Source organism: Vitis riparia, chromosome 18 (assembly GCF_004353265.1).
Source record: "Vitis riparia cultivar Riparia Gloire de Montpellier isolate 1030 chromosome 18, EGFV_Vit.rip_1.0, whole genome shotgun sequence".
Lineage (NCBI taxonomy): Eukaryota > Viridiplantae > Streptophyta > Magnoliopsida > Vitales > Vitaceae > Vitis > Vitis riparia.
In genome coordinates this window covers 24,816,515-24,947,660 of record NC_048448.1, presented here as the reverse complement: position 1 = coordinate 24,947,660, position 131,146 = coordinate 24,816,515, and the positions used below count along the sequence as shown (strand labels likewise).

At 34.6% G+C, this 131,146-nt stretch overlaps 6 protein-coding genes and 2 pseudogenes across 10 annotated transcripts; 1 reads left to right on the top strand and 7 right to left on the bottom strand.

Moving 5' to 3' along the window:
* Positions 1–8,099: 8,099 nt before the first annotated feature.
* On the bottom strand, positions 8,100–10,692 carry LOC117906164 (caffeic acid 3-O-methyltransferase-like). Its single transcript, XM_034819125.1, has 4 exons — positions 10,262–10,692; positions 9,803–10,113; positions 8,650–8,714; positions 8,100–8,540 (listed from the first exon to the last, which is right to left on the bottom strand). Exons 1-4 carry the CDS (start codon positions 10,675–10,677, stop codon positions 8,241–8,243), a joined length of 1,092 nt encoding a protein of 363 aa, XP_034675016.1. The 5' UTR covers positions 10,678–10,692; the 3' UTR covers positions 8,100–8,240.
* A 7,804-nt stretch (positions 10,693–18,496) lies between these two features.
* LOC117906970 lies at positions 18,497–21,265 on the bottom strand (annotated as a pseudogene).
* Positions 21,266–24,758: 3,493 nt separating this feature from the next.
* Positions 24,759–27,681, bottom strand: LOC117905577 (caffeic acid 3-O-methyltransferase-like). Its single transcript, XM_034818474.1, has 5 exons — positions 27,505–27,681; positions 26,854–27,317; positions 26,396–26,706; positions 25,260–25,324; positions 24,759–25,153 (listed from the first exon to the last, which is right to left on the bottom strand). The coding sequence occupies exons 1-5, from the start codon at positions 27,679–27,681 to the stop codon at positions 24,854–24,856; spliced, it is 1,317 nt and encodes a 438-aa protein (XP_034674365.1). The 3' UTR covers positions 24,759–24,853.
* A 19,930-nt stretch (positions 27,682–47,611) lies between these two features.
* Positions 47,612–50,260, bottom strand: LOC117906971 (annotated as a pseudogene).
* A 17,402-nt stretch (positions 50,261–67,662) lies between these two features.
* On the top strand, positions 67,663–107,733 carry LOC117907324 (5'-3' exonuclease). The gene is made up of 6 exons (XM_034820830.1): positions 67,663–68,065; positions 78,556–78,723; positions 79,648–79,882; positions 98,732–98,954; positions 99,078–99,233; positions 107,210–107,733. The coding sequence occupies exons 1-5, from the start codon at positions 67,694–67,696 to the stop codon at positions 99,220–99,222; spliced, it is 1,143 nt and encodes a 380-aa protein (XP_034676721.1). The 5' UTR covers positions 67,663–67,693; the 3' UTR covers positions 99,223–99,233; positions 107,210–107,733.
* Positions 105,035–105,865, bottom strand: LOC117905575. The gene has a single exon (XM_034818473.1). It carries the CDS (start codon positions 105,863–105,865, stop codon positions 105,035–105,037), a length of 831 nt encoding a protein of 276 aa, XP_034674364.1.
* Positions 107,734–108,180: 447 nt separating the features above from the next.
* On the bottom strand, positions 108,181–110,454 carry LOC117905951 (probable leucine-rich repeat receptor-like protein kinase At2g33170). The gene has a single exon (XM_034818844.1). The coding sequence runs from the start codon at positions 110,445–110,447 to the stop codon at positions 108,528–108,530; it is 1,920 nt and encodes a 639-aa protein (XP_034674735.1). The 5' UTR covers positions 110,448–110,454; the 3' UTR covers positions 108,181–108,527.
* A 2,507-nt stretch (positions 110,455–112,961) lies between these two features.
* Positions 112,962–119,559, bottom strand: LOC117907932 (exosome complex component RRP45A-like). Of its 5 annotated transcripts, none has more exons than XM_034821611.1 (10): positions 119,466–119,559; positions 119,168–119,333; positions 118,853–119,062; positions 117,767–117,862; positions 117,554–117,668; positions 117,237–117,317; positions 116,941–117,129; positions 114,589–114,884; positions 113,970–114,028; positions 112,962–113,487 (listed from the first exon to the last, which is right to left on the bottom strand). In XM_034821611.1, the coding sequence occupies exons 2-10, from the start codon at positions 119,302–119,304 to the stop codon at positions 113,267–113,269; spliced, it is 1,404 nt and encodes a 467-aa protein (XP_034677502.1). In that variant the 5' UTR covers positions 119,305–119,333; positions 119,466–119,559; the 3' UTR covers positions 112,962–113,266. The 5 variants fall into 5 exon arrangements, with proteins under 5 accessions (XP_034677502.1, XP_034677501.1, XP_034677503.1 ...); XM_034821610.1 differs by having other exon boundaries at positions 119,168–119,312; XM_034821612.1 differs by lacking the exon at positions 113,970–114,028 and having other exon boundaries at positions 113,360–113,487; positions 119,168–119,312.
* Positions 119,560–131,146: the final 11,587 nt, after the last annotated feature.

Genomic DNA, 131,146 nt, shown 5'->3' with positions numbered 1-131,146 from the left:
TGACGTCTACCTAGGCCCAACTGCAAGACTTATGGGACATTGTGGGACCCTCTATGCAAAGTCATCTTAAAGTCCACCACTCTCTCATGGCCGTTTGGCTAAAGGAGTCGTTTGGGAGATTGCCCTCAGCCGAATGACCTAACTACCCTTAGGCCAAGTGATTGACCCGTCTCAAAGTATGTCAGATGGATAAATCCTACACGAATACAACATGACTAAGGCTTGACCGTCTATCATGCATTTACACACCCATTAATGCGTAGATTGTGCGCTAGGCATGCTCCATATTAATCACAACTGTTATGAAAAATATTCCATTCTCAACACTCATCATGACAAGGCAACCGTTATGCATTGACAATCAATACCATAATATCGCGCAATCAAGCACAATTAAGGTGCTATTAAGACACTTGGGAAGACGTTACACCCCAAAATGTATAAATAACCATGCGAACTCTACAAATGGTAATAGAACTTTCTTTCTGAAAAATTCCTTTACTTGCTTAAGCTACTTACTAACTTTAGTATCGAAGGGGCATGCCCGGACAAACCATTTGGACAACCTTTTATGCAGGGATATAGCCGTTTGCATATTGAGAGACTCAAACAAAAGTGTTGGCTATTGCCTTAATCCGATTTGTGATAGCTAGACGAGACTACTCACTTGAGTCGTGTAACAGCATACACTATTAATCATCAATGAAGTAATGAATAAACCTAAAATGTCTATTGAGGTATCAATTGAGCAATTGGAGAAGTATTATAAAGTCATTAATAAAAGGTAGGAGCGTCTATTATATAAATACTTGCACATTGCACATAATGAAAGACTCCTTATTTTGTTATCATTATATTTTTTCTCAAGTACAAAATCCCATAAATTGAGTATTATTTAAATTATTTTGTAAGATATATTTATGACTGTTATACCAATACAAAGTATTTCTTTAAGCATGTAGAGATGATAATAACTTATGACATTTGCATAGTGTATATGTATATTCACTGTATATCCACATAAAATAAACATTAGGAAAAAGTGGGTTTTGATTAAAAAAATATAGAAAAAAGAATCTCAACTTTTATAAATCAGTTTTATCTTCACACATTTTAAAATATTTTAAAATAAATGCACTTTTTTTTTTTTTTTTCATAATTCAAATAATTATTTCTTGAAATAACTTTTTTACTTGTGTGTTAATAATACCAATTAACAATTTATTTTTACTGTAAGAATTGATTTGAGATTAATAAAATAAAAATTAAAAATAAAAAACTTTAAAGCTAAAATATCAAAATAAAATATTAACTTTCACTTAGTTAAAACCCTTTAGTAGAAAATATAGATATCGAGAAAGAGTTGTGTGGACCCCGCACTTCGGCTCATGCGTTTTTCACTCGATGGCGAGCTCGATTTTTATTTGAAAAATGATTTTATTGATTAAGAAAAATGACTTGGAGTCGCCACTTATTTTTATTTTATTTTAAAAGGGTAAACAAAATAAGAAAGAAAAACCCTAAGTGTGACTCCTTATTTTGGAAAAGGTGATCTACGAAAAAAAGCCGGATCGGGTTCGGGGGTCCGGTTACTTGTCGGGAAGGTACGGAAAAAACCGTAGCACCCCTCTAAGTCCCTAAGTCAGGTCTCTACTAATAAAATTGAAGCAATCATGACAATGGATAAGTAAATCAATGAATACCCAGGATAAATCGTGCACATGTGAGAATCAGGACATGCATAGACAATGATTAAAGGAAAAATGGGTACATACCTGGGCAACGAGCCACCATGCGCTATCAATAGAGAGGGTTAATGCACAATTTAGAAATAATCTCATGCATGTTAGAGAGTAGGATAAATCAATCATGTATGATAATTGAATCAATCAATCAATCAATCAATCAATCATAAAGTCACCCATGTTGGGCCTCTACCGAAGCCCGTTTATTTTGCATGGCTTAATGTCGCAGATTCCATTATTTTGGAATTACGAAAAATTTATTCATGCTTATTGAAATCAAGAGGAGCAGAAGATCGTTTGAAAACCAGAGCGGAATTAAAATTATTCGAGAGAAAATTGGAATCTAGAAGATTACTGGAAAATTGGAGTTCTAGAGTTTATTTGAAGATTAGACTTTTAGAGGTTGAATGTGAGAATGAGAATTTTAGAAATTGAATTTGAACGAGATCGGAATTTTGAAAACGATTTGAGAGTTCGGGATTTTAAATGAGTGGATAAGTGGATGAGTAAGTAAGCAAATGAATGGAATAACAACGATGGTGAAATAATAAAGATTAGGTAAATAATTGCGAAAGATGGAATTTTAGAGATTGAAGATGTGAATTTAGAGGTTGAAAACGTAAGAATTTATTTAGAGATGAGATCTTTGGCATATGAATAACCGAATAAGTAAATGGATGGGATAACATTAATAACGAGAATAATCATTAAACGGCGATATACAAACGACAGAGCTTTTGAGATTGGAAATTAGATTTGGAAGTCGGGTTCTAAAGAATTAAACTTTAACGATTAGGATAAATAAATAAATATGGAATAATAATGCTATTTGACGGAAACAATATTTTAAACGAATAGAAAATGAGTAGTTGAATTTTTAAGATTGAAAATTAAATTAGAACGTTGAATTTTTGAAGAATTGGACCTCAAATAAATAAATAGATATGGGGTAAGAATTTTAATTAACGAAAATAACATTTAAACGAATTATTGAAAAATTAAATTAAGACATTGGATTTTTGAAGGATTAGACTTTAAATAACTAGATAAACATGTGATAATGATTCTATTTGATGAAAATAAGATTTAAACAAATTATTGAAAAATTAAATTAAGACATTAGATTTTTGAAGGGTCAGACTTTAAATAACTAGATAAATGAGAGATAATGATTCTATTTGATGAAAATAAGATTTAAACGAATTATTGAAAAATTAAATTAATACATTAGATTTTTGGAGGATCAAACTTTAAATAACTAGATAAATAAGGGATAATGATTCTATTTGATGAAAATAAGATTTAAACGAATTACTAAAAAATTAAATTAAGACATGAGATTTTTGAAGGATTAGACTTTAAATAAATAGATAGATATGTGATAATGATTCTAATTGATGAAAATAAGATTTAAACGAATTATTGAAAAATTAAATTAACACATGGGATTTTTGAAGGATTGCTTAAGGACCTAGGTTTTGAAAATGAGATTTTAAAGTTTAGAATGCAATAAATTCATCGAGACCAACATAAGTTAATTATAAAGAATTTTCATATATGGTGATTAGACATAACTAAAGAAAGGGAGATAAGATACGAATTGTTTTTAGTTTTGAAAAGGAAATTCAACCTTAATGATTTGTCTTTTAATTGTCTTTAAGTTAAGCTAACTAAATTGGTGAAGATAAAATAAGATAAAAAATAAAAATAAAAATGCATGAATAAGTTAATAATCTACTAAGATTAGAGATTTAAAACTTGTTTAGAAATGAAGTAGCCAAATGGGCTAACTCAACATGGACTTGGGCCATGAGGGTGACTAGCATAAGGAGCATGAGGCCCTCCACCAACATGCTTGGACCCGGGCTCTTACTCAAGCCCAAAGTCCATACCCTAGGCAAGCCCAAGGCATCCATCTTCATCACCAACTTGGGCCTGGTGTTCCAACTTAAGCCCAAATCCAATAGCATCATGGGCAAGCCCAAAACCCAAACTCCATCACAAACTTGGGCCTGGTGTTCCAACTTAAGCCCAAATCCCTTTCCATCATGGACAAGCCCAAGGCACCCATTCCCCTCACAACCCACTTATTTGAGATGACATGGCTCCATCAACATGCTTGGGTTGGGCTTCCTCTTAAGCCCAATATCCGTCACGATGGGCAAGCCCAAGACTTCATCTCCTTCACAGCTTGCCTCTCCGCCTGGGTATCATCCTCAAAGGAAGCTTCCACCACCGGCAGCACCATGGAGAGAGGAGCAGCGGCGGCAGTCCGACGACATCCAGAAGACGTTGCCGCCATGGTGGCTGATGCAAGTGCCCGCATGGCCGAAGCGGGTGATGGTGTCTGGTGAGGTGAGCAGGCGCCTTGTCGACGCGACGCATGCAGCGAAAATGTGAGGGGTGGGGCGGCTTGCATGCATGGATCTCGGTGTTAGGGAGATAGTCGACTGGAATGGCGCGGAGTGGAGACTTTTGGCGTCGGAACAACAACGAAAATAGTGGCGCCGGCTTTGGCGGAGAGACCACCCCTACAACTCATGTCTTTGAGAACGCCCGTTTGTAGAAACTCACCGAGCACGAGGCGGCCAGAGAGGGAGCTCCAAGAGGGAAAGAGAGAAAGAGAGATGGGCTTGAAGATGGTGTGGATATGGGTAAGAGGTGGCCATGCATGGCCATGCTAAGACGAGAAGGCTTGAGGTGCATGCTGTGGTGTAGAGAGAGAAAGGTAGAGGAGGGTGTGCGGGGATGACAGTCATGCATGGAACGTGGAATGGTGATGAAATGGAGCTGGGCATATTAGAGCATGATGGATGGGGATGCTAAAACGGAGCTTCATTGCTCTCAAAACAACCCAAAAATATGAAAGAGATAGCAATAATCAACCCCTAACTCAAACGTGAACCATGAAACTAAAACATATGATCAGGTGATCTATTGGAACTATTAAAAAAATGTGAGAAGATTATATACATAGAATGAATCTAGAGGATCATGGTAACCGTACCTCTCATTTCTCCTCCTTCGAGCTTCCCCTTTTTCTCTGGATTCACCTCCACCTCTCCCAAACGTCTGTCCCCCTCCTTGCTTCCCTTTTCATTTTTTCTCTTTTCCTCTAAATCTCAGTTTCCTTTCCTTCCTTGGCAAGCCACTACTTGCCCTGCTGTTCACCCATCAGCAAGCATGGCCAGCCATCCCCCCTTGCTGCTACACGTCCCATGCAGCAGGGATCCATGCCTAGAGAGGGGGTCCCCCCACACTTCAAAAAGAATGCAATGAAAAATGAAAAAAGAAACATCAACTCTCCCCAAGTCCTCACCCCAATAGGGGTCTACAAGTTGGAAATACAATGAGAGCAGATATTTTATTTTTTTATTTTTTAAGTTTTTTTTTGGTTTTTAATTATATTTAGTTTTTTTGTATTTTAGTTTTAATTGTATTTGTAATTTTTAAAATTTCTAATTTTTAAAATTTCTAATTTTATTGTTGACATCAACTAACAAAATTTTTATTTAATTATTAAAAAAAATGGAGAAGATGACGGGATTTATATAATAGAGGATATAAAATCATTATTAACTAGAGGATTATAAAGATTTTATTTATCACTTGATGATTTTGGAGAATTTTTTTACAATGATTTGCATCTCATTATATAATAAAAAATTTATAATATATTTATTATAAAACACTTTTATCAAATTAAAATGATACAATAGCTTTAGATAATTTTATTTAATATTATCAAGTAAAAGGATATTTCATGAAATAATTATTTGACTTATAAAAAAATGCATGTATTTTAAAATAGATAAAGATAAAATAACTAATTTATAAAAGTTAAGATTTTTTTTATTTATTCAAATTAATGAGTAAAAGCCCACTTTCCTTCCCTAAGCATTAAGTATATATATATATATGATGGAAATAATATCTCATATAAACTCATGGTATATAATGAAAATAATATCTCAGGGTATTGTATCCAGGGGATATGTTATATCATATAAATTCATTTTGGTTTATAAAAAATATGCTATGAGATATGTTATAGGATGCTCATGTTTGATTTCTAGAAAGAATAAAAAATGACATGAAAAACATATTGTATTTTGATATTTGATATTTTTCAAAATACAAATATATTGCATCTTAGTATTTTATATTAAAAATTATGAAATGTCTTGCATGTTTAACATTATTTGGAAATTATTTTACAATTTAAAGTTCTATAAGTAATTTTTTGTCTTTATTAAAAATATTAATGATTAAAATATTTGATATTTATAACTAAAAAAATATTAAGTTATGTTGAATATATAAAGGATATATAAAATACTATTATATATTATTATTATTTTAGGTTGTATTATACATTTTTTTTAATTCTCCAATTTTTTGAACTGAAACCCCTTTTTTTGTGCTCAATTTGTTTTGTTTTGTAAAATGAGTGACATGATGAAATTTAAAAATAAATGAAGAAAATGAATAAATTTATATTCGATCGGGATATCATGTATATCTAATGTCTCAACTTAGGACTAAACATGGAATAAAATATTTTATTTTATCTCTTATCATATCTCATATTATATCCAACCAATTGAACATGGTCTAAGGATATAGGTGAAATTATTGGCTAAAAGGTACGAAGAGTTGGGAAGCGCACTTACTATATAAGGAGTAAATTAGGGCATGTTTGGTTGTTGTTTCCAAAAACCATTTTTTGTGTTTGAGAATAGAAAACACTCAAAAACATGTTTGACAATTGTTCCCGATGTTTTCAAATTTGTTCTCCATATTCTCAATTTGGTATTTTTGGAAAACAATCTCAAGTTGTTTTCCCCATTTTCTACACTATGAATTGAACAAAAAAAAAAAAAGAAAAAAAGAAAAAAAAGAAAACCACATGTAGAGAACAAATTACAAACCCTCTAAAAATGCATCATACAACAAATTGAACCAAATCCCAAATCCACGCACAAAGAACAAACCTACAAACCCTAAAATTTGTGTTCTCAAATTTTTTTCCCCTAATTTCCTTCTCCAAATGAAAAATCGGTGGTAGTGTTGATGATGATGACAATGCTGCAATTTGAACTTCACATTGGGCAATGGAGGTGGATAAATATGCGTGTGTGAGAGAGAGATATGAGAAGGAGTGGAAAAATGAAGGTGAGGAGATGAATGAGGAAAACAGGAGCATGGATTCAATGGAAGCACCAGCCATGAGAAGAGAGAGCGGGAGATCGTGATAAAGATCTTAGAGGATGAAGAAGAAGGTGGAGAGGAAAAAATAATTTGTGGGTAAGGGGTTGGCATGCAAAAGGTTTAAAAAAATGATTAAAAAATAATTTTTATATTAAAAAATGGATACAATTTATTTAATTTTAAAATTATAAAAATTAATTTAAAAATGGATATATATATATATATATATATATATATATATATATATATATATTTTTTTTTTTTATCTAAAATTATTTATATTTAAAATATTAAGTTGATTAAAGAAAATATAATTTAAAAAAAAAATTATTTTACAAAAAAAAAAAACATGTTGAAAAGGCTTTACATTTATAGATTAATTTAATTGTTAAATTATTTTTATGTTTAAACCACATTTATTATTTTTATTTTAAAATTTAGAATAATTGGAAAGGATGTTGGAGGGATAAGGTTTGGAAGACAATAGGAGAAAAAATGACAAACAGATGAGAAAATTTCAAATAAATACATCTTTATAGATCATAAATCCTTGAATTAATAATATTTTTCACCCATATTTAAAATAATAAAATATGTTTGATTTGACATAATTGTCAATATTTTCTTTAAATATTTGCATGCAATGTTTCTACAATCAATTTAGGTTGCTAAAAAAAGTTTTAAATTTAAATTATAACATTTTATCTTTTTTTTTTCTTCTTTTTATTAAAAAATCTAACCATTTATTAAAGGGGATCATCTTATTGTTAATCCTCATTTAGTATGATATTTGACTGTTTATTATTAAAATATTTCATCTTCTTATTAATTATAATTAAAATAAAATAAAAAACAAAATCAAAATTTAAGATAAAATAAAAAACTAAAAATATAATTTGATTTCCCATCACCTTATTATTATTATCTTTTGTTGAATTTCCTTTTATTTATATATTTTTTCATAAATTGAGAGGAGTTACGAAGTAAACATTAAATAAAAAAAATAAAAAATAAAAAATAAAATTCAAACTTCCAAACATGTTTTTTTGTTTTACTTATTCTAAAAAACTTTTTATTTTTTTTTATTTTTTTTTATTAACTCAAATCAAACATACCTAAAAGAGTTGTCTATTTTGGACCCAATACAAATAAAGGCGCCTCTATCTTTATTTCTTCATAGCATCTTATTCTAATTGATGACCATTCATGTAATCAGGACATCCACTCCACTTAGATGACAGAAGCACAAAACACTGAGAAGCACGCAAAGTGAAAGATGGAGGATTATTTCTGAAATTCCATGACCGCAGAAAGGCAACTGTAAACACAACAAGCCACTCGGAAGTCTGAAAACCCAGAACCCTTGCACAAGGCCTCGAACTCTCTGGCAGTCCTCTCTTTGCCTCCGTGTAGCAGTAACATGGTATTGTCGAGCCGAGCAACATACTGAGAGCCCATGCTTGACTCTGGTGCTTCTGTCATTATTATGTCTATCACTATCACCTTCCCATTTTTCGGTAACGATTCATAACAATTGCGTAAAAATTTTAAGCAATGTTCATCACTCCAGTTATGGCATGTATCCTGAAACATCAAATTCTCATCACTTGTCTCCCAATTTCGGTTAAGTATGAGTTTACCACACATAATATGATTTTTCAAGTCCCAATATTAAAGAGTCTGAGTACTTCACCTTAATCATAATTGCGTCTGCTTTTGGAATGCTAACTAGCATGCTTCCTCCTACATGCTCAATACCTGCAGCATAGAATTCGACATTAATTTCATTTTTAACAAGCAAGTTTACATAAGGGAAAATGTGAGAAAGTAGGGGTTGTGAGTGAAGAAAAGGATAAAATTTTGAACAAATTAATGTATGTATTTCATTAGACGTAGTATCATGCTGGACTATTCTTTGAATGGGAAAAAGAGGTTCAAAAATTGGGACGGAGAAGAAATTTTTTAGATATGGATATATTCTAAGTTGTCGACTAGGCAGGCAGCATCTAGGTCTTCCAACTGTGATCTAATTAGCAATCAATTGCATAATTTGTGAATAATCAACCGAGGACTGACCATTTGAAAAGCCTTGTTAACCAGATGAACAAATGAACCAACCAACTTGTTACTGGGATTGCCTCTAATTAGGATTGATGGGTGTGGAAAATAGCGAGAAGCAAAAGTTTATTTAGACCTTGTTTGGTAACTGTTTTTGCAAACAGTTTTGAAAAAAATAGCTTTTAATAACAGTTTTTGAAAACTGTTATATGATGTTTTGTAGAACAAAAATCTGTTTGAAAACCTAAAATTATTTTAAACCTATTTTTAATACTTTTAAATATGTTTTAAAAATAATTTTTGTGTTCATAACTTTTTTTTAATCATTATATATGTTTGTATAATTATTCTTTAAAACAACTCTAAAAAAAATTGAAAACAGCTAAAATAAGTAATCTCAAAAAAAAAAAAAAATAGAAAACAGTTTTTGATTGCCAAATGTATTTTTCTGTTTTTTTTTTAATTCTAAAAAGCAAAAAACTGTTATTGAAAACAGTTGTCAAATAGGGTCTTAGAGTTCGTTTGATATTGATTATAATAAATCTTTTTAGTCTAAAAAATGTTTTTAAAAAAATATTAGGTATTTGGTAAAATTTATGAACATTTTTAAAATTTTGAGAAATTAATTATAGTGTTGAAAAATCATGTATAGTGTTTTTTGAAAAAAGACTTGATAGGTGATCCTCATAAAAACATTTAGGAAGAAAACATTTCTATTAAAAATACTACGATTATAAATACTCTCAAACACACTTAGTAAGAGATGAGAAAAAATAATTAATTATTACCCGGATAAGTTGGTGCAGTTTGCACAACATGTGGCAAATCAAAGTTGATGCCTTTGATGGAAGGGTACTTGGAAATGATCATGTTAAGGTTTGCACCGGTTCCACCGCCCACGTCCACAAGTGATGCTAATCCCTCAAACCCCTGGTAGGTCTCCACGATTTTCTTCATGATTATGGTGGAGCGACCAACCATTGCCTCATTGAAGGCCTTGTTTAGTGTCGGGTCCTTGTCCATGTACTCAAACATACTCATCCCGTGGACTTTCTGGAATTGATTACCACCTTCAAGAATGGCGTCCTTCAAGTATGGCCTACACATTACATGATGATAATTAGCATACTGTAGGAGATTATGGAGATATTGTGCAGAACATGCTATTGTAAACTGTAGGAAATATTTTGCAGATCAAATTTGAAAGAAATATGCCTGAAAGATAAAATTAGGGTGAAAGTGCAGACCAAACTTCCCTCATAGCTCGGTGGGAACCCAGGGTCGATATGGAAGCCAGACAACTCCCATCATCACTCCTCAGAAAGAATTTACAAGCGGGAGTGAGACCATAAAGCCTATCAACTCTGCCATCTTCGAGTGTGCGCAGGCTGTAAGATAGAAGACCGTGACTAGCAAATAGACGCAGCATCCGATCCATAAAACAAGGTGCATTGGGGTTTTGGGTGGGAAGCTGGGATGCGATCTCAGAGGGTGAGACATAAGCACCAGGGCCTGCTCGAGCGATGATCTCAAACAGGTTTAGCTCAACCGCAGTGTTCAAGATCGTGGGGAACACATGTGAGCTAGCAAAAAGCATAGCTTGGATACATGATTCATCCTCTTCGCTCATCCAACGATATGCCTCATCTTTTTTGAGACTCATACTTTATGCTCTCTCTCTCTCTCTATTAATTTACAATGTTTTGGCCTCTACATCTTCTATATATAAGCCAAATGACAACTAATATTCAATGTTCTTACCTAGTATCTAACTTATGCAACTAAAAATCAAATTTCATGATTCATCCTCTTCACTCATCCAACGATTTGCCTCATCTTTTTTAAGACTCATATTTTATTAATCTCTCTCTCTCTCTCTTAATATTCAATATTCTTACCTAGAAAAATTGGTACCTAACTTATGCAACTAAAAATCAAATTTCATGATTCATCCTATTCGATCATCCAACCATTTGCCTCATTTTTTTTAGACTCATACTTTATTGCTCTCTCTCTCTCTCACTCTCTCTCTATTAATTTACTATGTTTTGGCCTCTATATCTTTACCTATAAAATTTGGTACCTAACTTATACAACTAAAAATCAAATTTCAATCCTTCACATTATGGTATTGATCAATTTTTTTCCAATATGGTTATGTTCTCTTTCTTTGATCAAGTTGAGCACCACATCCTCGAAAAAGACCATGAGTGTGTGGTTGAAATTAAGGAGTCTTTATATTGTTAGGAAAACAGTAAGCATAATTACTATGGATCTTTTATATTTTTATTACTTATTAAAATTAGTTATAAAAATAATTTAAGATTTATAATAATTGAAAAATGTTTCTAAACATATAGTAATTTAAAAAAAATAATTAAAAAGTTGTTTTCTGAAAAAATGATTTCAATATAAATTTTAAAATTATTTTTTAAAAGTCAATTTTAACTTCTGGTTTGATCATTGTCGGACTACCATAGCTGAGGTGTCAGGATTGTCAAATTCTGCTTTCATACTAGCATGACGCATTGCCTCTCGTCAAATCAGTGCATAGCATTCTTCCAAAGCGGGAACAGGGTCTTTGTGTAGAATCTCTCCTCGAACTTGCTCGAAGTCACCATCCAATCCAGCAAGAAAGATGTGCACCCGTTGTCTTTCAACGGATTTCCGGTATGCTGCAATGTCATCAGGATCTTTCATGACTACCTTATCCCGATGGTCCAATTAACAAAAAATCTCAGTTAACTCTCCATAGTATTAAAAAAGAGACCTGCTGCTTTGTTTGGCAGTGAAGGCTTTTTGATTCAAACTGAAAACTTGTAATTCATCGCTTGCATCATAGAAGGCCTTTGATAATGTATTCCAAATTTCTTGAGCGGTGGGTAAGCGTAAGTAACGCTTCATAATTTCTGGACTCATGGACATTAACAACCATCTCTTCACCTTTTGATTCTCAGCATACCATTTTTCATATCCATCTTCTGACTCTTTTGGTGGCTTTGTCTTACCTCGAATCTAGGAAATTTTTTCCTGTTCGACAATATGCATCTCCACGAGTTGTGACCAAACGTCATAGTTTGATTCAGTCAAAAGAATTTATGGATTAAAGGTATCTTCAAATTGAAAAACAATAGTATTTTTTTCACTCATTTTTTTTTTTACTTCAATCAATAGTACACAGTATTAAGCCCCAGATCCAACGGGCCTTAACACTCTCTACCCACAGTCGGTGATACTCATCAGCGGTGACCAACGTTCGAATTCCGGCTGAATTGGTGGTTGAGTTTAATGGCAGACTCGGACAATGACTCAGGAGGAGCTCATGGAAGGTCTCGAAGACGAAATACCCATTACAGTTCTAGTCAAGAAAAACCTCAAATTACTTGGTTTTCTTTAGGGATTTGGGGATATCGATGCGAATGCAAGAAATCCTTTGAAATTCTTGAATCAGATTGCTTCTCTGAAAAGGATTAAGAGGTCTAGAGGGAAAGAGAATAAGCAACGAGCAAATGGGTTCAGAGGCGGCAGGGGAAGATCAGATTGTAGCCCAAAACTGGCCTTGAGAGACTCTACTCCTTTGGAGAATATCAAAAGGCGGCGACAACGTGAACAACGAGTTGTTGGCGAGAGAGTAGGATTGACTGCTTCCGATCGCGAAAAGTGTGAAGCTTCGGACTGATGACCAGACTGCTGCTATTTCTATGAAGATCACCGGATTGTTTTTCAGGATAAAATCAGGGATGCGATTCAACTAGGGCGAATCAAAGTTTTTTTTTTTTTTTGAATGAGATTTTGTCTCAAAAGAGATTTCTAAACCTTGCTCTGATACCAACTTCAAATTGATGAATGGTATTTTTTCATTCATGCATTCATTTGTTCATGTACAGAGTATATATAGAGGGTAATCATCATTCTAAGAATGAGAAAGAATGATACAAGGAAAGAATGATATAAAGAAAGAATAACTAATATCCTAATATCTCAACAAAACTCACTAGCAGTCCTCTCTTTGCCTCCGTGTAGCAGTAACATGGCATTGTCGAGCCAAACAACATACTGAGAGTCCATGCTTGACTTTGGTGCTTTTGTCATTATTATGTGTATCACTATCACCTTCCCATTTTTCAGTAACGATTCATAACAATTGCAAAAGAATTTTAAGCAATGTTCATCACTCCAGTTATGGCATGTATCCTAAAACATCAAATTCTCATCACTTGTCTCCCAATTTCGGTTAAGTATGAGTTTACCACACATAATATGATTTTTCAAGTCCCAATATTAAAGAGTCTGACTTCACCTTAATCATAATTGCGTCTGCTTTTGGAATGCTAACTATCATGCTTCCTCTTACATGCTCAATACCTGCAACATAGAATTTGACATTAATTTCATTTTTAACAAGCAAGTTCACATAAGGGAAAATGTGAGAAAGTAGGGGTTGTGAGTGAAGAAAAGGATAAAATTTTGACCAAATGTATGTATTTCATTAGATGTAGTATCGTGCTGGACTATTCTTTGAATGGGAAAAAGAGGTTCAAAAATTGGGACGGAGAAGAAAAAATTTAGATATGGATATATTCTAACTCACTTGTCGACTAGGCAGGCAACATCTAGGTTTTCCAACTGTGATCTAATTAGCAATCAATTACATAATTTGTGAATAATCAACCAAGGACTGACCATTTGAAAAGCCTTGTTAACCAGATGAACAAATGAACCAACCAACTTGTTACCGGGATTGCCTCTAGCTAGAGTTGATGGGTGTGGAAAATAGCGAGAATCAAAAGTTTATTTAGGCCTTGTTTGGTAATTGTTTTTGTAAACAATTCTGAAAAAATAGTTTTTAATAACAGCTTTTGAAAATTGTTATCTAATGTTTTGTAGAACAAAAATCTGTTTGAGAACCTAGAGTTGTTTTAAACCAAATTTTAATATTTTTAAATATTTTTTAAAAATAATTTTTATGTCCATAACTTTATTTTTAATCATTATATATGTTTGTATAATTATTCTTTAAAACAACTCTAAAAAAACAACTGGAAACAACTAAAAGAAGTAATCTAAAAAAAAAAAAAAAAAATAGAAAACAGTTTTTGATTGCCAAACATATTTTTCTGTTTTTTTATTCTAAAAAACAAAAAATTGTTATTGAAAATAGTTGTCAAATAGGGCCTTAAAGTCCGTTTGATAGTGATTCTAATAAATCTTTTTCGTCTAAAAAATGTTTTTTTTTAAATATTAGGTATTTGGTAAAATTTATGAACATTTTTAAAATTTTGAGAAATTACTTATAGTGTTGAAAAATCATGTATAGTGTTTTTTGGAGAAAGACTTGATAGGTGATTCTTATAAATACATTTATGAAGAAAACATTTCTATTAAACGTCATGCCTTTTGGGCTAAAAAATGCGGGTGCAACGTATTAGAGATTAATGACAAAAATCTTCAAACTATTGATGGGACAAATAGTGGAGGTGTACATTGATGATATAGTCGTAAAAAGTAATACTCGTGTGGAACACATTCAACACTTGGAAGAACCATTCAACCTAATGCGGAAGTATAATATGAAACTTAATGCGCTTAAATGTGCGTTTGGTGTCAACGCGGGCAAGTTTCTAGGCTTTTTGGTAGCTCAACGAGGAATCGAAATGAACCTGGACCAAGTGAAGGTCATACTTGAGACACCCATTTCGTCCACCAAGAAGGAAATGCAGTGACTAACGGGCCGTATCGCATCCTTAAAATAATATCTCATATAAACTCATGATATATGATGAAAATAATATCTCAGGTTATTATATCCAATGATATGTTATATCATATAAACTCATGTTTGGTTTATAAAAAATATGCTATAGGATGCTCATGTTTAACTTTTAGAAAGAATAAAAAATGAAATGAAAAGCATATTGTATTTTAATATTTGATATTTTTTAAAATACAAATATATTGCATCTTAGTATTCTATATTAAAAAATATGAAATGTCTTGCATGTTTAGCATTATTTGGAAATTATTTTACAATTCAAAGTTCTATAAGTAATTTTTTATGTCTTTATTAAAAATATTATTGGTTAAAATATTGGATATTTATGAATTAAAAAACATTAAGTTATGTTGAATATATAAAGGATATATTAAATACTATTATATATATTATTATTATTTTAGGTTGTATTATACACTTTTTTTTATTTCTCCAATTTTTTGAACTAAAACCTTTTTTTTTGTGCTCAATTTGTTTTGCTTTGTAAAATGAGTGACATGATAAAATTTAAAAAGAAATGAAGAAAATGAATAAATTTATATTCGATGGGAATATCATGTATATCTAATGTCTCAACTTAGGACTAAACATGAAATAAAATATTTTATTTTATCTCTTATTATATCCAACCAATTGAACATGGTCTAATGATATAAGTGAAATTATTGACTAAAAGGTATGAAGAGTTGGGAAGAGCACTTACTATATAAGGAGTAAATTAGGACATGTTTGATTGTTGTTTCCAAAAACTGTTTTCTGTGCTTGAGAATAGAAAACACTCAAAAGCATGTTTGACAATTGTTCCCCGTGTTTTCAAATTTGTTCTCCATGTTCTCAATTTGATATTTTTGAAAAACAATCTCAAGTTGTTTTCCCCATTTTCTACACTATGAACTGAACAAAAAAAACGACATGTAGAGAAACACACACAAAAAATCACGAAGAACACACAAAAAAAAAAAAAAAAAAAAAACGACGTAGAGAACAAACTACAAACCCTCCAAAAATGCATCATACAACAAATTGAACCAAATCCCAAATCCAGACACAAAGAACAAACACACAAACTATAAAATTTGTGTTCTCAATTTTTTTTTTCCCAATTTCCTTCTCCAAATGAGAAATCGGTGGCAGTGTTGATGATGATGACAATGCTGCAATTTGAACTTCACATGGGGCAATGGAGGTGGGTAAATATGTGTGTGAGTGAGAGAGAGATAAGAGAAGGAGTGGAAAAATGAAGGTGATGAGATGAATGATGAAGAACGGAGTGTAGATTCTATGGAAGCACCAACCATGAGAAGAGAGAGTGGGAGATCGTGATAGAGATCTTAGAGGACAAAGAAGAAGATGGAGAGGAAAAAATAATTTGGGGGTAAGGCGTCGGCATGCAAAAGGTTTAAAAAGAAAAAAAATGATTAAAAAATAATTTTTATATTAAAAAATGGATACAATTTATTTAATTTTAAAATTATAAAAATTAATTTTAAAATGGATATAATTTTTTTTATCTAAAATTATTTATATTTAAAATATTAAGTTGATTAAAGAAATTATTTAAAAATATATATATTTTACAAAAAAAAAACATGTTGAAAAGGCTTTACATTTATAGATTAATTTAATTGTTAAATTATTTTTATGTTTAAAACACATTTATTATTTTTATTTTAAAATTTAGAATAATTGGAAAGGATGTTGGAGGGATAAGGTTTGGTATAAAATAGGAAAAAATAAGGACAAATAGATGAGAAAATTTCAAATAAATACATCTTTATAGATCTTAAATCCTTGAATTAATAATATTTCTCACCAATATTTAAAATAATAAAATATGTTTGATTTAACAGAATTGTCAATATTTCCTTTAAATATTTTGCATGCAATGTTTCTATAATTAATGAGGCAACAAAACAAGAGATTTGAATCATATTATTGACATATTAGATGAGTGCATACGAGAAGGAGAAGAACTTGTATTATCATTTGATCAATAATGGACACATGATTAAACTTTAGGAGGTATGAACAGAAGACAACATAGGTACAAAAGTGGAATCATGGGCCACAAGAATATGAAAAAAAATGAAAACACACATGCACACACAGGATGTAGATGGGAAATAAAAAGGAAAGCCAGAAAATTCTTCTATAAGGATGTATGTTAACGATTGTATAAAGACCAGGAAGAGCCCCTGAAGACATTATTTTCATGCTTTTTTTTTTTTTTTTTTTCCTTTTTCCTCTTTTTAGCTGATGATACCACCATGTTATTGCATGTGTGGTTTCTATTATGTCAGCTGCCCATGAAAAAGGCCCTGCACGTGGAGTTTGATGAGGTACCTCATGTGGGCTTCATATCTTCCTGAAAAGTTATCAACTTTTTGTAAAGAATATCTTTGGGGCCACTGGGTCACCATAGTAGCTGACTCAATTAATCATACTCCAATCTCACCAGTACCCATTAAGTTATCTTTTTTGTATCGATACCTTAACATGATCATTTTGATTATGATGTTTCCACGATTTGCTTAAAGTGAAATCAGGATTAAGCCCAGTAAAAGTTCTTCCTCTCATCCTGTTTGTCTCCCAAGACCATGCGGGTGGGTCCTAGCATTCATGGATCCATCGAAAGATTAAAGCATAAGTTCGTTAATTTTGTAATTTGGCTTCATGATTGACCCATTTGATTCTGAAGGGGATGGATTAGGATCATGGTTAGGGGCATAATTGCCTGGAGAGGGCCAGAGGGCAGAGAATGAGAAACACGTGTTTGCTCAATGATTCCATGGGCCTTCTGTCTGTTTCTGTGCAGTTGGGGTGAGGAATGTGATGGAACACATCACTGTTCCAATTAGAGAGATTTCACCTTTTTGCTTGACCATTGTTTAACTTCATAAAACTTTTAACACATCACTATTGTGGTGCCTAGGCCATGGGCCTAACCAGCTTCTACATAAAAACAATTCATGCTTGTACACAAAAGGAATTCAAACCCTAATAAAAATAGAATTTGATATTCATACTTCCAAAAAGTAGTTCAAACAATTAACGACTTAATGCACTCTTGAGTAGATTGAGTTTGTAGAAAGTAGGGGAATTAATTTGACATCAACTAGAAGATCGAGCCATGAAAGACTCTAAATTTATAGAAGATGATTACTTAAGAGGATGGTACAAGAAAATCACGTGGGTCACCCACATCTGGTGTTTCTAATCACAAATTTCCACATTCTGTTTCTATTAGTCTAATCATATCGGCCTATAATTCCTAGTTTTGCATCCTTAATTTAAGGGTAATTGCTTTTTCAAATATGGAAATATCCTTTCACAATTAGACACAGCCCACTAGATAAATTCCTGCTTTTTCTTTTTATTTTTAATATTCTTTTTATTTTAAAGTTCACATACATAGTAAAGAAGTATAAAACCAATTGATCAAGATAATCATACAAGTTGTAGATTTAGTATGCATGCCACCACTTCAAAATAAGAGATATAGAGTCTTATCATAAGAGTAAGGCTCCCAACAAAATTTCTTCGGGCTCCTGTGATAATGATAATGACGTTAGTAATGATAATGGGAGCAACAATAGCGACGGTAGAGCATCTACTAACAGTGATATTGGTCGAGGCTCTCCTAATAGATCATCAAGCCAATCATCACAACTAATAGAGTCAAGTAATGAAAAGTTCCACCACTACAAAATAAGAAAGAGATGTAGAGTCTTATCATAAGAGTAAGGCTCCCGACAAAGTTTCTTCAAGTTCCAGTGATAGTGATAATGACATTAGTAATGATAATGGGAGCAACAATAACGATGGTAGAGCATCTACTAACAGTGATATTGGTCGAGGCTCTCCTAAAAGAGTTGTCAATTTTGGACCCAATACAAATAAAGGCGCCTCTATCTTTAATTCTTCATAGCATCTTATTCTGATTGATGACCATTCATGTAATCAGGACATCCACTCCACTTAGATGACAGAAGCACAAAACACTCAGAAGCACGCAAAGTGAAAGATGGAGGATTATTTGTGAAATTCCATGACCGCAGAAAGCCAACTGTGAACACAACAAACCACTCGGAAGTCTGAAAACCCAGAACCCTTGCACAAGGCCTCGAACTCTCTGGCAGTCCTCTCTTTGCCTTCGACTAGCAGTAACATGGCATTGTCGAGCCGAGCAACATACTGAGAGCCCATTTGACTCTGGTGCTTCTGCCATTATTATGTCTATCACTATCACCTTCCCATTTTTCGGTAGCGCTTCATAACAATTGCTTAAAATTTTTAAGCAATGTTCATCACTCCAGTTATGGCATATATTCTGAAACATCAAATTCACATTACTTGTCTTCCGATTTCGGTTAAGTATGAGTTTACCACACATAATATGATTTTTCAAGTCCCAATATTAAAGAGTCTGACTTCACCTTAATCATAATTGCGTCTGCTTTTGGAATGCTAACTAGCATGCTTCCTCCTACATGCTCAATACCTGCAGCATAGAATTTGACATTAATTTCATTTTTAACAAGCAAGTTTAAATAAGGGAAAATGTGAGAAAGTAGGGGTTGTGAGTGAAGAAAACAATAAAATTATGACCAAATGTATGTATTTCATTAGACGTAGTATCATGCTGGACTATTCTTTGAATGGGAAAAAGAGGTTCAAAAATTGGGACGGAGAAGAAAAATTTTAGATATGGATATATTCTAACTCGCTTGTCGACTAGGTAGGCAGCATCTAGGTCTTCCAACTGTGATCTGATTAGCAATCAATTGCATAATTTGTGAATAAACAACTGAGGACCGACCATTTGAAAAGCCTTGTTAACCAGATGAACAAATGAACCAGCCAACTTGTTACAGGGTTGCCTCTAGCTAGAACTGATGGGTGTGGAAAATAGCGACAAACAAAAGTTTATTTAGGTCTTGATAACTGTTTTTGAAAACAATTATGAAAAAAATAGTTTTTAAGAATAATTTTTTAAAATTGTTCTCTAATGTTTTGTAGAACAAAAATTTGTTTGAGAACCTAAAATTGTTTCTAACCTATTTTTAAATATGTTTTAAAAACAATTTTTATGTTCATAGCTTTATTTTTAATCATTATATATGTTTGTATAATTATTCTTTAGAGCAGCTCTCAAAAAACAACTAAAAACAACTAAAAGAAGTTCTCATAAAACACCTTATTTTTTGTTTTTTAAAAATAGAAAACAAAAAACAGTTTTTTATTGCAAAACGTATTTTTCAGTTTTTTTGTTCTAAAAAACAGAAAACTATTCTTAAAAATAGTTATTAAATAGGGTCTTAGAGTCCGTTTGATGGTGATTTTAGTCTAAAAAGTGTTTTTGAAAAATTATTAGGCATTTGGCAAAATTTTGGGAACACTATTAAAATTTTGAGCAACCACTTATAATGTTGAAAAATCATGTACAGTGTTTTTTGGATAAACACTTGACAGGTAATTCTTATAAAAACATTTACAACAAAAACACTTCTATTAAAAATACTATGATTATAAATACTCTCACACACACTCTTAGTAAGAGATGAGAAAAAAATAATTAATTATCACCCGGATAAGTTGGTGCAGTTTGCGCAACATGTGGCAAATCAAAGTTGATGCCTTTGATGGAAGGATACTTGGAAATGATCATGTTAAGGCTTGCACCGGTTCCACCGCCCACGTCCACAAGTGATGCTAATCCCTCAAACCCCTGGTAGGTCTCCACGATTTTCTTCATGATTATGGTGGAGCGACCAACCATTGCCTCATTGAAGGCCTTGTTTAGTGTCGGGTCCTTGTCCATGTACTCAAACATACTCATCCCGTGGACTTTCTGGAATTGATTACCACCTTCAAGAATGGCGTCCTTCAAGTATGGCCTACACATTACATGATGATAATTAGCATACTGTAGGAGATCATGGAGATATTGTGCAGAACATGCTATTGTAAACTGTAGGAAATATTTTGCAGATCAAATTTGAAAGAAATATGCCTGAAAGATAAAATTAGGGTGAAAGTGCAGACCAAACTTCCCTCAAAGCTCGGTGGGAACCCAGGGTCGATAAGGAAGCCAAACAACTCCCATCATCACTCCTAAGAAAGAATTTACAAGCGGGAGTGAGACCATAAAGCCTATCAACTCTGCCATCTTCGAGTGTGCGCAGGCTGTAAGATAGAAGACCGTGACTAGCAAATAGACGCAGCATCCGATCCATAAAACAAGGTGCATTGGGGTTTTGGGTGGGAAGCTGGGATGCGATCTCAGAGGGTGAGACATAAGCACCAGGGCCTGCTCGAGCGATGATCTCAAACAGGTTTAGCTCAACCGCAGTGTTCAAGATCGTGGGGAACACATGTGAGCTAGCAAAAAGCATAGCTTGGATACATGATGCATCCTCTTCGCTCATCCAACGATATGCCTCGTCATTTTTGAGACTCATACTTTATCGCTCTCTCTCTCTCTATTAATTTACTATGTTTTGGCCTCTACATCTTCTATATATAAGCCGAATGACAACTAATATTCAATATTCTTACCTAGAAAAATTGGTATCTAACTTATGCAACTAAAAATCAAATTTCATGATTCATCCTCTTCGCTCATCCAACGATTTGACACTTTTTTTTTTAGACTCATATTTTATTGCTCTCTCTCTCTCTCTCTCTCTCTCTCTTTCTCTCTCTCTATTAATTTACTATGTTTTGGCCTCTATACCTTTACCTATAAAATTTGGTACCTAACTTATACAACTAGAAATTGGTATTGATCAATTTTTTTCCAATATGGTTATGTTCTTTTTCTTTGATCATGTTGAGCACCACATCCTCCAAAAAGACCATTAGTGTGTGGTTGAAATTAAGGAGTCTTTATATTGTTAGGAAAACAGTAAGCATAATTACTATGGATCTTTTATATTTTTATCACTTATTAAAATTAGTTATAAAAATAATTTAAGATTTATAATAATTGAAAAATATTTCTAAACATATAGTAATTTAAAAAAAAATATTAAAAAGTTGTTTTCTGAAAAAATGATTTCAATATAAATTTTAAAATTATTTTTTAAAAGTCAATTTTAAATTCAAATATCTAAACTCAATTTATTTCTTTAAAAGATAACTTCTAATTTAATTATTTACAAATATTATCATATATTTAAAAATATTACCATATTTTTAAAAATAATAATTTTTTTTTTTAAAATCCCCATGAGGGCATTTATATTTTTCTACTCTTATAACCTTGTGTCATTTTCTATTACTTATAATTAGAGCTTGTTTGACAATGATTTTAAAAGACATTTATTATCTTTTTAGTGTCTCAAAATAACTTTTTTAATAAAAAATTTCATGTATTTTGGATGTTTGCTTTCTAAAATTATTATCAAACCAATTCTTAAGAGATGAGAGTTATCACCTTGAAGTCATCCTCTCATGATATATCACCTATTAAATGTTATTATTTATAAGAATGGTTTGTGTCAACTCTTGGTTTAGGCTACTTTTGTTGGCGAAGGCAAGAAGAGTTAGTGTTAGCTCTTGGTCTAGGCTATTTTGTTAGTTAGGTTGGCACATATCCATCTAAATTGGCATGATGAGTCAAATTTAACAATGTCCGAATTTAACATTCAACTTTTCTTTATCTATGAGCCATTTAGATAAATTTTTATTTTGATCTCTTTAAATCACTTCAATTTTTTTCTTTTAATTTAAAATCATGGACTCCAATAATTACATTGACAATACATCTAATTTTGTATGATATTTAAATGTTTTAAATACAAGAATTATCAAAAATAAATAAATATATAAGAAACATATGTTAAGATGAAATTTAATTTTTCTTTATTTTTTAATTATAGATATAGCTACTTAAGAGAGGTTATTTTAAATTATAATAGTAAGATAAAAGGATATGAAACTATGAGTGTTTGATAAAACTCGATATTTATTATTTAATGAGTTAAGTTGACTTTAAATTAAATCATTGACTTAAAACTTATTACTTATTTTTGTTTTAACTATTAAAGTTATTTGATAAGGTTAAATTATCATTTTTTTTAAATTATCAAATTGGCATATTTAGCATTATTAATTCTAACTAACATTTATCCTTATTAATATTAAGTAATAAATTTATTTTTTAAACATCTATTATAAAAGTATTATAAACATATAAAATTCTATACAATAAAAGATGAAATAATGTTTTACCACTAAGTAAATATACAACATAATATATCAAAATTAACATTAAAAAAATCAAACAATATGTATAATTTATCAACCATTGAAAAGTTCCACCCCTACAAAATAAGAAAGAGATATAGAATCTTATCATAAGAGTAAGGCTCCCAACAAAGTTTCTTCAAGTTCTAGTGATAATGATATTGACATTAGTAATGATAATGGGAGCAACAATAGTGATGGTAGAGCATCTACTAATAGTGATATTGGTTGAGGCTCTCCTAATGGATCATCATACGAATCATCACAACCAATAGAGTGAAGCATTGAAAAGCTCTTTTAGTATCCTTACTATGGGAATTTCCACCTTGATTTATAAATTCTTAATGGATTGTATGCCTTCTAATAAAAGATTAATGTATTTAAAATAAAAGAGTTGTCAATTTTGGACCCAATACAAATAAAGGCGCCTCTATCTTTAATTCTTTATAGCATGTAATCAGGACATCCACTCCACTTAGATGACAGAAGCACAAATCATTGAGAAGCATGCAAAGTGAAAGATGGAGACCTTTAGTAGAAAAATGCATTATACAACAAATTGAACCAAATCCCAAATCCACACACAAAGAACAAACCTACAAACCCTAAATTTTGTGTTCTCAAAAATTTTTCCCCCTAATTTCCTTCTCTAAACCAGCCATGAGAAGAGAGAGTGGGAGATCATTATAGAGATCTTAGAGGACGAAGAAGAAGGTGGAGAGGAAAAAATAATTTGGGGGTAGGGGGTTGGCATGCAAAAGGTTTTAAAAAAATGATTAAAAATAATTTTTATATTAAAAAATGGATACAATTTATTTAATTTTAAAATTATAAAAATTAATTTAAAAATGGATATATATTTTTTATCTAATATTATTTATATTTAAAATATTAAGTTGATTAAAGAAAATATAATTTTTTAAAAAAAATTATTTTACAAAAAAAAAAAACATGTTGAAAAGGGCTTATATTTATAGATTAATTTAATTGTTAAATTATTTTTATGTTTAAACCACATTTATTATTTTTATTTTAAAATTTAGAATAATTGGAAAGGATGTTGGAGGGATAAGGTTTGGAAGACAATAGGAGAAAAAAGAACAAATAGATAAGAAAATTTCAAATAAATACATCTTTATAGATCATAAATCCTTGAATTAATAATATTTCTCACCCATATTTAAAATAATAAAATATGTTTGATTTGACATAATTGTCAATATTTTCTTTAAATATTTGCATGCAATGTTTCTACAATTTAGGGTGCTAAAAAAAGTTTTAAATTTAAATTATAACCTTTTATCTTTTTTTTTTCTTTTTCGTTTTTATTAAAAAATCTAACCATTTATTAAAGGGGATTATCTTATTGTTAATCCTCATTTAGTATGATATTTGACTATTTATTATTAAAATATTTCATCTTCTTATTAATTATAATTAAAATAAAATAAAAAAATAAAAATGTAATTTGATTTCCCATCACCTTATTATTATTATCTTTTGTTGAATTTCTTTTTATTTATATCTTTTTTTCATAAATTGAGAGGAGTTATGAAGAAAACATTGAATAAAAAAGTTTTAAAAAAATAAAAAATAAAACTCAAACTTCCAAACATGTTTTCTTGTTTTACTTATTCTTAAAAAAACTTTTTTATTTTTTTATTTTTTTATTAACTCAATCAAACATACCTAAAAGAGTTGTCAATTTTGGACTCAATAAAGGCGCCTCTCTATCTTTAATTCTTCATAGCATCTTATTCTAATTGATGACAGAAGCACAAAACACTGAGAAGCACGCAAAGTGAAAGATGGAGGATTATTTGTGAAATTCCATGACCGCAGAAACGAAACTGTAAACATAACAAACCACTCGGAAGTCTGAAAACCCAGAACCCTTGCACAAGGCCTCGAACTCTCTGGCAGTCCTCTCTTTGCCTCCGTGTAGAAGTAACATGGAATTGTCGATCCGAGAAACATACTGAGAGCCCATGCTTGGGTCTGGTGCTTCTGCCATTATCATGTCTATCACTATCACCTTCCCATTTTTCGGTAGCGATTCATAACAGTTGCTTAAAATTTTTAAGCAATGTTCATCACTCCAGTTATGGAATACACTCTGAAACATCAAATTCGCATTACTTGTCTTCCAATTTCGGGCAAGTTTGAGTTTACCACACATAATATGAATTTTCAAGTCCCAATATTAAAGAGTCTGACTTCACCTTAATCATAATTGCGTCTGCTTTTGGAATGCTAACTATTATGCTTCCTCCTACATGCTCAATACCTGCAGCATAGAATTTGACATTAATTTCATTTTTAACAAGCAAGTTTACATAAGGGAAAATGTGAGAAAGTAGGGGTTGTGAGTGACGAAGAAAAGGATAAAATTATGATCAAATGTATGTATTTCAGACTATTCTTTGAACGGGAAAAAGAGGTTCAAAAATTGGGACGGAGAAGAAAAATTTTAGATATGGATATATTCTAACTCACTTGTCGACTAGGCAGGCAGCATCTAGGTCTTCCAACTGTGATCTAATTAGCAATCAATTGCATAATTTGTGAATAATCAACCGAGGACCCACCATTTGAAAAGCCTTGTTAACCAGATGAACAAATGAACCAGCCAACTTGTTACTGGGATTGCCTCTAGCTAGGACTGATGGGTGTGGAAAATAGCGAGAAGCAAAAGTTTATTTAGACCTTGTTTGGTAACTGTTTTTGCAAATAGTTCTAAAAAAAATAATTTTTAATAACAATTTTTGAAAACTATTCTGATATTTTGTAGAACAAAAATCTGTTTGAAAACCTAAAATTGTTTTAAACCTATTTTTAATATTTTAAAATATGTTTTAAAAATAATTTTATGTCCATAACTTTATTTTTAATTATTATATATGTTTGTATAATTATTCTTTAAAACAACTCTAAAAAAACAACTATGAACAACTAAAAGAAGTAATCTAAAAAAAAAAAAAAATAGAAAACAATTTTTTATTGTTAAATGTGTTTTTCTGTTTTTTTTATTCTAAAAAACAAAAAAACCGTTATTAAAAACAGTAGCCAAATAGGGTCTTAGAGTATGTTTAATAGTGATTCTAATAAATCTTTTTAGTTTAAAAAATATTTTTTTAAAAAATATATTAGGTATTTGGTAAAATTTATGAACATTTTAAAATTTTTGAGAAATTACTTATAGTGTTGAAAAATCATGTATAGTGTTTTTTGGAGAAAGAATTGATAGATAATTCTTATAAAAACATTCACAAAGAAAACATTTCTATTAAAAATACTATGATTATAAATACTCTCAAACACACTTAGTAAGAGATCGGAAAAAATAATTAATTATTACCCGGATAAGTTGGTGCAGTTTGCACAACATGTGGCAAATCAAAGTTCATGCCTTTGATGGAAGGATACTTGGAAATGATCATGTTAAGGCTTGCACCGGTTCCACCGCCCACGTCCACAAGTGATGCTAATCCCTCAAACCCCTGGTAGGTCTCCACGACTTTCTTCATGATTATGGTGGAGCGACCAACCATTGCCTCATTGAAGGCCTTGTTTAGTGTCGGGTCCTTGTCCATGTACTCAAACATACTCATCCCGTGGACTTTCTGGAATTGATTACCACCTTCAAGAATGGCGTCCTTCAAGGATGGCCTACGCATTACATGATGATAATTAGCATACTGTAGGAGATCATGGAGATATTGTGCAGAACATGCTATTGTAAACTGTAGGAAATATTTTGCAGATCAAATTTGAAAGAAATATGCTGAAAGATAAAATTAGGGTGAAAGTGCAGACCGAACTTCCTTTATAGCTGGGTGAGAAAACAGGGTCACTATGGAAGCCAAACAACTCCCATCATCACTTCTAAGAAAGAATTTACAAGCGGGAGTGAGACCATAAAGCCTATCAACTCTGCCATCTTCGAGTGTGCGCAGGCTGTAAGATAGAAGACCGTGACTAGCAAATAGACGCAGCATCCGATCTATCAAACGAGGTGCATTGGGGTTTTGGGTGGGAAGCTGGGATGCGATCTCAGAGGGTGAGACATAGGCACCAGGGCCTGCTCGAGCGATGATCTCAAACAGGTTTAGCTCAACCGCAGTGTTCAAGGTCGTGTGGTACACATTTGTGCCAATAAAAAGCATAGCTTGGATACATGATTCATCCTCTTCGCTCATCCAACGATCTGCGTCATCTTTTTTGAGACTCATACTTTGTTGCCATCTTGATTTATAAATTCTTAATGGATTGTATGCCTTCTAATAAAAGATTAATGTATTTAAAATAAAAGAGTTGTCAATTTTGGACCCAATACAAATAAAGGCGCCTCTATCTTTAATTCTTCATAGCATCTTATTCTAATTGATGACCATTCATGTAATCAGCACAAATCACTGAGAAGCACGCAAAGTGAAAGATGGAGGATTATTTGTGAAATTCCATGACCGCAGAAAGGCAACTGTAAACACAACAAGCCACTCGGAAGTCTGAAAACCCAGAACCCTTGCACAAGGCCTCGAACTCTCTGGCAGTCCTCTCTTTGCCTCCGTGTAGCAGTAACATGGCATTGTCGAGCCGAGCAACATACTGAGAGCCAATGCTTGGCTCTGGTGCTTCTGCCATTATTATGTCTATCACTATCACCTTCCCATTTTTCGGTAACGATTCATAACAATTGCGTAAAAATTTTAAGCAATGTTCATCACTCCAGGTATGGCATGTATCCTGAAACATCAAATTCTCATCACTTGTCTCCCAATTTCGGTTAATACCACACATAATATGATTTTTCAAGTCCCAATATTAAAGAGTCTGACTTCACCTTAATCATAATTGCGTCTGTTTTTGGAATGCTAACTTTTATGCTTCCTCCTACATGCTCAATACCTGCAGCATAGAATTTGACATTAATTTCATTTTTAACAAGCAAGTTTACATAAGGGAAAATGTGAGAAAGTAGGGGTTGTGAGTGAAGAAAAGGATAAAATTTTGACCAAATGCATGTATTTCATAGACGTAGTTGTTGGAATATGTGCCCATAAACAAATGAGATTTTTTTTTATTTTGCTGATTATTAATATTTTTTTAAGGAATTATTTCAATATTATTGCTGCACGCATGTTATAGATGCTTTATAAATATCGAAAACCCTAGATTATTTAATTGTAACTTTAAATATTGTATATAAGTGTTATATACAGGAGGATAATATTTAAAGTAAAATAATCTAATATGTTTGTAATTAAAAATTAAAGTTGGGATCTTTAATTTAAAATTACTAGCGCGGTTCATTACATTCTGAATGAAATGATCTTATCCGGATTGTTAATAATGAGATTATTGGAATGAAAGCGCTTTATATAATTTGATTATATAGGACTGGAACACGATTAATTATGAATCTCTGATAAATTCCGTTATAATATAGAGCATTCAATATTAATCAATGATGGTCATATATGCATTGATCTTAATTCTGAGTAATTAATAGACTCCTATTTATTGTATTGTGTTTTTTGACATATCGGGTAATGACACAAATACATAGTGTCAAATTCTTGGTGTATTGGAAGTATAATAAAATAAATAGCCGGGAATATTAATATACAAGATGAAATCCATTCCTTCGTTAAGAAGTCAGATGGACGGTTCCCATAAGTATTGGTTCGGGCCTTGAATGATAAGACGCTCAATTTATGATTAGACCATAAATATATCTTCATTAGAGAACAATGGCACTTAAGGAGAAAGATATATTAAAGAGGTTAACAGAAAAACCTAGCTTTAATTATGAACCGTTTATGGAGGATTGACTCATATGTAGTGACTATATCAATGGGCAATTCAAATCCTTTGAATATTTTAATTTTATAATTTAAGAGTGCAATTCCAAATTTTTAGTGGAGTAATTTTGGAATTAATAATTTTGATTTTTTAATTAAGTTGTTAATTAATTGTCAAAATTATTGAAGCTTAAAATTATAATGTCCATAGTTTCTCTCAACGGCTCCATTAAAATTATATGAACTTTTTTTTTATGTTGGGTTGATTTTATTAGTTTGGAATTTTGAATTCTAAATTAATTTCACACAATCTTGATTTGATTTATTTATTTTATAATTTGATTATTTAAAATATTTTTTGATACAATGTGGTGAAGACCACACTTACTTGTATTCCCTAAGAAACACTTTTTAAGTGGGGATCATGGGGAGAGATATTCTCTCCCTGTTTTTTCAAAATTCAAAATATGTCAGTTATTTTTTCTTCGTGGTATTAAAAAGTTTTTTTTTCCTCAATTGTTTTTATGATGGGATGAGAATACAAGTTTTCTATATATTAAGTTGTGTGATATAAAAACCAAAAAGATAAAAAAAAAAAAAAAAAAAAAATGCCCACTCGTTTTGAGTTCATCATTATTTGGAGAACGTTAGAGAAAGATCCATGGTGCTTTAGAGGATTTGGAATTCTAAGATCTTTTTGGTGGAGTTCAAATTTATCAGCCTAATCACAAGGTACAATTCTAAATTACCTATATTTGTTATTTCATTAAATTAATACAAGTACTGATCACTGAGAAAAAAAAAAATTTGAGAAAAATTTTCTGGCTTTCGTTTTTCTTTTATTTATCTGGTTTCAAAACCAACAATTGGTATCAGAGCAGGTTGATACTCTGTATTAATTTAATGAATGATTATTTGATAATCTTTGCATGGTTTTCGGTAGGCACTTTTGCATATTGATGTTTGTTTATTTTGATGTTCATGGTGATGAATGTTTGTGGGAATGGATTGGTCGTTTTTTTTTATTAGTTCCATGGATTTTGTTATTTTTGTAATAATTATTTTATTAGATCTTTTGTAAATAGGATTCTTGCTGTAATTCCTATTTTATAAGATCTTTTGTAAATAGGTTTACTGCTGTAATTGTAAATCGGTTTTGGGTTGAATTTTATTGAATTTGAGAAATTCAATGGAGACACCACAATTCAAGGAAATTTGAATTTATTGAATTGAGAAATTCAATGGAGACCATACCTTTCAAGGAGAAGATGAAGATGGAGATTTACAGGAAGACCCAGTTTTATTATTTGTAATTTTTTTTTATTATTTGGGTTGTATTTAACGTCCATGGAACCCGGCCATTTCCGTTTTTATATTTATAAAGTTGATGATTACTTTGTCCTGCAAGGGGTGGAGCCAGAGGATTCAAACCCATGAAGGATGGGTATTCCCTGCTTGTACCACTAGGCTATGGCTCCTGGCTGGTTATGTATATGAAGAAGGTTTATTTCACGTTGCCCCTGAACTTTATCCTTGGCTCCACCACTACCCTTGTTTTAGCATGTCATTTTAGTTAGAAAAGTGCCTACCTATTTTTGCATGTCATGCATTCATATGTTTATTTATTTATTTATTTTTTATATAATGTCACAGATGACTTAATTTATAATTTTAAATTGTTTAAATTATAAAGCTTAGTAATTTAAAATGTTAAATTGTCTAAGGTTTATGAAAATAGTTGTTTTATAAATTAAATACACCTTTTGCAATATAATGACTGGGAGCGGGTAATATTACAATATAAACCCTAGGTCTCCCATTAATACAACACTGTGAGTTTTTAGTAGCGCTTAGAGACGCTTTGATTTCGTCCTCCCTACGGAAAGTGTCTACTAATTTCAATAACAAGGTTGTCTTCCATGAGACAGGATTTTAAGATGTATATATAGAATTGACCTACCCTACGGCGGCAATTTCTAAATTAAGTCTTAAAATCTGATATGATGGGTTACGCTCATAAGATATAATTAAATTGGTTAATTATTTTTCTTGACCGGAACTTAGAGGAAATTAATAAGTATTAGAAATATGAGATATTTTGGATAATATTTATTAATTGAGAAAGTCTCATTTTAATTAGCAATTATTTGACCTACCCTACGGCGGCACTTAGTTGTGGTAATTAAAATTCCTTAGGCTATTAAAGTATATTTTTGGTGTATTTTATCATGAGCATTCTTGCTTCATATTTACTTTGCCTTTAATTTTCTTATGATATTTTATGCAATTATTTATTGAAAATTTTCTTATTTTTGTTCAGCAAATATGTCAAACCCAATTTTCTCACTTCTCGCCTCTCAAGTTTTAACTGGTGAAAACTTTGTAAAATGGAAAAGCAACATGAACATTCTTCTCATTAACGAGAACTACCACTTTGTCCTTAAGGAGGATTGTCCTCCAGTGCCTCCAGCTAATGCCTCCAAGGCTGTCTCAAAAGAGTATAATCGTTGGATTATTGCAAATAACAAGGCCCGCTGCTACTTGTTAGCAGCAATGAATGAAGTGCTTAGAACTAAGCACGAGGGCCTTGAAACTGCAAGTGAGATTATGGAATCTCTACAGCAGATGTTTGGACGCCCCTCTGAGCAGGCCCACCACGAAGCTGTGAAAGCTGTTATGAACAGTAAAATGAAGAATGGTTCTTCAGTTCGTGAGCACGTCCTTAAAATGATTCATCACTTTAATGAGGCTGAAATCAATGGAGCTAAAATTGATGAAAAGACCCAGGTTGGCATGATCTTAGAGACACTTTCTCCCTCTTTCCTCCAATTCAGGACAAACTACATCATGAACCATAAGAAATGTAATTTGACAGAACTCCTGAATGAGTTGCAATCTTATGAGACCCTTATAGATGATAAGGGAGGCAAGGCAAATATTGCTGAGGCTAATGCAGTTGTGGGAAAGGCTTCTTCTTCAAGGAATAAGAAGAAGAGAAATGTGAGAAATCAAAAGGACAAGAAGAAGATCCAAAAGAAGAAAGGCAAGGCTGTTGAGCCTAAACCTAAGGGGAAATGTTTCCATTGCAATCAAGACGACCATTGGAAAAGGAACTGTAAGAAGTACCTTGATGAGCTGAAACAAAAGAAGAAACAAGGTAAATTAGATTTATTAGTAATGGAAACATGCTTAGTTGAGAATGATTTCTCAAGCTGGATTATTGATTCAGGAGCATCTAACCATGTTTGTATTTCTTTGAAGATGCTTGAGTCATCTAAGGATCTTGAAGAGGGAGCTTTCATGATGAGAGTTGGCAGTGGAGCAAGAGTTTCAGCGATAGCAGTAGGGACAATACGACTGTCATTTGCTAATAATAAATATTTGTTATTGCACAATGTTTATTTTATTCCGGATTTCAAACGGAATTTGATTTCGGTTTCAAAGTTACATGAACAATTTATTTCCGTTTCTTTTGATATTGACTTTGTTTCAATCTATAAGAATGGAATGAATATTTTTTCAGGTTATGTTGATAATGGTATATATTTTGTTAAACCAATTTTCAATAATTTACTTCAAACCGAAATGTTTAAAGTCTGAACCAACCCTTAAAAAGAAGAAAGATTTCTAATGATAAAAATGACACATATTTGTGGCATTTAAGGCTTGGTCACATTAACATAGATAGAATTGAAAGACTAGCAAAGGATGGTCATTTGAGAGAGCTAAAAGTTGGCACTCTACCAGTTTGTGAATCTTGCCTAGAAGGCAAAATGACCAAAAGGCCATTTTCGGCTAAGGGTGAAAGAGCAAAAGTACCTTTAGAGATCATACATATTGATGTATGTGGACCTTTGAATGTCAAAGTAAGAGGGGGCTATGAATATTTCATCACATTTATTGACGATTATTCAAGATACGGATATGTATACTTGATACAAAGAAAATCTGATGCTTTCGAAAAGTTCAAAGAATTTCGTGTTGAAGCAGAAAAACAGCTTAGCAAATCAGTGAAAACTCTTCGATCAGATCGAGGAGGAGAATACTTGGTTTATGAATTCAAGGACTACTTGATTGAAAATGGAATATTATCACAGCTCACGGCACCTGGGACACCTCAGCAAAATGGTATAGCTGAAAGAAGAAATCGCACTTTGCTTGACATGATGAGATCCATGATAAGCTATTCTTCTCTGCCAACCTCATTTTGGGGATATGCATTACAAACAACAGTATATATTCTGAACATAGTTCCATCTAAGTCAATCCCTAACACTCCCCTAGAGTTATGGAATGGTCGCAAACCTAGTTTGAGACATATTCGCATATGAGGGTGCCCTGCGCACGTGTTAAAGGGAAAGACTGGGAAACTAGAACCTCACTCTGAGGTATGCATGTTTGTAGGATATCCTAAAGGAACAAGAGGAGGTCTGTTTTATAGCGCTCAGGATAACAAAATATTTGTGTTAACAAATGCTACGTTTCTCGAGTATAACTATATGGCAGATTTTAAACCTAGAAGTAAAGTAGTTCTGGAAGAGTTGCTAGCTGATGAGATTAGCCCCACACCAACAACAGTTGTTGAACGACAAAGAAAAGAAACCACTGCTCGAGATCTAACACCACAGCCACCACGACGTAGTGGGAGGGAAATAAGATTGCCCATTCGCTATCGTGAAAATGGAGAAGCACAAGTTGCAGTCACTGATGGCAGTGATGATGATCCATTGACATTCAAAATGGCGATGGATGATGTTGATCGAGAGAAATGGCAGGAAGCCATGAAACTCAAAATAGAGTCTATGTACTCAAATTCAGTCTGGAAGCTTGTAGATCTATCAGAAGGCATTAAGCCTATTGGTTGCAAATGGATCTATAAGAGAAAAAGAGGACCTAATGGGAAAGTAGAGACTTTCAAGGCAAGACTGGTGGCAAAGGGTTTTACCCAAAAGGAAGGAGTAGACTATGAGGATACTTTTTCACTAGTCGCCATGCTAAAATCCATTAGGATTCTCTTGTCCATTGCTGCTTATTATGATTATGAGATATGGCAAATGGATGTCAAGACAGCATTTTTGAATGGCCATCTTGAAAAGACTATTTATATGGTCCAACCAGAGGGTTTCGTGGTCAAAGACCAAGAGCAGAAAGTGTGCAAACTACAAAGGTCCATTTATGGACTTAAGCAAGCTTCTAGATCTTGGAATATCAGATTTAACGAAGCCATAAAGTCTTATGGTTTGAACAAAATCTGGGTGAAACCTTGTGTCTAAAGCAAATAGGAGGAGATAAAGTGGTTTTCTTAGTTCTTTATGTGGACGACATTCTACTCATTGGAAATGATGTAGAATCTCTATCCAAGGTAAAGAACTGGCTAGCCAGCCAATTCCAAATGAAGGATTTGGGAGAGGCAAGCTACATTCTTGGTATCCAAATGACTAGGGATCGTAAGAATAGGCTTCTGGCATTGTCTCAGGCAGCATAATTGACAAGGTGCTTGTCAAGTTTGCAATGGAGAACTCTAAGAAAGGGAATTTGCCTTCTCGACATGGAGTTCATCTCTCTAAAGAGCAGTGTCCAAAAACACGCAAGATGAGGAGAAAATGAGACGAGTTCCCTATGCATCAGCAGTTGGTAGTTTGATGTATGCAATGTTGTGTACAAGACCTGACATATGCTTTGCAGTGGGAGTGGTTAGTCGATACCAGTCAAACGACCCAAGATTAGATCACTGGGTAGCAGTCAAGCATATACTTAAATATCTGAGAAGGACGAGAAACTATATGTTGGTATACTCTGGTAGGGAATTGATTCCTATCGGATATACAGATTCTGATTTCCAATCAGATAGAGACTCTCAGAAGTCTACTTCTGGGGCCGTTTTCACTTTGGCAGGTGGAGCCATTATATGGAGGAGTGTCAAGCAAACTTGTGTTGCTGATTCAACCATGGAGGCTGAATATGTAGCGGCTTGTGAAGCAGCTAAAGAGGCAGTCTGGCTTCGCGAATTCTTGAAAGAACTGGAAGTTGTTCCAAATATGCATGAGCCAATCAGACTCTATTGTGATAATGTGAGCAGTGGCTAATGCCAAAGAACCCAGGAACCATCGCAAAGGAAAACATAGAGAACGGAAATTCCACCTGGTAAGAGAGATTGTCAGTAGAGGAGACGTTTCAGTTGAAAAGATCGCATCTGCGAACAACATAGTTGATCCATTCACTAAGACTTTACCGGCTCGGAGTTTTGAGCAACATCTTGAAGGGATGGGACTTAGAGACATGTCACATTTGCTTTAGGGCAAGTGGGAGATTGTTGGAATATGTGCCCATAAACAAATGAGATTTTTTTTATTTTGCTGATTATTAATATTTTTTTAAGGAATTATTTCAATATTATTGTTGCATGCATGTTATAGATGCTTTATAAATATCGAAAACCCTAGATTATTTAATTGTAACTTTAAATATTGTATATAAGTGTTATATACAGGAGGATAATATTTAAAGTAAAATAATCTAATATGTTCGTAATTAAAAATTAAAGTTGGGATCTTTAATTTAAAATTTCTAGCGCGGTTCATTACATTCTGAATGAAATGATCTTATCCGGATTGTTAATAATGAGATTATTGGAATGAAAGCGCTTTATATAATTTGATTATATAGGACTGGAACACGATTAATTATGAATCTCTGATAAATTCCGTTATAATATAGAGCATTCAATATTAATCAATGATGGTCATATATGCATTGATCTTAATTCTGAGTAATTAATAGACTCCTATTTATTGTATTGTATTTTTTGACATACCGGGTAATGACACAAATACATAGTGTCAAATTCTTGGTGTATTGGAAGTATAATAAAATAAATAGCCGGGAATATTAATATACAAGATGAAATCCATTCCTTCGTTAAGAAGTCAGATGGACGGTTCCCATAAGTATTGGTTCGAGCCTTGAATGATAAGAGCGCTCAATTTATGATTAGACCATAAATATATTATTTATTAGAGAACCAATGGCACTTAAGGAGAAAGATATAATTAAAGAGGTCAACGGAAAAACCTAACTTTAATTATGAACCGTTTATGGAGGATTGACTCATATGTAGTGACTATATCAATGGGCAATTCAAATCCTTTGAATATATTTAATTTTATAATTTTAAGAGTGCAATTCCAAATTTTTAGTGGAGTAATTTTGGAATTAATAATTTTGATTTTTTAATTAAGTTGTTAATTAATTGTCAAAATTATTGGAGCTTAAAATTATAATGTCCATAGTTCCTCTCAACGGCTCCATTAAAATTATATGAACTTTTTTTTATGTTGGGTTGATTTTATTAGTTTGGAATTTTGAATTCTAAATTAAATTCACACAACCTTGATTTTATTTATTTATTTTATAATTTGATTATTTAAAATATTTTTTAATACAATGTGGTGAAGACCACACTTACTTGTATTCCCTAAGAAACACTTTTTAAGTGGGGATCATGGGGAGAGATATTCTCTCCCTGTTTTTTCAAAATTCAAAATATGTCAGTTATTTTTTCTTCGTGGTATTAAAAAGTTTTTTTTTTCCTCAATTGTTTTTATGATGGGATGAGAATACAAGTTTTCTATATATTAAGTTGTGTGATATAAAAACCAAAAAGATAAAAAAAAAAAAAAAAAAAAAAAAAAAAAAAAAAAAACGCCCACTCGTTTTGAGTTCATCATTATTTGGAGAACGTTAGAGAAAGATCCATGGTGCTTTAGAGGATTTGGAATTCTAAGATCTTTTTGGTGGAGTTCAAATTTATCAACCTAATCGCAAGGTACAATTCTAAATTACCTATATTTGTTATTTCATTAAATTAATACAAGTATTGATCATTGAGAAAAAAAAAAAAATTGAGAAAATTTTTCTGGCTTCCGTTTTTCTTTTATTTATTTGGTTTCAAAACCAACAATAGTATCATGTTGGACTATTCTTTGAATGGGAAAAAGAGGTTCAAAAATTGGGACAGAGAAGAAAATTTTTAGATAGGATATATTCTAAGTTGTTGACTAGGCATGCAGCATCTAGGTCTTCCAACTGTGATTTAATTAGCAATCAATTGCATAATTTGTGAATAATCAACCGAGGACAGACCATTTGAAAAGCCTTGTTAACCAGATGAACAAATGAACCAACCAACTTGTTACTGGGATTGCCTCTAGTTAGAATTGATGGTGTGGAAAATAGCGAGAAGCAAAAGTTTATTTAGGTCTTGTTTGGTAACTATTTTTGTAAATAATTTTGAAAAAATAGTTTTTAATAATAATTTTTTAAAACTGTTATCTGATGTTTTGTAGAACAAAAATCTGTTTGAGGACCTAAAATTGTTTTAAACCTATTTTTAATATTTTTAAATATATTTTAAAAATAATTTTTATGTTCATAACTTTATGTTTATTATTATATATGTTTGTATAATTATTGTTTAAAACAACTCTAAAAAAAAAAACTGAAAACAGCTAAAAGAAATAATCTCAAAAAAAAAAAAAATAGAAAACCGTTTTGATTACCAAACGTATTTTTATATTTTTTTAATTCTAAAAAGCAAAAAACTGTTATTGAAAACAATTGTCAAATAGAGCCTTAGAATTAGTTTGACAGTGATTCTAATAAATCTTTTTAGTCTAAAAAATGTTTTTTAAAAAATATTAGGTATTTGGTAAAATTTATGAACATTTTTAAAATTTTGAGAAATTAATTATGATGTTGAAAAATCATGTATAGTGTTTTTTGAAAAAAGACTTGATTGGTGATCCTTATAAAAACATTCACGAAGAAAACACTTCTATTAAAAATACTATGATTATAAATACTCTCAAACACACTTAGTAAGAGATCGGAAAAAATAATTAATTATTACCCGTATAAGTTGGTGCAGTTTGCACATGTGGCAAATCAAAGTTGATGCCTTTGATGGAAGGATACTTGGAAATGATCATGGAGATATTGTAGGAGATCATGGAGATATGGCGTCCTTCAAGGATGGCCTACACATTACATGATGATAATTAGCATACTGTAGGAGATCATGGAGATATTGTGCAGAACATGCTATTGTAAACTGTAGGAAATATTTTGCAGATCAAATTTGAAAGAAATATGCCTGAAAGATAAAATTAGGGTGAAAGTGCAGACCAAACTTCCCTCAAAGCTCGGTGGGAACCCACGGTCGATAAGGAAGCCAAACAACTCCCATCATCACTCCTAAGAAAGAATTTACAAGCGGGAGTGAGACCATAAAGCCTATCAACTCTGCCATCTTCGAGTGTGCAGGCTGTAAGATAGAAGACCGTGACTAGCAAATAGACGCATCCGATCCATAAAACAAGGTGCATTGGGGTTTTGAGTGGGAAGCTGGGATGCGATCTCAGAGGGTGAGACATAAGCACCAGGGCCTGCTCGAGCGATGATCTCAAACAGATTTAGCTCAACCGCAGTGTTCAAGATCGTGGGGAACACATGTGAGCTAGCAAAAAGCATAGCTTGGATACATGATTCATCCTCTTCGCTCATCCAACGATCTGCGTCATCTTTTTTGAGACTCATACTTTGTTGCTCTAATATTCCTCTCTCTCTCTCTCTCTCTCTCTCTCTCTCTCTCTCTCTCTCTCTATATATATATATATATATATATAAGCCAAATGACAACTAATATTCAATATTCTTACCTAGAAAAATTGGTACCTAACTTATGCAACTAAAAATCATATTCTTACCTAGAAAAATTGGTATCTAACTTATGCAACTAAAAATCAAATTTCATGATTCATCCTCTTCGCTCATCCAACGATTTGCCTCATCTTTTTTAAGACTCATCTCTCTCTCTCTCTCTCTCTCTCTCTATCTTTTTTAGCCTCTACATCTTCTATATATAAGCCAAATGACAACTAATATTCAATATTCTTACCTAGAAAAATTGGTATCTAACTTATGCAACTAAAAATCAAATTTCATGATTCATCCTCTTCGCTCATCCAACGATTTGCCTCATCTTTTTTAAGACTCATACTTTATTACTCTCTCTCTCTCTCTCTATCTATCTTTTTTAGCCTCTACATCTTCTATATATAAGCCAAATGACAACTAATATTCAATATTCTTACCTAGAAAAATTGGTACCCAACTTTGCAACTAAAAATCAAATTTCATGATTCATCCTATTCGCTCATCCAACGATTTGCCTCATTTTTTTTAGACTCATACTTTATTGGTCTCTCTCTCTCTCTCTCTCTCTCTCAATTAATTTACTATGTTTGGCCTCTATATCTTTACCTATAAAATTTGGTACCTAACTTATACAACTAAAAATCAAAATTCAATCCTTCACATTATGGTATTGATCAATTTTTTTCCAATATGGTTATGTTCTCTTTCTTTGATCATGTTGAGCACCACATCCTCGAAAAAGACCATGAGTGTGTGGTTGAAATTAAGGAGTCTTAATATTGTTAGGAAAAAAGTAAGCATAATTAATATGGATCTTTTATATTTTTATCACTAATTAAAATTAGACATAAAAATAATTTAAGATTTATAATAATTGAAAAATATTTCTAAACATATAGTAATTTTAAAAAAAATATTAAAAACTTGTTTTTTGAAAAAATAACTTCAATATAAATTTTAAAATTATTTTTTAAAAGTCAATTTTAAATTCAAATATTTAAACTTAATTTATTTCTTTAAAAGATAACTTCTAATTTAATTATTTACAAATATCATCATATATTTAAAAATATTACCATATTTTAAAAAATAATAATTTTTATTTTTTGAAATCCCCATGATGGCATTTATATTTTTCCACTCTTATAACCTTGTGTCGTTTTCTATTACTTATAGTTAGAGCTTGTTTGACAACGATTTTAAAAGACAGTTCTTATCTTTTTAGTGTCTGAAAATAATTTTTTTAACAAAAATATTTCATGTATTTTGGATGTTTGCTTTCTAAAATTACTATCAAACGAATTATTAATGATGAGAATTATCACCTTGGAGTCATCCTCTCATAATATCATCTATCAAATATTATTATTTACAAGAATGATTTGTGTCAACTCTTGGTTTGGGCTACTTTTGTTGGCTAAGGCAAGAAGAGTTAGTGTTGGCTCTTGGTCTAGGCTGTTTTGTTAGTTAGGCTGGCACATATCTATCTAAATTGGCACGATCAGTCAAATTTAACTATGTCTGAATTTAACAATCAATTTTTCTTTATCTACATAAATTTTTATTTTGATCTCTTTAAATCACTTGATCAATTTTTTTCTTTTAATTTAAATTCATGGACTCCAATAATCACATTGACAATACATCTAATTTTGTATGATATTTAAATGTTTTAAATACAAAAATTATTAAAAATAAATAAATGAGATGTTAAATATGATTTATAATGATATTAGAAGGATGACACCTAAAATAAAATAGGAGTTTAGTGATAAATGAAAAATAAAAAAGAAGTAAATATATAAGAAACATATGTTAAGATGGAATTTAATTTTTCTTTATTTTTTAATTATAGATATAGCTACTTAAGAGAGGTTATTTTAAATTATAATAGTAAGATAAAAGGATATGAAACTATGAGTGTTTGATAAAACTCGATGTTTATTACTTAATGATTTAAGTTGACTTTAAATTAAATTGTTGACTTAAAACTTATTACTTATTTTTGCTTTAACTATTAAAGTTATTTGATAAGGTTAAATTATCATTTTTTAAAAATTATCAAATTGGCATATTTAACGTTATTAATTCTAACTAACATTTATCCTCATTAATATTAGGTAATAAATTTATTTTTTAAACATCTATTATAAAAGTATTATAAACATATAAAATTCTATACAATAAAAGATGAAATAATATTTTACCACTAAGTAAATATACAACATAATATATCAAAATTAACATTAAAAAAATCAAACAATATGTTTAATTTATCAACCATTGAAATTATAAAATAAAATAAAAAAGTGCAAAAAATACATTTATCAATTATTTGATTTTTTATTTTCAAGACATTTATTTTCTTTTACTTTTTTCTCTTTACATCAAAATTTTCAAAAATTAAACATAACTCTAGCATCTAAATAGTGAAATTGAGCTTTATATTGAAAAAACACTTAGAATTATTTTTAAAATTAATTTAAAAATGGATATATATATATATATATATATATATATATATATATTTTATCTAAAATTATTTATATTTAAAATATGAAGTTGATTAAGAAAATATAATTTTTTTTAAAAAATATTTTACAAAAAAAGAAAAACATGTTTAAAAGGTTTTACATTTATAGATTAATTTAATTGTTAAATTATTTTTATGTTTAAACCACATTTATTATTTTTATTTTAAAATTTAGAATAATTGGAAAGGATGTTAGAGGGATAAGGTTTGGAAGACAATAGGAGAAAAAATGACAAACAGATGAGAAAATTTGAAATAAATACATCTTTATAGATCATAAATTCTTGAATTAATAATATTTTTCACCCATATTTAAAATAATAAAATATGTTTGATTTGACATAACTGTCAATATTTTTTTTAAATATTTGCGTGCAATGTTTATACAATTAATTTAGGGTGCTAAAAAAAGTTTTAAATTTAAACTATAATATTTTATCTTTTTTTTCTTCTTTTTATTTAAAAATCTAACCATTTATTAAAGGGGATCATCTTATTGTTAATCCTCATTTAGTATGATATTTGATTGTTTATTATTAAAATATTTCATCTTCTTATTAATTATAATTAAAATAAAATAAAAAACAAAATCAAAATTTAGGATAAAATAAAAAACTAAAAATGTAATTTGATTTCCCATCATCTTATTATTATTATCTTTTGTTGAATTTCCTTTTATTTATATCTTTTTTCATAAATTGAGAGGAGTTATGAAGAAAACATTAAATAAAAAAAAATTTAAAATAAAAAATAAAAGTCAAACTTCCAAATGTTGTAAAACAAGGACAAATATAATGCAAATCAGAGTAGTAGAGATAAAATATATCTTACTTTGATATATAATATGGAATAAGGAATCAAGGAAGAGAATTGAGAAAGTGAAAGAAAGAGAGAGAGAGAGAGAATGAGAGGAAGAATTTTCTTTCTTTTCTCGGGATGCTTTTACATGGGGGGTAAGAAGCCTTTTATAGGCTTCATAATCCGAACTCCCATTACTCATCTTAAAGATGAGTAAATGGAGTTCATAATGACCACCAATGTGGTCATTCATTACTTTTCATTTACAACACTCCCCCTTGGATGACCACCATATTAAAAGAATATGCCTCATTAAAACCTTGCTAGTAAAAAAACCCTATAGGAAAAACCTAGCGAAGGAAAAAGAGTACAATATTCTTTTCTTGGTATATTAGGACTGTCTCGTTAAAAACCTTGCCAGTAACCAGTAGGACAAAACCTGGACGAAGGAAAAAAGAGTACAGTACACTAACACCCTTTTACAAGCATACTCCCCCTCATGTCGATATCCTTGAGTTGACGCATTCCAATCCCGTGTATTAACTTCTTGAATGTTGAGGTTGGCAATGATTTTGTGAATAAACCTGCTAGATTATCACTTGAGCGTATTTGTTGCACATCAATTTCACCACTCTTCTGGAGTTGATGTGTATAAAAGAATTTTGGTGAAATGTGTTTAGTTCTATCTCCTTTAATATAACCCCCTGTTATTTGTGCAATGCATGCAGCATTATCTTCAAATAATGTTATCGGGTCACCTTTGATAGAGGAGAGTCCACATGATTCCTGAATATGCTGGATCATAGATCTTAGCCATATACATTCACGACTTGCTTCATGAATTGCCAGTATTTCTGAATGATTTGATGATGTGGCTACCATTGTTTGTTTGACAGATCTCCATGAAATAGCAGTACCATTGCAATTAAACACATACCCTGTTTGTGACCTACCTTTATGTGGATCTGAAAGATATCCTGCATCTGCATATCCAAGCAATTGTTGCTTTGATTCCCTTGAGTAAAATAAACCCATATCAGTAGTTCCGCGAAGATAACGCAATATATGTTTTGATACCATTCCAATGTCTTCGAGTTGGAGCGGAACTGTATCTTGCTAATAAATTGACGGAAAAAGCAATGTCTGGACGTGTACAATTGGCAAGATACATAAGTGCACCAATAGCACTAAGATATGGTACTTCAGGACCAAGTAACTCTTCATCATTTTCGCAAGAACGAAATGGGTCATTTTTCACATCAAGTGATCGAACAACCATTGGAGAACTTAAAGGATGCGCTTTATCCATATAAAAACGCTTCAAAACTTTCTTAATGTATGTTGATTGATGTACTAAAACTCCATTTGGAAAATGCTCGATCTGCAGGCCGAGACAAAATTTTGTTTTTCCAAGATCTTTCATCTCAAATTCCTTTTTCAAGTAATTTGTTGTTCTTGTGAGCTCTTCAGGAGTTCCAACAAGATATAAGTCATCAACCTACACTGCAATAATTGCAAATCCGGTTTCTGATTTCTTAATGAAGATGCATGGGCATATAGGGTTATTCACATACCCTTCTTTTAGCAAGTATTCGCTAAGGCGATTGTACAACATGCGTCTAGATTGCTTTAATCCATACAAGAATCGTTGTAACTTGATTGAGTACATGCTATGAGGCTTTGTATTATTTGCATCAGGCAATTTAAATCTTTCGGGGATTTTCATGTATATATCATTATCCATGGATCTGTATAAATATGCTATAATAACATCCATGAGACGCATATCCAGTCCTTCTGAGACTGCCAAACTAATTAAGAAACGAAATGTGATTGCATCCATGACAGGAGAATATGTTTCCTCGTAGTCAATACCAGGTCTCTGCGAGAAACCTTGTGCTACTAATCGCGCTTTATATCTTATGATCTCATTATTTTCACTGTGGTTTCGTACAAATACCCATTTGTACCCAACAGGCTGTACATCTTCAGGTGTTTGGACTACAGGTCCAAAAACTTCTCGTTTTGTTAATGAGTTTAATTCTGCCTGTATAGCTTCTTTCCATTTTGGCCAATCATTTCTATGTCGACATTCTTCCATATTTTGTGGTTCGGGATCTTCATCATTTCTTATGATATCAGAGGCCACTTGGAAAGCAAAAATATTGTTAATAACAATATTATTTCGATCCCATTTTTCTCCCGTTTGTACATAACTTACTGAGATCTCACAATTTTCAGGTACTTGTGCCTCTTCAGGGGCTTCTTGTTCAATATGTGCCTCTTCAGGGGCTTTCTGCATTATTTGTGCCTCTTCTAGGGCTACAGATTTATCAATTTTAAACTGATCAGTCATTTTGATGGTCTCTTTTAGAATGCCAAGTTTTTCTTGGGTTTTCCTCTTCCGGGGAGTTACATCCTTTGAGCCGACAGGTCTACCACGCTTCAGGCGTATCTTAGATCCATTTGTTAACTGTCCTACAGGGACATCCATCCGTGTTAGAGTATTTACAGCCGGGATATGTGACTTTGTCACTTTCTTAGTATCAATGAATGCATCTGGTAATTGATTTGCAAGATTTTGCAAATGAATGATCCTTTGAACTTCTAGTTCACATTGATTTGTATGAGGATCAAGATGGGTCATAGTAGATGTCTTCCAACTAATTTCTCGTCATTCTTCAGGAATCGACTTTTCTCTCCCTAATGATGAGAAAACACTCTCATTAAAATGACAATCCGCAAAGCGGGCTATAAAAACATCGCCTGTCAAAGGTTCAAGATATCTTATGATAGATGAAGAATCAAAACCTACATAAACCCCAAGTCTTCGTTGGGGACCCATTTTAGTGCGTTGTGTAGGTGCAATTGGTACATATACTGCACAACCAAAGATTCGTATATGAGAGATATTTGGTTATTTTCCAAGCACAAGTTGTGAAAGGGAGTATTCATGGTAAGTTGTAGGTCAAATACGGACTAAAGTTGCAGCATGCATAATAGCATGTCCCCAGGCAGAAGTAGGTAATTTGGTTTTCATTAGTAATGGTCGAGCTATTAATTAGAGGCGTTTGATGAAGGATTCTGCTAAACCATTCTGGGTTTGAGTATGAGCAACAGGATGCTCAATATTTATCCTTACTGACATGCAATAGTCAATGAATGTTTGAGAAGTAAATTCGCCAGCATTATCAAGACTTATTGTCTTAATTGGATAATCTGAAAATTGTGCTCGTAATTTGATTATTTGTGCAAGGAGTCTAGCAAAGGCTATGTTACGTGTAGAAAGGAGACAAACATGTGACCATCTAGTAGAAGCATCTATTAAGATCATAAAATAATGGAATGGTCCACATGGTGGATGGATAGGCCCACATATGTCCCTATGTATTCTTTCTAAAAAGATTGGTGACTCAGATATGACTTTAGTAAAAGATGGTCTGATTATCAATTTACCTTGTGAGCAGGCAGCACATGAGTATTCATTGGGCGAAAGAATCTTCTGGTTCTTTAGTGGATGCCCATGTGAGTGTTCGATTATTCGATGCATCATTGAAGACCCTGGGTGACCTAGTCTGTCATGCCAAAGGACAAAAACTTTTGGGTCGTTGAACTTCTGGTTCACGACAACATATGATTCAATAGGTTTTATAGATGTATGATACAACCCAGAGGAGAAAGCCGGGAGTTTTTCCATTATAAGCTTCTGGCCAGATATAATGGAAGTAATGTAAAGATATTCTACATTATCTTCATTCATAGTTTCAATATGATATCCATTTCTGCGATATCTTTAAAACTGAGCAAATTTCTTCTGGATTTGCTAGAATATAACACGTCATTTATATGGAATCTAGTTCTATTTGGCAACGTTATGTTTGCTCTTCCAGAGCCTTCAACTAAGTTTGTAGTACCAGATATGGTACTTACATTAGCTTTTATTAATGTCAATTCGAGGAAATATCTTTTATCTCGAAGAATTGTGGACGTGGTCGCACAGTCCGCGAGACATACATCATCCTCATTCATCTTGAGACCAAATAACACATGGATTTCAGATATAACAAAAAAACAAGGCATAATGTAAATAACAAAATAAATCAAATGTAAATATAAGACATAATAATATATTATTTTATATATAAAGTAACATCAATCAATGTTAATTTTTTCATCATTTATCAAATGGTCTGTTTTTTCATTGGGACCTCCAAAGAAATCAATGTCATAGTAGGTTAGGTCCAATCCATCACCATCGATAAAGTTCATCTCTATCTCTTTTCCTTTAGCTTTTATTGATGCTTGGTAAAGGTCGACCAAATGTTTGGGCGTACGACAGGTACGCGACCAATGCCCCTTCATACCACATCTATAACAATTATTCTCATGGTTCTTAGGAGGTTTATCTTGTAAACGATTCCCATTTTCTTGTATTGTCTCAGTATTGTTCCACTTCTGGTGGTGTAATGAGGCTTTCATTTTCTGAGAATTATTACTATAAGAACCATGGTATCGAGGATTTCTTCCACAACCACGACCATGTCCTCGTCCTCGTCCACGTCCACGAGTTTGGGAGGATATTGCATTCACTTCAGGGAATGGTTCAGATCCAGTTGGACGAGACTGGTGATTTCTCATCAAAAGCTCATTATTTTGTTCAGCAACAAGAAGACATGATATTAATTCAGAATATTTTGTAAATCTATGCTCTCGATATTGCTGCTGCAGGAGCACATTCGAGGCATGAAACGTAGTAAAAATTTTCTCTAACATGTCTTCCTCTGTGATTTTTTCTCCATACAGCTTTAATTGAGAGCTGATTTTGAAAAGTGCAGAGTTGTATTCACTAACAGTTTTAAAATCTTGCAACCTTAGATGCATCCAATCATATCGAGCTTTTGGGAGAATCACAGTTTTCTGGTGGTCATATCTTTCCTTCAAATTACTCCATAGAGTAAAAGGGTCATTTACCGTAAGATACTCATTTTTTAAACCTTCATGGAGGTGATGGCGAAGGAAAATCAATGCTTTTGCGCGATCCTGCAGGAATGCTTGATTTCCTTGTTTGATCGTAGCTCCAAGGTTCATTGCATCAAGATGTAATTCAGCATCAAGGATCCAAGATAGATAGTTCTTTCCCGAAATGTCAAGTGCCACAAATTCGAGTTTTGTGATATTCGACATTGTCAAATAACTTCATATATATGACAAAATAATATTATTAGAATCAGTTATAATAACTTGATAGCATTGGTATAACTTTGATTATAAACAAAATCAAATAATTTGTTTATAACTTTTAACAATATGTAACAAAACAAATCAACAATAATGTAAATATGTAAAATTTTATTCTATATAAATAACTTCAAGTTTAAGATACGAGAATTACCTTCAGAGCAATTCGTGCTGATAACGTGTTGTAAAACAAGGACAAATATAATGCAAATCAAAGTAGTAGAGATAAAATATATCTTACTTTGATATATAATATGGAAGAAGGAATCAAGGAAGAGAATTGAGAAAGTGAAAGAAAGAGAGAGAGAGAGAGAATGAGAGGAAGAATTTTCTTTCTTTTCTCGGGATGCTTTTACATGGGGGGGTAAGAAGCCTTTTATAGGCTTCATAATATGAACTCCCATTACTCATCTTAAAGATGAGTAAATGGAGTTCATAATGACCATCAATGTGGTCATTCATTACTTTTCATTTACAACACCAAACATGTTTTTTTGTTTTACTTATTCTTAAAAAACTTTTTTTTTATTATTAACTCAATCAAACATACCTAAAAGAGTTGTCAATTTTGGACCCAATACAAATAAAGGCGCCTCTATCTTTAATTCTTCATAGCATCTTATTCTAATTGATGACCATTCATGTAATCAGGACATCCACTCCACTGAGAAGCACGCCAAGTGAAAGATGGAGGATTATTTATGAAATTCCATGACCGCAGAAAGGCAACTGTAAACACAACAAGCCACTCGGAAGTCTGAAAACCCAGAACCCTTGCACAAGGCCTCGAACTCTCTGGCAGTCCTCTCTTTGCCTCCGTGTAGCAGTAACATGACATTGTCGAGCTGAGCAACATACTGAGAGCCAATGCTTGGCTCTGGTGCTTCTGCCATTATTATGTCTATCACTATCACCTTCCCATTTTTCGGTAATGATTCATAACAATTGCGTAAAAATTTTAAGCAATGTTCATCACTCCAGTTATGGCATGTATCCTGAAACATCAAATTCTCATCACTTGTCTCCCAATTTCGGTTAAGTATGAGTTTACCACACATAATATGAATTTTCAAGTCCCAATATTAAAGAGTCTGACTTCACCTTAATCATAATTGCGTCTGCTTTTGGAATCCTAACTAGCATGCTTCCTCCTACATGCTCAATACCTGCAGCATAGAATTTGACATTAATTTCATTTTTAACAAGCAAGTTTACATAAGGGAAAATGTGAGAAAGTAGGGCTTGTGAGTGAAGAAAATGATAAAATTTTGATCAAATGTAAGTATTTCATAGACGTAGTATCATGCTGGACTATTCTTTGAATGGGAAAAAGAGGTTCAAAAATTGGGACGGAGAAGAAAATTTTTAGATAGCATATATTCTAAGTTGTCGACTAGGCAGGCAGCATCTAAGTCTTCCAACTATGATCTAATTAGCAATCAATTGCATAATTTGTGAATAATCAACCGAGGACCAACCATTTGAAAAGCCTTGTTAACCAGATGAACAAATGAACCAACCAACTTGTTACTGGGATTGCCTCTAGCTAGAACTGATGGTGTGGAAAATAGCGAGAAGCAAAAGTTTATTTAGGCCTTGTTTGGTAACTGTTTTTATAAACAATTTTGAAAAATAGTTTTTAATAACAGTTTTTGAAACTGTTATATAATGTTTTGTAGAACAAAAATCTGTTTGAGAACTTAAAATTGTTTTAAACCTATTTTTAATATTTTGAAATATGTTTTAAAAATAATTTTTATGTTCATAACTTTATTTTTAATCATTATATATGTTTGTATAATTGTTCTTTAAAACAACTTTAAAAAAAAAATTGAAAGCAGCTAAAAGAAGTAATCTAAAAAAAAAAAAAATAGAAAACAGTTTTTGATTGCCAAACGTATTTTTCTGTTTTTTTTATTCTAAAAAGCAAAAAACTGTTGTTGAAAACAGTTGTAAAATAGGGTCTTAGAGTTCATTTGATAGTGATTCTAATAAATCTTTTTAGTCTAAAAAATATTTTTTAAAAAATATTAGGTATTTGGTAAAATTTATTAACATTTTTAAAATTTTGAGAAATTAATTATAGTGTTGAAAAATCATGTATAGTGTTTTTTGGAAAAAAGACTTGATAGGTGATCTTTATAAAAACATTTAGGAAGAAAACACTTCTATTAAAAATACTATGATTATAAATACTCTCAAACACACTTAGTAAGAGATGAGAAAAAATAATTAATTATTACCCGGATAAGTTGGTGCAGTTTGCACAACATGTGGCAAATCAAAGTTGATGCCTTTGATGGAAGGATACTTGGAAATGATCATGTTAAGGTTTGCACCGGTTCCACCGCCCACGTCCACAAGTGATGCTAATCCCTCAAACCCCTGGTAGGTCTCCACGATTTTCTTCATGATTATGGTGGAGCGACCAACCATTGCCTCATTGAAGGCCCTATTTAGTGTCGGGTCCTTGTCCATGTACTCAAACATACTCATCCCGTGGACTTTCTGGAATTGATTACCACCTTCAAGAATGGCGTCCTTCGAGTGTGGCCTACACATTACATGATGATAATTAGCATACTGTAGGAGATGATGGAGATATTGTGCAGAACATGCTATTGTAAACTGTAGGAAATATTTTGCAGATCAAATTTGAAAGAAATATGCCTGAAAGATAAAATTAGGGTGAAAGTGCAGACCAAACTTCCCTCATAGCTCGGTGGGAACCCAGGGTCGATATGGAAGCCAAACAACTCCCATCATCACTCCTAAGAAAGAATTTACAAACGGGAGTGAGACCATAAAGCCTATCAACTCTGCCATCTTCGAGTGTGCGCAGGCTGTAAGATAGAAGACCGTGACTAGCAAAATAGACGCAGCATCCGATCCATAAAACAAGGTGCACTGGGGTTTTGGGTGGGAAGCTGGGATGCGATCTCAGAGGGTGAGACATAAGCACCAGGGCCTGCTCGAGCGATGATCTCAAACAGGTTTAGCTCAACCGCAGTGTTCAAGATCGTGGGGAACACATGTGAACTAGCAAAAAGCATAGCTTGGATACATGATTCATCCTCTTCGCTCATCCAACGATATGCCTCATCTTTTTTGAGACTCATACTTTATCGCTCTCTCTCTCTCTATTAATTTACTATGTTTTGGCCTCTACATCTTCTATATATAAGCCAAATGACAACTAATATTCAATATTCTTACCTAGAAAAATTGGTATCTTACTTATGCAACTAAAAATCAAATTTCATGATTCATCCTCATCCAATGATTTGCCTCATCTTTTTTAAGACCCATACTTTATTACTCTCTCTCTCTCTCTCTATATCTATCTATCTTTTTTGGCCATATAAGCCAAATGACAACTAATATTCAATATTCTTACCTAAAAAAATTGGCACCTCTATCTATCTTTTTTGGCCATATAAGCCAAATGACAACTAATATTCAATATTCTAACCTAAAAAAATTGGCACCTAACTTATGCAACTAAAAATCAAATTTCATGATTCATCCTATTCGCTCATCCAACGATTTGCCTCATTTTTTTTGAGACTCATACTTTATTTCTCTCTCTCTCTCTCTCTCTCTATTAACTTACTATGTTTTGGCCTCCATATCTTTACCTATAAAATTTGGTTCCTAACTTATACAACTAAAAATCAAATTTCAATCCTTCACATTATGGTATTGATCAATTTTTTTCCAATATGGTTATGTTCTCTTTCTTTGATCATGTTGAGCACCACATCCTCCAAAAAGGCCATGAGTGTGTGGTTGAAATTAAGGAGTCTTTATATTGTTAGGAAACGGTAAGCATAATTACTATGGATCTTTTATATTTTTATCACTTATTAAAATTAGTTATAAAAATAATTTAAGATTTATAATAATTGAAAAATATTTCTAAACATATAGTAATTTAAAAAAAAATTAAAAAGTTGTTTTCTGAAAAAATAATTTCAATATAAATTTTAAAATTATTTTTTAAAAGATACCTTCTAATTATTTACAAATATTATCATATATTTAAAAATATTACCATATTTTAAAAAATAATTTTTTTTTTTGAAACCCCCATGATGGCATTTATATTTTTCCACTCTTATAACCTTGTGTCATTTTCTATTACTTATAGTTAGAGCTTGTTTGACAATGATTTTAAAAGATATTTCTTATCTTTTTAATGTCTGAAAATAACTTTTTTAATAAAAAAAATTTCATGTATTTTGGATGTTTGCTTTCTAAAATTACTATCAAACCAATTCTTAATAGATGAGAGTTATCACTTGAAGTCATCCTCTCATGATATCACCTATCAAATATTATTATTTACAAGAATAGTTTGTGTCAACTCTTGGTTTAGGCTACTTTTGTTGGCTAAGGCAAGAAGAGTTAGTGTTAGCTCTTGGTCTAGGCTATTTTGTTAGTTAGGCTGGCACATATCTATATAAATTGGCATGATGAGTCAAATTTAACAATGTCTGAATTTAACAATCAGCTTTTCTTTATCTACAAGCCATTTAGATAAATTTTTATTTTGATCTCTTTAAATCACTTCTATTTTTTTTCTTTTAATTTAAATTCATGGACTCCAATAATTACATTGACAATACATCTAATTTTGTATGATATTTATATGCTTTAAATACAAAAATTATTAAAAATAAATAAATGAGATGTTAAATATGATTTATAATGATATTAGAAGGATGACACCTAACATAAAATAGGAGTTTAGTGATAAATGAAAAATAAAAAAGAAGTAAATATATAAGAAACATATGTTAAGATGGAATTTAATTTTTCTTTATTTTTTAATTATAGATATAGCTACTTAAGAGAGGTTATTTTAAATTATAGTAGTAAGATAAAAGGATATGAAACTGTGAGTGTTTGATAAAACTCGATGTTTATTACTTAATGACTTAAGTTGACTTTAAATTAAATTGTTTTTAAATTGTTGACTTAAAACTTATTACTTATTTTTGCTTTAACTATTAAAGTTATTTGATAAGGTTAAATTATCATTTTTTTAAATTATCAAATTGACATATTTAGCGTTATTAATTCTAACTAACATTTATCCTCATTAATATTAAGTAATAAATTTATTTTTTAAACATCTATTATAAAAGTATTATAAACATATAAAATTCTATACAATAAAAGATGAAATAATATTTTACCACTAAGTAAATATACAACATAATATATCAAAATTAACATTAAAAAAATCAAACAATATGTTTAATTTATCAACCATTGAAATTATAAAATAAAATAAAAAGTGCAAAAAATACATTTATCAATTATTTGATTTTTTGTTTTCAAGACATTTATTTTCTTTTACTTTTTTCTCTCTATATCAAAATTTTCAAAAATTAAACATAACTCTAGCATGTAAATAGTGAAATTGAGCTTTATATTGAAAAAACACTTAGAATTATTTTGAAATAGAAATCACAGGCCATCCATCTAACACTTCTATAGCCTAACTCTCACTATATTTATTCAAATTATTAGTCTTATTTAACATGTTGAAAACTCCACAATAGGACAAATATGTTGGTTGAAGTATCTTACCTCTTTATGTTTTTTAGTCATATGTTCTCTATAAATACCTTCTACCACTTATATTTTTTAGTTTTCTCTGAGGGAGAATTACCTAATAGGGTGGGCTAGGGGTGAAAATGACCTGAAAAGGGTCATCCCTTTAATATGTTGATTAATGTCATATTTTGTATAAAAATAAGGGCAATAATTACATCTTTAGCTTGATTTTATCATTAAAAACACCCTTCAACTAAGCAATTATATGTCATCTTGTGTGTGTTGTGTTTTCTCATATTTTCTTTGAGTTTTTTATATTTACAACCATATCTCTTAAATAATGGGATCTTGATATCCTCATGGGACATCCGGGATGTGAGAACGGAGGGTGAATTTAGCTAAAAAATCAAAATTGCAAGGAATATTTGGGGTGTTGATCATGACCAACCAGTAAAATATTTTGAGGTGGTTGAAGAGGCTAGACATGTTCAATTGAGGGAAAACAAAATTTTCTGGATTCCTCACTTTTTGAACTTAAATTTGACCAATTTTCATAATTTTTGGAGGTTGTTTGTTTGAGGAATAAATTTGAGAAACACGGGTAATGTTTCAACACAAGAAGGCACCACCAAGGGCCTCACCACTTGCAGCCGCCCTTTTGGCCTCTAAAATCACATGATTGCATCACATGAGAGGCCTTTTAATTGTTTTAAAAATGGGGAATGTGTTGGGCCAAAGTGGGGAACCCATTCTAGCCCTTTCTTAAACTCTTGACTCGCATGGGAAATGCTCTCACATGAGAGAACTTTGGGCTTATTTGGGGAATGATATAAAAAGACCATGGACAACCATTGAAAGAAGGAGGTTCATCTTTGGTTTAAAGGCTGATTGTAAGGAGAATCGAAGATCCAAAGGAGGAGTTCTTGGAAATCTTGATTCCACTTAGGTTCTTTAATTTTGCTTGTCATTATTTTCATATTGTTTCTTTTATTTTTAGTCTTATCTATATATATATATATATATATTAAGTTTTGTTTTTTGAATGCATTTTTATATTTGATTTAAATATTTAAATGTTCAATTCTTTGTTTTGTTCATCATTATTTCAATTTGATATGATTTCAATGAATTAGGAGTAGTCATCTAGGTCGAGGAAGGAGAACCCTAAGGCTTCCCATTCTTCCATTGGAATGTATCCTTTCATTAATAATTGTTTTAAATTCGAAGTAACCTATAAGAGAATCTCATTCATTCAATATAAATCACTATATTTGATTTACCATCAAGTGCTTGGGATGGCCTTGATTAGCCCTAAATACCCCAATTAGGCAAATAGTTGTGATATTGAGCTCATGAAACCACTAAATTTTTATACCTAATTAGAGATTGAAGTCTAGGGTCCTATAGGGTATTCCAACCACTCAATGGGAAAGGCCATTTTGACTTGGAACAACCCTATGTAAGCTTTGGTCCATATAAGTTTACTATTTAAGCCCAAGATTTAGAGGAAGTGTGAAAATTAAGAAAAAAGATATGAATTTTTTATCTTTACAAAAATGACCTTTATTGACTATGAAAAAAAAAAGAGTAAAAAAACATTAATTTAAATTTTATTCTTTTTTTTAAATTTCAATAAAATTTAATTTAATTTAGTGATTTGGAAAAAATACACCATTTTCCAAAAAAATAAAAATAAATTATTATTATTATTTAAAAATCAAACATCTTGGAAAATATATATTTTTAAAATTATGTATGTAAAAAATAACTAAAAATATGTCAAAATTATTTTTTTAAATGATATATTTTTAGAATATATATATTTTTTTAAATTAGTTTTCTAAAAATAATAAATTTTCAAAATAATTATTTAAAAAAATTAAGATAAAAAACTTTGTCAAATATTGGGATAGAAAATGCTCAAAATAGTTTTGAATGGTATATTGGTCTTTTCACCTTTTATATCGTTCCCATCAATTATGCAACTTTTATGGACCAAAATCTTAATTTTTGGGCCCAACTGGGTCCAAAACACAATTGTCCCTAGATATTTTGGTGAAACTTAGGGTTATATAATGGAATTCAAATGATGAGTAAATACTTTTGGATGGTATATTAATGACAAGGATCATTTCAAGATAAGGAAGGGACCCTAGGGATTCCTCATTCCTCAATTGTTAGTTACAAGTTAATTAAGGTTTTTAACCAATTGTTGTTTTTCCTTTACAACTTTCCAACCACTTCTTTCCCCAAAGAAATAATCCCTTCTTTGAGGTTCGATACTCGACTCATCAGGTTTTTAAAGCTACAACTGCACCTTGCGCTTGAAGAACTACCATAGTATATATTTATACAAAGTTTAGTGTGGTCATAAGTCTTTTGAAGGACAGGCTAAAATTGTGAAAATTCCTCCAAAGACCAATTTTTGTAAAAATACCAAAGCTACCCCTAACAACTCCTCCCTTCCCTCCAAAGAACAAAAACAAAAGAAGCAAGACATGTGAGTTGCTATTTGTGTGTACCAAGGAAGAATAATAATAATAAAAAATAAAAATAAATAAAAATTACTTCAATGTCCCAATTCCGTAAACTAAAACCACCTCTAAAAAGCTTGTTTTTTTTTTTTTTTTGCATAAATCTAACAAGAAATCCATCAAAGGTAAGAAGAAATATTTTTTAAAAAATATCCAAAAACCACAAAAATACCTTAGTCTATGTAGATTTTCTTTTTCTTTTTTTTAAATGTTAAAACTTGTATTAAGAAACAAAATTTTAATGACTAACAATGTAGATCTAAGATATTAGATCTAATATATTGAAAAAGGTTTTGAGAAAAAAAAAAAGTCATTTTTTTGTTTAAAATGTTGTCAAATATTTTTTTCTAATTATTTGATATGATTTTGGTCATTTTGAGTGTAATGGTTGGAGGGTTTTTTTTTTTTTTCTCTTGATTGTTTGATATGATTATTATTGATTCTCATTGAAAAGGTTTCTACTTTGGCTTTGTTGCTAAACCAGTTTGAAATGGCACAAAAAAAAAAAAATCTCATTTGTTTCATGCTTGTTTAGGACAACTTTATTTGTGTATTTATGAACATCTTCAGATTGACATTGAAAAGTGAAATCACTTTGTATGGACTCAACCAATTTGAGTGGACCGTATAAGGGCTCCTTATTCTCTATGACAACTTATAATGCTAATGATGGTATGTTCCCAATTGCATTTGGTGTTGTAAGTTTAGAAAACTTTAAGGATTGACTATAGTTTTTACAGAAATTAAAGGACTTACTTCAAGATAAGGAGGTAGTCATAATATCTTATAGGCATCAAGCAATCCTTCGTAATGTTTCTACAATTTTTGGAGTTGAAAATCATGTATATTGTTAACGTCATGTGAAGGAAAATTTTAGTAGTTATGTGATGAAACATAATATGAAGAGAAAGAAAGGTAAAAGGGATGCATTGTTGCTATTTTATAGTGTCGTCTATGCTAGGTTGGATGATGATTATGTTGTAGTCATAGAACAAATTGAAGACATATAATAGTGACCTAGCGAAATGGGTTGAGGAGATCAATCCACAACATTAGGTAATGTCAAAGTTTGTTAAAAAATGTTGGGATAAGATGACAACTAATCTTGTTGAATCATTCAATGTTTAGCTAAAGGAGAAACATCATTACACAATTTTTCAACGTAGTAATGACACACATGGATAAGTTTGCTCATCTAATATGTGATCATATGGCTATAACAGAAAATTAGAAAGCTCCAGTTGGCTCAAAGACTGAGGAAAAGTTATTGGAAAACATTATAAAGAGTGGGTCATTTCTTGTATATCCTTATGTTGGTGGTGTGTTTAAGGTATTCAATATGAAGACATATGTAAATGTGAACTTGAGATAATGCACATGTACTTGTAAGACTTGGCAAATGGGGGGAATACCTTGTAAGCATGCATGTGCAACAACATGTGAGATGAAGTAGGATTTTATGAATATGTTGACTCATGTTACAAGTTTCTAATGCAAGAATTGATATATTACAGGCACTTCAATTCACTTTCAAATCACAATATCCCTACAATTGATGCTAATGGATGTGTTTGTGATGCTCAATGGTCGCTTATACCCTTCACTTAAACCTCCATGCTCAAAATGATCACCCAGAAGGCCTCGACGCCATTGAATAGAATCTCAATTTAGTTTGAAAAGATTAATCGTCTATTTGTGATGTAAAGTTGTAGACCATAATTAAGCTTCATCCAAAATCCATTACATATTCCCTGATTTTAATGTTATGATTGTATGGTGGCTTGATACTTCTTATCTTATTTTGACTATAATTATATGTGTGGTTTACAAAATTATTATTATTAAGAATTTGTTTTGGAACTAAGTTGTGTACTTGAATGTCATAATGAAGATGTTTTTATTACATTTGCCACTATTTTGGACTTATGATCTTATCATTATTTATGGTGGTTTATATTCAAGTTTTTAATATATTTTATAGGATCATTGTTAACTTTACATGTTCATTACCTTTGTTTAACTCATATTGTGTTGAAATACAGGTTACATCATGACTCTTTTTTCTTAAATGCCAATGACAGTGGACAGAACACTTACCTGAACATATTATAAAATTATAAATATGGACATCTGTAAAAGATAAACAAAACAGTTCACTTAACTAATGGGATTAAAGGTATATTTACCAATTTTTCTATGAAGACATCCATCTATTTGTTCCTTCCATCCATCAATGACTTTAACAACTCGATTCTTTTTTCATGAACATTCAAAATATTCAAATACTAGTGATTTTTTCTGTATACTGGCATGAACAACTAATAAAAGAAAGATAACAATCTCATCAAATTAATTATGTTCAAGTATTTCATGCACAATACTACACAAACTAGAAATTGTAGAATATTATTATTAAATTAAATAATACTTGTTGATATGTGTGGACCCCGCATTTCGGCTCAATGCGTTTCCCACTCGATGGCGAAACTCGCTTTTTATTTTGAAAAATTGATTTTTATTGATTATTTGAAAATGACTTGGAGTCGCCACTTATTTTTGTTTTATTTTTAAAGGGTAAACAAAATAAGAAAGAAAAACCCTAAGTGTGACTCCTTGTTTTGGAAAAGATTGGTCTACGAAAAACCGGGTCGGGTTCGGGGGTCGGGTTACTTATCGGGAAGGTACGGTAAAGACCGTAGCACCCCTCTAAGTCCCTGAAGGCGGGTCTCTACTAATAAAATGAAGCTGACGTGGCCACCAATGTGAAAATCAATGAATACTCGAATCAATCATGCACGTATGGGAGTCGAAAAATGCATATGCATTAACCAGAATGAGAGTGAGCGCGTACCTGGGCAACGAATCATCATGCGCTATCAAGAAAAAGGGTTAGTGCACAATAAATAGCATCAACATAGCTCACATGTTACTAAATTGAGTGCAAAATCATCAAAGACACGCATGACACTTCACTCAAAATTCACTTTTATTTTAAAGAAAATTCATTTGATGTTGGGCCCCCACCAAAGCCCGTTTATTTGGCATGAATTAATTCTGTAAATCCCATCACTCGGAATTACAGAATTTAAATTCGTGTTTATTTTAAATCATTTTAAAATTATGAAAATTCGAAAGTGGCTCGCCGAAAAGAAAATGGCGACCAAATTTTATTGAAATGGAGACTTTTGGGTGATCCTAAAAATTCTAAGGATGAAAAAAAAGAATGATAAAATTGGGGTGATTAGAAAATCAGAATTAGAGAAAGATATTTACAAGAAAGGGATTTGAGAAATCATTTTCAAAAGAAAAACAAAAGTGATGAAATAGTAGGTGGCATGTGGTCCAGAGGTAGCCATTCATGCCATGCAAGAGTAGGTCCCACGGTCTGATTTTACCTTACTCACCTTTTGACACAACCAGTCTACATCTCACAAAATTACCTAGATTCTCCACATCTTGGACCATTGTAGAGCTCAAGTGGAACCCTAGGTTGTATATCACAACAATTATCTCCTGGACCATGTGAAGAGTCCTTTCCGAACTTTAACTGTGCCAAGACATTGACGTAGCACTCAACTCTTCTTTTAATCAAGATCATAAGGGAATCTTCCTTATTCAGTTGTTCCAAACTGCTCTGCCAGACACAGTGTCCATATTCTCTGTTCGCAAAACTAGTCCACTAGTCACAAGAGATGTAAGGCTTTCATCAAATTGCAATTCAAAGAGCAAATTGAGCTTCCCAGCACATTGACTTCATCAGTTCAGTCATGGCATTCCATATTGCAACATCACCAGCAAGCTTCTGGTAAACTGGAGTTGCCGACCACATAAAGAAACCACCAGGCTACAACACATGGTTCAGCTCCAAGAGAAGTCTACCACCTTCTATATACCAGGGAACTCTATAACGTGCACAGTTGACAACATCAAAGACCATGGCTGAGAAGGAAAGTCTTTTTGTGCTCATAACAGCTGATATACCCGGAATTCCCCTTTCAAGTGCCAATTATACTTGGGCTTCATGCTCGTCTTTTGGGGCAAAATGACATAGTGAGCACATCTTTATAAAAAAGATAGCCTCCAAAGCTAGCAACACCACATCCATCATCCAATACCACACGGCTGCATTGTCCCCATGCAATATCAGGCGTAGACTCCTCTATGAATTCAATGTAATGAAGAGCACCATTCTTAAACTGTGCTCCACCACCAGGAAAAGTAAGGAACTCGCCAGAAATCTTCACCCAATTCCGATGCCCTTCAATTTCTGCAAGCTTGGTGTGGGGAACGTTATAGCACCGCATCTTACCCCTGCTTGTCGGCCACTCAATTGGACGTTTGTATCCTTCAGGAAGTGAAACAAGACAGGTAGGTGGTTCATTAGGGCAGTACCTCTCTCGGCGTTCATAATGCTTGGTACTTGGGAGGCTTTTAATTGCTTGCAAATTATTAAGGCATGGGACGTAATCTGGTCCAGCAGTGACATTGCAAACTTTCCAACTGTAGACAGTCTGTTGGCTTGATGGGAGGTGATTTTACAAGAATTTCAATGAATGAGAGCCTTGAGGATGACAGGAAGGGTTGCCTGATAAACGTGTCCTGGCTGGGTTGGACTCCAGGTCAAGTGTAGACCGGCTTTTGCATGCCTTAGAGAACCTTCATCCCTATTGAGAAGCCATGGCCTCTATAACCAGTGCTTATGTCGATGTGAACCCATGACGTATTTTTAAGAATCTGCACTTGGCTTTTTCCGCTGCAAGTCAGCAAATATATGGAGACTCATAAAATGCTGCTATCCGCTTTAAAACGAGACATCTGTTATTGCCAAGTTCAACGCATGCAAACGGAACCTCAACTGAGCACCCCAAGTTTATATCGAGAACACCTGCATGATCATTCGAAACACTGACGGATAAGATGGTGGGCTTATGGACTTCAAGAATGGTCGAATGGTGGGCTTCTAGAGCGCTGCCACGGCTGGTCTAAATGCACCACATTTCGGGCTATGTTTCTGGAATAACATCATCTTGGGTGGCAACCTTGGCGAGAACAAAACAGCATTGTTCCAGGCCCTTTCGAAAGATATGAGCGTGCACTTGAATGGCTGGAACAATCTGGGCAAGAAAGCATCAATGGAGACGAGAACACAGCTTGAGGAATAGTGGGAAAATTTCTACTAACACTGACGTATTTATGGTTGCTACCCTTCAAAGCGATGGAGAAAAATGCACCGATCTGCTCATGTATATCTTCCAAGTCGTTCTCCACATATGAATACCACGTTGACACCTTGACTGTGCTCTAAGCTTCCATCAGGTAGGTATAAGCTGAACTGATCCTTGGCTCTTTTGAAGGCTTGGTGCAGCGCGTCATGGCTTGGAGGTGGGTTTAATGGGCATTAGAAAAAATCTAGAGAGAGAAATGGGCTTAGTGGTGTGGTTAGATAAAGGTTGATGAGTGAGACAGGTTCGGGGGGGTATGTGAATATAGGTAAGCTGGATAGAGGTATGGATTAAATGAGGATGGGTTCAAGCAGTTTTGGGTATGTGGTGTGAGGTTTGAGGGGTGATGAGAAAACATAGGCGTGTGATTAGTGATATGGGAAGAGTGAAAATGGATATGGTGATGGAGCGGATTAAGGATTATTGGAATGAAAGTCAGCCATGCATGCAGTAAGCCACTTGTATTCTTGCAGAAAACCATGCACGGAACCACCATGCACACTGTAGCATAAAAATAGGATGACGTCCGCATGGGATTAAAGAGAAATGACTATTCTATAAAAGCCTCTGGTATGACTGGTAGAGAGGGTCAGATTCATTCAACAGCTCCTCACAATGCTAACATGGGCAAGGTCTAAGCATGTCATTTCAGTTTTCTAATCCTTGCACGATCCACTTCATGCTCTCAATAAGAACCCCATACTTGTCTTTAAGCTTTGCGCATTCTAGAAAGGAATTCAATGAATCAGTAAGTGGGACGGCTTCTGAATGCAAATCTGAGGTAATATACACACTGCTGCTCCTCCAACCATGGTTTTTTTTTCGGTCTCAGAATTCCATGTCAAACAGCCTTCAATCTTCAATAACAATCCAAATGCCGAATAGATTCCAACAAGACCCAGCGGCTGCAACGCTTTTCCCTCACGTATTTTAATCTTCTAGGAATTCTTTCCATAAAACATGCTTTCTCATGCAATTCCAGCAAGCATATTTGCTGAGGAGGCGTGCAGTCTGAAATGAGAAGCGGCACGCATTGGGAAATCGGTCCTAAGCATTACAACTCCAGGAGACATCACAGGAAACAAAGACAGAGTCTCATCCATATAACCATTCCGAATATACCCAGAAATCGTTCCCATTCGAGATCACTGTGCAAACCCCAAACCACCTGGAGGAGCCTTATTCATCCTCAACAACCACGAGTTATGTATTGTGATGGCATTACCTGGTTCCCTCAGAGAGGGATGCACAACCTGATATACAACAAGGTAGGATGCCAAGAACAGGGGGATGGCAAAGCAAAACAGAGCACAAACCAATGAAACAAATAAAACAACCAGAGCCGTGTTTCATGTTCAGATTAACAGACTTGATTGTAGGTGGGTGAGTTAAAATACGTCCTAAAGAGATAAGAACGAGACAGAACTCCCATATGTGGCATAATGCAAACTAAAACAGAGCTAAACCATTCTCAATTCATCATAAGGAAAATAAACAAAGTAGCCGCTAAGGGATCCGAGAACCAAACAAGTCATAGGCACTATCAAGCAAAAGGAATGAAACTACATACTAATAAAGAAAATGAAGGATCCATGTCAGTCATACCTCGCTTTTCTTCCCCCTGAGCTCTCTGTTCTCTCTGGATCTCCTAGCCAAAACTCCTCCTAGTTTCCCCTCTGAGTTCCTCTCAAGCTCCCAGCTTGCACTCAAATAAAAAGCTCCTTTCTCACCTCAAAGCTCTCTCCCCGTCTCTAATGGCCGCCCCCTCTAAAAAAAATCCCTCCCTGGTAGCCTCTCTCTGCCACAATATCACCAGAGAAAACCCTTTTTTCTATCCCGGATCTGCCCCTCCTCTAACAACCTACAGAAAAACCATCCCAAAAGCACCACTCTCCAGCCTGCAGCCTGCCCTATTTCTCTCTCATCCGCTCCCATGCAGCTGGCAGGAACCTTCTAGAAGACCCCTCCACGTGTCAGCCTCTGATTTGCTTCCCAAAAAGCAAGGCTGATTCCCTTATAGCCACTAAGGAGGCGACATGTGGCTCGCTGGGGCTCTTCCACGTGGCAAAATTAGCTGCAGCAAAGAATGTCCTAAATGGGGGGTCTACAATATGTGTAAAACCATGTATTTTTTAAGTATGTCCATAAATTATCTCATATATATTTTGGAGTTAATTTACCCCTTTCATTTTTCACATCAGATTGTATTGAAAAATACAAAACATGAATTAAATTAAAACAATCAACTTAAAATATCAACAAATGTATAATTCTTATAACATATCTTACTACAAAGTTCAGGGATAAGAAATGTTTCATATTTTCTTTATTATTGGCATTCAAAATTCGACAAACCATTCTTACAACCTTCATGTAAATAAATGAAAAAAAAATAGTTATAGAGTAATTTTATCCTATGTAAATTCTAAATACGTATACCTTATTGTCGATTAATATGTCAGGTCTTAAGCATTTTAAGTTAAACCTTATGAAGAAGAAACCATACATGGAGGATAATATTTCACTACATTGAAAAAATTATGATGTTAAAAATTAAAACTAGTTATTTCTATTACCCATTAATTGTACTTGCTTATAATAAATGAAGTTGCACCTTACCTCCCATCACTTGTATCATCTAGTGCATACGCCAAAACTTACTTCACTAAAGATCAAGACATTGAAAGTTTGATTGATGGCTTTACCACATATGGAGATTGTAGGGTGCTAGCATATCAACATAATTGATATGCTCATAATGGAAGAGGTCCACTTTGGCACGGAATAACAACATTCAATTGAACTTCATCCTTAACTATATCTAAGGAAAATTGAAAAAAAAAATCATTAAAGAAAACACACACACATGGAAGGTTGCCCATTATCATGTACTAAAGCATATTTTGATTTTTAAAATGACTATTAAATAAATAAAAATGCAGAAAGTATACTCTTATGTTGTGTTACTGGCTTTGAGGTTGATGAGACTGCATTGTCTTCACTATGAGTCAAGTGGTCATTCAATGGTGATCTATAGGCTAATTTCAGAATGCATACAAACCAAAAAAAAAAAAGAACATTTGTAATTAAAAGTAATGAAAAATTGCATCGAGTAGTATTATAGAAACATCAATGTCATGTGGTAATGATGGGACAACTTCATTGAGATAAGGTTCAATAGGTTGGTTATGAAATACGCTTTGATGAGAGGGTGATGAGGTTGTGTTTTTATTATGTCTCTTTGCTAGTTTATCAATTGTCCATCTCATCGTTCAGAATAATTGATGAGCTTGTTTCTCAACTGCATTATACTATGCTACAATTTCTTACAAAATGTTACGAAATGTGAAAGATGTATATTACTATGCATAACTCATGTTTACTCATTAAATAAAAGGACACATATATAAAATACTCACAATACTAGTCTTTTCTTCAACTTCATAGGCACATTTTGTCTCCTTTCATCTTTTTTAACCAACGATGATAAAAAGAATATGTAACGTTTTTAAAATAATTTTCCAATTATGAAAATAAAAAAAAAAATTAGAAAAGAAATTACATCACTTACATCTATTAATCCAAAATCCCATAATCGTGCAGCTCTATGTGCACCCTTTTTTTCATTAGGTGTCACTCCATGCTACACATACAAGAATGGTAGATGACATCATAACACCTGGGATGTAGAATTTATTTACATAAAAATGTTGAGACACAAATATTCCACACATCAATACATTATTTAGAAAAGACTTGTTAAAAGATAGAAAATGAGATAGAAGCATACAACATGTTATAAAAGAAAAAGTATTTACCTACAAAATAAAATCAAATAACCAATAAACCATGACCCATTATCCAATCGAAAGTGTCTAATTCTATAAACCAATGAGTAAAGTATAAATTGGGCTCAATTAACATTGATGTTAAAATCTCCAACAAGCAAAGTACATTATAACTTATGGCTACCATCCAACTTCGATGTTGGAGCAAGCAGTGTAGCACATGAGAAAAAAATAATTTTTTTTTTTAACAAGTCATGTCTTCTATTGAGATAAGCCTACTTCTAAAGCACTAATAGGTTCTCTATCCTATTATTCCTATTACTAAGTGAAAGTAGTAGCCTCCTACTGACATGTGGAATTCCTAGAATTTCACCTACATCAATGCAAGTTATTGGAAAGTGTCATTCATGTCCTAGATCTAACCTGCAATTGGCAATATTAAAATGATTAATCACCCATCTACACAGGTTATGCCTCAACTCTTTGCATGAAAGTTGAAGTAATCCACCAAAGCCAATCTCTTCAATAATAATCTTCTTTCAATCACATAAATCATCAATTAGATGTCTAAGTTTTTTATGCAAAGCACCGAGTATTTACCTTCACCTCCTATAGAAGTAAATAAATGAAATTATATAATGAAAATTAATGAAGTAAGATTAAACAATAATGTCAAACATTAATACAATGAAAATAAAATAGTACTAATTAAAAGAATGTTCAAACTTTGTGGTATCACTTTGTTTTTTACTAGTATCCATGTGTCATGCAATAGTTGTATTATAGAATTTAAAACAAATTATTAATGCTCATCATGGGCAAGTTTGTCAAAAATAAATAATTTGTAAAAACTAGGTATGAAATTTAAATTTGGTTGGAACTTGATTTAACCTCATTCAAAATTTTCAAAAGTACAATATATAAAGTATTGTTGTAATTTGTTGTACTTCTAGTGTAACTGTATTGTAAATATAGGACATATATGTTGTACTTTTATTTATTTTGTATATCTACTATTAGTGATCTCTATTGGAATTTCATTTAAGTTACTGCAAACGTACTAAGCTAGTGTACTATTGAAGAACAAGTTTAGGGTGTTTGATGGTAACCTAATGACATACACATTGTTAATGCTTATTATGAGTAACCTTCTCAACCATATATAATTTATAAAAACTAGATATGAAATTTAAATTAAGTGAAAACTTGATTTGACCTTATTCAAGAATTTCAAAAGTACAATACATCAAGTATTATTATAACATGTTGTATTTCTAATATAACTGTATTGTAAATGTATGACATTTGTGTTGTATTCTTATTTATTTCAAAGAAGAATTAAGTAATAAGTTTTAAGTTAACAACTTAGAGGGTGTTTGATAAAATTTAATACTTATTACTTAATGGCTTAAGTTAACTTTAAGTTAAATTATAATTAAGTTGTTAACTTAAAACTTATTACTTAATTCTCACCTTAAGTATTAAGATTGTTTGATAAAATTAACTAAAAACATATTTTAAATCATCAAATTGACTAATGTATCTTCATAAATTATAACTAGGGTGAAGGAGATTGAGTAACAGTGGAGGTTGTAGAGTAGTAAAAGAGATTATAGAAGTAATTATGGCAAATGGGGGTAAAAAAGTAAAATGAAAATATGGATTTAAGAATAAATTAATTATTTTTACTTATTACTTAAAATTGTTTTTGACTTTATGTTATATGATTAAATTATTTTACCAAATATACTTAATTTACTTAATAACTTAAATTAAATTATTAAGCCACTTTAAGTCATTAAATTAGTTTATAAAACACTCATTTAAGTATAATTTAACTTAAAATCAACTTCAATAATTAAGTAATGAGGAATAAATTTTGTCAAATATCCTCAAAGTCGCTAGAAAGCACGAACTCTAAACAGGCAATAAGAGAATTTGCTATGATACTAATTTGATGTTGTACTAAAGATAAAATATAGGACATTTGGATGTATAGTAAAATTTATATCATTGGATGAAATGAAATTAAGATATTAAAAAATTGAATAAGAGTTAAATACAAAATAATTGAAGTAGTTACAAAAGAATGAGATTTCTTTTTTTTAACACATGGCACATATGGGGCTTGTTAGGGAAAATGCCCATTCTGCACAAATAACATGAGCTTTTTTAACTTCTATAGCAACTATAAAAAATAATTCTTAAAAATTTGGTAGCTGAAAAAATATTGATAGATTTACATCACTTTTTGCCACGTCAAAGGCGTCTTTTGAATAGACATCTTCTACAATTTTCAAATCCATGATATATGCTTAAAAAATTGAATTTAAACTAAGACACTTTTTAAAATTGGATTTATACTAAATGTGTCTTTTGAAAAGTCACTTTCCACAATTCCACAAAATCCAATATATACTAAAGGTCTCTTCAAGTGACATCTTCCATAATTTTTAAATCCATGATATATGCTTAAAAGAATTGAATTTAAACTAAATGTGTCTCTTCAAAAAAACACATTCTATAATTTCATAAAATTGGATTTATACTAAAGGTGTATCTTGAAAAGACTTTTTCCACAATTCCACAAAATCCAATATATATTAAAAGTGTCTCTTGAAGATACACATTCCATAATTTCATAAATTTTAATTTATACTATAAGTATCTCTTGAATTTGATTTTATATTGAAGGTGTCTTTCCAAGAGACACCTTCTACAATTCTAAAAAAATTGTTTTTATACTAAAGGTGTCTCTTAAAGAGACACCTTCCACGTTTTCACAAATTTTAATTTATATTATAAGTGTCTCTTGAATTTAATTTTATAAGAGACACTTTTTACACTTGAAAAAAAAATTGAATTTCTTTTGAAGAGACATTTTCCATAATTTCACAAATTTCACTATATAATACTAACGGTGTCTTGAATTTTAATTTCTACCTTTCATAATTTCACAAATTTTGATTTATAAAAATTTAATTTTATATAGGTGTCTCTTGAAGGGATATTTCGAGACACCTTTAGTATAAATCCAATTTTTTTAGAATGGTAGAAGGTGTATCTTGAAAAGATACTTTCTATATAAAATCAAATTCAATAGACACTTGTAATATAAATTAAAATTTGTGAAAGGTATCTATTCAAGTGACATCTTTAGTATAATTTTTTTTTTTTTTTAATTATAAAATGTGTTTCTTTAAAAGACGTGTCTAATGTAAAATGTAATTTAAGAGATGGGAAATGGGTTTGCATCTTCAAATATAAAACATTTTTTTTCCACGTTTGCATCTTATGTGTCTAAAAGGGCCGTATAACTAGAATTATTTTCCGATGGTATTTTTAAAAAATAATTCTTTAAAAATCCGTACATTTATCAAAAAACCCCGAAAAGCACTTACTATTAACAGCGGATGAGACCGTGCCAGACGCGCAAAGCCACCGAGTACCAGAGCTTGTGATGTCAAAGTGTGGCTGTGACGCAGTAGGCGGCCATGTTCTCATGACGCCTCGTCTCCACCCCACTCCGAGACCTTCTTCACTTTCTCTTCCATGGAAGAAACTAAGAAGCAAAACAAGACTAAAAATAACTGTAGCAGATGCGACAGGGAATAGCAGAGGTTCTTTTACTTGGGCATTGAATCAAACAGTAGGTGGGTTGTTGTTGCCACGAAGGGAAAGCAGTGAAGAGAAAGTAAGAAGCAAGAAAAGGGTGTTCTTCTTGGATGTTAATCCTCTCTGTTATACTGGAAGCACCCCCAGCTTGCACTCCTTTGGTCATTGGGTTTCTCTCTTTTTCCAACAAGTCAGCCTCAGTGACCCTGTTATTGCTGTAAGCTCTTTCTATCCATCTATGTTTCTCTCTTTTTGTTATTGAGTGGAAACATGAAATTGGCAAATCCCTTTAGTTGTTAATAGCCGAAGAAATTTGTGTTCTACCTGGACCTCAAAATTGAAGTCGACTGTAGCAAAATATTTTGGAGAATTGGCAATGGGCATTCCAATAATTTTGTTGAATTTGCAGAAATTTGACTGAGTTGGTTAGAAAATTGGTGAATTTGAATGGTTTATTAAAACAAAAGAAAGAAAGAAGAAAGAAATTCAGTGGTCCGAAGTGGATAGAAAATTTGGTGGTTCGTGAAATTATGATTTGGGCCATAGTTTGTGACTTAACTGGCATTTCCTAGATGCATACATCCGGTGCTCATAACCACAATTTTGTAAATGAATACAAGTTTCTATCTTAAGAAATTAGGTTGAACTAGTGTGCAGATTACTTCATTTGATTGTTGACCTCTTTTCACTCTCTACACAAATTTTCTTTCACCATTTTGTTCTATATAGGACCATATTCTTTGGGTTAGATCCTGAGGAGCGACCCTTTACGGCTTGTTCAATGTGACATTGTGATGTGACCATCATTTCTAAGAAAAAAAGGGAAAAAGAAAACCCTACCACAATTCCCTTTCTAGGTGTCCTATTGCTGCATTAGTTGGCAAGTGTAGAAAAAAATTGTATGCTCCAACTTTTCTAACACTTTTTGTCATGTTTTCCCTTCCTCATCCTTGCATTGCCTGTTGCTGGAATCATGGAAATTTTTTGATTGCCTGTTGCTCAAATCATGGAAATTTTTTGATGTAGTGAGTAATAGGCTCTAGTTGTTCGCTGTTCAAGAATTCTTGTTTAGGCAGTTTATACCATCCATAGTGTTTTGATCTAAGATTTCAATTCTTCCATGTTTCAGCAGTAGCATATTGTTCCATGGAGCTCAGGTCCAAAATATGGAAGAAACAAGTGTTTTCACAACTCTATCACACAATCAATTATGTTCCACATAATCCCTATTTCATGGCCACATATCTTTCCAGCTAAGGAATGAAAAATCTTTCTCCCGTTACATGAATCCAATTTTCATTTCATCTGGGAAAAACCATCTTTTTATCAACAATGTCTTTGTCATTTGATCCAATAGCCTTGTGTTAGATAGATGTTACTTCATTGGACACAACAAATTTTCCTATTTTGTTATCTATAGGGTGCACACTTTGTTAATGCAAGTGCACTAAATGTCTAAAAAATTCTATTATTACTTGTATGCCTATATATCCTTTTCAGCATCCTTACTGATGCAACATGTTGTTTTAATTGCATAACATTTTGCACTACAAGATACAGGAAGTCTTATAGCCAGCTTATAGCAATTTCCTTATACAAGAGACTTCATTTTTATCTTGATGAAAAGAAGTAGTGCTTTTCACTAAGAACTAGCTTCAAGGGTTCAAGAGTTGCTTCTATATAGTACATCCTCTAAATTGGAGTGTAATGGAGTCCAAGTAGGGTTTGAATAAAGTTACTTTAATAGTCATCGCATGTAATTAGTTCTAATGCCTATTGTTGGGTCTCAACCAACTACTTTATCATGATTTAATCTCATTTCTTGTGTTGTTTTAGTTGCTATAATACCTTCTTTTTCTAAAGTAATAGGTTTTTTGTTCTGAAGAAGCGCAAGAACCAGAAACCCCAGGAAAATGGTAACTACAATAAGAATTAACATCTTGTAGCCATGACTAGTGTTGAGTACAATGAGAACAACCATCAGGAACTCGTTTCCTGTTGCGCTGAGGTTGAAGGTCCATGCTGTGGATACTTTAGTGGGCAGATGTAGTTTGGTGGTTGAGTGGGCTAGCTTTCTAAATAGTAGGAGTACAAGGATGTGTTTCAATCACCATTTAAAGGTTGTTTAATCAGTAGAACTTTACAAGCTACTATTGATCATAGTTGTTAACTCGTAAACATATCGTCTATTGTTTTCTAATTTTTGTATTATGTATCATAAGTTTATATATATAGTGAAAATAAATAGAAAAATATGCAGTGTCTATATATTGGAAGCATGAAGTGTAGAGTAATTTATGATTCTATAACCAATTTTATGAAATATAGTCAGGTTTAAAAAGTTAAACTATATCATACCATATAGAAACATTAAATGGTAGTGTTTTGAAAAGTTCAATTTTAAAAAATATGAGTTTATGTATAGGCTTATCACAAAATCAAAAAAAAAAAAAATAAACTTTAGAAATTTTTAGATATGACTTTTAGTCCTAAACTCTAATAAGCATATGTTCTTATATGAGTTGATTTATATGTCTTTATGTTTCATTTTTAAAGTTCCAACTTTTCATGGTCATCATCTTTCCTTTCCCATTGAAAAATAAATCCAATGTATATATATAATTTTAATTCATTATCGCCATCATTTTTAGTGTCAACATTCAAACTATGTAAATGAAAATTCTCCAATATTCATTGTAAAAATAAATTTACTTAACTTTTTGTATGGTCCTTAGTATAACTTTTATATAAGATTATTTTACCTCTCTCTTGCTTACATGATCAATTTTTATTTATTTATTTATTTATTTTTGTACATTTAACCAATTAATACAATAATTCTTTTAACAATAAAAAAAAGATTTTTTTTCCTAAAAATTATGAGAAATGGTTGAAGGTGTATGTATCATTGTTTTTTGTTTTGTTTTTTTTTTCATAGGTAAGAAAAGATCTATTAAAAAGAGGCATCAAAAGAGCAACTCAAGATATACAATACCTATATACCCACCGTCAAACCAGCCAAAAAAGTACAAATAAACAAGCACCTAGTTGGGCAAAAAAACAACCTTAGCTAGAGGCCAACCAATCAATAAAACTAACTAAAGTTAGAGGGCGATCAGTTATAAACAACTTGGCCTCTGACCAAAGGGAAAAAACAAAAAAATATTTGAGTCTCTGGATTAACAACACATCATCATTGAAGGCCAATCTATTTCTCACCTTCCAAACCGTTCAAAATATGTAAAGAGGAGCTGCTCTCCATACCTTTTTGCGCTTTTTGCCCATGAACGAACCATGCCAACTAAGGAGAGTATCTCTAACTGAGAAAGGCAGCACCCATGACACCCTAAACAAAGTAAAGAGCAAATCCCATATGACCCTTGTTTTTGTACAATGAAGAAGAAGACGGTCTATAGTCTCTTCCTTCTCATGGCACAAAAAACATCTATTTGCCAAGGCCCATCCTCTTTTTTGAATTAAATTCAATGTTGAAGAAGAAGGTGTATGTATCGTATTGTACACATATCATAATATACATTTAAGATAAGATACAAATTGCGATATGTATTGATTTCCATAAAAAATTATATTGTATTGTTGTATAGTATCGTTTTGTATATCATAAGTTTTTAACAACTATGCGACTAATAATAAGAGTCAATAAAGCTTTACTAGAAACTACTAGTGGTAAGAATTTAGTGCTTCTATTCTCCTTTCTGATCCATAGAGTTCTTGATTTCTGCTTCCACAAGATCTCTTCCAAAATGGCCTAATGAGAATACTTTAGTAAACAAGCTGAACCAGAAGCTACCTCCTTTTGAAGAGCCTCCTTTTCTTTGGTATCCTATTGGCAAATATCATCCAATGCACAAGGCTTGTTGATGACCATATTACCAAACACTTCTCTATTCCACCTTTTTAAATCTTCCTCAGGGGTTGGTCAGGATGAAACTAAAAGAACCCTAAAGTAATAGCTAAACACCAACTTTCCAATACTACCTACTTTGAACCACATGTTCTTAACATGAAAAGACAACTAGTACTCATCACCCCCCACAATCAAGAAGGGTAGGGGAATTATCAGAGATAGGCCTAGGACTAGGAACAATGTTTTGAGAAACACTAGGGAAATGCTAAATGCTCCTTCCTATCTGGGGAAACTAAGAATGATCTAGATGTGACAATGATTAACTGTCTTGACCACCACACTATGTAAAAGACCTTTCCACCCATGGAAGACCCACCAAACTACCAAAACCCACCCCCTCATTGTTGAAGTCCTGAGGCAAAAACGATGCTCTCAAGGGAAGGGAATCAAATTAAATTCTCTATCAATATGCCATGGGTCTTCCGATAGTCCTCTGACTGTACCCTACTTGTTCTAGAAGTCTCTATGCTTGGGCCTAACCCCTGGACTGTACACCTCAAAAGAATTCATATGAAGGCAATGGGTATGAAATTCTGTTGTTACATATGATTTCTTAATTTATTAAGAAGTAATTTGTGGGATCATGGACCTTTCTTTTGTTGTTATAAAAGAAACAAATTACAGAAAGTTGGAAAATCCTCACATTTTTAAACTGACATGACAATTTGAAGGAACCCTCCTCCATTTCTAACTATTCTACAACACAATTGTCCCAAAACATTATCAAGCCACCAGCCCTGTACTGAGCATTAACAGCTTGTCATTCCAGAAACTGACTTACCTCTACAATCCTCACCGCTTTCAGAGACATTGACTGCAGTTTAAATTCTTTGAGGCAAACCAGGTCAGCCTTATGATCCTTTAAAAAGGATTTGTTGAGAGAGAGAGAAAGAAGAAAAACCTTAATTCTCATTCATGTGATGTCTACTTACAATTAAGAGATATATATATATATACAAGGCTAGGAGTCCTAACTACCATACATGTGACCTATATTAATAAGGAAAGATTATATACTATAAATACATTATATTCAACACTCCCCCTCAAGCTGGAGCATATACGTCATATGCACCAAGCTTGTTACAAATATATTTAATCCTAGGACCTCTGAGAGATTTAGTGAAGATGTCTACTAATTGATCATTTGAATTAACAAAACTTGTAGCAACACATCCTGATGCGATCTTCTCTCTAATGAAATGACAGTCAACTTCAATATGCTTGGTCCTTTCATGAAAGACTGGATTGGATGCAATATGTAATGCGGCCTGGTTATCACAGATGAGTTTCATCTGTTCATCCTTTCCAAATCTCAACTCTCGAAGAAGATGTCTCAACCATATGAGTTCACATGTTGCCAAAGCCATAGCTCGATACTCGGCTTCAGCGCTAGATCTGACCACTACATCTTGTTTCTTACTCTTCCAAGATATTAGATTACCTCCAATAAAAACACAGTACCCTGAAGTGGAACGTCTATCTGTGGGTGAGCCAGCCCAATCTGCATCTGTGTAACCAACAACCTGAGTATGACCTTTGTTCTCGTACAACACACCTTGGCCTGGTGTACTTTTGATATATCGAAGAATGCGGATTACGGCATCGCAATGGCTATCACATGGTGACTGTAGGAATTGACTAACAACACTCACAGGAAAAGAAATGTCTGGACGAGTAATGGTGAGATAGTTCAATTTACTTACGAGCCGTCGATATCTCCCGGGGTCTCCTAAAGGCTCCCCCTGTCCTGGTACAAATTTGACATTCGGATCCATAGGTGTGTCTACCGGTTTACAGTCTAACATACCGGTTTCTTCCAGGATGTCTAAAGCATACTTCCTTTGGGAAAGGACCACACCAGAACTGGATTGAGCTATCTCAATTCCCAAGAAATACTTGAGTTTCCCCAAGTCTTTGGTCTGAAAGTGGGTAAAAAGATGTTGCTTTAGTTTCTGAATACCATCCTGATCACTGCCTGTAATGACGATGTCGTCCACATAAACAACCAGATAAATACATTGCCCCAAGGAGTTATGATGATAGAAAACTGAATGGTCTGCTGTACTGCGAAGCATGCCAAACTCTTGAACAACAGAACTAAAACGGCCAAACCATGCTCGAGGAGATTGTTTCAAGCCATATAGAGAACGACGTAACCTGCACACTAAACCAGACTCCCCCTGAGCAACAAAACCAGGAGGTTGCTCCATATAAACTTCCTCGGCAAGATCACCATGAAGGAAGGCATTTTTAATATCCAACTGATAAAGAGGCCAAGAACACATAGCAGCCATGGAGAGAAGCAGACGGACAGAAGCAATCTTGGCAACAGGGGAGAATGTGTCACCATAATCAGAACCATAAACCTGAGTATAACCTTTAGCAACTAAGCGGGCCTTAAGGCGATCAACCTGACCATCAGGACCAACCTTAACTGCGTAGACCCAACGACAGCCAACGGTAGATTTACCAGAGGGTAAAACAACAAGATCCTAAGTGCCATTAGAGTGCAGAGCATCCATTTCATCCACCATTGCCTGTCGCCAGCCTGGATGGGAAAGAGCTTCATGGGTGCTCTTTGGAAGAGAAACAGAGGATATAGCAGAAACAAAAGCAGAATAGGGTGAAGATAATCGATGATAACTCAAAAAATTGTAAATAGGATGAGGATTACGAGTAGAGCGAGTACCTTTTCGAACAGCAATGAGTAAGTCATTAGGAGAAGGCAGAGCCGGGGCAGGTGAAGCCGAAGGGATAGGAAGTGAGTCAGCAGGTGCCTCAGCAAAAGGGAGAGGAGCAACGACACGAGGGCGACGATGATAAACCTAAAGTGGTCGAGGAGGCATAGCATCAGGTGGGGAGACAATGGGAATGGGCAAGACTTCAGAAACAGGAAGAGATTCAGAAGTGGTGGAAAAGAATGGTGAGCCCTCAAGGAAGGTGACATCAGCGGAGATAAAGTATCGATGAGTCTCAAGGGAATAATAACGATAACCCTTCTGAAGTCTAGAATATCCCACGAAGAGGCACTTCATGGCTTTGGCGGAAAGCTTGTCCTGTCCAGGAGTGAGAATATGAACAAAACAAGTACAACCAAAGACACGAGGAGGAAGGAAATAAAGGGGTTGGTTAGGGAAGAGAAGGGAGTGAGGAATCTGATCGTGTAAGACAGAGGAGGGCATACGATTAATCAAATAACAAGCGGTAAGAACAGCGTCCCCCCAAAACGAAAAGGAACATTACTATGGAGGAGGATAGTACGAGCTGTCTCAATAAGATGTCGATTCTTGCGTTCAGCTACCCCATTTTGTTGAGGAGTATGAGCACAAGAAGACTGATGAAGAATCCCATGATGAGACATAAACGAAGTAAATGGGGCTGAAAAATATTCCCTGGCATTGTCACTGCGTAACACACGAATAGAAATATTGAACTGGGTTTGGATTTCAGCATAAAATTTCTGGAAAATAGAAAATAAATCAGCTCTATTTTTCATTAAAAATAACCAAGTACATCGAGAATAGTCATCAATGAAAGTGACAAAATACTGAAATCCTAAAGTAGACGCAGTCCGACAAGGACCCCAAACATCAGTGTGGACAAGCTCAAAATGAGACTTTGCCCGATTATTCAAACGCTTTGGGAACGAGATACAAGTATGTTTCCCAAGCTGACATGACTCACACGGAAGCGACGACAAAGTGGAAAAACGAGGGACCATCTTCTGAAACTTGGAGAGACTAGGGTGGCCCAGACGATTGTGAATGAGGAGAGGAGCATCAGTGGAAATGCAAACTGCAGGAGATGAATCCGAGGTGAGGTGATAAAGGCCTTGAGACTCACGTCCTATGCCAATCGTCTTCCCCGTACTCTGGTCCTGCAAGGTTACAAATTTATCAGAAAAGGTAATAGAGCAATTAAGAGTACGAGTGATTTTGCTGATGGAAATAAGATTAAAAGGACATTCAGGAGTATAAAGGACAGAAGTGAGAGGTAGAGAAGGCAGAGGAAGGGCCAAACCAATACCTTTAGCCACAGTTTGAAAACCATTAGCTAAGGTAACATTAGGTAAAGCAGAGGTAGTAGTAATAGAGGAGAAAAAATCCTTATTACCAGATAGGTGATCAGAAGCTCCAGAATCTAGAATCCAGGGTCCAAGAGAAGATGTGTGGGTAAGGCAGGTAGAGGCATTACCAGGCTATTCAACAGAGGCAACAGAAGCCTGAGATGCGGAAGAGCTCGGAGGCTGAGGCAGCGGAGAATCAAAGGACTGGGCCACATGAGCAGTGTGAGGAGGCCGTCCATGTAACTGATAACAACGATCGCGAGTGTGGCCAAGTTTATTGCAATAGGTGCAATGAGGACGTTGACCTCTACCTCGGGTACCACTGCGGCCTCCTCGAGAGCTAGTTTGAGAAACTAACACAGAAGAATCTGAAGTGCTATCAAATGGCAAAGTCTGAGTGGAGGAGATACGGAGGAGGCGAGCAAACACATCATCCAAGGACGGAACTAATGAACTACCAAGAATCTGATCACGGACAGGCTCAAGATCCGGACGGAGGCCAATAAGAGTAAGAACCATGAAGAACTTGTCAAGCTGTGTTTGTTGAGCCCCAAAATCAGGAGTAAGAGACATCACAGTCAAGAACTCCTCCTTAAGAGAGGCAATCTGGCCAATATAAGTAGATAGATCCAAGTCCTGTTGGCTGATATGGACAATAGCAGAAGCCACCTTATAAAGACGCTAGATATCATTCGTGTATAATCCTTTGGCCTGAGTCCATTATTTAAAACAAGTTTTGTAGGCCCGAAGATGAAGAAGAATCTTGGGATCAACCGATTGCCATAATACACTACATAACTGTGCATCTATCTTCCTCCACTGTACGCGATCAACCTCAGGGATATCTGCCTCCTGTGTAATCAAGTGATCCTCATATCCTTGACCCATAAACCAAAGTTCAACAGAAACAGACCAGGAAAGATAATTGTCACTGCCAACCAATTTCTCCGAAGTAATCATAGGAGATCCAGATATAACAGAGGAAAAAATGGAAGTTTTAGTAGCCATATCTACTTATCTGGAGAATGAAGTATATTTGGATCGAAGAGAGCCCTAATACGGCTTCAGATTGCGGCGTGGCACCACCGAAAAAGGGAGACGGCCTTAGATCGCGGTGTGGTACCACCAGAAAGGTAGAAGAACACTTCCCAAGGCACGTGCAGGGATTGGAGTGGAGAAAAAGTAGTTGGAACTTCGCCGGAAAGACTGTTTGGAGGGCCGACGGAGACAAAAATCCCCAAAAGAGGTACGTGCAGGGCTCGGATGGGAGAACCAGGGAGGTAGGGAGGCTGGTCGGCGTTAGGAGAAGCTGGATGAGGAGGCGTGTCGTCAGAAAAGGCCTCACGCGCCGGCGCGTGAGATGCAGCCGCCGGCCGGAAAATTGCGCGTGGGCGGCGCGTGGATGCTTTTTTGATGTCGGTGCCTTCACAAAAGTTGGAGATCTCCTCCAGGCGCTCCTTCTGGTATGGTCGGTGTCGGAAAAATACGTCGCCGGAAAGTTCGCCGGCGGTGAGTGGTTTCTGTCGACGATCCGACTGACCGGAAAGTATTGGGAGATGGGGAAGGTGACCAGAATGAAACACGGTCACCGGAAGGTTTCCCGGAGTTGATGACACGGGAAACAGGAAAGAATTAGGTTTTCTTCCTTGACTCTGATACCATGTTGAGAGAGAGAGAAAGAAGAAAAACCTTAATTCTCATTCATGTGATGTCTACTTACAATTGAGAGATATATATATACAAGGCTAGGAGTCCTAACTACCATACATGTGACCTATATTAACAAGGAAAGATTATATACTATAAATACATTATATTCAACAGGATTTAACAATTTTCACATTTTTCCAAGTCATTTAGCCCTCTGACATGTCAGATAATATTTCTGAGCTGCATTAGTCCACTTTAATAAGAGATCAATCCTTCACACTGCTGACTCTTCTACCCTTGTTATCGTAAGTAGCTGAAAACTCCAGCTTGCACAATTGCCATCCAGTGCATGTATTCCCCCTGCTCCTGTTCTTAACTGAACAGCCAGAACCTTGTTTCCACCTTGCTTCCATTTTCATCTCCAAATCCAGTTATTTCTTCTTCAAAACCATACATCGCCACACCTGCTCATTTACAGATTCCACAATTGTATTTTGTTTTTTCGCTCCCTTAGAAGACAGACTCTTCCCTACTAAAGGGAATATTGACTGAGCATGCTCAAGGTTGGCAGGTGTCAACAAATGTCACTGGCTCCAGGACCACAGGAGAATCAAAGACCGAAAGGATCCCAAGCACTTCACAAAGAAGGCCCAGCTGGAGATCTCACCAAATTCAGGGGAACTCAACCAACCTCCCCCCCTTAAAAATAATGAGCTGAGTGGCCTATTATACAGATAAAAAAAATCCATGACATGAGTATAGAATCCTCTGTATCCCACTTAAAATAAGACAGATTTGAAACATACAGGCACAAATAACTATGTGCCTGCCTTCTAAACAGTAATGCTTGTATTCATATTTATTCAGTAGGGATAAAACTGTCATGTTGTCATAAGATTCAGATCAAACTATTTATTTCTGAGGTGATTTTTTCTTTTCCAGCTTCTTAATGTGGTTGAAGTTGCTGTATCTGTCTTTTCATGTACTGAATTGGTTCTGTTTTTGATTTCGATGAAGACTCATGCTTTTGTTTATTTTTGGACTGAAATGCTGGGCACAGGTTATTGATGGAGAAAGATGTAACGAGTATCGCCAAAAGTTATTACCTTCATATAAAGCTCATAGGAGGAAATTCTCAAAGCAATTACCTTCACAAAGATTTTCATCAGTTTCTGCTGGAAGGTCACGTCAAGTTGTCAGAGACGTCCTCAGGAAATGCAATGTGCCAGTGGGTGAACCTGCTTGCTCATTATTCATGTGGTTCTTCCTTTATTTTAATCGATAATAGTCATGTTTTCACTTTTGCACATATATGCTTTTGGATTAAGAAAAAAAATTACCAATAATTAGAATTCACTACAAAAATCATGTACAAGTGAACCAAATCTGTAAATTTTGAGAACCAATTAACAGGAAAAAACAAATATGAATCCACTAGCTGGTGTTTGAAAACATGTCTAGATATAAATATGTATCTTTTAGTGCATGCAGTGACAACTGACAAAAAGGAATTGATTACTAACAAATTCCAGTAAGCATGGAATCTTAAATATGTTATCATATTCAAATTGAAACTGAATATGCAAAACTAACAAATAAACATGGAAGCTATCATGCAGAAAGAGTCAATAATCTGGATTTGGAATTTATATATTTTTTTCCTTAAGCCAAGGAACTACATGCTGTTGTTAATACTTACACTGTAAGAGATTACTTATGTCAATAAAAAGATAAGTCCTCAGTCTATATTACTAATTTTACATTTTAATAATTCTACAACTGAAATTAATTAATGAAATATGAGGGCATTTTTTGTTCCTCTAAATGAAGAAAGATTGTACTTACATCTTCTCTATTAGTCAAATGAGGCATTTTCACCTTGGTGTACTTATATTTTCTGTACTTAGAAAAGAAAATTACGGAATGAGTTCTAGTGTACGGTTTATGTCCTTCCTGGATAGTGAGTGTTGAGCAACCGTAAGAATAGCAGAAACATTGGGTCACATTTCCTATGTTACCATGGTCAATCTTTCTGGCACAACATTCTTTATATCCTTTTCTACTGAAAGGGATTATAGATATTGAGTTCTTAATAAGTTCACTTTTTATTGAGTTTCATTGACTTTATGATTGAGAGAAAAAAGTAATGCAGGTTCTAAAAATTGAAGGCTGTGAAGCAGATGATGTTGTCGCTACACTTGTAGGTCAAGTTTTACAAAGAGGATATCGAGTGGTTATTGCTTCTCCTGATAAAGATTTCAAGCAATTGATATCTGAAGAAGTGCAAATTGTTATGCCTATGCCAGAGTTTGGCAGATGGTCTTTTTACACCCTTAAGCACTACATAGCACAATATAATTGTGATCCATGCTCGGATTTAAGTTTGCGTAAGTGACACCTTGTCATGGTTTAAGTTTTATGATCAGTTATATTACAGCTCTAAATTATCATCTGATGCAAATATGTGGCTTTTAATGATTGTTGTTAGTAGGGTCACATACATATGTTCATTAATATATTAGAACAACTATTGGAATTACTTTATGTATTATTAAAATTGATTGATTTTTACCCCTTTTCTATTGAGTAACTGGATATTGTTGTGGAGATAGAAATTAGGAACATGTTAAATTCAGCTGTGGTTGCAGGCTTAAAATTTGGCAAGCAAATTATGATTGAAATTCATTTGCATTTTATATGCATGCGAATTCTAAAAAATTACAGGGAAATAATCAATAGGCGAATTCTGCAGCTTAACTGTGTAACTAACTACCAAGAATCTAGGAACTAACAAGCACAACTCTAGGACCTAACTATTAGAACATCTAGATATCTGAAACTGAACAGTAAACAGATCGGATTTATTGAAAACAAATAACCAAAAAACATAGCAACAAACTCTTAATAATTCGAAACTCCCCCTTAAGTTGGTGCATAGATATTCATCATGCCCAACTTGCTAACAAGAGTTTCAAACCTAGGCCCAGATAGACTCTTGGTTAAGACATCGAGTATCTGTTGTTCTGTCGTGATGAACAACATGCAGATAACTTTACTTTCAAGCTTTTCTTTGATAAATGCCTATCAATTTCAATGTGCTTTGTACAATCATGCTGAACTGGATTGTTTGCAATGTTGATTGTTACCTAGTTATCACAAAAGAACTTCATAGGAGGTTCTGAACTCAACTTCAGTTCTTCAAGAATTCTCTTTATGCATAAAATCTCACATACTCCATTGGCCATAGCATTGAACTCTGCCTTTATGCTATTCCAAGCTACAACGCTTTGTTTCTTGCTCTTCCATGTAACAAAATTGCCCTAAAGGAAATTACAATAACCCAATGTGGATCTTATGTTTGTATTTGAACTAGCCCAATCAACATCTGTGTACATCTCTACATTTCTTCGGTTACCTTTTTTGAACAAAAGTCTTCTTCCTGGTGTACTTTTTAGATATCTTAGAACTTCCAGGTGCTTTTCATATGGTGAATGCATAAACTGGCTCACAACACCAACTACAAATTTGATGTCAAGTCTTGTGTGGGAAAGATAAATTAGCTTCCCTACAAGCTGTTAATACCTTCCTACTTCAACTAACACTCCCTTGGTTTGTTCTCCAAGTTTGTGATTTTACTCCATTAGAGTATCACTTGATTTGCACCTACTCATTCCTATTTCTTCAAGTAGATCTAAAACATACTTTCTTTGTGTAATAAAGATCCCATTTTTAGATCTAGCAACTTCCATTTCCAATAAATACTGTAAAGACCCCAAATCTTTAATCTAAACTCTACTGTAAGGTTCCTCTCTAGTCTAGCTATCTCAGCTTTGTCACTTCCAGTAAGAATGATGTCATCCACATAGATGATCAAAATAGCTATCTTGACCATCTCCAGAATACCTTATGAACAAGGTATGATCCATTTGTCCTTAATTGTAGCCTTGATTCTTAACAAACCTTGTAAACCTTTCAAACTGTGCCCTAAGAGACTGCTTCAAACCATATACAGACTTCTTTAATCTGCACACTTTGGTTCCAAAGATGTCCTTAAATCCTGATGGAGCATCCATAAAGACCTCTTCTTCTAATTCATTAATGAGAAATGCATTCTTGACATCTAATTGATAAAAGGCCCATTTCAAGTTTACAACCATAGAAAGTAACACAAATCATATTTAGCTTTGCAACTAGAGCAACCGTTTCTTGATAATCAATCCCATTAGTTTGTGTAAAGCCTTTGGCTACCAACCTAGCTTTATAATGATCCAAGGACTCATCTGATCTGAACTTTGCAGTAAACACCCATTTACACCCCCATCAGTGTCTTTCCTCAAGCAAGTTTACCTTTTCCCATGTGTCATTTTTCTCTAGAGCCTTCTCTCCTTGAGGACAGCCTCCCTCCATTCAGGAACATTTAGAGCTTCCTGTATATCCTTAGTTACATTTACATTAGATAGTTGTGAGATAAAACCAGAGAAACAAGGTGATAATTTTTTATAGGACACATGATTGGAAATTGGATGATTAGTGCATGTTCTAGTGACTTTTCTAGGAGCAATGGGGATATTGACAAAAAAAATCAGTTTTTTATTCAAAAGAAGTGTGGCACGAATTAGGAGAAGTATATGGACTTGAAGTTTCTATAGCATTTGAATCCGGTCTTGGATTGGACTCTTAGCCTTGTAAAGTTGTAATATCATCCTTACCTTAAGTAGACAATTTCGCATCCTCCTTTTTTCTTAGTTGTTGAATCATTTTCTGTTCTAGTGTCAACTCCACTTATGAGCATTGAAGTAGGCTACCTTACTTCTAAATGTAAAGAATCCAAGTCCATTAAAACATTTTGAAGAATTTCTGAATTCCTTTATTGATATTTTTAGGTACACACCATACACATATATATACACAAATGACTGAATAAGAAAATAGCAATCTAGCTTGATTCTCTCCTAAAATTAGGAAACTGAATCATCCTAAATGATCTCTCCTTTTTTTATTCCTAAAATACTTTCCTAAATTAAAAACCCTAACTTTGAATGCCAAATTTCAACACTCCCCCTCAAGCTGGAGAATATATATCATATAATCCCAGCTTGCAAGTTAAGTCTTCAAAGTTAGGCCTAGGTAAAGCTTTGGTGAGGATGTCTGCGGTTTGGTGCTTGGTAGGAACATAGTTCAATCTAACCGTCTCACTAGTTACCTTCTCTGTGATGAAGTGTCTGTCAATCTCAACGTGCTTGGTCCTGTCATGATGCACGGGGTTCTTTGCTATGCTTATAGCTGCCTGATTATCACACATCATCAGAATTGGAGATGAACTCGTTTGCCCCAGTTCACTAAGAACCCTTTTTATCCAAATCCCTTCACAGATTCCCTGTGCAAGAGCTCTGTACTCAGCTTCTGCACTACTTCTGGCTACAACTGATTGCTTCTTACTCCTCCAGGTAACAAGATTTCCCCAGACAAAAGAACAATATCCAGAAGTGGACCGCCTGTCAATGATGTTTCCTGCCCAATCCGCATCTGAGTATACTTCAGTGTCACGGTTCTCTGTCTTTCTGAAGAATAGACCTTTCCCTGGTGTCATTTTTAAATATCTAAGAATCCTGTAGACTGCTTCCATGTGTTCCTCAGTGGGGCTGTGCATGAATTGACTTACAGCACTCACTGCAAAGCCAATATCTGGCCGAGTGTGTGAGAGATAAATCAAGCGCCCGACGAGCCGCTGATATCTCCCCCTGTCTACCGGTGTACTTTCTTTCTCGATACCAAGTTTCTTCTGACTATCCATAGGAGTATCAATTGGTTTGCATCCAAGCATACCGGTCTCCTTAAGAAGATCGAGTATGTATTTTCTTTGAGAGACTACAATTCCCTTCCTTGATCTAGCCACTTCCATACCAAGGAAATATTTCAAATTTCCAAGGTCTTTAACTTCAAACTCCTCTGACAAATACTTCTTCAAATTCTGTAATTCCTCCATATCATTCCCAGATAGAATAATATCATCAACATAGACTATCAATATGGCCATTTTCCCGGCATGAGACTTCTTGACAAATAGAGTATGATCAGCCTGACCTTGTTTGTAGCCCAACTTCAGGACTGCTTTTGTGAATCTATCAAACCAGGCTCGGGGAGATTGTTTAAGGCCGTACAAGGATTTTTGGAGTTTGCAAACCTGATTCTTTGCCATACTTCCTTCGAAACCAGGTGGTATTTCCATGTAGACTTCCTCTTCTAGGTCACCATTTAGAAACGCATTTTTTATGTCCAGTTGTTGCAAGCACCAATCTTGATTGACAGCCAATGAGAGAAGAATCCTGATAGTGTTCAGTTTTGCAACAGGAGCAAAAGTCTCCTGATAGTCTATCCCATAGGATTGTGTAAACCCTCTAGCTACCAAACGAGCCTTGAATCTCTCGACTGATCCATCTGCTTTGTATTTTATGGTGAAAATCCACTTGCACCCCACGGGCCTCTTCCCAACCGGCAAATCTGTGATAGTCCACGTCCCATTCTTCTCAAGTGCATCAATCTCATCTTGTACTGCCTTCTTCCATTCTGAAATTTTTAATGCCTCTTGTATTGTGTTGGGAACCTGAGTATCATCAAGAGAAGTAGCAAATGCTCTGTAAGATGGTGATAGCCCTTCATATGTAACATAATTCCCAATTGGATGATCTGTACATCTCCTAACACCCTTCCTCAATGCAATCGGCAGAGTAGAATCATCAATGCTGGGAATTAACACCTCTCCAGCCCTATCCTCACCTATGTTCTCTTTAGGAAGACTTGAATTGGAGTCAATATATTGGCCACATGTTGACTGTGATCCGTGCTCTAATTCCTGTCTTTTCCTCCTCCTGATGTAAACTTGTAAGTTCTCATTAGCAAGTTGTGGGGCTATAGGTTGAATAGGCATGGGAGACTGGATGGTCACAGGAGAAGGAACATTTGTGTGCTGGGCTGGCTGGACTGATGACGATATGGGTGTGGACAACTCAGTGGGCGCGAATTGGAAAGGATTTGGTGACTCTGAGTGAAAAGAAGGTACACCCTCAAGAAGAGACTCCCAAACTTGATGTTCATTCATGCTCTCCCCCTGAACATGAGATTTGGGATAGAAGAAGACATCTTCAAAGAAAGAGACGTCCATGGTGGTGTAAAATCTTTTGTTGGTTGGAGAATAGCATTTGTACCCTTTTTGGGTTGGAGAATACCCTAGGAAAATGCACTTATTGGCTCGAGGAGCAAATTTGCTACGATTTTGAGGATACACATGAACGAATGCCGTGCAACCAAATACTTTGAGTGGCAAATCAGAAGAGGCTACACGAGTGTGAGGAAATTGTTTTAAGAAAAGTTGACGTGGGGATTGAAAGGTAAGCACTCTGGATGGCATACGGTTAATCAAATAAGTAGCTGTGAGAACAACTTCCCCCCAGAAATAGTTTGGAACATTAGAGGAAAACATAAGGCACCGGGCAACCTCCAAGAGATGTCTATTCTTGCGTTCAGCCACCCCATTTTGTTGTGGGGTGTCAACGCAAGAACTTATGTGGATAATGCCGTGATTTTGAAGATAAGTACTGAGACTACTAGTAAAGTATTCCTTTGCATTATCTGACTTGAGGACTTGAATTTTGGAATTGAATTGATTTTGAACCATAAGATGGAAGGTTTTAAAAATGTGCCCGACCTCTGACTTTTCTTTCATAAGGAAAACCCATGTTACCCGTGTATGATCATCAACGAATGTCACAAACCATCGAGTGCCAGAAATATTTTTTATCCGGGAGGGACCCCACACATCACTATGTACTAGAGAGAAAACAGTCGAAGGTTTGTATGGGATTTGGGATAGACTGTTCGAGTATTCTTTGCAAACTGACAAATTTCACAGTGATAAGATGCTGGATTTTTATTGATAAATAATTTGGGAAACAATTTTGCAAGGTAAACAAAGCTAGGATGACCAAGGCGATAGTGTAACATTATAATCTCACTATCTTTATTGACCTTAGAATTTGACACAGAATTGAAAGACTCTAACATACTCTGAGACTGTACGCAACTTGCTTGAGAGACTTGGTTTGAGAATTGGCCACATGAGAGGAGGTAGAGCCCGGAACACAGTTCAGCACTGCCAATCATCTTCCCCGATTTCAAGTCCTGAAAAACACACAAGTTTGGATAAAATTTAGTAACACATTGGAGATCACGGGCCAATTTGCTAATGGACAAAAGATTACAATCCAAGTTTGGAACATGGAGGACAGAGTCAAGATATAAGTCTTTAGTAAGTTTTATAGAACCTGTCCCGACAATTTTTGACTTTGAACCATCAGCAATATGGACGGATGAATGACCATTACTTGGCTTGTAATTTTGAAGAATGGCAGTATCTCCTGTCATGTGATCAGAAGCACCTGTGTCCACTATCCACGACTTCATTCCTCCTCGATTAGCAGTGAAGGCTACACCGGTAGTACTGCCACTGCCAACTTGGCTTAATAGTTTCTGTAGCATCTCCATCTGCTCTTTGTTGAATGGACTCGGCTGGGGAACAGATGTGCTCTCAGAGTTGGCAGCCACGTGTGCTCTGCCATCTCTGTCAGACCGTGGCTTTGGTTTCCAATCAGCCGGTTTGCCATGAAGCTTCCAGCAAGTCTCCTTATAATGGCCTGGTTTCTTACAATAATCACACCAAGGCCTATCCCGTTTCTGACGATCTCCACCACTACTATTAAATGACCGAGTAGCAAGGGCAGAGGCATCCAATGTTGGGGCAGGTTGCTCTTTGGATCCCATCATCACTTTCTTTCTACTTTCTTCACGCCTAACCTCTGAAAAAGCCTCCCTGAGACTTGGCAGGGGTTTAATGCCCATGATTCGGCCTCTAACATCATCCAAATCCCTGTTTAGTCCTAGGAAAAACTTGAACAGTCTCTTTTGTTCCACAATTTTCCTGTATGTTGCTGCATCATCAGGACATTTCCATGAGTGAGTCTCGAATAAGTCAAGGTGCTACTAGTACCTTGTGAGTGTGTTGTAATACTGAGTAACTGTCTGCTCTCCTTGGCGGAAGTCATGTAGGGATGATTCAACCTGAAAAAGTTCTGAAATATTTTCAGAACTTGAGTAAGTTTCTTTGGCTGCATCCCATATGTCCTTTGCAGTCCTAAACAGCAAGAAATTTTCACCTATGTCATTGTTCATGGAATTGATAAGCCATGACATGATCATGCTGTTTTCAATCTTCCACTTTCTGAAACCCGGTTCTGTAGTTTCTGGCATGGCTGCTTCTCCAGTGAGGTACTCATCCTTTCCTTTACCGCAAATGAACAGCAACACAGATTGTGACCACTGTAAATAGTTATGGCCATTTAATTTGTGTCCTGTGATGAGAATAGGAGAGGAATCACTGCCACCAAGGTTTGGAACTTCAGATCTGCCTCCTAATTCTGGTGACGTGACGCTGGATACTTGTGATGATGCCATTCCGTATTTTGTCATGGACCGGAAAGGTAGAAGAACACTTCCCAAGGCACGTGCAGGGATTGGAGTTGAGGAAAAATAGCCGGAGGACGTCGGAAAAACTGATCGGAGGGCTCGCGGAGGCAAAAGGACCCCAAAAGAGGCACGTGCAGGGCTTGGATGGCAGAAACAGGTATGTAGGGTGGCTGGTCGGCGTCAGGCGAGCTTGGAGTAGGAAGCGCGTCGCCGGAAAGTGGCTCACACGCCCTCACGCGCCGGCGCGTGAGATGCAGTCGCCGGCCGGAAAAACGCGCGTGGGCGGCGCGTGGATGGTTTTCTGGCTCCGGTGTTTTGGGAAAAGTTGTAGATCTCCTCCAGACGCTCCTTGCGGTGTGAAAAAAAACCCGTCGCCGGAAAAGTTCGCCGGCGGTGAATGTTTTCTGACGACGATTCGACCGACCGGAAAGCGTTTTCTCCCTTGGCTCTGAGAACAGAGACTGATGACCAGAATGAGAGATGGTCGGATTGAGAGATGGCCAGAGAGATTTGGCAGAGTAAATGATGGCCTGAATAAGAGGTGGCCAGAAGGGATTAGGGTTTCAGAAAACTGGCCCTGATACCATGAAGAATTTCTGAATTCCTTTATTGATATTTTTAGGTACACACCATACACATATATATACACAAATGACTGAATAAGAAAATATCAATCTAGCTTGATTCTCTCCTAAAATTAGGAAACTGAATCATCCTAAATGATCTCTCCTTTTTTATTCCTAAAATACTTTCCTAAATTAAAAACTCTAACTTTGAATGCCAAATTTCAACACATTTGGATTCATTAAAACATTATAATTTGTCAATTTTGATTTTTTATTCGAAACCATGTCATTCTCCTCCAGTTCAAACAACAAATCTTCATAACCACCCTCCCCATGAAAATGAGTATAAAAAAACTCATGCTTCAAAAAATGTGACATCCACAGTAACAATTTTTCTTTTTTCTTTTTGGATCAAAACAGTGGTAACCCTTTTGTATTGGAGAATATCCAAGAAAGACACATTTCAATGCTCTTGGGTCTAACTTACTACGATGATGCAACTAGATGGATTCATAGCAAATGGCTAAGACAATATGGTATGCAAGTTGCATAAATCCATTTATGGATTAAAACAAGCATCCCACTCATGGAATAAACGTTTCAATCAGACAATCAAGACCTTTGACTTTGATCAAAATGAAGATGAACCTTCTTTGTACAAGAAGGTGTAGAAAAGCATAGTGGTCTTTATGATCTTATATGTTGATGATATTCTACTTATTGGTAAAGATGTAGGGCTATTGCCATCATTTAAGATTTGATTATCTACTCAATTCCAGATGAAGGATCTAGGAGAAGCATAGTATATTCGTGAGATTAAGGTCCTATGAGACCACAAGAATAAGAAACTGATGTTATTTCAAGCCACCTACATTGACAAGCTTTTAGTCAAGTATGTGATGTAGGATTCCAAAAAAGGTCTGCTACCCTTTAGGTAGGGAATTTCTCTTTCTCAGTATTAGTATCCTAAGACACTTGAGGAGAAAGAGTGCATGCAAACAATACCTTATGCATTCGCAGTGGGTAGCCTTATGCATGCAATGCTATGTACTAGATCGGATATTTGCTTCACAATAGGCATGGTGGGTGGATATCAATCAAATCTAGAACCAGAACACTGAACAACTATCAAACACAAACTCAAATGTTTTAGGAGAACGATGGATTATATGCTTGTATTACAAAGTGACGAGTTAGTACCTAAAGAGTCTACAGGTTTAGACTGTCAATTTAATCATGATTGTCGTTGATCTACCTCGATTTTGTATTTACCTTTGGTGGTGCGGCTGTTATTTGGAGGAGTGTGAATCAATCTTGCATTGTTGACTCCACTATGGAAGTCGAGTATGTTGTAGCTTCTTAAGCAACAAAGGAAGTCGTTTGACTTAGGAAGTTCCTCATGGGACTTAGGGCCATACCTTTTGTTGTACAACCCATGACACTACTCTGTGACAACAATGGGTTAGTGACATAGTCTAAAGAACCAAGAAACCATTGGAAGGGTTAATCCATTAAGAGGAAGTACCACTTGATTCATGAGATAGTTCAGATGGGTGATGTAGTGGTTGAAAAGATATTTTATGCAAAGAACATGGCGGATCCCTTCACCAAGACATTGACAAGGAGAGCCTTTTATGGTTAGAGGGATAGCATTAGTGTTAGATGCGTCTGCTTTGCTTTAGTAGTATGTTGTTTTAAGGGCTAATGGAAGATTGATAGAATAGAGCCCTTAAAAATATGACATGATATAATAAATTTGAAGTTTATTATTTATTTAATTATATTCCAATTGCACTTTTATCTATCCTTGTTCCATATATTATTCTTTATGAGCATTTTGACCTACATCTCTTGCATTGTACATGACTTGAATGTATTAGGAGTTACACGGAAGATCCAAATCATAGGTTCCTTACAAGGAGTTTTGTTCATAGCCAGTTTGTGGACGTCAACAATCCATTTGAGACTTTAATGCACTACCTTCTAATTAGAGGGATGACTAGTTTGGCTATTAGGATGGGGTTCCCATAGTGAATGCACTAGTGTATATGGTTACGCATTGGATAGGACCTACAGCAAGTCATGACCTAAAGTTATCAATTAGCCATGCCTTTGCCTAGCTATTATGTTGTATTTGTCTCTTAACCTTAAAAGAATACTGAGCTTATGCCAAAATTAGCAGTGGCTTTGACCTAGGGGTAAGATCTTAAAGTGATCATATATTCCCTATAGATTGAGTGACTATTGATAGACTTTGGTAGCAACATGTATTATCAATAGAGACATCATGATATCTCATGGATTTTGAGACAGTGTGTCCCCTTGGGTGATCCTAAGGACGTGTGTTCAAATAAACTATGATCATAGTTGTTACTTAAGTGAAACTTGACATAAGCTCTTTGTGAGTTAGGACATGTCGGTTGATCACATAATTGGAGGATTTGTAATTCAAGGATGGTAGAGCTTATCTTGAGAAACTAATAACTCTTACCTTGTTAGATTACGTATAGCAGTTTATGGGGAGACTTCATACAACGAATAAGAAGCCATAAACCCAAGCACTTAGTGTACATTGGGTATTGGGGTGCAGTTGGCTATTTGTAATGGGATGTTGAGTCAGCTTCAAAATTAGATTCTAAGGGAGCCAATACTGTCTTATTGGTTCCACTAGTCCTCGTTCAAGTGCATATACCTTGATGACACGGTTTATAAGAGTTGGATTGGTTCTTAATTCACTTATGTGCATAAGGGTTTTTTAGTAATTACGTAAGGCCACACAGGAATTAGTGGATGACATCTCTAGAATGGACTAATTGATTAATTGAATGCTTAATGGGTTAATTTATCAATTAAGACCCTTTTTAGGCTAGATTAAGTGACCTTAACCCAAAGTGGACTTCATTCACATAAGCCCAATAGGATTCCTATAGACACCCCTTATAGGGTTTTAATTTTTCTTCCATTATTCTCCCTATGTCCCAAGGAGAGAGCCCTGACCTCCACCTTTTAGACTTCCACCATCTAAGTGCCAAGCTTCAACGAAGAGTCATTGGACAGAAGATAGGGGCTTATGAGATCTCTCACCTTTGACTACCATGTCATCAAATGATGATCTTCACTACAAGGATTTGATTTGGGAACCATCCAAATTTGAGGTAAGCATTCTAAATATGTAATCTAGATCCTATAAAGTTTTGTATATGCTTTGTTTCCGTTGTGCATAGGATCCAGTGGCCCTAGAAATAGTATCATGCATTTAACAAGTTCCGGGGCTTAGGAATGGTGTAATCCAAAGTTCCCATCAATGGGTGTGATAGTGTCTTATCTTTTATTTTTTTTATGATACCTTGATTTTTTATGACTTAAATGAGGAGCATTTGGAGTTCTTAAGTTGGGCTTTCATGTGGCTTGAAGCTTTTTTTGGCTTAAAAATCAATTAAATAAAAGCGAGTCGATTCCAATGGGGGAGGTTTTCGATTTTGAGGATTTGGCTAGGATGTTAGGGTGTAAACTAGGCTCTCTCCTTCTATTTGTGCCTCCCCTTAAAATCCTCTTTTAAATCTTTATGAGTTTAGGATGTGATGGAAAAAAGATTTTCGAAATGGCTCACTTTGTGGAAAAGGTAGTACTTATCAAAAGGAGGGAGACTAACTTTGGTAAAGAGCACTCTTTCTAGCTCACCAATCTATTACATGTCTTTATTTGTAATCCCTCATAAGGCAAGTTTAAGACTAGAAAATATTCAAAGGGACAACTTCCTTTGGGAGGGAGGAAAGCTCCAAAATAGGCCCCATTTGGTTAAATGGTCATTAGTTTGCATGGATAAAAAGGATGCATCATCCTCATTCTTGGATCTTCAAAAAAGAAAAAAAAAACTTTATAAGTTTTAGTACAAATAAAGATATGTAATCATTTAAAATGGGGATTCCTAGCTCAAAGATGTTTGTTTGTACGCGTATTATATATATATATCATAAGACTTGGGATAAGAGAAAAGAGGAAAAAATTCTACAAGGATCCCTTTGTGAAAGAGTAGAGTGAATGATAAACATAACGAATTTTGAGCCACTAATGAAAAGAGAGGATAGGATAAATAGTTAGGGAGTAAGAAGGCTTTTTTGGGGATAAAGGGACTTTAACCCTCACGATTTTTAGATGGGGGGTTTAGGTATTAGAAATTTGTTTACATTAAATAAAGTACTGCTTGGAAAATAGTGTTGAGGATTCTCTTTTGAGAATAAGTCTCTCTAGAAACAAGTGATTGTAAGGAAGTAAGGAGAGGAAGAGGGGGACTGGTGTTTTAGAGCTTTAAGGGAAGGTTATGGAAGGGTCGTTCGAAGGCTATTAGGAGCAAGTAGAAGGAGTTTAACAAAAGGGTTGATTTTAGGGTAGGGAATGGTAAGAGTGTGAGATTTTGGAAGGATAAGTGGTGTGGTGATGATTCCCTAGTCAAGGCTTTCCTAGAGTTCTCAATAGCTTCTGCTAAAGAAGTTTAGGTAGACTAAATGTGAGAGCAGTATGGGGAAGTGGGCTATTGGAATCTAGTGTTCACAAAACAATATAACGATTGGGAAATGAGAGAGGTGAAAGCTTTTTATAGAAGGTTGCAAGGGTAAGTGATTAGAAGGGGCATGAGGATGCCATGTCTTGGCGGGCGTCAAAGGGAGGTTTCTTTACAGTAAAATCCTTTTACTCTTCCCTAGCAATTTGCAATCTGAGTGTGTTCCCTTCAGGTATTGTGTGTGTTGAATATAATGTATTTATAGTGTATAACCTTTCCTTGTTAATATAGGACACATGTATGGTAGTTAGGACTCCTAGCCTTGTATATATATATATTTCTCAATTGTAAGTAGATTTTACATTAATGAGAATTAAGGTCTTTCTTCTTTCTCTTTCTCTCAACATGGTATCAGAGCCAAGGAAGAAAACCTAATTTTTTTCCTGTTTCCCGTGTCATCAACTCCGGGAAACCTTCCGGTGACCGTGTTTCATTCCGGTCACCTTCCCCATTTCCCAATACTTTCCGGTCAGTCGGATCGTCGACAGAAACCACTCACCGCCGGCGAACTTTTCCGGCGAACTTTCCCGGCGACGTATTTTTCCGACACCGACCATACCAGAAGGAGCGCCTGGAGGAGATCTACAACTTTTGTGAAGGCACCGGCACCAAAATCTCATCCACGGGCCGTCCACGCGCAAATTTCCGGCCGGCGGCTGAATCTCACGCGTTGGCGCGTGAGGCCTTTTCCGGCGACGCGCCTCCTCCTCCAGCTTCGCCTGACGCCGACCAGCCTCCCTACCTCCCTGGTTCTCCCATCCGAGCCCTGCACGTACCTTTTTTGGGGATTTTTGTCTCCGTCGGCCCTCCAAACAGTCTTTCCGGTGAAGCTCCGACTACTTTTTCTCCACTCCAATCCCTGCACGTGCCTTGGGAAGTGTTATTCTACCTTTCCGGTGGTACCACGCCGCGATCTGAGGCCGTCTCCCTTTTTCGGTGGTGCCACGCCGCAATCTGAAGCCGTATTAGGGCTCTCTTCGATCCAAACATACTTCATTCTCCAGATAAGTAGATATGACTACTAAAAATTCCATTTTTTCCATTGTTATATCTGGATCTCCTATGATTACTTCGGAGAAATTGGTTGGCAGTGACAATTATCTTTCCTGGTCTGCCTCTGTTGAACTTTGGTTTATGGGTCAAGGATATGAGGATCACTTGATTACACAGGAGGCAGATATCCCTGAGGTTGACCGCGTACAGTGGAGGAAGATAGATGCACAGTTATGTAGTGTATTATGGCAATCGGTTGATCCCAAGATTCTTCTTCATCTTCGGGCCTACAAAACTTGTTTTAAATTTTGGACTCAGGCCAAAGGATTATATACGAATGATATCCAGCGTCTTTATAAGGTGGCTTCTGCTATTGTACATCTCAGCCAACAGGACTTGAATCTATCTACTTATATTGGCCAGATTGCCTCTCTTAAGGAGGAGTTCTTGACGGTGATGCCTCTTACTCCTGATGTTGGGGCTCAACAAACACAGCTTGACAAGTTCTTCATGGTTCTTACTCTTATTGGCCTCCGTCCGGATCTTGAGCCTGTTCGCGATCAGATTCTTGGTAGTTCATCAGTTCCGTCCTTGGATGATGTGTTTGCTCGCCTCCTCCGTATCTCCTCCACTCAGACTTTGCCATTTGATAGCACTTCAGATTCTTCTGTGTTAGTTTCTCAAACTAACTCTCGAGGAGGCCGCAGTGGTACCCGAGGTAGAGGTCAACGTCCTCATTGCACCTATTGCAATAAACTTGGCCACACTCGCGATCGTTGCTATCAGTTACATGGACGACCTCCTCGCACTGCCCATGTGGCCCAGTCCTCTGATTCTCCGTTGCCTCAGCCTCCGAGCTCTTCCACATCTCAGGCTTCTGTTGCCTCTGTTGCCCAGCCTGGTAATGCCTCTGCCTGCCTTACCCACACATCTTCTCTTGGACCCTGGATTCTAGATTCTGGAGCTTCTGATCACTTATCTGGTAATAAGGATCTTTTCTCCTCTATTACTACTACCTCTGCTTTACCTAATGTTACCTTAGCTAATGGTTCTCAAACTGTGGCTAAAGGTATTGGTTTGGCCCTTTCTCTGCCTTCTCTACCTCTCACTTCTGTCCTTTATACTCCTGAATGTCCTTTTAATCTTATTTCCATCAGCAAAATCACTCGTACTCTTAATTGCTCTATTACCTTTTCTGATAAATTTGTGACCTTGCAGGACCGGAGTACGGGGAAGACGATTGGCATAGGACGTGAGTCTCAAGGCCTCTATCACCTCACCTCGGATTCATCTCCTGCAGTTTGCATTTCCACTGATGCTCCTCTCCTCATTCACAATCGTCTGGGCCACCCTAGTCTCTCCAAGTTCCAGAAGATGGTCCCTCGTTTTTCCACTTTATCGTCGCTTTCGTGTGAGTCATGTCAGCTTGGGAAACATACTCGTGTCTCGTTCCCAAAGCGTTTGAATAATCGGGCAAAGTCTCCTTTTGAGCTTGTCCACACTGATGTTTGGGGTCCTTGTCGGACTGCGTCTACTTTAGGATTTCAGTATTTTGTCACTTTCATTGATGATTATTCTCGATGTACTTGGTTATTTTTAATGAAAAATCGAGCTGAGTTATTCTCTATTTTCCAGAAATTTTATGCTGAAATCCAAACCCAGTTCAATATTTCTATTCGTGTGTTACGCAGTGACAATGCCAGGGAATATTTTTCAGCCCCATTTACTTCGTTTATGTCTCATCATGGGATTCTTCATCAGTCTTCTTGTGCTCATACTCCTCAACAAAATGGGGGTAGCTGAACGCAAGAATCGACATCTTGTTGAGACAGCTCGTACTCTCCTCCTCCATAGTAATGTTCCTTTTCGTTTTTGGGGGGACGCTGTTCTTACCGCTTGTTATTTGATTAATCGTATGCCCTCCTCTGTCTTACATGATCAGATTCCTCACTCCCTTCTCTTCCCTGACCAACCACTTTATTTCCTTCCTCCTCGTGTCTTTGGTTGTACTTGCTTTGTTCATATTCTCACTCCTGGACAGGACAAGCTTTCCGCCAAAGCCATGAAGTGTCTCTTCTTGGGATACTCCAGACTTCAGAAGGGTTATCGTTGTTATTCCCTTGAGACTCATCGATACTTTATCTCCGCTGATGTCACCTTCTTTGAGGACTCACCATTCTTTTCCACCACTTCTGAGTCTCTTCCTGTTTCTGAAGTCTTGCCTATTCCCATTGTCTCCCCACCTGATGCTATGCCTCCTCGACCACTTCAGGTTTATCATCGTCGCCCTCGTGTCGTTGCTCCTCTCCCTTTTGCTGAGGCACCTGCTGACTCACTTCCTATCCCTTCGGCTTCACCTACCCCGGCTCTGCCTTCTCCTAATGACTTACCCATTGCTGTTCGGAAAGGTACTCGCTCTACTCGTAATCCTCATCCTATTTACAATTTTTTGAGTTATCATCGATTATCTTCACCCTATTCTGCTTTTGTTTCTGCTATATCCTCTGTTTCTCTTCCAAAGAGCACCCATGAAGCTCTTTCCCATCCAGGCTGGCGACAGGCAATGATGGATGAAATGGCTGCTCTGCACTCTAATGGCACTTGGGATCTTGTTGTTTTACCCTCGGGTAAATCTACCGTTGGCTGTCGTTGGGTCTACGCAGTTAAGGTTGGTCCTGATGGTCAGGTTGATCGCCTTAAGGCCCGCTTAGTTGCTAAAGGCTATACTCAGGTTTATGGTTCTGATTATGGTGACACATTCTCTCCGGTTGCCAAGATTGCTTCTGTCCGTCTGCTTCTCTCCATGGCTGCCATGTGTTCTTGGCCTCTTTATCAATTGGATATTAAAAATGCCTTCCTTCATGGTGATCTTGCCGAGGAAGTTTATATGGAGCAACCTCCTGGTTTGTTGCTCAGGGGGAGTCTGGTTTAGTATGCAGGTTACGCCGTTCTCTATATGGCTTGAAACAATCTCCTCGAGCATGGTTTGGTCGTTTTAGTTCTGTTGTTCAAGAGTTTGGCATGCTTCGCAGTACAGCAGACCATTCAGTTTTCTATCATCATAACTCTTTGGGGCAGTGTATTTATCTGGTTGTTTATGTGGACGACATCGTCATTACAGGCAGTGATCAGGATGGTATTCAGAAACTAAAGTATTTCTTGGGAATTGAGATAGCTCAATCCAGTTCTGTTGTGGTCCTTTCCCAAAGGAAGTATGCTTTAGACATCCTGGAAGAAACCGGTATGTTAGACTATAAACCGGTAGACACACCTATGGATCCGAATGTCAAACTTGTACCAGGACAGGGGGAGCCTTTAGGAGACCCCGGGAGATATCGACGGCTCGTAGGTAAATTGAACTATCTCACCATTACTCGTCCAGACATTTCTTTTCCTGTGAGTGTTGTTAGTCAATTCCTACAGTCACCATGTGATAGCCATTGGGATGCTGTAATCCGCATTCTTCGATATATCAAAAGTACACCAGGTCAAGGTGTGTTGTACGAGAACAGAGGTCATACTCAGGTTGTTGGTTACACAGATGCAGATTGGGCTGGCTCACCTACAGATAGACGTTCCACTTCAGGGTACTGTGTTTTTATTGGAGGTAATCTAATATCTTGGAAGAGTAAGAAACAAGATGTAGTGGCCAGATCTAGCGCTGAAGCCGAGTATCGAGCTATGGCTTTGGCAACATGTGAACTCATATGGTTGAGACATCTTCTTCGAGAGTTGAGATTTGGAAAGGATGAACAGATGAAACTCATATGTGATAACCAGGCCGCATTACATATTGCATCCAATCCAGTCTTTCATGAAAGGACCAAACATATTGAAGTTAATTGTCATTTCATTAGAGAGAAGATCGCATCAGGATGTGTTGCTACAAGTTTTGTTAATTCAAATGATCAACTAGCTGACATCTTCACTAAATCTCTCAGAGGTCCTAGGATTAAATATATTTGTAACAAGCTTGGTGCATATGACGTATATGCTCCAGCTTGAGGGGGAGTGTTGAATATAATGTATTTATAGTGTATAACCTTTCCTTGTTAATATAGGACACATGTATGGTAGTTAGGACTCCTAGCCTTGTATATATATATATTTCTCAATTGTAAGTAGATTTTACATTAATGAGAATTAAGGTCTTTCTTCTTTCTCTTTCTCTCAACAGTGTGGAACCCTTGGATCCTGAGGAGGGTTAGCTTTTTTGCTTAGGAAGCTACATGGGAAGAATTTTAACTTTGGATCAGCTGAAAAAGAGGGGCTGGTGTTCATCATGCAAGTGTTACGTGTGCAAAGGAGAGGAGGAATCAACAAATCATATGCTCCTTCACTGTCCTAAGGCAACCATGCTATAATAGCTTATTTTTGCTCTATTTGGTGTTTAATGGATGATGCCATCTTTAGTGAAGGATGCCCATTCTTGGTTGGCACAGTGCTTTTGTAGGGAAGTAAAGGAAGATGTAGAGAGCAACTTCTTTATGCTTATTTTGGACCTTATAGAAGGAGAGAAATTGGAGATCCATTGATGATTCTGAATTAGTGGACCAAGTTATTTTATGGTCTTTTATATGTACATATTCTTGGATTGGTTTAGGATGCATATAGGTTTTAGCTTCTTGTATTTATTTGATTTCATTGATTGGATGGGTTGCGTGTAAGGCAAGGGTGTTGTTTTTTGTGTATCCCTCTTTCTTTCTTTTTTTTTGGCCTTAGGTGCCTTGCATTGTATACTTTTGGGCACCCTTCTATAGGCGCTTCTGACACAACTGCTTTTACCTATCAAAAAAACTAGGGTGCACCATCCCAAAACTAAGCCAAGAGAGCATATGTGCTATATAGAGAAACATGTACGAAGAGGGCCAGGGGTGGGGATTAAAGGGCCCCTACATTGCAAATGTGTTGCCATTCCCTTTTCTGTATGAGAAAGCGAGGCCCTTCTCTTTTGCTAAATGCATTTTCTGTTCCTGTTCACTATCCCGATTCACATACAAAATGGTCAATGTCCTAGGCAATGTTGCTCCTTAGCATCTTCTCACTTTATATATATTCAATTTTCCATTTTCCCTAAAAATGCTTTGTGATTGCTAGAGTTGATAATATGTGATGTATGTGTAGACTAGAAATACCCCACACATTTTTTTTTAACTAGAAAATATACACTTTTGGAGTTGCATCTATTAAAATCAATGGTTTCTATCCCAATTTTTAGTAAGTGAGAATTTTGGACATTGAGACTCATATGGCTATTGGATACACCCAGAAGAGCAAATTTTTTAATCCTTAAATATATCCAGATCTATATTTCCTTCCTTCAATAAGCTGATTTGCTCTAGCTAACCACCTGACATATAGATTGTGTAAGATATTCCACAAAATAAATAAATAAATCATATAGAACTGGACATTTTTAACTGCTTTTTTTTTTTTTTTTTTAGGTATTTCAAACTATGGTATCTGGTATCGAGGAACCAAATAAAAGATAGTGGTGTGGTGTACTCTATAAGTATTTATTAGGTTCATAAATCCACTGTATTCACTGTACTTTATATGGCTGTTTGACTAATATAAGTGAGGCTCTAATCATTTAGGATGCATCATGGGTGATGAAGTTGATGGTGTTCCTGGAATTCAACATGTGGCTCCTGGTTTTGGTCGAAAGACTGCCCTAAAGCTCTTAAAAAAACATGGTTCACTGGAAAATTTGTTAAATGCAGCAGCAGTAAGAACTGTAGGTAGACAGTATGCGCAAGATGCCCTTACAAAGTATGCTGATTTTCTGCGAAGGAATTATGAAATTCTTTCCTTGAGGAGGTAATACATTTTCCTCTGGAGCCTTACGTTGCAGAAATGGCTTTTATTTATAGTCTTATTTTAGCTCCTTCATCCTGTTTAATATCCCTGTAGTTGATATTCCTGGATCATCCTATCATACAGGGATGTCGATGTGCAGCTTGAAGAGGAGTGGCTGTTTGACAGAGATAGCCGGAATGATTCAGTTGTTTTATCAAACTTTTTCAAACTGTTGGGAGAAACCCAGAAACTCACTAACCAAAATACATCTCATTCTTCAGATGGTTAAGGCTCCAAAGTGTAAGTTCTTTGAACTCAGAGGGTTTAAGGACAAAACCTTTATAGGAAGTTGGTTATATGTTTCCACTACACTTAGATGCTTCTTAATTTTGCTGATTCACCAACCATATGAAACCTTAATTCTTGAATTCTTATTGATATAAGCTGTAGGAACTCACAGTGTTATCGAAGACAATCATTTGGGTTGCCTAGGCTATCAGGTCAGGCGGGGTAGATAAGAGTCGCCTCTTGAAGACCCAGGCAAGGCGGCTTTAAAGAAGCAATGCCTAGGTAATCACCTCGGGATAAGGCACAAGGCATAGAGGCATCGCCTTTGACCGTGAGTTAAGATTAAACATGCTTAGATTATAATTTCATTCAATCTAAAATTGGATTAAACAAAGTATAAGATGAAATATTATATCATCAATCATAAAGATAATAAGATGGAGGGCTATCAATCTAGTCTTGATGGAAGTGATGACAATTTTAATTTCAATTATGACTATGATGATGATATCCAAAGCTTCTTTAGAATGTTCAATCTCTTTATTTGTTTTTTATTATGTTTTTTAGATGTTTGAAAAATTAGAATATACCTTTAAACAAGATGAATATTTCTAAACAATATGATGTTTCTTTTTATGTGGAGTATAATATTTAGCACTTTGAATAAATATTACTATTTTTTTTAATATAAGACATTATGAGGGATAAAAAATTAATAGTGTTGACCGTTGAAGACAACACTTATATTGGTTGAGTATTGAATAGGTAAATATATGTATTTTTTTTATCACCTTACTATAGTCAAGCTATCGCCTTGTTTTTCGCCTTTCACCTTAGGCTAAAAGGAATGGTATCACCTTGACATCGCCTTTTGCTTTTAACAACACTAAACTTAGATGATGTTTGCCTCACATGTGACAGAGAGTAACAAAACAAGTGCTAGATTGCTTTGCCAGTCTACTAGAAATTTCATATTAGTTCTTGCTTGGCCATTTCAGTGTTGCAGGAAGTTTGGATCTCTGAAATAAAGAAGTCATTTAAAATATATCTGAGAGTTGTATTTGTAGGAATATTTTGCTGATTTAGTAAAAAATAAAACATAAATTATCTGATTCTAGTTCATCAAACAACTAGTGACAAGACAAGTTCAGGAACTGTAAGAGCTGTTGTGATTACACTTGTATAGCTCAAAAATACTTTTGGTATGACAAGCATTTTCTGCAAGTGGACATTATCAGGGAGCAGAACTACTTGTCAAGTGCAACAGAATATTGACATCTTAAAAATAAAGCTGGTTCATTATGTGTGACATTGCATACATCCAGAAACTGGAAATACTCAAAGTAGAGGACTAAGATTAAACATAATGAACTCACTCTCTCAGAACAAATCATTCTAATTGTAAAAATACTTTAGAAGGTAAGGTAATCAATTTTATTTTATTTTCCTTCAATGAGTATTACTAATTGAAACCTTGTTCACACAATTGCTGAGGTAGCATGGTTGGAGTAAGAAAAGGTGAAAAGAATAAGAAACATAGGGCATGTTTGGGAGCATTTTCAAAAATAGTTCTCAAGAAACCTTTTTTGAGAATAATTCTCAAAAATAATTCTTAATTTCTTTTTAGGAACAAAATTCTGTTTGGGAACTCTAATATGAAAAATAGTTTTCTCGACTTATTTTCCATGGAAGTACTATGCACTTATGTATAATGCAAAAGTTTTAAAAGTATTCTCTATATTTTCATTTGTTGTTCAAAACACTGTACAAAAAACAGCTGAAAACATTTAAATTTGGTCTTAATAATAGTCTCTTTACAGAACAAATTCTCAAAAAACTGTTTTTTGTCAAAAGTTTGCCAAACATGTTTTCTTAGTTAGAAAACTATTTTTTGTTCCAAAGAATGGAACTATTTTCAAGAATAATTTCCAAAGACAGCCATACAAATTTTGTTTTCCCCAACCACCACTTACTACCTAATACGATAGTAAAATAGGTGATAAAGAAGGGAGACCAACTTTGGTTTTAAAATTACTTTGTCAAGTTTGCCAATTTACTACGTATCCTTGTTTGTCATTCCAAGAAAAATGAGTTCAAGACTTGAGAAGATACAAAGAGACTTCTTAGGGTGGTCATCATAAAATAGACCAAATCTTGTTAATTGGTGAAGTGTTTGTATGGAGAAGAAAAGTGAAGGTCTTGGTATTAGAAATCTAGTTGACAAATGCAATTGGGTGGTCACAATGGAATGGTTGAAGCTCTTTGGAAAAGGGTTATAGCAAGGAAGTTTGGGGAAGAAGAAAGGGGATGGAGCTCATTTGTGGCAAGGGAGGCAAGGAGTGGGCTTGTGGAGGGCAATTAGAAAAGGATGGGATGCTGTTAAAAGCAAATCTTTTTTCATAGAGATGGAATGAGAGTAAAGTTCTGAAAGGATTAGTGTGGTGACTCAACTTTTTCCCTCCCTTTTTGCTATAGCCATTGTAAAGGATTCTTGGGTAGCAAATATGCGAAAGTAGTCAATGGAAAGGCGATGTTAGAGCCATTGTTTTGTAAGACACCTATATGACTAAGAGCTCAAAAGGCTTGGAGAATTTTTCTTAAGATTGTAAATGAAAGTGGTAAGCAAGAATGCTAGGGATAGGGTGGCTTGGCTAGAATTGAAGAGCAGTATGTTTTCAATAAAATCCTTGTGCGCCTATTGAATGTCGAGAAGACATAACACCCCTCTGAAAGATGTTATTTAGAACCCTTGAGTACGAACAGAAGTGAGATTTTTTACATGGGAAGCAACTTGGGGCAAGATCCTCACCATAGATCATTTGAAAAAGAGGGGTTAGACCATGGTGAACGAATGCTTCTTATGTAAAGATTAGGGAAAATTAATAAACCACCTATTGCTTCATTATTCCAAAACAAGAATCTTGTCGTTGTTCGAGTAGAATGGGTGATGCCAACTCAAGTTAAAGGAGCCCTCTTAAGTGACAGGGGTCCTTTGTGGGAAAGAGAAGAAAGAAAACATGTAGGGTTGCCTCCTTATGTGTTTCTTAGACTATTTGGAAGGAGAGAAATAATAGGTCCTTCAAGGACATGGAGCAAATGAAGCACTGAATCTTTCTTCAGTTTATTTTCTGGGTGAGGGTGGGCTTAAATGAAGCCATAATGTCAATGGTAGACTTAGTCGATTGGTTGGGTGTTGTGTAAGTGATGGGGTTATTGTCTTTTTGCATTTTGTTTTAATCTTGCCTTTCAGTGCCCTAGTTTATGACGAGTGTACTCCAGTGCACACTTCTTGATTAGCCTGTTAATGTATCTTTTCTTGTTTACTTATCAAAAAGCTATTTTGTTAAAGCTAAATTAACATTTTATTTGAATTTATTCACCCATAACATGTCTATGTATCATAAAACCTAGTAATTAGCTGTCATGGATAGAGCATTTGTGTGTTTCTGTTTCCAAAAATTAAAATAAAGATCCTACACTTAGAAACTTCAAAGCTAAAATTTAATAAATATTTTCCTCATTTCATCGAACAACTTTTTTTTTTTTTTTTGAAAAGCAAGCACAATTCATTAAAGAGGCTAAAAGCCCCAACGTATACAGGACGTATACCAGGCAACAAAGGCCAAAACAAACAAAAAAACCAAAAAAAACAAACCACCCCTCAACTGGAGGCAATCCACTCTAGGAAATCTAAAAAGGAATACGACTCCTCTTCCATATACAATTTAGCCTAACCCCAGATATTACAAACAAAAGAATATTTAAACCTCTGAATTGCTAAGACCCCCCCCCCCCCCCCCCCCAACTATATAAAACCTCCTTTACAGTATTAGGGAACACCCACTTGACCCCAACTAAGCCCAACACTAAATCCCAAAGCACTCTAGCCACTGTACAATGAATAAGTAAGTGATCCACGCTTTCCGCTTCGCAAGCACACAAAAAACACCTATTCGGGAGCTACCAACCTCTTTTTTGTAGCCTATCAAGAGTCAAGATCTTTCCCCAAGTCGCTTCCCACGCGAAAAACATGATTTTAGTTGGGACTCTTCCCACCCAAATCTTATTTTTCGGAAAGTTGACATCCATAGACCTATCCAGCCAGCTGTACGCATCCTTCACTCTAAACTGCCCACTTCCCCCTCCCTTCCAAAAAACTGAGTCATCCTCCCAAATAATCCTAACTCCTCTCAACGCTTGGAGCAACTCACCTACCAACTCCACTTCCCAATCATTGAAATCCCTTATAAAACACAAATTCCAGCCTCCTTCCCCAACATTCTGGTCCCACAGGTCTTCAACCTTTGCATTTCTGTTGGCTGCCAAGATGTAGAGATGCGGGAACCTTTGGGACAGTGCTGCATCCCCGCACCACACATCAGTCCAAAAACTGATTTTATTACCTTTCCCCACATTGAACCCCATTTTGTCCCAGCACCAGCCAGCTTCCTTTAAGATCTCCTTCCACACCCCCACGCCACACGCACCCACAGCCTTTTTGGTCCTCCAACCATAATCCTCCTGACCATACTTAGCCTCCAACACATGCTTCCAAAGGGCCTCCTTATCCGAAGCGAATCTCCAAGTCCACTTGCCAAGAAGCGCTTTATTCATGATAGTAAACTTCCTTATTCCCAACCCCCCATTCTCCTTATCCCCACACACCACATCCCACTTAACCAGATGAGTTTTCCTCTCCATGAGTCCCCCCACCCCCCCACAAGAAGTCTCTTTGCAATTTTTCTAATCTTCTTGCCACAGAAATGGGCATACGGAATAACGACATCTGGTACATTGGCATGCTGCCCATAGTGCTTTTAATTAGAGTGATTCTCCCACCCTTTGAGATATATTGGCTCTTCCAAATAGCAAGCCTCCTTCTCATTTTCTCTTCTACCCCATCCCATCCATATGCAGCCTTATTAGGCACCCCCAACGGCAGCCCCAAATACACAGTCGGAAGCTGCCCCACCCTACACCCTAACTCCACAGCCATCTCCTCTATCCTTTGCACCTCCCCTACTAGAATAACCTCGCTTTTAGCCAAGTTAATTCTTAACCCGGACGCGGCTTCAAACCAGAACAAGATCCAACTTAAATTCGTTAAGTACTCCTTCTTTGCCTCACAAAAGACAATAGTGTCATCGGCGAAAAGCAGATGAGCAATGTGGACAGCCCGTCCTCTATCACGCTGAATTTTGCACCCTGAGATGAAGCCCCCCTCCATAGCCCTTCTGATTAGGACGCTCAGCACCTCCATCCCCATGATAAAAAGGTAAGGGGACAGGGGATCCCCTTGACGCAACCCTTTAGAACTCGAAAAGAAGCCAGCTGGCGTTCCATTCACCATAACTGAAAATTTGGCTGTGGAGATACACCACCACATCCACCTCAGCCACTTTAGCGCCAAATCCCATTTTTTCCATGACTTTCAAGAGGAATTGCCAATTAATGCTATCATAGGCCTTCTCTATATCTAACTTGCAGATAACCCCCTTGTCCCCCTTCTTATTCCAGTTGTCGATCACCTCATTTGCTATTAAAGAAGCGTCAAGAATTTGCCTACCCTTAACAAACGCGTTCTGATCATGGGAAACTACTTTATCTATAACTTTCTTAAGCCTGTTGGCCAACACCTTTGCCAGCAACTTATAGAGGCCCCCCAAAAGGCTGATGGGCCTGAAATCACCAAAATCCTCGACCCCTCCTTTCTTAGGAATCAGCACCAGAAAGGTGTTGTTAATACTCTTGAGGAACGTATTCTGGTCATGGAACTCCTTAAACATCTCCAGAATTTCCTCCTTGACGAAATCTCAATAGCATTGCCAAAAGAAAACAGAGAACCCGTCAGGACCTGGGGCTTTATCCCCATTCAATTCCATCAGGGCCGACTGGACTTCACCTTCAGAGAAGGGAGCCTCCAGCATCTCTGCCTCTTGCACACAAATTTGATTAAAAGGGAGGCTTCCAATGTCCGCCTTCCACCCCGGACTTTCGGAAAATTGCTGCTTAAAAGCATTTGCTACCCCCTCTCTGATTTCCCACTCCTCTGTCAGTTTAATCCCATTAATTTTAATTCTGTCCATGTGATTAACTCTCCTATGGGCAGACGCCATACTGTGGAAATATCTCGTATTCCTATCACCTGCCTTCAACCAAAGTTCCCTAGACGCCTGCCTCCAGTGAGTTTCTTCCAGATCAACCCACTTGGCATAAACCTCCTTGGCTTCCTTCTTACAAGCTAATTCCTCCATTGACAAGCTCCTTTCATCCTCTACTCTGTCCCAATACTCCACTTGCTGAATCGCAGCCTCCTTGTTACTTTCCAGATTACCAAACTCCTCCCTATTCCAAACTTTAAGCTTCTGCTTCAGATCCTTCAATTTCGCTGATAATCTAAAACTGGCACTACCCCTGACCTCTATTCCCTGCCACCAACTCCAGATTAATTCCTTAAACCCCTCGACTTTGAACCACATATTTTCGAATCTGAAGGGGGCAGGCCCTCTCCTCCAACTACCCCCCTCAAGTAATACTGGAAAGTGGTCCGAAATCGGCCTGGGAAGCCTCCGCTGGCTCACCCTACTGAACTGATCAAGCCAGCAAGGAGAGACTAGAAATCTATCTAGACAAGCCCTTGACATGTTATTCAGACCCCCAGTCCACGTGAATGCACCCCCTTGCAATTGAAGGTCCACAAGGCCTAGATCATCTACAACTTCATCGAACAATTTTTTGAAATGCTTTAGATTTCAATGTTGAAATATTGTAAGTAAAAAGTATTTTATGAAAAAAAAAACAGAAAATAGTGTTCATGCTAGTAATTGATTCAACTTAGGAAGTCTTTATAGAAAAGCTGGTTTGGTCTCTGAATTGCAAAAGAAAAAATTCCATAGTTTCTCAGATAAGAAGCAAGGAATCCTTAAAAATAGTTTTGAGCTAATCTATTCATTATTTAGAGTTGATACATGTCACATTATCCTTTACATTGTAATTGTTGCTCACATATATTGCATTTATGGTCATTTGTATTACATCTAGCATATACTGACTTGATGTATCTTAGCAATTCTTTGTGCACTATATATACTCATTGATCTTGTGTTTGGGGGTCATGGACTGGATTAATTCCAAGTACACCAACACTTACAACTTCAAGAACCTTCAAGTAGCTCTAGATAAAAGTGCAAATTAGTGACCAGCGAAAGAAGGGAACACTGGAAGAGAGTTAGGGTGACTGCTAGGTGAAATTAACTAGAAATTTATACAATGCTTTATAGATCTCAGTAGGTGTCTTAACCAAACAAGGTTGCCCCTATTTATAATTGGAAGAATCTAGAACATAGTTTCCTAGGTTCTCTGAGAAACCTTCTTCTAGATTTCTAGATTATTCTTACAGGGTTTTTACCATTTTGGGGGGTTTTATACCATTTCAGAAGATTCTCTACAATTCTGGACAATTCTAAAATGGGTAACTGCTTCTATTAAAGTTAAGGTGAACAAGTTGGTAGCAGATTTGAGCAGGCTGTGACATTATAGACAACTAATGAAAGGTCCACTGAATTGAATTAGGTCCATGGATATCAAAAACATGCAGATTCTTGATTTTCATTGGTTCCTTTAAATGGCATTGGTATACCAAAGATTTCATATCAATGGGAATCAATCAAACATTAGAGGGTGAAATCATGTTCAAGACCATAAACAATTGGAAAAGTTCTTCCATTTCTTTGACAGCTACTTTAAAACATTAAAGTAGCTGGTTTAGGGTTTAGGGTTAACAAAGAAAATTTTCCTTTATCTGCAAGTCATCCTAGTCCCGTTTATTTTTCATTTCCCTTTAACTAAATGATCTTTGTAGAAATAGGGGGAAAAGAAGGATTAACTGAGTACAGTTTTTAAACTCTCTCTTCCTAGTATACATACATATTTGTGTGTATCTAGCAGCTATCATGGAACTAATTGGAGTTCAGTTCTTTTATCTCCAGATAGAGCACAATAAATCTGAAGACAAAAGGCTTTATAGGGAGCTATTTTTTTTACCAAGTGCCATGTTCTACAGAAAGTTGTAGTTGGATGCTGCAGACTCACAGAGAAAAGCCAACTGGTTGTAGGACTCTGAGGTTCCTTCTGCAGATTCCATTGTAAGCAAAAGTGCACTTGTTTCATTATCCTTTTATGTATATCTTTGCACTATATTATCAGTTTATTATTATGCAGCAAGAATGAAGTATGCTTCTCAGTTACTACCCCAGTGCTTGTCAGATATTAGTCTAATCTCTGAAGTGAGGCTACAAAATTGAGGTGGATTGGAAGAGTTGAGATGGAGTCAAGTTTTTTGCTTGTACTTGCAAATCAGAACCATATATTTCTCAGATTTAGTAGCAGTCATTTCATCTTAGACATCTTATGATGATGATGTTGGTAATCTGGTTAGACTCGGATATGAAATACAGTAATTAACTGATTTACACAAAGCCATGTTCTCCCATTTATGAATTGTTGTATGGAATTGAATGTCTTTTTGCTTGAACATTAGATTTGTAGAAGATGATGAACCTGGAAACAGGTCACATATGGTAAATTGGTAATGCAGATTCAATAGGCTCCAGAGTGGTTTAAGCTTCATTTGGTATAAGTTTTTTACTTCTTTTTTTAATTCAAAAGCAGAAAGCGAAGCTAAATCCATGATTTCAACCGAGCTACTTTGCAACAGTAAAAAATGGGTGGCTCAATAGGTGATTTTGTTGTTATTAGACTGAAAAACAGTTTTTGGCTTTCAAAAGCTGTAAGTAGAGCATGGTCTCAACCCTTGCAATCGAAGCTACCGAAGCCAGAGGCTCTCAACTGTTGAATCATAGTCAATTGGTTTTTCGTTTGCTTGTCCTTCTCATTTACCAGCAGCTACTTCTACTTCTCTCCATGTTAAAAATAGCTACCAGCTATTTGATACAAATCATCATGTAATCATCTAAGACCATTCATTAGCTAAAATAAATTCTACAAATGACCGATAATTAAACTTGAAGATGTACTTTCTATTCCGTTTTTCAAACATATGAACATCAACAAATATTCTGGAGGTTCACTGATCAAGTGAGTGCTAATGTGTTTACCTCCAAGAAGGATGCTCTGTGTTCCATTTATTTGTCAAGTTTGATTGTACTGACAGTCTTGATATCAAGTGTATCAAAACTTGTTGACAAATGACTACCCCCGGAGATCATGTTAAGTCAGAACTTTAAGTTATAGGATGATGGGGACCAAGTATGTTAATCTTACTTGAGTTAAGGGTGGTGAGAGCTTCTAATTGCTTTTGACCCTGCCATGGCGTCTGGATCTAGACACTGCAATCAGAATCGCCATTGTTATTCCGAGAGCAAGAGAAGCAGTTCCCACTGCAACTGCAACTGCAACTGACGAACCCACTGACTTCATCTTATATTGCGATTTTCGTGTTGAGATAGGGTGTGACGTGGTGTTAACTAGCCTTGGATTTCCACTTGTATCCACAGCAACCCAATGCCCAAACTTGGGAATAACTCCAGAAAGCTGATTATTTGAGAGTAACAACTGTGTCATCGATCTAAACAGCGTCAGAAATATTGGAATCTCACCTGAGAATTTGTTGTTCGACAGATCCCACACTTCTAAACTGCTCAACCGAGAGAGAGTGTTTGGGATAGGTCCTTCAAAGAGGTTGTGGCTGAGATTCAAGGCAATCTGCAAGCTGCTCGGCATCATTGGAATGTGGCCACTCAGTTGATTCCTTCCCAGCTGAAGTTCTAATAGAGAATTGAAGCTACTGATTGATGGAGGTATGGACCCCAAAAGACGGTTGCCTCCTAAGTTCAAGTTGGTAAGGCTCTTCAGCCTCCAAATAGAAGATGGGATTCCGCCACTTAGCAAATTCTCACTGATATTCAGCACCAACAAACTTTGGATTTGGGTTATCTGATCCGGGATCTCGCCAGTCAGTTTGTTGGACTGAAGCTTCAAAACCTGAAGATGATTAAGGCTACCCAACTCCAGGGGCAGACGACCTGCCAAATTATTCATTGCCAGGTTCAGCAGCGCTAAACTCTGGCAAGAACCCAATTCAGGAGGGATGGATCCCGACAAACTATTGTTTTCCAGCTCCAAGTAGGTCAATTTCAGCAGTGTCCCCAGCTTTGCAGATGGGATTACCCCGCTGAGTGAATTGCTTCCCAATCTCAACCTAACCAAGCTTGAAGACATGTTTGCAGGTATCGACCCACCCAACAAATTGTAAGACAGGTCCACTCTCTGCAGTTTCGGCTGCATCATCAGGTCAGATGGGATCGACCCACTTAACTTATTATAACTAAGATCCAAAATCTTGAGAAACCTTGAAACTCCATTGGGAATGTTGCCATTGAAATTGTTTTCATTCGCTGCGAATCTTGAAAGAGTTCTGATGTTTGAAAGATTTGTTGGGATTTTTCCACTCAAATTATTGGATGACAGAATCAATATTTTCAGTTTGGAGAGGTCTCCAATCCTTGCAGGTAAAGACCCAGAAAGCTGATTATTACTGAGATCAATCAGAACCAACTTATGATAATCAAAGATTACTTTCGGAATTCCCCCATGAAAAAAATTCTTGGAAAGTAGAAGATGCTCCAATACCCTGGACTTTCCAAGGTGGGTAGGAACATGGCCACTGAACTGGTTAGAGCTCAGATTCAAAGTTCTGAGTTCATTCAATCCATCTAACTGTAAACCAATGTTTCCACTCAAACTATTGTAAGAAAAATCCAAGAACTGCAGCCCAATAAAGCCATTAAAAGTAGGCAAAGCACCAACCAACCTGTTTCTACTGAAACTCAACAGCTTCAACCCACCAATCTTCCCACAAGCAGTGATAAACCCATCTGGGATTGAGCTCAAACGGTTGTTGGAGAGGTCAAGAGCCTCCAAAGACCCAATCTCACAAACAAGTGGAAGAAAACCAGAGTCAGTAAGAGAAAAATCAGAGAGGGAAAGATGGGTTATTGAGGCGTTGTTGGAGGTGCATGAAACTCCCTTCCATCCACATGGGTTTGGCTCTTGTGCAACAATCCACACAGAGGATGTAGCGTCTTTGAGAAGCTCAGAGAGCTTGAACATGGTGGCCCTCTGGTTTGCAGACAGTTGAGATAACCCTAAAGGAAGAAGGCATGAGAGGAAGAAGATGACACAGGTGGTCTGCTCACACTTGGTCATATTTGTCTGTGCTGGAAACTCTCCTGAATTCCTCATTATACAGGGTTACTTGATTGAAAGGCATGAAATATCATTAAATTCCAAATCTAACCCTCCACTTCTTTTAATTTAAAAATTAATATATTGTTAATAAAAATGCTTTTCAACCCATTTTTCCAATTCTGACTTTTTCTCCCTACACATTTCTTATCTTCATTTCTTTCTTCCCATTTGTCTTCTCTCTCTTGTTCATCACATTTCTTTAAATTTTAAATATCAATGTATGTTTATTCTCTTCACTTCCATATATTTTTCTTTCATTTCTTCTTTGTTGAATGTTTTTAAGTTGTTAATGGGATATAATAAATATGTAAATAAGTTTGAAATGTTATTACTTTTTTAAATATCATTTATAGATATGATAAGGGAGTCAAAAAGAGGTAAACAATTAACTTGAAAAGTATAGAGGAGCATTAGCCCTATGGTAAAAGTCAAAGGATGGTAAGTAATAAAACCTATGAAATTTTACGATAATTTTGATATCATTGTTTGCGTATTTGCTTTTTATACAAATGTAAATATATGATATAATAGGGTTTTGAAATGATAGATAAAATTGCATTTTGTAGTTGTATATCAAACTTTACCGGTGTTAAGTTGAACTTGACGTATGTTAAGTTTATATTTATTCAATAGTAATACTATGTTATCATTAATTTAAAAAAAAATTATACTCAATTGAAGTTGAATTATTTGTAAATTACTCAGGGCATCCATGGCACGAATTACAACATAATAACTAAGAGTTACAATATCTAAAATTATTTAATAACTAAAACATTATATTTTTGTAGCATGGTTGGTAGTATTTGTGATAGTAAATATTATTAATAATCTTCAATATTTTTTACTTACTAGAATAATAAATATGTTTATTGAAATAAGATGAACTTAACAATGAATAAGATTTTCAAAATGAATATCTACTTAATTGATGATAATGCTCCATTATAGCTCAAAAATGTTCTACTGTCGTGTGTTGGTACCAATAGTTAGGATTATTTTGTTGCTTCAATGGTTGATGAAGAATAATATTTTTATATGAAGGAAGACTAGACCGGGGATAAAAATACTTTTTGTTTCAAAGAAAGTAAAGGCAAAGGCATTGATGTCTCAAAGACTATCATATGAAGAATTATTAGGGGTTGTCTATCATATTTCAAGGCTAAATCCAATAGAGTATTTTCTTTCAATGGAGTACATATTTAATGTCAATATACCAACAACTCCTATACAGCTAACCTATGATGGGGATGTGAAATTTTTTATTTGTTTAAATTGTACAATTAGTAAGCTACCATTTCTATTGTGTAGAGAATGGAGAATCATGGTCATATCTCCTCGATCTACAACTTTCATTCTAAATATCATACATCATTCAAGATTGAAAAATGATAGGATTAAGACCCAATGTTGACACATAAAAGTAGACACATTCATTGTGAATTAGTAAAACCTTTCAAGTGTTGATGGTGAAAATGGAATACGATTTCATAATGAGCCACTTGAAGGGTATATTAGTAGTAGTAGCCATGATTGGGAAATGAATGAGACTTCTATTAATGAGGATTATAAAATGGACGCTAACCCTTTAATGATGGGCACTTTCAAGAGTGGTTTAACTCATAGCACACAAATTTTGACCATCATTAATACAAATGATGGCTTAATGCATTAAGTTATTAACCTTACAATCCTTCTTAAAATGTCTAACTTTTCCACATTTAAAGCACACTGGATTTGAGTGAGATAGAGTTTCTATTTTCTTATGAAGTTTGCTTGTAGAGTAATTGTTGATATCCCTCCAAGTATATGGTTCTAAATACTTGGGATATATTACTTAAGCACTATAATCTTTTGTCTTTGTTTTCTTTCAAGAAGAAAACTTGTTTGAACAGCCCCTTATTAATCACAAATTCTTTATGTATTACATCAATCACTTTGAAAAAAAATTCAACACAAAATTGAAAGCTAAAACATAGGCAGAAGTAAAAAACAAAGTCATGGTCTTTCTATTAAATATTTCTTTGAAAAAAAAAAAACCAAAGAACATGACAAGACATGTACATACTTTGTCTTGAAGCGGGGGCATTTGTGGACATTAATTTTTTATGGATTAAATTACCACTAGATTTATTATCCAAATTGTGACTCTTTAATTCACCCAAAAAAAAAGGCTTAACAAGTGAAGAGTCATACATTGAACACATAGCCTGTCATTCAAAAGGTAACATTCAACTACAATTAAAATTTTGGCATAATTAGAAAAAAAAAAAATGGAATATCAATCGAGTGAATTGAATTCAGATAAAGAGATGGGAAGTCTCTTTATTGAATGCAAGAAAAAAAAAACCAAAATTATTACCCCAAACCATCATTGGTTCCACCACTTGACAAACTCATTCAACTAAAATCTCAAACCAATCAGTATCAAAGGCACATTTCCCAAACTCAACACAATTGAAAGCAAAATCATAAGCAGAAGGGACCTCACAACCTCAAAATCAATCGAGTTAATCAAGAATTGAATTCAGATAAAGAAATTCAAACCCCAATACATATGCAAATACAGAAAGAGAGGGAATGGCTTCACACATATGATATGAGATCTCTAACACCAATGTGTTAGCAGTTGGGTTTGACAAAATCCAAAAATGGAATTTTGTTACAGGAATTAGGGTAAAAATAATATACATGTTGGGAGAAGATACTTCTTTTGGCAAAGGTCAGTCTACCTCGCATTAGTGTTGGGGGGCGCTTCTTCTTTCTCAAAGGTCAGTCTACCTTGCATTAGTGCTGGGGGATGCCTTCTTCTTTCTCTTGTTCTTAGGCTTTACTGCATCCTTCAATGTCTTCTCTCCATTTGTTTGAGGTGTGGTTCCAACGGTTTTCATTGGAGAAAGAGCTGGATCAATATCAGCATTTGGTTCCTCTGACTTTACGTCAGGGGCCTTCATTTCACCTCTTGAATCTTTTTGTTTTGTGTTCTGTTTTATCAATCCTGCACATTTCAAATGCAACAGACATTAGTTTATGCATTTTTCTATCCTGATTACAAGTGAACTATGCATCTGCATGATGCATATATAATGTACCTACACACCACAAACTCCATATTTATAATCCAAATTCTAAAGGAACTTCAACATTTCTATGAAACCATAGCTAAAAACTTGTACTCTTGCACTCCTGCCTCAATCCTAGGGATGGACTAAAGCAATCAATAGACCAACCTGATTTTCTAACAGCTTACAACTTTCAAAACTACACACCAAACAACTGTTTTCTTTAAGATTAACAAAATACCACCAACCAGATAACAAGCAAATTCAGATTTTGTTACTCAGTACTCTCAATAGGGTCCAACCAAAACAAAAACTACTAGAAAAGTCATCAACATACATTTTAATGTCAGAAAAGGCGGAAATTGTAGCATTGAGCAATTTCTTGTACTGTTTAAGAATGACAATATAAATTGAATACCATGTGAAGCTAGAGAAGCTTTCAGGAAATCCGAATCAATGCCCTTCGAGTATGGATCCCTAAAGAAATAAGAAAATATAGTATAAAAAAATGGATCCAACAAAATAGTAAAAAATAAAAAACCCCGAAAATGTTCCTTTCTTCCTAAAAAGGAGAAAAATAGCAATTCCTAAAAGAAAAGGCCTGATAAGATAGCCCATTGTCATTCTTGGACCTTCCAGGTCACATGAATTCCAGAGTCATTCATGAACGTTCATGCAAGAAAACAAATATTAGCAAGTCCTTTCCCCCCATTTTGGATTTGCTATGCAATCCCCACTTGTTCTGCATAGCATTTATGAAAATGAATTCATTTGAAATGTCTTTCACTTCCCATAGACAACCATTTTTACGGACAAATGGTCCTATTTCAGTTTTAAATTCATCCCCTGAGTTATTGTTCTCATTTCAAGGATTATGCCTCCAAATGCTATGAAAAACAAAACTAATCCATCCCATGTTAATATTTTTTTTTCCTATTTAAACACACATGTATATCATGTTCTTCCACAAAGGGAGTTTCAAATGAATGTAAAATAAAATCATTAGTGAGGTCATGATGCATGCAAAGACACCTTACCAACTTGAGGGGCCACCAATGAAACTTCTGGTGTTCTCATCACTCCTGTTAGTTCTTCCTTGTTCAGATAATTGGGTTTTAACTTCCACATCACTGCTCTGAGTGACACAGCTTTCTTCTGATTCCATCTTCAACCTCTCCATGTGATGGCTTGATAACTCATTGACTACCTTCTCATCAACAGATTGATTTTTGTTCTCCCTCATTTTAGCACCTGGTCCACTAACATCCACAGCTATGGAAGAAGAGTGGCGCTTGATCTTCCGCAATGCTCTTTCTGTGTTGAATGCTTCAACCTACAGAAACTTGTAGAAGAAAAATTAGGTTTTGGTCATAGAACGGATACAATGAATCTAAACCTGAGACCCCAAAAACAATCACCATGAGAGTAGAAGTAGAAGGCAGATCAAATCATTAACCATGAAGAACTTCATATGGTTCTTGCTAGGAAGGGAAAAAAGCCACTCAAGGTACTCACAGGTATTCTTTTCTGGCAATCCATTTAAGATGTCTAAAATAGCACCAGTTTCCATTGTCTCAAATGTTTCAGTTGTCTCAACTGTTTCAGTTGAAAAATGTTAATATGGTTTGGATCCTCAAAAGAACTCTCAGTTCAGCAAAATGTAGGAGGTTGACGTGCCCATAATTTTTCTCTAGGAACTTCTATGGATAGAAATTAACTACAGAAAAGTCTGTAACAATGTACATCCCATTAGATTGGCCTACCATGAGTTTGTTTCAAGAGATCAAAGTTCTATTAGGTTCTTCTCATAGCAGAGGAAGCCACATTTCACGATTTGACACCACAACAAGGATCAGAAATTCCAGTGCTTTTGGGTGTAGTTAACAAGGAGATAGAAGAGTACGAAATATTGCTCCTCTATGCTTATTTTTATGCTCATGAAACGAGCAAATACAAGAATTAACCATACCATAATGTAGAAAAAAATTGCAATTGAAAAATGTTTTTAAAAATTCTTCTTTTGGGTGATCAGGCAGATCAATTGGGAACAGGAGATCATTCTTTCATAAAGATGATTGGTGCTTTGGGTTGTCCTTAAGAAGGAGGGCATCCTTCACTTTTCATTTTATTTTATTTGTTTCTCTCTGCGTGTGTTTTCATTTTTCCTTTTTTTTTCTCTTTTGAATTATCCATGTATATAACCCACCCTGTACCCACCTATCAAAAAATAAATAAATAAATAACCCACCCCATACTTAGGTTGCATCTGCTTTAGACAATTTAATTTAAGTTACCTATCAAAAAATACATTCACCGAATAAATCAAGCATAGTACATAACCAAATTCTAAAAGTATATCATTTGAATCAAAATAAGCACCACACAAACAGCAAATATTTTCAAGAAACAATGAAAAAAAATTGTCATCTCATCTTCCAAAAGCCAAAAAATTCAATTTGATTATTTATTATTTAGACCGTGGAGTTTCTTTTTCTTTGTTTCATTCTTTTTTTTTTCCCTTCCCTTCTTTCTTTCTTTTTTCCTTTTTAATATGCATTAGCGCATGGAGCTTTGCATACCAGCAAATCTAGCACTCATCAACCAAGGAGCAGTAGTTGGTTGATGTTGCTCACAAATTAGGATGACAATGCAAGCTGATTGAGCAAGGTAGGCTTAAGAATGAGATTAGATACAAATTATGCAGGATTTAACATCAGATTTGGATGGAGGTATCAGCCACAAAGGATGGAGCAAAGTATCCAGAAGAATAATAGTAGATGCACATTCCACATATAACATTCAGGATTTTATGAATAATACACTTTTTTGCCAGAGTCCCAGATGCTGCCAATCTCATATTTGGCTAGAAACAACATTTAGTAATTTGTGTCCTTATAAGATGATGAAAAATCTCAAAAATGGGAATTTAGGACCTCTATCAGCCATAGAATAGCCTTCTGATTTCAATTTGGATCAGCAGAAATTTAGAAATGCACTGCTAAATTTAACATCCTTAAACAGAATAGTACTTTATTTTAGTTCATGTAATCAGATCACAGATCACTTGGGTACTAGGATTTTATAATATAATTGGTTGAGACTTCCCTCAGTCACAAATCTCGAGCCCAAAGTTACAAGCCAAAGACTTTGTCTCATGCATAACAAGGATAAAAGGGATGGCCAAGCAAAATTGACAAGGAAAGGAGCTCATAAGTCTTGATAATTCCTCCTACCCATCAACAATTCTAGACACCAATTCATGGATTAAATTTTACCATGTAGTACAAAAACTAGTATTTAGCAAGCCAGATATGTAAATAGAGAAAAATAGAACCGTCACGAAGGACAACATAAGATTGAAAAGATAGCACCATATAGGAGAAACTCACTGCATTTTTTATCTTGCTTGTTATATCAGCAGCCTTCACTGAAGCAATTCGCAAGCACTGCATGATAACACTCTGAATGATACCCTCTCCTCCAGCCTTTTGAATAGCACAGACATCACCATTTGTATTAAGTGTAGCAGTCATTCTTCCACCCATAACAGCCTCTTCACTGTGGGTTGGATCTATCACCTGGCAGGCACCTCAGCATTTAAGGAAAAGAAACCTAACAAGGGGAGCTGAGATATCCAGGAGTCTCAATTTACTGAGAGTTGTCTTTAGGACTTAGTTTTACCTACCATAATGTTCTCATTCCCAATAATTGCAAAGGTCACTGCTATTGGGAGATGATGTACAATCAAAGGAAGTGGCTCCCTCACCTGTCAAATTACAAAATGTGAGAAACAGATAAAAGAAGGACAAAGTGAAGAAGCTTAACTATGTATTTTACAGAAGATAAATGCTAATGGCTTCTGCAATGATCTTTGCCTGCTCTGTCTCTTTTTACAATTTTCTTAGTCACCAATCAAAGTACATGTGGCAAATATGATGAATCAAATAAACGGCTTCCATAAGGTGCTATAAATCTGATCTTAAAGAAGATTGAGGAGCTAACCTCAGGTGGATGTACTATCAGTTCCTGACCATCTTCCCCTCCGAATGAACATTCAGGCCTTCGAAATGTCAACAGAGCAGCCAAAGCAGCAATATTAGCGGCATCAATAAGATTTCTGTTTCCACAAAATAAATAAAATGTCTTTTAATATTCAGCTGAAAAACAAGTTATATATAAGAACTTTAAAAAGAATATATATGAATTACAGCTTACCCCCCATTATCAATAATGTGGAGATCAATTCGGATAGACCATACCAACTTGCCAGCAAGAACACAAAGTGATTCCATATCCACTGCCCTGCTTTCCCTGCAGAACCACTTTCCAACTTCTATTTACATTCAATGAAATTACAGAAAGTTCTCCATTTCTAGGAGGGCCAACATAAGTACTTGTAAGATTCAAAAACTTGCTAAGCTACTAAGAACACAATGGGCATACAGCACAAATTTATTGCCTAAATCAAGTTTTAGCAGCTTAGTTGCTAATCACTTTAAATGATTCACTGTCATGATTTAACAGAATGCTTCCCACAATGTCTGACAGATTCTCTAACAAGACACATTTCACAAAATGGTCTAGATTTTGCAAAAAAGTTACCAGTCATGATATTATGTCTCTTGGAGAAGCAATTTGGAGAATTTATAATCTTAAGCTCAGAAGCTTAAATTTGTTCCTTAGCATGAACTTGCATAGGTTTTATCAGGATATTGGAACAAATAAAGGAAAGGGGGAAAGCTGTGAGAAAGAGTATCAATTTCTTCAGCTTGGTTGTTATGAAAAATTGAAAGGGAAAGAAAATATGACAAAAAATAGAAAAAAAAAAAAACTATAGATTAGAGCTCTTAATTTTCTGTTTAAAAACACCATAACATTGGGGAAAGGGTGGAGGAAATATTAATTAGGCTCAATTTCTTTTTCATCCCTTTGCTTATTCCCTTCTTACCATTACCTCACAACATATAAAGGAAGTTGTAGTTTTTTTGGTACTAAATTAAATTAGTTGAAACATTAAAATCTCAATGATTTTGATAAACTTATGCCATGTCACCTGAGAATTCCTCACATGGATTCTCAGACAAAATAAAATACATAGATGCTCTAAATTTTGAAAAACAATTAGTTCCACTTTTCTGAACCTCAAAATTTGAGAAACATGCCATTCCGGGTAAAATTTTCAGAAATTATGATATATTTCAACAGAAGCCAACAGCAATTAAAACTTAAAAAATTCTAGAATACTCTGAAACAAAATTTCAAACCACAACCAGAATAGCCAAATGAAAAACAAATTTTCACCTTAAACCGCGGTCTATTACCCGTCCCAACTCCACTGCAGCTTCTCCGGGACGTCCAGCCTCAAAAGAAGGATCAGCCATGGGAGAGAATTCAGTATAAATTGAAAGCGTCCCCTCATTAGGTCTATCCCTATAAGGCTGAATAAGTTGCCCAGTAACAAACCCCATCACATGAGTTTGACCTAACTGCACCTCTGACGACCCATCTTCTCTGCACATTCCACCACAATTTCAAAACCCACCCATTATCATTATCAGTAAAAACACCCGAAAATACACACATACACACGCACAAATTGTTCTGATAAATACTTGCCTACCAAACTTGATGCTTATGCGGCGAAAATCAAAAGGGCGACGACCATCGATTCTGAGGTCGGAAAGCAATGCTTGTTCAATGAATTTCTTCTCATTCACGGTCATTCGAAATGTACTGGCTAATCTTTGCTCCATTCTATGCACTGTGTTGGAAAGAAAAAAGGCTGATTTGTTGCAGAAAACAGTGTAGAATTCAACAACAATGCATTTTTTCAACTTTCTCTCCCAAACTAAATTATAAATGTATGTATATAGGAAGAAAATGAGAAGAACGAGAAGTAGAAGTGGGAGTATACCTGGAATCTGGACTCAAAATTCAAAGTAGAAAGGAGAAGAGATGAGACCGTTGGAGGGTAGTGAGGAGGGAGGGAGGGAGGGAAGGAGAGAGACAGAGCGAGGGCGATGAGCTTAGGGTTTATTTGGGGTTTGGCTTTATGTTAAAAAGACTTAATACCCCTTCGCATTTGTTTGGAAAGAGAAATGCTCGATCACAATTTTCTGCTTGTCCTTTGAGAAAATATTTTTTATGCTTATGATAGTATAAAATATATTATTTATTAAAACTAATTAAAAATATACATATTTTTAAATTATATCTAATATTTATAAAAAATAAATAAATAAATAAATAAATGAAATGAATTTTAAAATATATAAAAATAATAATTAATTTTAAATCAATTTTTATAAGTGAAACTTCAAATGCAAGCCATTCCTTTAAAATCACATTTGAATAATTGTTTATAGTTTTAATTGATTTTTCTTTTAACACAATTAAAAATAAATTTCATATAAATTATAATAATTTAGAACTCCCTCTTCAATTTCAAGTAGAATTTTAATTAAATACAATATAAAAACAAATTTCATGAGGAGCAAATTAAGGTTTGCAGCACATGTGGATTAGATCTAACTTCCATTGCATAGGATTTGGTTGTCATAGGGAGTTTTCATGCACTTAATGTGAATTTGGAATAAAGAATAGAAAAATTTGGAATTCCCTATAATTGTTATTAGAGTCATAGGTTAAGCACAAAGCATGATAGAACCTTTTTAGGGTGTGTTAACTTGGTTCCGTAGGATATTTTACTCATCTGATGGCCATAAAGATAAATGTACGTCCATAATATATTACCTTAATAATGATGATTATATACTATGTTTGTTGTGATTATTGAATTTGTTTTCTTTTTTTCTAGATGGGTTGTAAGTCCCATAAGGGGGCTAGGATTTTTAGTTCTTTGTAAAAATCTTGTTTTTTTTATTTTTATTTTATTTTTGATAGAATGGTTTTGTAAACTCCAATCCATTAGGGTATAGGATTTTTGTGTAAAAATTAGTTTTTATCATTCTATGTAACCTATGGAGGCCAAGGAAGCGATTTGGACAATCACAAGGTATTCATGCACATTTCCTTGCTGAAAATATTAGTTTTCATGGAGAAAATGATGATTAGAGAGGTAGAAACTAGTTGTCAAAATCTACAGATTTGCACCAGCACTTGAGCAATGGGATTAGTGCTTTGAGCAGTGGCATCAAGCTCTCAAGTGTCTGGATTGGCACTCGTGAGACTTGAGCGCTCAAGCGCTCCTTCCAACGGTGGAAGTTACTTCCAATGCCCCTTCAAAAAATTTGGACACTCGAGCATTGATGATGACACACTCACAACAAGGAAATGGGCAATGAATGAAAAAAGTCTTTTAGGACTTCTCTAATAGTATAGAGTTTTATTGTAATTTGTTTACTAACCCTATTTTGTGTTGCATGTATGGTTTTGGTAAGTTTAGATGATCATCCAAATGGAATACCAAATTCATGTAACAAGATCCTTAAGGTCATGAGAGCAACTTTTTTTTTTATTATTATTTATTTTTATGCTACATTTGATTATTAGCATGTGTTGAATGAATAATAAAATAATGAAAAAGTAATTTTAGATTTTCTTAAGAAAATAAATTTTCATGAGAACTATTTTTTTATTGTTATTTTTTCTTTAAATTAGTTGTTGTTGGAAGTCATATTACTACTCCTTTTGTGGACTATCCACTTGGTTTTGAAATGGTAGTTCTCTAGGCTCCCCACCACCAAACCAACCCCCACCCCTCTCCCTAACAAAGATAAAGAGAACAACACCTATAGTGGTTCTTCAGGCTCTCCCACCCTGAGAAAAAAGAGGAAACCACCAAGTTTTTTGGGCTCTCCCACCTTGAGAGAAAAAGGATTTTTGTGGATATGATAGTTCAAGGTTAAAGTGTAGGGAATTTCAAACCTCTCTGTTCCTTATCCCAAGCTCAAGTTAAGTGCACGAAACTTTTCCTAAGCCTCTAAATCCTAAGCAATGGAATCAAATATAATAATTTTAATAATCAAAGGATCTTAATTTGTGTATTAGAAAACTTTTAACTTTGATTTAGATATTCCTAAATCAATTCCTTTTAATAAAGATGCAAATAAAGTAATCAAAAGCCTCGTAAACTCATGATCTTTTGCCTAATGACTCAACCTCGATCCTTAGCACTTAAAGAATTAGATGTTTGAGAGGATGGAAGTTAAAGTCCTCTCTACTCTTTGGAGTTGGAAGACAACTCTATTGAACCCTAACTCCTAATGGGGTGCTCATAGGGTTCCCTAACCATGTTTAAGTGACTTGAGCCCACCAAAGGCTTGAGTCACTTAATCTAGCCCAAAATAGGTCTTAATTGATTAATTAACATCACACGACCATCTAATTAATCAATTAACCCAAACCTTACTGTGAAACCAAGGTTTGGTTAATCTTGATTTTGATGATAATAAAACAAGGTTTAGAACTAATGATTATATTTCAAGTGTGATTAGGCAAGATGATTTCCAAAGTGTCAATCACAAAGACAAATCAAGACAATGAGAAATCATGAAGAAGAAGACCACCTCAAAGAGAAGTGTTTTTCAAGACCTAAGCTTCATAAGATCTCCTTATAAGGTTGTTGGTGCACTAGGATTTTCATGCATTACATTCTTTACTTATGCACCAAAATCATCCAAAAGTTATTTGTTTTAAATATTTTAAGAATTGGATGATTTCATGTTTTCAACTAAAACCTTGTGTTAAGTGTCTTTCAAACTTATTTTAAAAGGTTTTAATTTGAAAAAGTTGGTTGTTGAGCCAAAAAACAGCTCAACCGGTTGAACCGGGTGAGGAACATGTCGACCACAAGCTCAACAGTCGAGGTTCGGGTCGACCCCCAGCTCAACCGGTCGAGGTCCGGGTAGACCCACAACTCAACCGGTCGAGGCCCGGGTAAACCCCCATCTCAACTGGTCGATGGTGCAAAAAACTTTTTCTTTCTTCCAGAACGGTTGTTCAACGGGTCAAGGTTGAACCTCAACCGGTTGAGGTCCGGTCGAGGTCCAACGGTCACCTGCCAAACATTAAATGTTAACGGCTAGTCAACCGATCGACCCCTAGCTCGAACGATCGAACCCCCAAACGGCTAGTTTAGCTTTTCTCTTCTATAAAAAAACTCTAATCTTCATTGTTTAAAAAGTTTAACCTTCCCAAATCTTTCTTGATTATATTTGAGCCTTGGAAGAGTGCTTTTGAGTGCACCATTGTTCTAAAACTTGCATATCCTTAGTTCACCTTTCAATCTTAGTTTTCTTGTATCATTTGAGCTTAAAATTCTTGCACTAGGATTTTTGTGAGATCTTTTATTTGTAAACCTTTGAGAAGAAGTTTCTCAAGAGTGTGGTATCTCTTGAGAAATGTAAAGGGTGCTTGGAATCAAAAGTCCAAGAGGGTCAATTAGAACCATAATCTAATTGTATAGCTTGAAGGCTTGGTTTGGAAGCCTTGAATTAGTGGAACCTCAAGCTTGGGATTGAAGCTAGAGGAGAGTGGATGTAGGCCGGATTGCGTCGAACCACTATAAACTCTTATGTTTGCATTCACTTTTCCCTACTCTTTAATTTATATGCAATTGTGTTTATATTGCTTATTATATACTTGCATATAATTGTCTCTTACATTCACTTGTTTAAATTTTCAAAAAGAGACCATCACCCTATTCACCCCCCCCCCTCTCCCCTCTAGGGTGATTACCATAGGTTGGATTAGCCTCTTTTTTCTAACACTTACATACTCACCAAAACACTTTAATGCACAAAAGTGAAACTAAAGTCAATCCAACCCTCATAAATTGTGTCATCAAGGTATATGAGTTTAAGCGAGAACAATTGGAATCTATAGGACATTACTAGCTTCCTTAAAATATAATTCTGAAGTTGATTCAACATCTTACTAAAGAATCAACTACACTCAGTACCCTATGTAAATAATAACGAGATGAAGCTTGGGTCTATGACCTATTATCCATAACTGGTATTCGTAATCTAACAAAGTAGCGTTATCACTTATCAATATTACCTCTCTAATCATTGAGTTATGAATCCTCCTTATTATGTGATCAATTAACGTATTCTAACTTTAAGGAACATATGTCAAATTTCATTAAGTGAAACATTATGGTCATAGTCTTCTAGATCACATGTTTTTTAGATCACCCAATGACACATGGTTTTAATACCATGAGATATCACGGTGTCTTTATTGAAAATATATGTTGCCACTAGTCTCCATCAATAATGACCCAATCTGTGGGGATATATGACTACTTTAGGATCTCACTCAAATGTCAAAGCTTCATGATGATTTTGACACAAGCTCTATACCCTTTCAAAATTGATAGTTCATGCAATATAGTAGTTTGGTGAATCATGAAAATTGATAGTCTTATGTTATGATTTCACCATAGGTCTTGTCTAGTGTGCATCACATATACTAGTGCTCTTACCATGGGAAAACTATCCTAATAACCAAGATAAATCATCCCTTAAATTAGGAAATAGTGCACTACAGTCTCAGATAGATTGTCCAAATCCATGAACCAACTATGGAACTCATCACTTTGCAAGGAACCCATGACTTGAATCTTCTATACAGCTTCTAATGTACCCAAGTCACATACAATACAAGTGATATGAGCATGTATGTTCAAATAACCAATTAATGCATACAAGATAATAAAAAGGAAATCAAATAACATAAATAAATAAATTTATAAATCAATTTATATATATTACATCATGTCATGCTTTCTAGGGTTTAATCCCAACATAAGAAATAAGAGAGCAATTCTTTTAATACAAAAGTCTCAATTTAAGAAATAAATAACGACTTTGGAAAATCTCTTGTAGAGAATTTACTTTAAAAAAAAAGTTACCAAAATTATTAAAAATCTTTTTTTTCAAGATATTAAGTGGGAGAGGGCCTTAGCAAAGCTCATGACTTCAAATTGTCGAGCCTATTTTGATTTAGGTTCATCACCACCCCACCGATGGGTTAGGCCTTAGGCATCAAGAGATATGGACTCTCTTTATGGATAAGACTAGACATGTATGTAGTGGAAGAAACTACTCCACCAATGGAGTTCCTTACTTAGTGACATCAATGGTATAAGGACAATGGTTACACATTTAACATTGGATATGAAGTGGTTGAATTGCTTATTGCAATCCCACTTGCATAGTCCATGACTAAACTAAAGGTATATTGATCTTGCCTTAGGTACCATTATGGTTAAGGTAGAGAGATTAATTTGAAGGGCTCTTTAACTAGTAATAAAGTTATAACCTACCCATCATAGACTTAATTCTTATGATACTAAAATACCTTGCAAATATATATATATATAATCTTGAGAGCTCTATATTTTCATTAATTTATTATTGTTGTGTATGCTCATTTTATTAATGCATGGTTTAATTTTCTATTACAATTATCATTTTATTGACAAATGGGGAAGATTTTTGCCTATAAATAGGAGAATTGTAAATAGTGAACAAACTACTTCATAAGGGATTAATAAGAGGAAATAAATAAGTTAGATTTAGTGTTTTTTCTTTTTCTTTTATAATGTTTTATTTTATTTTTATAATCATGTTATTGTGTTTGTTTCTTTTTACTTGTGTTTGTTCGTTTCACTAGTAGTAAAGGGAGTTGCAATCTTCAATTTCCAAGTCATCTTACCTTTAGTATAGTTGTTTATCGTTGAATGTGGTTTCTCTAAGGCAAGTGATCATGAGGATCGAAAGGAGTTTCTACTTGACCAAGCTAAGACTACGAGGATAGAAAAGAGTACCCTTGAAAAGAAACAAAGATATGTGTTTGGGTTGTAAGGGTCGCAAACCATGCAACCAAAGCTGTATGTACGCACTTTTCCATTGTTAGCCTAATAAACCATAAACAAACCTTCTAACACAGGGAATAACCCATCTGAATAATCTAATTGCGATGACCAAAAAAGAGCAATCAGACCAAGTTGATCTATTGTTGAGGCGGTTGACCTTTCTATCAATTAGAACTTGTTTCCATGGGTGTAAACCCTTAGTCTGATCTATTTGTCGCAAGCAATAGTCGGGACATTACAAGTGGGTTGCTTCAAGAGGTTAAACTTTAACTACTTTCCTTTAGTGAAGCATGTATTTTTTTAAGTTTCGTTTTTCTTTTAGGTTTTCTCTTGTTCCTTTTTAAAAAATACAAAAAAAAATTATCTTAGTTTTTATCACTTCTTTCACTTCATTCACATCACCCCAACCATTCATTTGGCTAAGTTGATGCAAAGTTATCCATATGGAGATGACCTAACCATTATATAGTTGTTAATTCTTTTTACTTTTGGTTTAAAGACTAGGAGTTTCAACGACTACCTTGGTTTAAAGTTTTGAACTGGTAAACTTTATTGAAAACTCATTCCAATTTTGTTTAAACCAAGAATTATCCTAAGGGAAAAATTAGTCCTATTGCCACAGAACCTTTTGGAACAAACTTTCATATTTTTGTTCCCAACAAGCAAAGAGTTGTGGCAATTTATCTCAGGACCAAAAATTGGCATCATTCTCGGGGGTACTGTAATTGGACTCCCCTCTTTAGGTCAAACCAACATTGTACAAGTTAGGATGAGATGTGTTTCCTTCTTGTCACACTTGACTAGTGTGCAACTCAATGAAGGTTCTTTTAATGCACAATAAGAGGTGCATTATGCAACATGGCTCTTAAATGTGCAATTCAAATCATTTCTCAAGGGTGCACAATTTAAGTGCATTTCTCTAAGTATACAATGTGGATTGATGCGTTTAGAGTGCACAACCTACAAAGGGTTCTCTAATGTTGGGTGCACCATTGTTGGAGTGCCTAAAGAAGGCACGCTATTTGACCATAGCACAATTTGAGAAGAGTCATTCGAGTGCAAAATACAGTGGCTTCCTTAAGCGTGCAATCCGCATCACCACTTAAAGTTACACTATTGAAATGTTTCTCTAAGTACGTAATATGATTTATTGCCCTTAAGGTGCACTATTCTCATTAAACTAGACATAGTGCATAATTTAAGGCTCTTACTTAGTGCACTATTAGTGATAGCATCCTTTACTTACATACTCTTTGTTCATGAAATTCTAGAAATGAGCAAAGCGTCATTAATCTTGCAAAATTCTCACAAAACACATCAAAACAAATTTTTCTTAGGCATTAGCAATAAACTAAAGTTAGGCTTACTCGTGAGTACTTGCTTTATCACACCAAAATAAGCTTTAAACGAGTCATCCTATTGCATGATTTGAGTTATCATTAGCAGCTTGGTAAAGTCATGACTACTCAATAGCCATACATCATGACTCACAATAGGTCATGTCTAATGTGTAAACTATACATACTAGTGCACTCACCATGGAAAACACATCCTAATGGTCAAGACCAGTCATCCCTCCAATTAGGAGGTAGTGCACTATAGTCTCTAATGGATTGCCTAAGTCCATGAACTAATTGTAAGCAAGTCATCTACTTGTAAGGAACTCATAACTTGGATTTTCTGTGCAACTCTAAATACATCTAAGTCATGTATAGTGTGTAGATACATAAAGTGTAGTGTATGAAATAAGGCTAAATTAAAGTGTAAATGAAACTTTATTAAATAAATAATGAATTCCAAATTTATTACACCATGTCATGTTTTTAAGGATTCTATCGTAACATTAGGATTTTCAACAAGTAAGAAGGTTACATGATGGGATTGTACTTACCTTAGCTTCAATTGCAATGTTAGTTGTGTAAGCTAGTAGGAAGTATTACCTTATCCATTTTATGTTAATTCCATTATCACTTAGTCAAGTAATGAGACTAGTCATATCTCACTAAAGGAATGAAACTAACACTAATAAAGAAGATATTACAATCCATAAATCATGTATAGATGGTAAAATGACCAAGAGAGCCTTTGCTTTTAAAGGACTAGAGCCATGGAATGTTTGTAGTTAGTTTATATCCACTAGTATGGAACTTTTAGTGTTCATGCATAAGGGGAGTATGGGTATTTTATCATTTTTATTAATGAATACTCTAAGTTTGTCTAGTAGGTTTGATTTGTTCCCAAGGAGTAGAAGATTATATTCTAGTTGAATGCACCCATGACTCCATTACAAAATTGAGTAATGGAAAGAAGAAAAAAACTTTGATAGACATGGTGAGATCGATTATAGGTTTTTCATCATTTTTCACTCTTTTTTTTTTTTTTGGAATGTCTTAGAGACTGTGTCTTACCTTTTTTTTACTAACAAGTATATTAGTTTATAAGATATTTAAAAGGATTTTGGTGTTACTACTTTATAGTCAGGATAATTATAACAAGAACAAGAATATCTAATAAGGCGATGGTTATGAAAAACAAGAGATAAAGTTCATACATAGCAAGACATGTATATCAAAGGAATCAAACAAACAACAAAGGAATGGAGCATATCTCAGTAATACACAAAGTATGGCAACACACTTACATAAAGAAAGAGGGTTAACTCACAATCAAAATTAAAGATATAATGTAAAAACAAGAGCTAGATATCCAACATATACAATATATATACAACCAAATCCAAGAGTCAAAGATGGTTGATTTCGAAGCAAATTAAGCTAATATGCACTAATCATGTAAGAGGGTCAAATCAGGACAAAAACATATAATTGCAAAATAAATCTAAATAAAATAGTTGAATGAGAGATATGATACAAAAGAAGACTTGCCTAACATGCACAAGATGTCTATGATACAAATCAAGAGTCAAAGAAGCATAAAGGCATGCCAAAAAAGGCTAAACTAACAAGTTTATATAAGACATGCAAAAGTTGGACAAAAAACATATAGTCATAAAACAAATCAATATATATATATATATATATATATAACTTTTACAATATGTTCAAAGTGTCTAGAATACAACCCAAAATCCCGAAGTAACAAAACAAGTACCAAGTATCCTAAATTTAACCAAACATCTTATTGCTAAGAAACAGGATATAACAACAAGTCATACATAAATGAAATTATTTGACAAGTATAGAGGTGAGATAAAACCAAAAGAAAACTTCTACAACAAACTCAGAGTGTCTAGATCACATGAAAATTTTCTATGAAGTTTAAAACATGCACCAAGTACCCTAGATTTCAAAGAACAATTCATAACTCCATATTCAGGTTAGCACAACAAGCAAAGAAAGATGAAATTAAATCTCAAACTTGGAAAATGATTTTTGAGTGAAACCAAAGCTTCAAATCTTATATACGAAATCTATAACACATAATAATATAAAAAATAATTAAAAACCCACAAGGTATTATAGATTTACAAAAACATTTTTAAAGTCAAAAATAGGGCAAAACCTAGACACTTGGAAAAACCAATTTATTTCACAAGCTTGGAGAAGACTTTTTTTTTTTTTTTTTTTTATAAAACAAAAATTCTTTAATACATTTAAAAAGTTTAAAACATAATCCAAGTCTTAAAAATATTTTATAATAAGCCAAAGAGTCTATATTTTTAAAAACACTTTGGGTGTAAAAAAATAAAGCAATAAGTGAGTGAATTTTAGAAAAAAGAAAAAGAAAAAAAAGTGGGATTTGAAACAATCTTCAATTAGTTTTCACGGTTTAATCCACATATCAATCTTCTAATGTTCATGGAAGGAATCTCATAAGGGTTAGAGATGATCTCATTAAATTGAGATTTGCAAGATTAATCCATATTTCCAAAATCAAGAAAATTTGAAAATCATAAGTTAAAAATGAGTGATGTAGACCAAAGGAATTAACAATTGATTAACAATAGGACACACACTCCTTCTCAACTCTCAAATAAGAATGAATTTAAGTTCATATGAGGCATGGAGGGCCAAAGAACACTAACAATTGAAAAAAAAAAAACACAAAAAATTCATGGAATAGGATGTTCTTATGTGAAATCATGCAAAATGTACAATAGATCATGGCGATCATTAATGACTATAAAAACAATTATAATCTAAAGCCTTAAATGACTATGAAAAGGAATAAAAAAGACTGAGAATGGTTCACTAAAAATCAATTTGAAAAAGGTTTTAAAAAATCAATAAAAACTATAAAAACAACTATCAATTTTATCAAGCATAAAAGTTATACCAAAGACTATGGTGAGAAGTTTGATACTTGACCATGAAACAACCCTTTAAAAATGCTTGAAACTCAGCCAAAGAGGGTTTGAAAAAGGATTTTTAAAACCAAATTTTAAAGGAAAACCTAAAAGGGCAAAGAAAAAAAAAAAAAGACCTCAAAAGGCATTTTCTAAGGAAAATCTCTTTGGAAAACAAACAAACACGTTGTGGCTTTCAAAATTGATTTTAAAATCAGTCAAAAAAATCTTTCAAAAACCATTTAAAAAAAAAGGAAAAAAATTAAATCCCTTATAGAGAATACAAAAGAAAAATAAAAAATTGAAAATGAAGCAAGCCACTTATCATGACTTGATCAATGGGCTTGAAGAATGGTGAAAAAACCTAAAAGAAATCAAAATCAACGCAAAATTAAATCTAAAAGCTACTGTACAACAAATCAATCTAAAGATTAAGTAATTTCTTAGATGAACAAAGTGAATCGAAGAAAAAGAAACTTATAAATGAAGAATAAAATAAACAACAATCCAATGTGTGACCTTTAATATCTACATACAACATATAAATCAACCCAAGAATCAACAGAAGATGAAAGTGAACTAAGAATGGGAAAGATAAAATGAAATCCAAAAGAACTTACCAAGAATTCTCCACACAACTGAGCACTTGCTTTCTAGCTATCCAAATCTCCCTTCAAACCAAGCCTTTAATCAAACTCTCACTTTTTCTCTCTCCTTTATTGAAAATTAGTAGAGTTTCCCTTCCTAAAATGTCAAGAGAATCCTCTTAATCCGAACTTCCAATGCTTCTTTTTATAGAATAAGGGATGATGGAGATTAAAGCACTTGTCCTTATCTTCTTCAAAGTTCAAAAACAACCAAAACTCTCTTAAACCAAAATTAAGCCCAAGAAGTCTCTAACCTAGGGTTAAAACTCATTAAAACCCACTTAAATCACTCTTAGAGCCTCATGAAAAAAAATGCTTAAAATATAGCTAAAACTAGCCCAAAACAACAAAACACGATGTATCGATTGAAGAATTGGTTCAACTAGTAGCCTAGACTGATTGAACTAGTTAGATTGACTAATTCAACTGGTTCCCTAAGTTCAATTTGCCCTAAAAAGGATCCTAGGTCATCAAAAACCTAATCAAGCTCCAAATGTATTGAAACTTTAGGATAACCTAGGATGTCACTAAAGTTATGCTACGAATCCAGAACCTCACTCCAAAAGGTCTCTAAAAGTGGCCCAAAACTCAATGTCAAAGTTGAATAACAGACGGACCACCAAGGAGCACAATAAACAAATAAGCAGAAGAGGATCCTACATGCGTACTACAAGAAGGCACAAGGCAGTGGGTAATAAGTGTGATAAAAAACATGTGCTATGAGGACAAAATGAAGTGTCTACATAGGAACATTATCATCAATCAAGATCTAGTTGATGACTTAGTTAGAGATGAAA

Coding starts and splice junctions, on each gene's coding strand:
- LOC117905951 (XM_034818844.1), bottom strand. CDS start 110,447: ATGACCAAGTGTGAGCAGACCACCTGTGTCATCTTCTTCCTCTCATGC.
- LOC117906164 (XM_034819125.1), bottom strand. CDS start 10,677: ATGAGTCTCAAAAAAGATGAGGCATATCGTTGGATGAGCGAAGAGGAT. Junction 10,114..10,261: donor CGAGCTATGAGGGAAGTTTG/GTCTGCACTTTC, acceptor TGTAATGTGTAG/GCCATACTTGAAGGACGCCA. Junction 8,715..9,802: donor AACTGCACCAACTTATCCGG/GTAATAATTAAT, acceptor TCTATGCTGCAG/GTATTGAGCATGTAGGAGGA.
- LOC117907932 (XM_034821611.1), bottom strand. CDS start 119,304: ATGGAGCAAAGATTAGCCAGTACATTTCGAATGACCGTGAATGAGAAG. Junction 117,669..117,766: donor CACATTATTGATAATGGGGG/GTAAGCTGTAAT, acceptor TTGTGGAAACAG/AAATCTTATTGATGCCGCTA. Junction 114,029..114,588: donor ATTGGTGGCCCCTCAAGTTG/GTAAGGTGTCTT, acceptor TTATTTCTTTAG/GGATCCATACTCGAAGGGCA.
- LOC117905577 (XM_034818474.1), bottom strand. CDS start 27,681: ATGGCAGAAGCACCAGAGCCAAGCATTGGCTCTCAGTATGTTGCTCGG. Junction 26,707..26,853: donor CCAGCTATAAAGGAAGTTCG/GTCTGCACTTTC, acceptor TGTAATGCGTAG/GCCATCCTTGAAGGACGCCA. Junction 25,325..26,395: donor AACTGCACCAACTTATCCGG/GTAATAATTAAT, acceptor TCTATGCTGCAG/GTATTGAGCATGTAGGAGGA.
- LOC117905575 (XM_034818473.1), bottom strand. CDS start 105,865: ATGTCAAGGGCTTGTCTAGATAGATTTCTAGTCTCTCCTTGCTGGCTT.
- LOC117907324 (XM_034820830.1), top strand. CDS start 67,694: ATGTCAAAGTGTGGCTGTGACGCAGTAGGCGGCCATGTTCTCATGACG. Junction 79,883..98,731: donor ATGCTCGGATTTAAGTTTGC/GTAAGTGACACC, acceptor CTAATCATTTAG/GATGCATCATGGGTGATGAA. Junction 98,955..99,077: donor GAAATTCTTTCCTTGAGGAG/GTAATACATTTT, acceptor CCTATCATACAG/GGATGTCGATGTGCAGCTTG.